The sequence below is a fragment of the Aedes aegypti genome, chromosome 3 (genome assembly GCF_002204515.2).
Source record: "Aedes aegypti strain LVP_AGWG chromosome 3, AaegL5.0 Primary Assembly, whole genome shotgun sequence".
Taxonomy (NCBI): domain Eukaryota; kingdom Metazoa; phylum Arthropoda; class Insecta; order Diptera; family Culicidae; genus Aedes; species Aedes aegypti.
Window position 1 is genome coordinate 340,945,196 of NC_035109.1, and position 144,179 is coordinate 341,089,374.

General features: G+C 37.1%; 2 protein-coding genes and 1 long non-coding RNA gene across 5 annotated transcripts; 1 reads left to right on the forward strand and 2 right to left on the reverse strand.

The window, feature by feature from the left end:
- Positions 1-2,746: 2,746 nt before the first annotated feature.
- On the reverse strand, positions 2,747-36,496 carry LOC5577476 (thiamine transporter 1). The gene is made up of 2 exons (XM_001656459.2): positions 35,702-36,496; positions 2,747-3,748 (listed from the first exon to the last, which is right to left on the reverse strand). Exons 1-2 carry the CDS (start codon positions 36,210-36,212, stop codon positions 2,886-2,888), a joined length of 1,374 nt encoding a protein of 457 aa, XP_001656509.2. The 5' UTR covers positions 36,213-36,496; the 3' UTR covers positions 2,747-2,885.
- Positions 36,497-56,808: 20,312 nt separating this feature from the next.
- On the reverse strand, positions 56,809-58,033 carry LOC5577480. Of its 2 annotated transcripts, XR_002502029.1 has the most exons (4): positions 57,949-58,033; positions 57,634-57,735; positions 57,453-57,569; positions 56,809-57,388 (listed from the first exon to the last, which is right to left on the reverse strand). It is a non-coding gene; the product is annotated as an uncharacterized LOC5577480 (long non-coding RNA). The 2 variants fall into 2 exon arrangements; XR_002502028.1 differs by lacking the exon at positions 57,949-58,033 and having other exon boundaries at positions 57,634-57,926.
- A 27,814-nt stretch (positions 58,034-85,847) lies between these two features.
- LOC5577478 (60S ribosomal protein L10a) lies at positions 85,848-87,278 on the forward strand. Of its 2 annotated transcripts, none has more exons than XM_001656454.2 (3): positions 85,848-85,925; positions 86,155-86,310; positions 86,633-87,278. In XM_001656454.2, exons 1-3 carry the CDS (start codon positions 85,921-85,923, stop codon positions 87,123-87,125), a joined length of 654 nt encoding a protein of 217 aa, XP_001656504.1. In that variant the 5' UTR covers positions 85,848-85,920; the 3' UTR covers positions 87,126-87,278. The 2 variants fall into 2 exon arrangements, with proteins under 2 accessions (XP_001656504.1, XP_001656505.2); XM_001656455.2 differs by having other exon boundaries at positions 85,889-85,925; positions 86,155-86,534.
- Positions 87,279-144,179: the final 56,901 nt, after the last annotated feature.

Below are 144,179 nucleotides of genomic sequence, written 5' to 3' on the forward strand. Positions count from 1 at the left end.
TGCAATGATTTAATGCCAGAGTTGCGCAATATCAGTCATATCAGCCGATGGCTGATGGACTAAACCTATCAATATCAGTTGCGATTTGCAACTTGCGAACTATCAATATCATTTTGATCTGACAACCAACAGCGGTGACTCTAGATTACAATCACTGCAAAATGAGTGATCACGTGGTAATTACCCACGTTATTAATGTTTTTCAGTGACCAACACACAATTTCAATCTATCTGCAGCACTGTCAAGAATAACGTACTGATAAATTGACATTTTATTTGCTTCATTTAAGGCTAAACTTGATCTATCAGTGATATCCATAGGCTATCGCCATCAATGCACTACTGATGGAGTAGACAGCATGATATGGATGGGATTTGGAATGATGCGAATTGTATCGCAGTCGGCCTGTACAAATCATCAAATTTCAAGCGTTGATAGTGACACCAAGCAACTCTGTTTAATGCTTGTGGTTACTTGGGTAATTGCCCGTTATACATTTTTAGTGCTCTCTAAAGCAAAATTAATGTATTCATATATAGCTTCATGGTTACTTGGGTATTTTTGTCAGTATGCGTACGACTGTTTCATTTTTTCATTTTTATTTTATTTTTTCATTTATTTAGTTAGCATCTAAACAGATAAACACTGAATCAACAATTTCACGCCACAATATTCGGTTCGTGGCCGCATCACTCCATCCTCGGTTCGGTCCCACGCTCGCCAAATCGATACGTACTTGATCCGCCCACCTAGCTCGCTGCGCTCCACGCCTTCATTTACCAACCTGATCCGAAGCCATTTTATGCCATCTTTGCAGCGTTGCTGACGGGCATTCGTGTAACATGCCCTACCCATCGTATCCTTCCAGCTTTGGCAGCCAACAAGGTACACCATAGAGTTGTGCGAGCTCGTGGTTCATCCTTCGCCGCCACACATCGTTTTCCTGCACACCGTCAAAGATCGTTCTTAGCACCCGACGTTCGAAGACTCCAAGTGTTTGCAAGTTCTCCTCGAGCATCGTCCATGTTTCATGCCTGCCGGCCTTATAAGCGTTTTGTACATGGTACAGTTGGGGGCGGATGTGAGTCTTTTTTGACCGCAGCCTCTTGTGGAGGCCATAGTAGGCCCAACTTGCACTGATGATGCGCCTCCGTATTTCTCGGCTAACGTTATTGTCAGCCGTCAGCAAGGATCTAAGGTAGATACACTCGTCGACCACCACGAACGTATCTCCGTCTATCGTAACACTGCTACCTAGGCGAGCCCTGTCGCGCTCTGGCCCACCAGCTAGCATGTACTTTGTTTTGGTCGCATTCACCACCAGTCCAACTCTCGCTGCCTCGCGTTTCATTCGGGTGTACGGGTCTGCCACCTTTTCAAATGTTTAGTCGACAATGTTCATATCATCAGCGAAGCCAAAAAATTTACTGGATCTTGTAAAAATCATACCTCGGATGTTAAGCCCGGCTCTCCGCATAACACCTCTTAGCGCAATATTGAACAACAGGCACGACAGTTCATAACCTTATCGTAGTCCCCAGCGGGATTGAACTGGAGTGTTCGCCTAAAACCTTCACACAATTTTGCATACCTTCCATCGTTGCTTTTATCAGTCTCGTGAGCTTTCCAAAAAAGCTGTTCTCGTCCATGATTTCCTATAGCTCTACGCGGTCGATACTATCGTATGCCGCCTAGAAATCGATGAAAATGTGATGCGTTGGGACCTGGTATTCAGAGCATTTTTGGATGATTTTCCGCACAGTAAAGATCTGGTCCGTTGTCGATCGGCCGTCAAACGAAGTCGGCTTGATAACTTCCCACAAACTCGTTTACTACAGGTGACAAGCGACGGAAGACGATCTGGGATAGTACTTTTTATGCCGCATTTATAACCCCTTCCTTCAACTCTATGTATACGACTACACTAGTTTTTAAAAATGGCCAGAGGAACTCGGGACTGTACCTGTGGCCGGAGTTATTCCGTGGTTCACTGGGTAAGGTTACTGTGGATTTGTTCTCCTGTAGGTAGATAAATTTCAAGTCACAAATTGTTTCTGGAATCGGCTATAGTGTGGCCACTATATTTAGTGAAAAATTCAACAGTGTGAACCTTTTGAGGAACGATTGATTTGGATAAACATGTTTCATGATTAATGAAAATCAAATTGATTGGCATTGCAAATAAATAAAGAGAACTTGACATGTCCGATTAATAGTCCTTTTTACTCGACCGGTAAAAATAACTCCGGATACAGGAACATTCCCGAGTTCCTCTTGGCGTTTTTAAAAACAAGATATGTGTACGAGTAAACTGAAAAAAATTTAATCCGTTAAGTGCTCGCTGTGCTTTCACTAAGGGCCATACTGGTTAATTAAGTTTTGCCAAATTAGGATGACAGTGTTTTTTTTTAACACAGAATACCTAGATATGAGAAATTAATGTAATGTTTGAAATAATACTAATAAGGGAATTAAGAGAAAACTTTTGTATGTGTTTTAGGGGGTGAACCCAATTTTTACATGGGAGTGTAGGAGAACTTTCAGCGTTGCACGCTTTCTGGAGAATTTGTTGGATGCAGGCGATCCGGATTTTATGTTTATTGTTTTTTTTGAGTATCTTAGGAAACCTTAGGAGTAGTGTTTGAGAATGTTTGATACTTATGAAGTATTATACTCAGATATTACATTACGTACCAACGGACTATGATATTATCACATATTCAAACAATGAAAGACATTAAACAATTAGAATTCTATGAAATATAAATTTAAAGAAATATTTAATATTCTATAATAATATCTAGTTAAGATGTTCAGCCTAACCTATGATGAGTCTTGTTGCTGAATAATCACACTACTGGATCACATTGTTCATGATTCATAGCTAAGCAAGTTGATGATTTTTGTTGCCATCCAATACCACCTTCTTCCGAGGACTTAATCTTGCCTTGACCATATAGAATACAATCTTCCACCATTTCCTTAGCTCCACCATAAGCAATACACTGAACAGTACTCCCATCCCACCACTAACACCCGCATAAACCACAAACTGTCCCTTGATTGTAGAACAGTTCACCATAACCACCGTCAGTAGACACTGCAGTACCGAACCGATCATGGCATTGATCCCGAACACCAGTCCAAAACTGTCCCGACAAATGTTCCCGGCAATCTCTGAACACAATAGTGTAATTGTAAAAGCGTGCAGTATACTATAACATATATGCGCCCCATATGCCACCCACAAGTTTCCCGTTAGACCGGAAATCAACAGAATACCCCCCTGCATGAACGAAATGCAGCTGAGTCCCGCCAGCGCATATGGCACGTGCAGCATCTTGGCCGGAACGAACCCAGCGCTGAAAGTGATGACTGCACTGGAAATGGTCAACACCGCTTCCACGGCTCCATTCCAGTGCACCACCTTCGTAGTCGCTGTGCCACTAATGGTCTTCCACAGGACCTGCACGTATAGGACCGTCTGATAGTATATGCAACTGGCCACGGCATACCAAATGCTGAACCGCAACACGGTGAAATTACTGTAGGCTGATTTTGCGTGAAACCATAGCAGTTCCATAGCAGATAACTTCGCTATCGCTTCATCGCCGACTGTGGGTGGGGACGATGAATCGTTTCGTGCGTGATACTTCTCCGATGGGATCGAAGTGGCAGATCGGTTGAAATAGATACTTTTCGGTGCTGACGGTAGAAACACGGCGATGCTGGTTGTGCATAGTTGAACTGCAAAATAAAAACGAAAGTTATGAGGTAAGTTAATGGAATATTTTGAGTTGTATGCGGGTGGCTGTTCATTCATTCATTTAAACATTCACCCCATTCATAAATGCAAGTGGAGTACTCTAATGCAATTCTGTTTCAATTGAAGTTTCACGACGCGTATCGTGATTATAACACTTGTAGTAAAATAGGCAATTATATTGAATACAAATAGTTTTTGCTAATAAACCAATTAGCAACCTTTTTTTTCTCACAGATAGAAAACTACATCGTATGGTTCAGTGCTTAATTAAGGGTAAGATAAATATGTGAACAGAGGGATGAATCTCCCGCTTACCCGAGTCATAATTGTTTCGGTTGAGTAACGTGGAAAGCCATTCGGAATTTGGGAGTTATTACTTCAAACATCTGTAAAACATTAATTGTATTATAATAAAGCTTCGAGCTATTTACTTTGACGCCTACAAGCAAATGAAAACTAAATTTATTACTATAGTATACAGTCACCGCCAAAATAAAGTGCTCGTAACCCAAGAAACATTTGCCTATTTTATAACCACTTATTAAGCAATTGTTCCTAAGTGAATACCCATGTAAGCACAAGCATTATACCATTGCATTAATTTGGTCAAAAGTCAACATTTTTTGCATTAATAATGTTATCATGCATTTATTCGATAACTGTCAAGCAATGATGCATTTGATTAACATTGTAAATGCTTTGTAGCATTATTTTAATATAGCATTATGCTAAGCGTTTAGAGTGAATATACAGTTATGCTGTCATACAAGATTACATAACCTCATTAAACGCACTCGAACCTGTAATTAATAAGTAAGACGATCGAGCACGTTCGCACTCGCTCATTACGTTTTGTGGGATATGGAAGAATAATGAAATGACTTTCTTTCATCTCGAACCCCCATATCATGATCTAAGGATATATGTATTCATTCAGAATTGTTGTATTTTATCTTTGAGACTCTTTTATTCATAAGGAGCAAGTGGAAATGTCGATCAATTTCTCTCCCCTGAAATCTGTTTAATGCGCTAGGGCTTTTCTTTGTGAATTAAGTTTGGTTATTTCCTCTACGAAAAAGAATGGCGATCAAATTCTTCCTATTCATGTTTCATTTGTTGAGGAAAGGAAATCAATCGCCGAAGATAATTCTTTCTATTCTTAATAACTGGACGAATAGTAATGGTTAACACACACAGTGGCTTCGTTTATAAGGAACTTTTATCCTACCTTATTACATCAGCAGCTTTAGCACAGGACACCAACGCGCCAAGCATCCAGCACACCATCATCCTAGTTGTGGGTTCGAATCCTGATTCCAACAAAAAAACATTGAGCTGGTAAAGAAAACCATTGAAAGGTAGTCAATGGATTCATTGTTTTGTTTATTTTTAATTATTTTAAGTTTAATATACATCATGAACCCTAAATATAAAAAAATAAATGCTAAAGTAGGGCTTGTGCATTAAAACTGCTTTACCAAGTATTGCATTAATATACAGGGTGTTTGGTTCCATGTTTTTAATAATTGGAGGGTAGATAGGTCTTCATGAGATATGAAAAAGTGCCCATGGAACATAGGGTCGCAAATCACTGCTAAGTGAGTTATTCACGATTTTAAGATTTTCAACTTGTTCATCTTTGGAACCACATATCTAATTAACTATGCGTCATACATTTAATCTCAGCGCATGAATCGAAAGCTTATGATGTAGAAAATGATTCAGGTATCAGAAGGCCGGCTTCAAAGGCACGTTCCCCACCAGTTGGGAGATTTGTGCCATCGCCATATTTGAGCCTATTTCATCATCTACCCGATGGGAGAGGAAAGGGAAGGGAAAGATGGGAGGAAATAGGAGTGGGGTCCCTTGAAGAGGGAAGATCGCATAAGCGAAATGAGAGCATGTAGCTCCATACCACAATGGGTTCGAACAGCGCCCTAAAAAAGGGCACTGCAAAACGCATGAGCGTAAAGAGAGCCTATAGCTCATTACCACAGCGGGTTAAGAATAACAGAATGTCCTGAAGATTCAGGCTTCTGAATTCAGTTTCACTTAATAAGTGTTTACCAAGTAATTGGAATCGCATTTGCGCAAAAACTGGACAGTTACATATCAGGTGATACGAAGTTCCATAATCGGAGTCACAACTATCACACACAAATGAGTCAGCACGCTGAATATTTGCCATGTGATAGTTGAGTCGGCAGTGGCCTGTCAACGCTCTGACCAAGAGACTGCAATTCTGCTTTGACAGATTTGTTAAATACTTCGCCACCCTTGGAGATGGCTCAGTAATGTACAATTTTGTTTGACGACATGACTCCAAACTATTCCAATATTGCTTGTGCTGAGTTGCCGCCCAAGAATTTATCTGAAGCTTCACCCAGCACTTCGAAATTGGAATAGCCGGCTCAGGGCCAATGAAGTCATGCGATGCTCCATCGCGAGCTAGCTCATCAGCCAATTCATTTCCAGCGATGGAAGAATGGCCAGGTACCCATACAAGGTTTACAGAGTTGACTGAATTCAGTTCCTCAATTTGAGTTCGACATGCGATAACAAGCTTCGACCTTGAGTTGGCCGAAGCGAGAGCTTTTATAGCAGCCTGACTATCTGAACAGAAGTATATGACTTTACCCATTACGCGCTGTTGAAGTGCTGATTGCACTCCACACATAAGAGCAAATATTTCCGCCTGAAAAACGGTGCAGTTTCTACCAAGTGAGTAAAACTGATTCAGCCTTAGCTCACGAGAATATACTCCTGCACCAGCTCTACCTTCAAGAAGGGAGCCATCAGTGTAACATACTATATTGTTTGATATACTTCTTTCCAAATAGCCAGACGTCCACTCTTCCCGTGAAGGGAATTGTGTGGTAAATGTCCTGTAAGGAAAGTTACAAGCAATTGTGAGATCACTTGGAGCAAGGACAATTTTGTCCCAATTCACCAAAAGTGGAAACAACGAAGTGTGTGTAGATCTACGATTCACTGGATTTTTCTCCAGTAGATCCAGTACCCATAAACGGTAAGAGCAAGAAAGTGCTTCTTGTTTAAGATATATGTGTAGTGGCGCAACGTCGAAAAGGGCCTCGAGCGCTGCTGTGGGAGTTGTAGAGAACGCACCAGACATCGCCATCAAGCACATCCTTTGGAGATGGCCCAATTTTGATTGGATTGTTCTCACTTCGCCCTTTTGCCACCACACAAGACATCCATATGCCAATATTGGTCGAACAACTGTTGTGTAAATCCATTTGATATATTTGGGTTTGAGGCCCCAAGTTTTACCAAAGGTTCGCCGGCATTGACCGAAGGCCATACAAGCTTTTTTGACTCTGAAATCAATGTGAGCTGTCCATAAAAGTTTGGAATCTAGAATGACTCCGACATACTTTACTTGATCAGTCACATTAATCTCAGTGCCAAAAAGACGTAAAGGTCGAATTCCATCGCGGTTTCGTCTTTCCGTAAAAAGAACAATAGATGTTTTATTCGGGTTAACCGAAAGGCCATATTGGCGACACCAACTCTCGACTACCTGAAGAGCACTTTGCATCAGGTCGAATAGGGTGCTAATGCACTATCAGAGCTAGATAGTCGTCGGCAAATCCATAAGTTGGAAAACCGCAATTATTGAGTTGCCTCAATAGCGTATCTGCTACGAGATTCCACAAAAGTGGTGACAAGACTCCCCCTTGGGGGCATCCGCAAACACTCAATTTTCGAATCGCTGCTTGACGCAATGTCGAGAAGAGATGTCGGTTTTTGAGCATTTGATGAATCCAATTGGTAATCATTGTAGGTAGCCCATGGTTTCGTGCGGCTTCCAATATGGCATCGAAAGACACGTTATCAAAGGCACCCTCAATATCCAAGAAAACACCCAAGCACGATTGCTTCTGAGCGAATGCTTTTTCGATATCGTATACAACTTTGTGTAAAAGAGTCACAGTGGACTTTCCAGATTGGTAAGCATGTTGATTCACATGAAGAGGCATGTTTGCCAAATAAACATCACGGATGTGATGATCGATAATGCGTTCCAGACATTTCAGAAGAAAAGAGGTCAGACTGATTGGTCTAAAACTCTTCGCTTCCTCATACGACGCACGTCCTCCTTTTGGGATAAACTTTACAGTAATATCACGCCAGGATTTGGGAATGTACCCGGTAGCAAAACTTTGTAAGCAGTAGCTTTTTCAAAACATGTTTGATAGACTCAAATCCCTTTTGGAGCAGAACAGGATAAATCCCATCCGCTCCTGGAGATTTGAAAGGGGCAAAACTATTAAGTGCCCATTGAATCGATTCAGTAGTTACGATACTGCGAGCCGAGGCCAGAGACTCGTAACTACATGAAAAGACATTTGGTTCATCCGTAGATGCTATGTCCACACATCCGGGGAAGTGTGTATTGAATAAACATTCTAAAACTTCTTCATCGGAAGAAGTAAAGTCACCATTAGGTAAGCGAATTTCGTTCACTTGGAAATCCTTAGATTTTGCAAGGATCTTGTTCAGCCGACTGACTTCACTCAAACTGGAAACATTTGTACAAAGGTTTTTCCAGCCGGATCGTTCAGCAGAACGAAGAGCCTTCTTGTAAGCCTTGCGAGCTGACTTGAACGACTCTGATCCAGCTGAACGGCGTCTGTTCCAACTCCTTCTACATTGTTTCCTGAGTCTAGTCAGATCGGAATTCCACCATGGGGTCCCTCTTGTAGTCTTTACAGACCGCAGAGGACATGCTTCTTCAAAAGCTTCCATAATGTAGGATGTTGTAGTATCAACGGCATCATCCAGATCACTTGGATTTTCAATGGACGGAGAATATCCATGAAATTTGGTCGCAACCAATTCAATGTAGAGTTCCCAGTTTGTTGACCGGGGATTCCTAAAACGCAAAGTCTGCGCAGTTACATTTGAATGTTCAAAGAAGATGTAGCGATGATCAGATAATGATTCCTCATCTGATACATGCCAATTCGTCAACTCGTGACTGATTCTATTCGAGCAGAGCGTTATGTCTAACACTTCTTCTCTATTAGAAACCATGAAGGTTGGGCGATTGCCTATGTTAAGTAATCCAAGGTCTGTACTACTTAAGTATTCCATCAGACTGGAGCCTCTCAAATTGATATCCGAGCTGCCCCAGATGATGTGATGAGCATTGGCATCACTGCCCACAATCAGCGGATGGCCTTTTGTTACGCAGTGTACGACAACTCGTTTGAAGTCATCCGTTGGGGATGGTTCATCATGTGGTAAATATACCGAACAATAGACGTACTTCCTGTTGAGGTCACCAACAGAAACATCGATTGTGACAGCACATACATCTCTGGTAGTTAACTCAGAAATGAGTGTAGCAACGATTGCTTTATTAACGAGCACGCATGCGCGGGGCATGGAGCGCGAGTTTGCCATTTCAAGCTTGCTAAAAGTAACAAAAACTGGGTCCACAAGGTTACCTAGATAGAAGTTCCCTCTACGAAAGTAGGGTTCTTGAACTAGCGCCACTTGGGCTGCACCATTTTGCATGAGTCTGCAAAGATTGATCGTTGCTGTTCTTTTATGCTGAAGATTGATCTGAGCTAACCTAACCGTAGCCACTACCCAAACTAGGCAGGATTAAGCTTTTTGCAATCTCAGCACGAAAAAGACCAGCAACGAAAAAACCAGATCGGTATCTATTTAAAGTCGCCAAAGGCGAAAGAGCACAGAATACACTGTGTAAAACGCATAATGCGAATCCATATAGGTGATAATTTAAATTAAATGTCAACATATTCATAATCCCACCCTTATTAAGCCTCAGGATAGAGACTGAAGAAGGGCAGCCGATTATCTCGGAGAAACACAAGGTCACCTGCACCATTGCTCCGGGTAGCACAGGAAGGACTCAATACTGTGGAGGGCGCCCTGGTACCCCACAGGCTCCGTTAGCGGTTAGGTTTTATTTAGACCCCCCTAACCATTCATTCTTAGGCACGGTACGCATCACACCATAAATTAGGGGTTTAATCTCAGCGCATGAATCGAAAGCTTATGGTCTAATCTATCTTAGTTTCTTGGACGTAATTTTTATAGAAAATGATTCAAAGGCTCAAATTACGAAAAGATTGCAAAAAGTGACGGAAAAATCAGCATTTTTCGACGTATTTTTATGAATTTTATTAAAATTATCGTAATTAATGTTAAAAAAATTCTTCTACAAAATATGCATTAACTTGTTAGCTACCAAAGTGTCTTTGAGAGCAAAAGTGTATCTCTTGTAGATTCGTCACAATATCATGTTGAAAGTTGTGCTTCGAAGAGCAAAAAAATCAAAATAAATATCGGCTGATAACTCTATTCGTTCGTCCGTTCGTGTGTTGATGCCTCCGCGTGTGGATGAAGTGCTTGGAAACGACAGATGTCGGTCGTGCCGAAGCGAAGGGGAAATGAAATCGCTTCGCAACATGCGCCATTTTTTTCTTCTCTTCGCGGCGTTTGGTTTGCAAACAGACGCATAAATAGATTTAGTGCGGTCGCCGCACGACCACCGCAGTAGCGAAAGTGTGTTCATAAAGACTGATCCCTTTAAATTCCTCGCACTAGTAGCTGAGCTACGGTGCAGAGCAGATGGGGGGTGCGCTTGCGCGTGTAGCGAGGACTCAATTTATGCATTTCTCGCCTATGACGTGGAACTTTTGATGCATTTTGAAGGGTTTTAGGTCGTCTATTAATTACATAGAGGTGGACAAGGGAGAGTAGAATTTATGACGTGCCATTCACGCCGTTGTAAAAGTACAACACTACCGAGTAAACCTCGCCCGTGATACACAGCACGAGCGAGGTGAATTCTTAGGTTCAATAAAGTAATTTAGGTATCGCACTAATGCTCAGCGTGAACTGTTGGAGCAGCAGGATGAAATATCTCACAAAATTAGTGACCGTCTATCCTACTACAGCTTGGTTTTCTGTATAAGGTTGCTTACAAATTATGTTCAATAGATCAATAATCTCTCAGTTAACTATTTTTATAAAATCAAATTATGGACCTACATGTAATATTTCATATTGTTTTCAGTGTCGTATCCAGAAAATTGCTCAGGGGAGACGAACGACGCAAAAAAAGTGGATATTTTTACAAAAATTGGGATGGCTTAAGACGGTTCAACCACATCATTTTGTTTTTCTTTTATCCAGCAAAATAATAGAATAACTGCATAAAATTAAGAATTTCTTTTGAAATTGAGACTTTGGCAGTTTAATAGGTTCTATGTGCAGTCACAACAATTAAAAGTCACAATTTGTAGATCAGTACTTTTCTTAAAAAAAGCCTGAAGCCTTGCAATGTTTGAAATATGAAATCAAATATTTTGAAAAATAAATCAAATAATTCATCAAATTCCAACATTTTTACTTCATTATTGAAACAATTTATGATAGATTGAACGAAAACGACACAATTTTATCAAGCAGGTTGATGAGGTTCTTGTACAAGAATAATAAAATATAAATAAACCTTTTGTTATGCTCTAAATCAAATAGTAATCAGATCAGTACCCAAATATTTGTAGTTCTAAATTTCATTTTTTCTCTCTCTCTCTCTCTGTTGAGTTACTGAGTCTTATTTTTTTAAATTTGAATTAAAAACCAAGAGAAGTGTTAATTTTGAACGATAACATTTGAAATATTTGCAGTTTGCTCTAATAGATGGAAAATTAGTAATCAAATTGAATATAATTTAACAATTAAATGTATTAAAATGAACTTAAAACAGTCACAGTCACAATTAGAAATTGAAACTCTTTCCAAACTTTAGTCAAGTTTTAATCATCAAGTTAACTGTAACTCTAGCGATGGCAAAATCATTTGAAATTTGACTCATGGAACATATTCAAGGCATAAATGTGTATGATTTTACACGAATTAAATTTAAAAAAAATACCTGCTGGAAACCCACCAAAACCCGGAAATATGGAATATGTCATTTTTCAAACAAAACTAGTTTCATGTTATTTAAAGCTCCCACAGCAATTTACGGATGCTAATGGTTGTCACTATGGCAAGCCTGTAAAATTTCGTGAAGGGAAATGTCCTTCATCATTTTAGTAACAGAACCTCCGAAATGTCAAGAAGGCGAAAGTGTAAACACGACACGTAGCAAAACATTTTTTGGGATGAACAATATTTCATTAATAGTATGTCTCACTATCTAGAACTTTGGTGATCACTAAGACCTCTCACTAATTTGAATTTCAAATCCAAATGTTTAATTTTAATAATAAAATTCAATTCACATTTTCAAAACTGAATAAGCCAAACATGCTTTTAAGAGCGTTTTTCGTGTTTCAAGTAGTTTCACACCAAAAACTTACTCCAAAATCCACTAAGGTGGAGGGGGAGGGAGGGTTGACCCTCAAACACACCCCCTCCCACTGATCACTTGTTTCTGTTTTGTAGACAATATGATCTTAATTTTCTTTCTGGCGTTATGTCGCAACTGAGATAGAGCCCTGCTCCTCAGCTTAGTGTACTTATGAGCACTTACATAGTTGTTAACTGAAAGGTTTTCTCAGCCAAAGTTGCTGTTTTGTATGTGTATATGGGCAGAGGCATATACGTTTTAAATATTTTATATGGGACAAAGTCCACGAGACCCCTCCCAGCTCTGAAATTCTTTGGAAATGAGCATGTAGCTTAAGGACAGCCATAAAAGCACTGCAATATTAAATAAATGAAAAAAAACTCTAGTGGAATTAAATGGTATAGTACTAGATTCGGGTTTTCTTTTATTTATAGGTATTCCACTAAACAGCTCGAAGATTTAATACACAATATTCTTAATTTTTCTCATGATCTCAATTAAATGCTTTTCACACAAAACAAAAGCATGATTACTGCATTCAGATGAAAATATTAATTTAGAAAATATTCAAGATCTATCCTGCAATTTCCAAGTTGTTCCAATAATTTCTCCACAAATTCCTTCAGGAATTCTTTCAGTTAATGTTCTCAGGAGTTTCCCAGGGATACCTTCAGACTGAGACCACTTGAGGAATCCTTTGTCGGCCAATACCAGGCTGGTTTTTGGGAGGGCCGATCCGACAACGAATCAGATATTACCAGAAACATCTTGCAAATGAACTTAGATAAATTCTTGGAGTATAACTAGCAGACTCACCATCTGTTTGGATTGGAGACGAGGTGTCAATGTCGTGTGTGAATTTAGATGGAAGTAAGGAGACGCACTTCGGAATTCATTGTTCAACATTGCACTCCAGGGTGATATTAGGAGCAGCGAGCAAAGAAATGACACTATCATGACACGGTCACATCTTCTTCTTCTTCTTGACATTACGTCCTCACTGGGACAGAGCCTGATTCTCAGCTTAGTGTTCTTATGAGCACTACCACAGTAGTTAACTGAGAGCTTTCTTTGCCAAAGTAATCATTTTCGCATTCGTATATCGGGTAGCAGGTACGATGATACTTTATGCGCAGAGAAGTCAAGGAAATTTCCATTACGAAAAGATGCTGGACCAACCGGGAATCGAACCGAGACACCTTCAGCATGGCTTTACTTTGTAGCCGCGGACTCTAACCACTCGGCTAAGGAAGGCCTACGGTCACATATGGTCCTTGGTCTTGTGGACAATATCGGCCTTATTTAATTCGATCGCAGGTCAGTGGAGGAGGTTTTCGAGGCTCTGACGAACCTGTATTTTAAGGGATTACCCCTGATACTCCTTCAAGAATTATTTTATGAATTTCTCCAGGGTTTTCTCCAGAAATTGTTTAATAAATTCTGGCATTTTTTTTTTTTCAGGGATTTCCTATGAGAAACATCAAAGGATTCCTCTAGGAACTCTAAAATTTCTTCGGGGATTTCGCGGATTTCACCTAGCACTCCTTCTCTTAGGAATTCCACTAGGGATTTGTTCAGAATTTCCTCCAAAGATTTTAACAGGAATTCTTCCAAAGATTCTATCAGGAATACCTCTTTGAATGCCTCCAGAAATATTTACAAGGATTACTCGTAAAATACTTCCAGAGCTCCCTCCAGGAATTCCTTAAATTACATTCCTTCAGCATTTTCTCCAGAAATACCACCAAGAATACCTCCAAGAGTTTCTCTGAGGATTCCTCTAAAAATACGTCCAAGGTTTCCTCCACGATCTACACAAGAAAGAACTTTAAAATTCTACTAAGAATAGCTCCAGGGATTCTTTAGGATTAACTTCATGGTTTCTTCCAGGAATAACTTCAGGTAGAGGAATATCTTTCAGGATTCGTCCATAAATTACTGCTAACTGAAATATATCTGATGAATTGTTAGGAATACCGTCAGGGTTTTCTCTAGCAATCAATAATATATCCATTGATTTTTTTCAAGAGTACCACTAGGGTTTTCTCTAGGATTCCGTCAGTTATAACCCGATGAATCCTCTAAAGCAGTGATTCCTAAAGTGGGCGAATTCGCCCCCCTAGGGGCGATTTTCAGTTCCAAGGGGGCGAAAATTTGTAAAACAGAAATTGGGAGGCGAAAATCTAGAAAAAGCTGACATTGGAGCAGTTGAAAATTGTTACTTATAACCTTTGAAGAACATACTCAAGTACAACTATACAACAAGAAACTATTACTAATGCATCTGAAGGAGAATCATTTCTAAACTAAACCATTTTCATGATTTCCTTTATCTTAGACTGCTTAGAACTCTAAGCATGTTCCGTTTAAAATTATGATAGAAAACACTGAATGATTGTCAAAAACAAAATGTTTGTAATATGCATTCATTTTTTCCATATCATGTGAATGATCGGTATTTGAGATTTTCTCTGAATCGAAAAGATAAATAACTGATATCATTGAGAACACAGATAACATGTGTTGAAAGTTCAAAACATTTATCTGAGAATTTTAAGTAATTATCCCAATGTTCAATATTGAATACAAGGAACTTTTTTGTATGGAATTTTGAAATTAAGGACTGTTCATTTTATAAAATGGACACTTTGTGCATGCTGTAACTTTTAAATTTATTAATCAAATTTCAATCGGGTTTCTGTACATCGTTCGACTAGTATTTTACAATATTGTGATAATAAAAAATCTCCAAAATAATTAAATTTTACACGAATATAGAACAACGATTAGAACGGTCGATTTTTGGAGGTTATCAAAACCAATGATTGCTCAAATTGGCTGAAAAATTCGACAATTTATATTTTTTTTATTTTCATAAAAGGCTTGTTCTGAGAAAACATCATCAATCAGAAGCCTGATGGTAAAAATCGAATTATTTTTGGAGCAACAATTTTACAGATATCATAAAATCATTTTTCCCCTATATTTTTTAGAGAAAAATATTTTAAATTTGAAAGGAACTGATATGATTAGATTTTTTTGGATAAAAGTACGCCCTGACGGAAGTGCTAATATAGTATTAATATGAAAAATAACTTACGCCTTCACAGAGTTACTTATTAAGTCCCAATGTCACATTTAAAGCACAATAGAAACACAATTGCTTCATTCTTAGAAGACCATTCAAAGTACATTGACAATCATCAAAATTGGCAACACTGCTGTAATGAAATGGATTCTATTTGTCACATATTGTTTTCATAATATGTTATTCTGAGATTACCTATCGAAATATTCGAAGAAAATCGTTAACAATTTGCTGTAGATCGATAAATATGCGTACAAAACAGAGTTGTTAACGTTAATCAACGATTAACGTCGTTTCGTTAATTCGTTGACGTTAACCTTAAACAGTTTACGAAGCATGCGTTGATTGCGTGGAAATACGAAGGGAAATAAGCAAAATAATAAACAAGCAGACGTCATCTTATGCACCTATATTATTTTGAATCACGAAAATTTGAACTAGTATCCCTTGATAATGGGCATAGCGACGTACGGAAAGAAAATCAGGAATGAAAAAACTACAAGACTAAACTATCCACATCTGCATATTTGTAACATTCGACAAAAGTAGGCATTTAGTAAATGATATGCCTAGTTTGCATTTCATTGCAGTATCGAAGGAAACTAAAATTTCAAAAAATCACTTTGAATCCATAATTGCTCATTTGAGGCTGAAATTTTGTACAACTCATGTTGCATATAGGAAGAGTAGTCAAAAAATAAAATAAAATAAAATAAAAAAATATCGACACATGGAGATGATAATTATATGCAGAATAAAAGGACCGAAGAATTCATCGACATAGGGTGAGATATCGAGATGTGGATAGTCGACTGTATAAAATACTGTTCAGTTAATCGTTTTTAATCATTGTCCGATAACCGACAATATTAAGGGATATGCAAATCGAAGACATGTTTTGGCATACATATGTGTTTCATAAATTAAAGTGGCGATTCCAAAAAATATTAGCCTAAAGGGGGCGAAAGTTAATAAAGTTTGGGAAACACTGCTCTAAGATGTTCCTCCAAGAATTCCTTTAGGGTTTCATCCAACAATTTCCTTAGGAATCTCTCCGATGATTCCGTCCGGAGCTTCTTCATTAGATTCTCCAGGAATTCTTCCAGAGTTTCTCCCTGTTTTTAAGAATGGATTGATTCCTGAAGGGGTCACTGTAGAAATCTCCATAAGAATTCTTGAAAAGATCATGAAAAATATCCTGAAATTATTCTAAGAAGGATTCTTTGAAGTTCCAAGAGAAAATCCAAATCGTTTTTCTTAAAAACAGGGAGAAACTCTGGAAGAATTCCTGAAGAAACCAATGGAGAAGCTCCGGATGGAATCCTTGCAGAGATTCCTAAGGAAATCGTTGGATGAAACCCTAAACGAATTCTTGGAGGAACTCTTTAGAGTAATGCCTGCAGGAGTCACCGAAGAAAAGTTTAAACAGAATTCCAGAAAGACTCCCTGAAGGAAATCTTCATAGTTTACTTGGAGCAATCTTTTGAGATATTCATGAAGGTAGGATATTTCTGAAGAAATCTTTGAACGTTTTCCAGTAGGGATTCATGGGTTTATAACTGACGGAATCCTTGGAGGTATTCCTAGAGAAAACCCTAGTGGTACTCCTGAAAAAAATCAATGAATATGTTATTGATTGCTAGAGAAAACTCTGACGGTTTTCCTAACAAATCATTGGAGATATTCCTGGAGGAAAAAATGAAAGTATTTCTGGAGGAATTTCTGCAGGAATCTCCGGAGGAGTTACAGGATTTACTAGACAGCTCCTATACAAATCCACGGAGAAATTTATAAAAATATCCTGAAGTTTATCAGGAGGAACCCATGGTCAAATTTCAGGAGGAATCTAAGCATTGCTAGCGGAATCTAAGCAGTAATTTATGGACGAATCCTGAAAGATATTCCTCTACCTGAAGGTATTCCTGGAAGAAACCATGAAGTTAATCCTAAAGAATCCCTGGAGCTATTCTTAGTAGAATTTTAAAGTTATTTCTTGTGTAGTTCGTGGAAGAAACCTTGGACGTATTTTTAGAGGAATCCTTAGAGAAACTCTTGGAGGTATTCTTGGTGGTATTTCTGGAGAAAATGCTGAAGGAATGTAATTTAAGGAATTCCTGGAGGGAGCTCTGGATGTATTTTACGAGAAATCCTTAATATTTTTCTGTATGAGTGAAGAAGCCATATGTGTTAAAATTCACATTAATAAAGAAAAATAAAAATGTAAATATTTCTGGAGGCATTCAAAGAGGTATTCCTGATAGAATCTTTGGAAGAATTCCTGTTAAAATCTTTGGAGGAAATTCTGAACAAATCCCTATTGGAATTCCTAAGAGAAGGAGTGCTAGGTGAAATCCGCGAAATCCCCGAAGAAATTTTAGAGGAGTTCCTAGAGGAATCCTTTGATGTATCTCATAGGAAATCCCTGAAATTTGCCAGAATTTACCAAACAATTTCTGGAGAAATTCATAAAATAATTCCTGAAGGAGTATCAGGGGTGATCCCTAAAAATATTGCTGAAGGATGTTTTGCAGATATTCCTCAACGAATTCTTGGAGATATTCAGATTCTTCAGAGCCTCGAAAACCTCCTTCACTGACCTGCGATCGAATTAAATAAGGCCGATATTGTCCACAAGACCAAGGACCATATGTGACCGTAGGCCTTCCTTAGCCGAGTGGTTAGAGTCCGCGGCTACAAAGTAAAGCCATGCTGAAGGTGTCTCGGTTCGATTCCCGGTTGGTCCAGCATCTTTTCGTAATGGAAATTTCCTTGACTTCTCTGCGCATAAAGTATCATCGTACCTGCTACCCGATATACGAATGCGAAAATGATTACTTTGGCAAAGAAAGCTCTCAGTTAACTACTGTGGTAGTGCTCATAAGAACACTAAGCTGAGAATCAGGCTCTGTCCCAGTGAGGACGTAATGTCAAGAAGAAGAAGAAGATGTGACCGTGTCATGATAGTGTCATTTCTTTGCTCGCTGCTCCTAATATCACCCTGGAGTGCAATGTTGAACAATGAATTCCGAAGTGCGTCTCCTTACTTCCATCTAAATTCACACACGACATTGACACCTCGTCTCCAATCCAAACAGATGGTGAGTCTGCTAGTTATACTCCAAGAATTTATCTAAGTTCATTTGCAAGATGTTTCTGGTAATATCTGATTCGTTGTCGGATCGGCCCTCCCAAAAACCAGCCTGGTATTGGCCGACAAAGGATTCCTCAAGTGGTCTCAGTCTGAAGGTATCCCTGAGAAACTCCTGAGAACATTAACTGAAAGAATTCCTGAAGGAATTTGTGGAGAAATTATTGGAACAACTTGGAAATTGCAGGATAGATCTTGAATATTTTCTAAATTAATATTTTCATCTGAATGCAGTAATCATGCTTTTGTTTTGTGTGAAAAGCATTTAATTGAGATCATGAGAAAAATTAAGAATATTGTGTATTAAATCTTCGAGCTGTTTAGTGGAATACCTATAAATAAAAGAAAACCCGAATCTAGTACTATACCATTTAATTCCACTAGAGTTTTTTTTTCATTTATTTAATATTGCAGTGCTTTTATGGCTGTCCTTAAGCTACATGCTCATTTCCAAAGAATTTCAGAGCTGGGAGGGGTCTCGTGGACTTTGTCCCATATAAAATATTTAAAACGTATATGCCTCTGCCCATATACACATACAAAACAGCAACTTTGGCTGAGAAAACCTTTCAATTAACAACTATGTAAGTGCTCATAAGTACACTAAGCTGAGGAGCAGGGCTCTATCTCAGTTGCGACATAACGCCAGAAAGAAAATTAAGATCATATTGTCTACAAAACAGAAACAAGTGATCAGTGGGAGGGGGTGTGTTTGAGGGTCAACCCTCCCTCCCCCTCCACCTTAGTGGATTTTGGAGTAAGTTTTTGGTGTGAAACTACTTGAAATACGAAAAACGCTCTTAAAAGCATGTTTGGCTTATTCAGTTTTGAAAATGTGAATTGAATTTTATTATTAAAATTAAACATTTGGATTTGAAATTCAAATTAGTGAGAGGTCTTAGTGATCACCAAAGTTCTTGATAGTGAGACATACTATTAATGAAATATTGTTCATCCCAAAAAATGTTTTGCTACGTGTCGTGTTTACACTTTCGCCTTCTTGACATTTCGGAGGTTCTGTTACTAAAATGATGAAGGACATTTCCCTTCACGAAATTTTACAGGCTTGCCATAGTGACAACCATTAGCATCCGTAAATTGCTGTGGGAGCTTTAAATAACATGAAACTAGTTTTGTTTGAAAAATGACATATTCCATATTTCCGGGTTTTGGTGGGTTTCCAGCAGGTATTTTTTTTTAAATTTAATTCGTGTAAAATCATACACATTTATGCCTTGAATATGTTCCATGAGTCAAATTTCAAATGATTTTGCCATCGCTAGAGTTACAGTTAACTTGATGATTAAAACTTGACTAAAGTTTGGAAAGAGTTTCAATTTCTAATTGTGACTGTGACTGTTTTAAGTTCATTTTAATACATTTAATTGTTAAATTATATTCAATTTGATTTCTAATTTTCCATCTATTAGAGCAAACTGCAAATATTTCAAGTGTTATCGTTCAAAATTAACACTTCTCTTGGTTTTTAATTCAAATTTAAAAAAATAAGACTCAGCAACTCAACAGAGAGAGAGAGAGAGAGAGAGAGAGAGAAAAAAAATGAAATTTTGAACTACAAATATTTGGGTACTGATCTGATTACTATTTGATTTAGAGCATAACAAAAGGTTTATTTATATTTTATTATTCTTGTACAAGAACCTCATCAACCTGCTTGATAAAATTGTGTCGTTTTCGTTCAATCTATCATAAATTGTTTCAATAATGAAGTAAAAATGTTGGAATTTGATAAATTAGTTGATTTTTTTTTTTTTCAAAATATTTGATTTCATATTACAAACATTGCAAGGCTTCAGGCTTTTTTTAAGAAAAGTACTGATCTACAAATTGTGACTTTTTATTGTTGTGACTGCACATAGAACCTATTAAACTGCCAAAGTCTCAATTTCAAAAGAAATTCTTAATTTTATGCAGTTATTCTATTATTTTGCTGGATAAAAGAAAAACAAAATGATGTGGTTGAACCGTCTAAAGCCATCCCAATTTTTGTAAAAATATCCACTTTTTTGCGTCGTTCGTCTCCCCTGAGCAATTTTCTGGATACGACACTGAAAATAATATGAAATATTACATGTAGGTCCATAATTTGATTTTATAAAAATAGTTAACTGAGAGATTATTGATCTATTGAACATAATTTGTAAGCAACCTTATACAGAAAACCAAGCTGTAGTAGGATAGACGGTCACTAATTTTGTGAGATATTTCATCCTGCTGCTCCAACAGTTCACGCTGAGCATTAGTGCGATACCTAAATTACTTTATTGAACCTAAGAATTCACCTCGCTCGTGCTGTGTATCACGGGCGAGGTTTACTTGGTAGTGTTGTACTTTTACAACGGCGTGAATGGCACGTCATAAATTCTACTCTCCCTTGTCCACCTCTATGTAATTAATAGACGACCTAAAACCCTTCAAAATGCATCAAAAGTTCCACGTCATAGGCGAGAAATGCATAAATTGAGTCCTCGCTACACGCGCAAGCGCACCCCCCATCTGCTCTGCACCGTAGCTCAGCTACTAGTGCGAGGAATTTAAAGGGATCAGTCTTTATGAACACACTTTCGCTACTGCGGTGGTCGTGCGGCGACCGCACTAAATCTATTTATGCGTCTGTTTGCAAACCAAACGCCGCGAAGAGAAGAAAAAAATGGCGCATGTTGCGAAGCGATTTCATTTCCCCTTCGCTTCGGCACGACCGACATCTGTCGTTTCCAAGCACTTCATCCACACGCGGAGGCATCAACACACGAACGGACGAACGAATAGAGTTATCAGCCGATATTTATTTTGATTTTTTTGCTCTTCGAAGCACAACTTTCAACATGATATTGTGACGAATCTACAAGAGATACACTTTTGCTCTCAAAGACACTTTGGTAGCTATCAAGTTAATGCATATTTTGTAGAAGAATTTTTTTAACATTAATTACGATAATTTTAATAAAATTCATAAAAATACGTCGAAAAATGCTGATTTTTCCGTCACTTTTTGCAATCTTCTCGTAATTTGAGCCTTTGAATCATTTTCTACAAAAATTACGTCCAAGAAACTAAGATAGATTAGATCATAAGCTTTCGATTCATGCGCTGAGATTAAATGTATGACGCATAGTTAATTAGATATGTGGTTCCAAAGATGAACAAGTTGAAAATCTTAAAATCGTGAATAACTTACTTAGCAGTGATTTGCGACCCTATGTTCCATGGGCACTTTTTCATATCTCATGGAGACCTATCTACCCTCCAATTATTAAAAACATGGAACCAAACACCCTGTATATATATATATATATATATATATATATATATATATATATATATATATATATATATATATATATATATATATATATATATATAGATATATATATATATATATATATATATATATATATATATATATATATATATATATATATATATATAAAAAACAAATGATGGTTCTCCGACATTACCCGGAAAACCATTATGCGGAATGCAATTTACCGGAAGGATCATTTACCGGAAAATTATATATCCATTTCTCGACTTTTGTATTTACGTCCTTATGACCGTTTTACGGTCATTCAGGTCAGTATGTTGACTTAAAAATATTTAAAATGACCACCAACGATAATGGACAGGGGAGGTGCTTCCTTCAAAATTCATAAGCATCGACGAGGAGTCTATCAGGTACCAGGTATCAGGTATCAGAAGGCCGGCTCCAAAGGCACGTTCCCCACCAGTTGGGAGATTTGTGCCATCGCCGTCATTGACATTTGTACGCACCGTTAATGATTGTTGCTAATTTATCTCACGATTTCAAATCAAAGAAAATCAGTTGGTTTTGCACTGATACAGCTGAAAAAGTTTCAGCATACTTTATGTATGTTGGCGCGTACAGTGATACTTTTTCAAGTTAATATAAACTATCAAGAATGAGTTTTATCACTTTTAAATTGCACGCAGCAAAGTCATCATTGCTGCCAAAATGAATGACGGGCTACTTCGCCTTAAGCTTCACCCAGCACTTCGAAATTGGAATAGTAGGCTCAGGGCCAATGAAGTCATGGATGCTCCATCGCGAGCTAGCTCATCAGCCAATTCATTTCCAGCGATGGAAGAATGGCCAGGTACCCATACAAGGTTTACAGAGTTGACTGAATTCAGTTCCTCAATTTGAGTTCGACATGCGATAACAAGCTTCGACCTTGAGTGGGCCGAAGCGAGAGATTTTATAGCAGCCTGACTATCTGAACAGAAGTATATGACTTTACCCATTACGCGCTGTTGAAGTGCTGATTGCACTCCACACATAAGAGCAAATATTTCCGCCTGAAAAACGGTGCAGTTTCTACCAAGTGAGTAAAACTGATTCAGCCTTAGCTCACGAGAATATACTGCTGCACCAGCTTTACCTTCAAGAAGGGAGCCATCAGTGTAACATACTACATTGTTTGATATACTTCTTGCCAGACGTCCACTCTTCCCGTGAAGGGAATTGTGTGGTAAATGTCCTGTAAGGAAAGTGACAAGCAATTGTGAGATCACTTGGAGCAAGGACAATTTTGTCCCAATTCACCAAAAGTGGAAACAACGAAGTGTGTGTAGATCTACAATTCACTGGATTTTTCTCCAGTAGATCCAGTACCCATAAATGGTAAGAGCAAGAAAGTGCATCTTGTTTAAGGTATATGTGTAGTGGCGCAACGTCGAAAATGGCCTCAATCGCTGCTGTGGGAGTTGTAGAGAACGCACCAGAAATCGCCATCAAGCACATCCTTTGGAGATGGCCCAATTTTGATTGGGCTGTTCTCACTTCGCCAACTGTTTTGTAAATCCATTTGATATATTTGGGTTTGAGGCCCCAAGTTTTACCAAAGGTTCACCGGCATTGACCAAAGGCCGCTTTTTTGACTCTGAAATCAATGTGAGGTGTCCATAAAAGTTTGGAATCTAGAATGACTCCGACATACTTTACTTGATCAGTCACATTAATCTCTGTGCCAAAAAGACGTAAAGGTCGAATTCCATCGCGGTTTCGTCTTTCCGTAAAAATAACAATACCGCCGTGCGGGGTGACATTGGGCCTCGGGGGTGACTTTGACCGCCCTTTTTGATGCATCTCATGGCTAGTACGGGAGTCAGAAAACTAATCCATGTTCATCCATCGGCTTTGTAACGTATTTTTGAAGCTTATCACATTGTTTTCATTCTTCTGATTTTAGTTTGCTGTAAAAATCTTGGCCCAAAGTCAGCCTTATGGCCCAATGTCACCCCGCACGACGGTAGATGTTTTATTCGGGTTAACCGAAAGGCCATATTGGCGACACCAACTCTCGACTACCTGAAGAGCACTTTGCATCAGGTCGAATAGGGTGCTTATGCACATACCAACTATCAAAGCTAGATAGTCGTCGGCAAATCCATAAGTTGGAAAACCGCTATTATTGAGTTGCCTCAATAGCGTATCTGCTACGAGATTCCACAAAAGTGGTGACAAGACTCTCCCTTCGGGGCATCCGCAAACACTCAATTTTCGAATCGCTGCTTGACGCAATGTCGAGAAGAGATGTCGGTTTTTGAGCATTTGTTGAATCCAATTGGTAATCATTGTAGGTAACCCATGGTTTCGTGCGGCTTCCAATATGGCATCGAAAGACACGTTATCAAAGGCACCCTTAATATCCAAGAAAGCACCCTAGCAGGATTGCTTCTGAGCGAATGCTTTCTCGATATCGTATACAACTTTGTGTAAAAGAGTCACTGTGGACTTTCCAGATTGGTAAGCATGTTGATTCACATGAAGAGGCATGTTTGCCAAATAAACATCACGGATGTGATGATCGATAATGCGTTCCAGACATTTCAGAAGAAAAGAGGTCAGACTGATTGGTCTAAAACTCTTCGCTTCCTCATACGACGCACGTCCTCCTTTTGGGATAAACTTTACAGTAATATCACGCCAGGATTTGGGAATGTACCCGGTAGCAAAACTGCTTACAAGTAGCTTTTTCAAAATATGTTTGATAAACTTGAATCCATTTTGGAGCAGAACAGGATAAATCCCATCCGCTCCTGGAGATTTGAAAGGAGCAAAACTATTAAGTGCCCATTGAATCGATTCAGCAGTTACGATACTGCGAGCCGAGGCCAGAGACACGTAACTACATGAAAAGACATTTGGTTCATCCATGTATGCTATGTCCACACATCCGGGGAAGTGTGTATTGAATAAACATTCTAAAACTTCTTCATCGGAAGAAGTAAAGTCACCATTAGGTAAGCGAATTTCGTTCACTTGGAAATCCTTAGATTTTGCAAGGATCTTGTTCAGCCGACTGACTTCACTCAAACTGGAAATATTTGTACAAAGGTTTTTCCAGCCGGATCGTTCAGCAGAACGAAGAGCCTTCTTTTAAGCCTTGCGAGCCGACTTGAACGACTCTTATTTAGCTGAACGGCGTCTGTTCCAACTCCTTCTACATTGTTTCCTGAGTCTAGTCAGGTCGAAATTCCACCAAGGGGTCCCTCTTGTAGTCTTTACAGACCGCAGAGGACATGCTTCTTCAAAAGCTTCCATAATGTAGGATGTTGTAGTATCAACAGCATCATCAAGATCACTTGGATTTTCAATGGACGGAGAATATCCATGAAATTTGGTCGCAACCAATTCAATATAGAGTTCCCAGTTTGTTGACCGGGGATTCCTAAAACGCAAAGTCTGCGCAGTTACATTTGAATGTTCAAAGAAGATGTAGCGATGATCAGATAATGATTCCTCGTCTGATACATGACAATTCGTCAACTCGTGACTGATTCTATTCGAGCAGAGCGTTATGTCTAACACTTCATCTGTATTAGAAACCATGAAGGTTGGGCGATTGCCTATGAGTAATTCCAAGCAACAGCACCAAAATTTGGTAAATTTTTTAATTCATTTTTTTCTATTGAGCTGAAACTTTGCACAGTTTTCCAGTTCCATCTAAATCGTCATTTTCCGATATCAAATCTTCAAGTTGAGTCACGACTAGCTTTTCAAAAGGGTGTATGTGAAAATGGTTCAAAAATATTCAAAAACTGCACAGCAAAAACGGTTCGTTCGATTGTTAGACAACTGAAAAAACAAAGTTAGACAACTAAATAAAGATTCCAAAAAAAATACACACAGTAAATTTTTTTTTTTTTTTGCATTAAAAAACATAATTTTTGACACAAAAACTCAAATATCTCAAAACCCTATTGGAATACCAACGTAATTTTTTGAGGGAAACGGTCCATTATATTAGCTATCTACCATAAAAATTTGGTGATGGTAAACCAATAAACAAAAAAGTTATGACATTTCAAACATGTCACAATTTTCACATTAAGTAGAAAAAAAATTTTTTTTTTCGGTGTAAATTATTACGGGAACCGTAGTTTGTTGCTGATTTTATTGTTAAGGGCCTTGCGTGAATTAAACAAGTCGTTTTCATGTATTCATTAGTTATATGTATATTATATGTATAAATATTATGTATATGTATAAATATTATGTATATGTATAAATATTATATGTATATGTATATATGTATAAATTAAAATGAATTAACAGATTACACGAAAATATTTTTTTTTTACCAGGATATTTTTTTTTAGAGTATGATCGATGAGTTTCTAAATGTTATATATAAACTTTAAAAGTTTTGGATTTGGGTATGCGTTATGAGATCATGAAAGCATTTTATTCATACTTATTTATTTATTTATTGTTATTCAATTTTTTTACAATATCGAACACTTTTGCATCATTATCAGTACAGTTCGAGTATAGTTTTGCTTTAATTTTATTTTCTGACAATGGAATGAAACAGTGAAATTTTTGGGTTCCTTGGATCGTTTTCGCGTTATTATATTGCTCGCTGAGCTCTGATGCCGTTAATTCGTACTCTTCAGTAGTAGTAAAACAAAATGATAATTTTGTTAAATCTTCTTCTTTTCTGCGATTCGCCCAATCAAATAGTTCTTTTGCAGTTTTAATTGGATGCTCACGTTCTTTGGCTAAACTTGCTCTTGTGGCCATGCGCTTTATGGTTCCTCCAATAGCATCACAAGGACCTTTGCCATGTGACGTAGCAAAGAAATGCCATTCTGCATCAATTCCGTACTTTGATTCAAATTGACATAGGCTCGAAAAATTCTTACGGTTTTTGTACTGCGATGCTGCTCCATCAGACATGAAATATATCTTTCTGATTTCTTTATCCTTATCAACGCGTAAAAAGTTAATCATTTTGGCAATGAACAAATTTACAGATACTGAGTCGTGTCTTAAATCTTCGGAAATTACAATAAAACTAAAATGTTCAATTTGCGTACTTCCATTGAAATAAATAACGAATGGATGAATTGTAGCTTGTTGTACGTTTCAGTGATGGGACTGCACTTCATCTTGCAATACAAAGCTATAGTTTTCAGAAAAATCACAAATGACTAAAAACTCACCATCTTGTAATGTATTTTTCGTATTTTTTAAAAAGCGGGATTGCTCTGTTTTAATAAAGTCGTGAGGAATTAAACTTTCTAATTTCAAGCAAAAAAATGACACAAACTCATCTACAGGTTTTACAATAGTTTCTAGGTCACACCTATCCGTGGTCACCCATTGCTCAAATGATAACTGATCAATATAATTTTCTTCAAACTCAGCGAATAAAGTATTTTCCAATGATGAAGAATCTGGACAATCCGAACAAGATCGTAGATAGCAATTTGATGTTGTATTTTCACACAAAAGACTACCAGTTAACATTTTAATATCCTTTGATAAATTGATTCATTTCAAACTATGTAAGATTAGGTTAATATTTTCGTGTGTTGTGCACACACAAACATTATGTGTTCCTGAATTGGATAGAAGCTTGCATTGCCTTGGACGAAGGCTTGCAAATGAGGAAAAACCTACCTTAATATTTTCGTTAATTTCCTTGAAGCGTGTATACGCTTCTTTCAAAGTAGTCATCATTAATCGTTTTTGGATTGCTTGGCGCTTTCCATCTTTTTTTACAGATACATAATCTTTTTGGCCAGGCATAGCTCTACTTACTTCATCGTCTTCAAAATATTGAATTATTTTTTCTTTTGTCTCATCTGTTAATGAAGTACTCGACCTAGCATTTTTGGTTGCAAGACAGTTATTTTTGAATTGTTTTGCCTCTTTTGCTGTATTTCTATTGGTTTTGAACTCATCAATGGCGTCTTGAATAGACCAAGAGCTTGGCAGCATCGACAAAATCAATAATTTTTCTTTCCTTGTCGTGGCTAGATTCGAGAACCTTTCCTTCATATTCATAATTACCTCATCGTAGTCTGTAATTTCCACATCCTCAGGTCCTAATTTGAAGAGGTTTCTTCGTACAGGTATTTTTTCTCGGGATAATTGACGTAACCCATCTTCGTCCATTTAATCGGAGTCACTTTAATTCCAGCTATCCCTTCGTTGAAGCGTTCGATGTTGACCTTCTGGATGCACTCATCTTCTGATTGATTTGTTGAAACAGATGTCGCTGATGGTACCGTGGCAAGACTATCTGCACTTGGTACTTCTGGTAACTCCTCAGTTGTTGTCGGTGCATCTAGTAATTCCTCAGTTGTTGTTGTTTTCGAACTTCCTGCAACCTGATCCACCGATGATGTACAGATTGCCCGTTTGTCAACGTTTAAACGGCAGGACGTACAAATGCGTAAATTTGTATTCAATGTAGACATTGGAGCATAACCAGCCGCTTTCAGTTTATCTATGGTGCTTTCGGTGAGATTTCGTAGCTCTTTCGAACACTTTTTTTCTGCAAACGGCCTGCAACAGTTGAGAAAGCGACTACTCATGTTGCTCGTTAGATTTTAATAAACAAAATCACTTTTAAGTTTTTACTGACTAGTTTGGTGTCGTTTGCTTGACTGAAGAAAAATTTTACAATTAAATCTTTTATAACCATAGTGGTAGTATATTTTTAGCTTTTTCGTGAGTATGTTCATGGTATGTACCTATCATGTTTTTGATGTTGTTGAAGTTACTCGCTTTCTCCCAAATATGATTAACAAAGTCTATTCTCTACCAAGGCGGGTCTATACCCAGGTGTAATCAGATTTTAACTTTGTGGAGAAAACCAGCGCCGAGAAAACCGACCTGCTTTACGTATACTAGATCACCTGGGTATAGACCCGCCTTGTTCTCTACGAGGTAAACTTTTTGCAGGTAAACTCACTGCCTGTGATACGTATACCTGAATAAGGAAACCTTCTTTTTGTAGCTTTTGTCTTCAATATTAGATTTCTTATAGGTTTCTTTTATCAAAAGGTTTCAACGCTATTGAGAGAATTTTTCTTCAGTTACGTACAATAAAAAATATGACACTATCAAGACTTTAGATCACAACACTGGATCGCGTCTAACTTTCTAATAGATGCTATAATAGTTATGAATAATTAAATAAAATTTCATGAAAACAACTTGTTAACCTCATGTGGTACCCTTAACAAAAAATTCAGCAACAAACTGCGGTCCTAAAAAAAATTAACAATGAAAAAAAAATGTTCACTAAGTGTCAAATTTGTGAAATATTTGAAATGTCATAACTTTTTTGTTTATTGGCTTACCATCACCAAATTTTTATGGTAGATAGCTAATATAATGGACCGTTTTCCCTCAAAAAAATACGTTGGTATTCCGATAGGGTTTTGAGATATTTGAGTTTTTGTGACAAAAATGATGTTTTTTAATGCAAAAAAAAATATTTTTTTTAGTGTGTGTATTTTTTTTTGGAATCTTTATTTAGTTGTCTAACTTTGTTTTTTCAGTTGTCTAACAATCGAACGAACCGTTTTTGCTGTGCAGCTTTTTGAATATTTTTGAACCATTTTCACATACACCCTTTTGAAAAGTTAGTCGTGACTCAACTTGAAGATTTGATATCGGAAAATGACGATTTAGATGGAACTGAAAAACTGTGCAAAGTATCAGATATTTTTGAAATGGTCGATCAGAATCGACTTGCATGCCTCCGTGGAATCCCTCCTATGTTAAGTAATCCAAGGTCTGTACTACTTAAGTATTCTACTAGACTGGAGCCTCTCAAAGTGATATCCGAGTTGCCCCAGATGATGTGATGAGCATTGGCATCACTGCCCACAATCAGTGGAAGGCCTTTTGTTACGCAGTGTACGACAACTCGTTTGAAGTCATCCGTTGGGGATGGTTCATCATGTGGTAAATATACCGAACAATAGACGTATTTCCTGTTGAGGTCACCAACAGAAACATCGATTGTGACAGCACATACATCTCTGGTAGTTAACTCAGAAATGAGTGTAGCAACGATAGCTTTATTAACGAGCACGCATGCGCGGGGCATGGAGCGCGAGTTTGCCATTTCAAGTTTGCTGAAAGTAGCAAAAACTGGGTCCACAAGGTTACCTAGATAGAAGTTCCCTCTACGAAAGTAGGGTTCTTGAACTAGCACCACTTGGGCTGCACCATTTTGCATGAGTCTGCAAAGATTGATCGTTGCTGTTCTTTTATACTAAAGATTGATCTGAGCTAACCTAACCGTAGCCACTACCCAAACTAGACAGGATTAAGCTTTTGGCAATCTCAGCACGAAAAAGACCAGCAATGAAAAAACCAGATCGGTATCTATTTAAAGTCGCCAAAGGCGAAAGAGCACAGAATACACTGTGTAAAACGCATAAGGCGGCGTCCATTTATTACGTAACGCTGAAATTGGAAATTGTTGACCCCCTCCTCCCCCTCCGTAACGCTTTTTGTATGAAAATTTTCAATTTTTTGTATGAGTCGTAACGTTTGAGCCTACTCCCCCCCTCCCCCTAGAGCGTTACGTAATTTGTGGATGCCGCCTAATGCGATATATAGGTGATAATTTAAATTAAATGTCAACATATTCATAATCCCACCCTTATTAAGCCTCAGGATAGAGACTGAAGAAGGGCAGTCGATTATCTCGGAGAAACACAAGGTCACCTGCACCATTGCTCCGGGTAGCACAGGAAGGACTCAATACTGTGGAGGGCGCACTGGTACCCCACAGGCTCCGTTAGCGGTTAGGTTTTATTTAGACCCCCCTAACCATTCATTCCTAGGCACGGTACGCATCACACCATAAATTAGGGGTCACCTGTGAGGTGGACTTTTACCACCGGAACAGGCAGTCCGTAGTGTTAATTAGAAGATTAGAATTTTAATAGATTGGTTGTGCTACTTTTCGCTGAGTGTCAATTCACCGAATGTCGTTTCCACAAACGTCAATCAACCGGATGCATATCCCCCGTATGTCCTTTTTTTCTAGAATGACTTATTTCGGGCCATCTGATATTCACCCTTCTTTATTTGGTTGACAGTTCTTTCGAGTTCCACCGATCTTGGCAATTTTGGCAAAATGTGTTTTGTCGAAAATGACCAAAATCTTATACTTTTGATTGATTATTGTTCTTTCTAGTGTATTACCCTGTAATTGAATTCGGGTACAGACAAATAGCACAATCAAGCAAATTCAAAGAAAAGTAGATCTATTGAGGTTCAATATTTCGGAATCCAAAGACAGACGTCACAATGGCGAATAGTGTCCCTACTTTTAATCACCGAGACGCTCTTAGTTTTCGTCTTGATTTTTGTAGCTTTCTTCAAACCATCAAGCTGAAAAGTGAATTGCACTGTTGTATGTCGCTTCCTCGCAAGATAAGTTTTTTTTGTATTTTGATACAATATCAAAATTGGATTCTAAACTGTTTTAACTTAAGGGAATAAGATAACCATCATAATTCCAAACATTTTCAAATGCTGAGATGTTACATTTTCTGAAATGCACCCTACCTTATTTGTAAGGCTTTTTTTATTCATACTAAACTCGTTAGTATTTGGCATTAAACATGCATAAGGCTGACACAAATATTAATTTTCTTTTATATCTACCAAAATATTGGAGGGGAGAAAACAGAGATCCATCATTTTTTTTTAAATCAGTTAGATATTATTTTTTTTTCAAGGCACAAAAATTAGGGAAAATGCCGATTCAGAGGACGAATAAAAAAAGTTCAACAATTATTGAAAATTTCAAAACTTGAAAAATAACTTTTTTTTTCATTTAAGATTTTTTGTTCGTTCCTTATATATTTTTATCCCCCCCACCCCCTCTCGTACCATCAAAGTAGTCTTGGACACAACAAAAATTATTAATATTTGCATCAGCCTCGCAAAAATAATTCCTTTCATTCTTATTATCCTTGTCTGTAATGTTTAGTTTTATAGCTTTAATTTCAATACATAGTTTTCCGATCTATATCTATATCTATTATCTATTGATTATTTTCTAATTAACTCGCCAAAAAATTACATGTTCAATCAAATTTTGGTATCGTGATAGGGGAAAAGCACCTATTTTCGACCTAGCACTAATTTTCGACCCATTCATACGATTTTGGCCTACTTTGTATGAAAGTCCGAAAATTGGCACAGATTTCTTGTAGGTCGAAAATTAGTGCTTTTCCTTTTCTCGTTCATAGCTTAAGGCCTACGTTGCGGCTAAATGAAGCTATTCAGAAAGATCAAGCTGAGGTTGGCAGAATTTAATCCCGCCGGTTCAAAATTATTTCTGGTTGGCAAATTTGACGATGTTTCGGAGCTAAAGTACTTACATACTTGTCAAACTATGAACGAATGCATAAATAGCTCTAAGCTATTAACTGTAGAAATGCTCCTAGAACAGCTGAGAAGCAGGTTTTGTCCCAGTTGAGTCGTAACGCCGGCAAGAAGAACAACATATTCGGTCCATAGCTGTTTGAAGATGTTTTTCGAAGAAGTGGTTATGGAAACCGAGGGAGTCGAGAATGTCCATGGTCAGCGTGACATAATTTGTGCTGAGCATCAATGGAAGAAAATAAAAATTGTATACAAATGTACTGATAACGGTCGTCGAAAATGGAACATTTGACTTTCCGGGTAATGGTGCATTCCGGTAGATGGTGCATTCCGGTAAATGGTTTTTCCGGTAAATGGTTTTTCCGGTAAATGTTTTTTCCCGGTAATGGTACATTCCGGTAAATGGTCTTCCGGTAAATTGCATTCCGGGTAATGGTATTCCGGGTAATGGTATAGAATCCAAATGATATCTAATCATTCACGGGACGGGGTGTTGCACTCATTGTAAAATATTTGAACATGTTTTATGTACTGCTTTTTTTGTCTTCGAAAACAATTTCCGATGCCCCACACACGTGACATAATACCTCAACTTAGGCGTGCTGAGATTCATAACAAATTAAGCACTCACGCGCGCTTCCTACTGCGCTTCCAGACAGTACCTTATCGTAAATAACAGACAATGCTTACTCATGCGCATGTAAGGTGTGGTGCGCTGACTCCTTATCAGCGAAGAAGGATCGTTCCGCGTGAGAGATTGCCATTCTCCTGCATGATCAATGGTGGTGAATACCATCGAATCTAGGTCACCACAAAGTACGCCACGAGCCTGCAGTCAGAACAAAAAAAAAAGACAGATTCTAAAGCAGTAGGGTCGGTGTTCCCTTAGTAGACAGTACCATATAGTCGCAATTACCATTCCTGCGCCTTGGGTAATCGTTGGTGATTTTAATTGTCATAGTACTGCATGGGTTTCTGACCACGATGAGAAAAGAGCGATGCCAATCCATGACATGTTAGCAGGGTGTCCATCCATTCGGAAAATCCGGGAAAAGCGGGAAAAACCCGTGAATCCCAAATGACCGGGGAAAATACGAGAAATATCCGGGAAATTGTAGAACGCACCGGGAAAAATATGTATTCCCAATATAAGAATATCAATAGGGTAACGACTGTTTATTTCGTTCTTAAATGCTAACAGCTGGCGCCAGCGGCAAAAAGTACAGGCAACAACCTTTCGAACACTCAGTTTCTTTCACTGGCCGCCGAGCGACGACACTGCTGTTTGTATTCCACCCACTGATCGCGCTACGCTGGATTCTCAAATTTCTCAAACTTTCAACACAAGCGCATGGAAGAATGGTAGTCGGAGAACTGTCAAAACGTATGAAAAATAATGAAAAACTTAAATTATTTGCAATTAGGAAACTGGGTCAAAAAAGTAGTGATTGGAATTCAAGTGTAAAGTGAATACATAATTTTTTGTGTTTAGTTCATCTTCCGTGGTGCTTTCTTTACTTTAGGATTTCGTTTTTACTACCACTGAAAAAGAGCCATCTATTGCCTTTTCAGTTTTGAATATCGCCCTATTGATTTCCAAAACATACACGACTGGCTGAAACTCAAACTTCGCATTAGATATAACTATTTTTTTGGAGAGATGCTAGAGAGATAGTTAACGATTTCTTTTTTTTATTAAACGAAATTCGTCGGTTTCTCAGAGAGATATTTGCAATTCATACTGGCACAAATATCCCAACTGGTGGGAAACGTGCCTTTGGAGCCGGCCTTCTGATAGAGTCGATTCAAAGGAGATCATATGAAACGTCATTGAGATCCTTGAAAAAGTTCTATAAAGGCACTTCCCTACAAGGTTCTTGGTAAAATCCTTGATAGAGTTTCATTGAGATTTATTGATAGTTCTTTGTGAGATCAGTGCGGTAATCCTAACGGGAATTTAGGCGATAATTGGCCAGGTAATGGAAGGTTCTTTGGAAAATTACTAAAAAGTTTATTAGTGGTTTGCTTAGAAAATTTTATGTAGATTTTATAACAGATCCTTGGCTGATTTTCAATTCTTAGCAGATTCCAAGTGGTCGCCGGAAAGCTAATATAAAACAATTGTTGGTACAATTTCTTAAGGGAACTTGGTGTTTTCCTACTGAAAGCCTGGTTTAAAATAAGTTAAGGTTTTTTAAGAGTTCTTGTTTGGCGGATTCTTGGAGATACTTATTCTTGGTTAGGACTTGTGTGGATTACTAGCCTGTTTAATACTTGATCTATGGCAAAGGCCTTATAAGATCCTGAAGAGTTGTACAGATAATTATATATTTGCAGCGAATTCTGACAGCCATTTTCTCTTAGGAGATCCCTAATGAATTCATGGTGAGATACATTAGGTACTCTTGGGCAATGAGTTCTAAGGCATATAAACTTTGCTCTTATGTAGGACTTTGGTTAATATTTAGATGTTTACCCGACATAAAATAAATACCTAGTGGAAGATTAAGTAATTGATTATATATAGTCGCATTAGTGGCTTTTTACAGCCGTTTTGCAATAAATCGGCGCAAAATATTTTTTGTCATGAAGGTCAGGATCTATTTATCTAAGTACCATTGATAGACAGCTCGATTTTGTTCAAAAAATGACCGAAATAAATAGTTTTGCTTAAAATTTAAGCTCCTTGCACCTATAGTAAACCAATTGTTCCTACTAAGAGAAACTATTTTTTATTAAACAAAATAATTGATGAATTAAGAACTGTTTTACGTCAATCGAAAGCTTTTGACCCACACTTTAAAGGAAAAATATAGAAGTTTCGTAAAAATACGATTTTGGTTTGTATTTTGCCTATGCCGTGTAGCTAGTGCTACTATAGAAACAGAAATTAGAAATAGTGCTACTATAGGCACATGTGTTCCTATAGTGGCACAAGCAATAATAATTACAAAATATGAGTTTTCGTAGTTTTCATATTTTTTCACAAAACCAATAAAAAAAAGGTTTTTAGATGATGTAAAAATAATGCCCTTGACTTTTCTGTTCTTAGCTATGCGGCTATTGGTACCTCGACCCTATCGCAATATCGAGATCAGCTTTTTAAAAGCATTTTCTTGACCTACAAGTAAAACTTTGGAATGGCTGAGGATGAAACAAAAACGATAGCAGTAGTATTTAAATGGCTTCCCTTATTTCCATTACCAGTTCACTTTGATTTCGTCACTGTAGTAGTTTTCCTTTTGATTGGCACGAATGGTGCCCAGTTCGATTTACATATGCATATTTAGCAATCAAGTCAACACTAAATTATACATGCCCCGATGGCGCAAGCAATTCTCCCACGCTTATTAGCGAGTATAGCTTAGTTCGACATCAAGTGTTCCAAAAATCAACGTTTTCAGAAAACTTCTAAGATGATATTAGACAAGAAACAGTTGCGCTTTTTCTTCGTCAAATTCAAAGCATTTTCAAAGCGTGATTTCCTATCACCATTTAATTTAAAAGTTCATCGATAATCGAACAATCAATCGTTAATGGTCGGTTATAGCCTTCATTTGATAGATACGGGCAATTGGATTTGCATATGCACCAATCAATAAAGTAAACACTTGATTATCGAGCACGACTTTCCCACGCCTACCTGCTAGTGAGACGTAGTTCAGATCCAGGTAATCCACCAATCCATAGAACAACAGGATCTGTGCTCCAACAGCGCCAGCAAACTTCCCCAACTGGGACGCCGACTTTGTGTAGGATGTAATCTTTTGATAGCAGCTTTTATCCACTCGCGCATATATGTAGGACCAAAACGCAACATCCGCTGATTTGTAAGTCCCATAGAACACTTCGGCTACCTGTAGCCACACTAAGGATTTCGTTCCAACGAACAATGCCCAGTAGCCGATCCCGGCCACCCCAGACAGGATAATCAAAGGCTTGTACCGAAAGTAGTCCGTAATCAAAAACGTTATCACCAACTGAATCCCGTACGAATAAGTCCCCACCGGAAACACCTGCTGGTTAATCTGCTCGGCGGAGATATTGTGCCACGAACCGTTCAAAAATTGCACCACAAATGGATCACTTGGCCGAAAGTCCTTAAGAAAGCCAAACAAGGTTAACACAATTGCGATCTTTCCCCACTGTTCCATAGTTTTCAATCTGACTGCAAGACCGGAGGATGAGCCACGATTCGCGCGAAATTAGTTCCGTTGCCAAGCGTTAGTACAGCTGATACGGATGCCGTTGAAACACTAGCGCACCCGAACGGTATCGAAGCGGCAGCATCTTTCCGGACATCAATGCACCCCACCTCGGTTTAAATAGGCGTTTAACAATCGATTAGATGCAGTGGATGTCGACGATTCCTATACCGGATTAGTTGTTCTAGAGTTGCGCGCGATCAAAAGTTCCAGCTAGATCGACGACGACGGGAGGCACGCGCTAGAATGAGCGAATTAATGATCAGGAACGCGCGGAAATACTTGCAGGTTGCGACTAGAATATAACGCTTTGTCTCAAATTCCGAACAGACTCATATCCCGAACTCTCGAGTTTATATGGAGATTTTGTTAAAATATTTTATTGAAATATGTCATAAAATTTTCAGGAAATGGTGGTATATTGCAACTCAATTTTATAGTATTCAATTCCATTTTGAACACTGAAAATGAAAAAAGGCTTTATGAAATCAATCTATTTTGAAACACTGAACAGTTGCATAATGAATATTACGCAAACCTTTTTCATTACGCAACTGAGTTGCATAATGAATCATAACATAACAATTTTCATAAATTGCAAAATAATGGTGAATGCATTCTGATATGGTTTCTGATACCCTCAAGTAGTCTTCTAGAAAATTGCAAAAAAATGTTTTTTGCAATTTCTCATCGTAATAGGCTGTTTTTCCTCACGCCAATCTGTCATGAAACGGCCTACTTTCCTGCACTGAAGTATGCAGTGCGGGAATAGTCATTACGCAACTGAAACCAGTGCTGTAATGATTCATTACGCAACCCTTTCTCATTACGCAACTATTTTGAGTTGCGTAATGAATCATAACAAAACAATTTTTCAGAAATTGTAAAATAATGGTGAATGGATTCCGATATAATTTCTGATACCCTCAAGTGGTCTTCTACGAAATTGCAAAAAATGTTGTACGTAACTCGTTGCAGAACTCGATTTTTACAGCACTCGTCGTAATTATCCTACTCGGCAAGCCTCGTAGGACAAATTTACGACTCGTGCTGTAAAAATCATCATTCTGCAACTTGTTCCGTAAACTACTAGTACGCAACTCGTTGCAGAGTTCGATATTTACAGCACTCGTTGTAGTTATCCAACGAGGCTCGCCGAGTACAACTCGTGCGCTAAAAAGCCGTACAAATATCGAATGTGTATCATTCAAATCTTTTGCTCGCAGTTGATAATTAATACAGTGTCTATTTGTAAAAATATGTATAAGAACAAGAAGGGTGGATCAGAGTAGAATGAATTTAAGTAGAGTATAATTGAATAGAGTAGAACAAATTAAAACAGAAAAGAATTAAATAGAATGGAATAGAATACAGACGTATAATATAGGTACAGATAAGTGATGTTCGAGTGTTTCGGTCAACTTTGATACAGTCATTGTTCAGCTATATTGAAATGTGTATATTTTCATTATATTTTGGTCCTTTTTCAATGCCAGTATAGACAATATGTGTACGTGTAAATTTGGAATCGTTCAAATATTACGTAACGAGGGGGTTCGGTAGTGTTACGGTTCATACATTTTCCATACAAAAGCTGTAACGTGGGGGGAGGAAAGGGGGTCTCAAATTGGAAAATTCTGCGTTACATTATATTTTTTCTATGCAACTTGCTAAATTGAATGAAATAAGAACAAACGCAAAAGTGTAATGATTATGTATGCACCTAGCTAACCGTTGATTACAGATGGAGCAGAATCCACCATATCCCATATTTCATATTCTTTCCATACATTTCAAAAGGGCGTATCTGCATATCCTGTCCAAGAATTTTTCATACAAATTTGAATGCTTTGGACAATTTCCTAAAATCACTAACAGGCGTTAATTTGGTAGATATCATTTTTCGTGTATTGGCTTATTAGTAATAATCAAACAAAGCATTGGCCCTTTTCAAATGTCGGTCGAGAAAAATTTTAGAAAAAAATATTTTTCAATATCTAAAACAATATAAAAAACTAAAACTACAAAATTTTATTAAAATCTCTTTGTTTAAACAAGTTAAAGTGGCATATTTCGTGTGATTTCTATCATATAAACTTCAAAAAGGCGTAACTCAAAATTCTGCCTAAGGATTTTTTTAAAAATCGGCCCAGAGGTGCAGAACAACGTCAGGAATCAACTGTTGACTGCCGTTTGAATGGTATATTTTATTTGATAATAACGGTAATTGGAGCACCGTGATTCTGATATGGTTTCTGATACCCTCAAGTAGTCTTCTAGAAAATTGCAAAAAAATGTTGTACGCAACTCGTTGCAGAGTTCGATATTTACAGCACTCGTTGTAGTTATCCAACGAGGCTCGCCGAGTACAACTCGTGCTTTAAAAATCATCATTCTGCAACTTGTTGCGTAATAGTTATTTATGCAACTAGTTGCAAAATTATGACTTTTTCAGCACGAATTGTACATGAAAATGCAGTTTGCCTAAAATGGATTTCTCCCGGTATCCATGCAAGATATTTTGTTTCGGAAGTAGGGCGTATTAGAGCGCATCCGGATACGAATCGAATGCACCACTTTCGAAGTTATGGAGCTCGCATAGATTCTGAGAATAATCTATCTTTGGCGAGAATCTTATTCTAACTTTTTATCGCGCCAACAATATCACCAGTCTTGTATCTGGATCGCACATATAAAATCAGATGCTGTTAACTAGTTTAACTAGCTAAAATAGATTCGATTGCGAAATCATCATTGTTATTATAAATAATACCCTAAAACGGGGTAATATTAATTAGCGGGATAACATTGATCGGAATGTCCCTCCTAGTAGGAAGTACGAATTAACATTTATTCTTGGGATATGTTCAATGCATGAATAGTGCTTGTCTTTTCTATATTTATTGACTAACAAAAAATAAGATTTTTGTGAAAATTAAGTTTTGTTCGTGGGCAAATTGTTCAACTGTTCGAAACAATGATTTCTTTGAGTATGAATGACACCCATAACTTGTCCATCTTTACCACGCGTAATGAGTTAATTAATGAATGACACTACCAAAGATTCATGTCTCACATAAGTTCTGCAAATTATGTAAGCAAGGGAAATATGTTGTTTAATAAATATGGCATCGCCGAAAACGATTCCGTTGTCAAAACTTTCATAAGTATCAAACTTTTCAAATCGTCAAAATTGACTACTTATTATAAGAAAGGAATCAGGAGGAGAAAATTTCCCGAGCCATAGAAGCTGCTCAAGAATTCATAGGATTCATTTTCCGTGTATGCTGTCGTGTCTGTGGTATACGTTTCGTCATTTTGGACATTGTTACAAGCGTTTGGAGAGTGCTCGTTCTTCAGAGCGATCCGTTCCGGAGAAGAAGTTTTCCGATCAGTTGGATGCAAATAATTCAAGAGATCGTTGCGAAGCGTTTCATTCAGACAGACTGGTTGATTATTAAGCCTGAAGAATTTCCAGGGAGAAAACTTTTGGAGTTTCCTCTGCATTTTTGGTTTTATTAGAATTCAGCTGAGTACATTTTTTTGTTTCCTTTTTCTTTTTTATCTATAATTATTAGTAGGTGTTTTATTCTTTATTGTGTATTAGTTTGCCCCGTTGTTTTCCAATTATGGAAACCGACAGGAATTCGCCAAATTCTAAAGAGGATGATAATTTTGTACCTCCTGGTACAACGTCCAAGCCTTTTAGAGTTCAAATTTTTCCGGCTACTTTTTTTGGCTCATACCCGGTTTATTTTAGAAAAAAAGATAAACCAATTAATGTTTCATTGATTTCTGTAGAGGTGTATAAACGATACAAATCTGTAAAAGAAATCAAGATATATATACAAACTAAGGACAAATTAAGAGTAGTTTTTGGATCTCGCGGATTGACCTGCAAACATTGAGGAGTAGACGCGTAGAAATGCAGTGTCTCTTTATTTTCGACGTCTTGCAAGGGAACATTGACAGCCCTGCACTATTGGAACAGGTCCCGCTGAATATTCCACCACGGCAACTACGGAACTACCCGTTCCTGGCCATACCGTATCACAGAACAAATTATGGTCAGAATAATCCGTTCGATGCCTGTCTTCGTGTGTTTAACGTCAAAAGCAATGTATTTGATTTTAACTTGTCTAAAAATGTATTTCGTGGTAGAATTAGAGTTAATATTTAGAATATGCAGTACAGTAATTCAGTCTGTGTGACTTCATGTCAAAGACGGTGGAAATAAAATAAAAAAAATGCGCTTCTCGAATCAAATTTATTTTCAAATTCGTATCGTGTATACGCTCCGTGCGAATCATGCGAAATTAGTGGTGTTATGTATGACGAATTTTTAAGTTGTGAGGATGTTATCAATTATGGATTAGGTATTTTCAAAAACAAATCTATTTCTTCTGTAAAAATTCTTGATTACAATAGATTATCTAAATTATCTTTTAATGGAAATGATAATAATTATGTACATTCCAACTGTATTAAAATTACTTTTGCTGGATCTGTTCTCCCTGATTTTGTCTCAATTGATAATGTTACTTATTCAGTTAGGCTTTATTACCCTAATTTAATGCACTGCACTCGTTGTCTTTTGTTTGGACATACTTTAAATTATTGTTCTAACAAACCTAAATGTTCTAAATGTGGAGATGCCCATCTTTCATCAGAATGTGAAGCACATTCTGATGTGTGTTTATATTGTAGACAAAACCACAGTTCTTTTGAGGATTGTTCTGTTTACAAAGCTAATCAGCAGAAATTTAATCAACAAATTAAAATTAAAAATCGCTTTTCTTATTCAGAAATTTCAGAAGCATCCGGTGATTTAACTTATGCTAATATTTACGATTCATTATCAGATTATGATGATGATAATTTAAATAAAAATTCTAATCAATTTATTTACAAACCTCCAACCAAGAGAAAAAGAGCCAATTTAGTATCTAAATATAATAATAATTGTGATTCTCAACCATCGACATCTTTTGACAACAATTTCCCTCCTCTCGATACTTCTTCTAATTCAAAAACAATTCCTGGATTTCAAAGAACAGATAATGACCAAACATTTTCAAATAAAAAATCCAAAGATAATGCTATTAATCCTTCAAACATTGATGACAGTAATGATAATTCAGTTTTGAATATTTTAGAACAAATAATAAATTTATTAGATATAAACGATTTTTGGAAAAATTTGATTAAAAAATGTTTACCATTTTTTGCTTGTTTTCTTGAAAACTTGAATTCATTTGGATCCCTCTTTTCTGCATTATTTTCGTTTTAATGGCTTCAATCAATTCCAAAAACTTCAATATTTTACAATGGAATTGTCGTAGTATTATTCCTAAAATTGACAGATTGAAGTTATTATTATCAAATCTTAGTATTGCCTTCCTTAGCCGAGTGGTTAGAGTCCGCGGCTATAGAGCAAAGCCATGCTGAAGGTGTCTGGATTCGATTCCCGGTTGGTCCAGGATCTTTTCGTAATGGAAATTTCCTTGACTTCCCTGGGCATAGAGTATAATCGTACCTGCCACACGATATATTAATGCGAAAATGGCAACTTTGGCAAAGAAAGCTCTCAGTTAACAACTGTGGAAGTGCTCATGAGAACACTAAGCTGAGAAGCAGGCTCTGTCCCAGTGAGGACGTCAATGACAAGAAGAAGAAGAAGAAGAAGTATTGACATATTTTGTTTACACGAAACTTGGTTAGTTGAATGTAAAACATTACATATTTCTTCATTTAATATTATTCGTGAAGATAGGATCCTATATTCGAATATTCCATCTGGAGGGGTTCTTATTGGCATTCGTAATGGTATTCAGTTGAAATATTTAGATTTTCCTCTTGATTCATCAATAGAATATATTGCTGTTACTATAATTATAATATAATAAGGAATTTTCGATTGTTTGCTTTTATATTCCTCCCAATACTATTTTTTCTTTACCTCAAATAAGAAATATTTTGGATAGAATTCCTTCTCCATTTTACATATTAGGTTCAATGCACACAATATAGCTTGGGGCAGCGATACTACAGACGGGAGAGGAAATTTGATTATGGAATTAGTAGATGAACTTAATTTGAATATACTTAATGATGGCTCATTCACTAGAATTGCTATTCCACCTGCCCATCATTCTTGTATTGATTTTTCATTTTGTTCTAATTATTTGTCATTTGTTTCTTCTTGGAAAATTATCAATGATCCTAATGATAGTGATCATTTACCTATTTTGATCGAAATTGCTCGTTCTAATTGTGGTCATATACCTAACGAGTCATTTGTTCCTGATTTATATAAACATGTGGACTGGATAAAGTTTTATGATCTTATTTCGTTTTCATTAATTAATTTTGATAACTCTTTACAGCCACTTGAAAATTATAAGCAATTTTCTGCATTATTAAATCGTTGTTTGATTTAATCTCAAAAATATAAAAAGCATTTCAAATTTGCACATTACAAATAGACGTCCTTCATCTTGGTGGGATAATGATTGTTCATTAGCATCTAAAAATAAATCAGAAGCTTTCAAAAGATTTCGTCGTTCTGGAACAAGGGAAAATTATTTTTCATATTGTAAGGTTGAAGCTCAATTTACTCGAGTTACAAAGTATAAAAAAATAAATTATTGGAAACATTTCGTTGAAAGTCTTGATAGAAATTCATCATTAACTACTCTATGGTTTATAGCTAGAAATTTGAGAAATTATGATCTTAGACGAGACTCGCGAAGACGGTCTTCTTTTTCTGTGATTGCTGAGTTTTTTTCTTATTCCACTTTGTGTTTAAACCAATTATGCGCTTGCTGTTCAAATCCTCACATGAACCTCTTAGCAAAAAATGATTGAGTTTGCATCACATCGAATCATAAATAGCCGTTTGAGTGAAATTTCATGCCAGCAAACGTAGCAGACATTAGAAATAATTAATCTTCTGCTTAGATTTATCAGCAACTTTGGAAAAAACTGCTCCGCCGACAGAGGTTTTTAATAACAGTTTACTTTGAACACAATACTTTTCACTTTTTCAGCCATAAAAACGGTGGGCTGACGTTTCGTGAGAGGGGAATCTGGGCTGCATATGACGTTGATATTTTTCCTCTTCGCGAGTCTCTCTCAGATTATGATTATTCTCCTTCTAATCTTTTAGAATATTCTGAGGATTGGATCGAACAATTTTCATCTAAAATTTGTCCACATTTTGTCTTAGAGCTATAAATTTTAAAAATAATCAAAAATATAACTACTTCCCTGAACTGTCTGCATCTTTTTCTTTGGAAGAAAGAGATTTAGCATTATCTATAACTAATAATACTTCTCCAGGAATTGATGATCAATTTACCAATTGATGGGAAAACTCATTTGTTGGGATTGTATAATTACTTTCTTCATCATAATATTTTTCCTTTAGAATGGCGTTCAATCAAGGTTGTTAGTTTAGTAACACCAGGCAAGGATCCTTCTTTGATAGATAGTCGTAGACCTATAAGTTTATTGTCTTGGCTAAAAAAAAAATCAAATTTTATCGGCTTCTCAATTTGGGTTTAGAAAAGGCCACGGGACTGCACTGCCCTTTTAGTTTCACAAATTCATCTCTCATTTAATAGAAAGCAGGATGTTGTTTCTACTTTTCTGGATGTTTATGTGGCTAATGATTCTATTTTGTTTGATTACTGTTTAATAAACTTAATAGTGACGTTAACGAGTGATATTTCTTCTGTCATTCCAAATGGTTTTCAATTTTATCAATTTGCTGATGATAATGTTATTTCTATTAGTGGAAATAATAGAGAAATCATTCGTCACTTTATGCAAAATACATTGGATAATATTGATATTTGGGCTCATAACAATGGTTTTACTTTGTCAGTTTCTAAAACAAAATTCATCTTATTTTCACGTAAGCGTTCTGCCGTCAGCATTAATTTATTTCTCGATGGTCATGCAATTGAACAAGTTGATGAGTATAAATATTTAGGAATATGGTTTGATTCGAAATTATTGTGGAATAAACATATTCAATGTATTCAAAAAGTTTGTGCGAAGAGAATAAACTTTCTTAGAACCATAACAGATACTTGGTGGGGTACCCATCCTTCTGATTTGATTATACTTTATAAAACTACTATTCGTTCTGTTCTGGAATATGGATGTTTTACTTTTGCTAGTGCTGTACAAACTCATTGTTGTAAACTTAAAAAAAAAACAATATCGATGTCCAAGAATTTGTTTGAAATTGATGAATTCAACTCACACAAAATCTTTTGAAGTTTTATCTGGCATTTATCCATTAAAAACTCGTTTACATGAATTGAATTGTAAATTTATGATATAATGTTTTAGTACAAATCATCAAATTATTAATATTCTTAAATGCTTACATGAAATAAATCCCTCTTGTAGGATTTTAGATTCTTTTAATTATTGCTCTTCTGTAAATATTGTATTAGCTTTAGCTCTTGATTTCCATAATTATGCCATTGATATTCATTCATTACAACCTAACATTGATTTGTCATTGTATGAAGAATTAAAACAAATTTGCAGTAATGAATATTTTCGTTTTGCTCCTTTATTTTGCAAACGTAAATTCGTTGGTCTTGACACAAATCAAATTTATTTTTCCGATGGTTCATTGATTGAAAATATTGTTGGTTTTGATGTATATAATCACTATCCGGCATATTTTTTTAAATTACAATCACCTTGTTCAATTTTTGTTGCTGAATTAATTGCATTGTATTTCACATCTACATTGATCGAAAAATTTTCAAAAAATATTTTTATACAGATAGCTTGAGCTGTTTGAATGCAATTAAATCAATTAATTTGAATTCGAAAACTCATCACATTATTTTGAAATTGAAAGAAGAGTTATTTCATTTACATACTCAGGGATACATTATAACATTTGTTTGGGTTCCTACCCATTCAAATATTTATGGTAATGAGCAGGCTGATTCGTTAGCTAAATTAGGTGTTAGCTGTGGTATTTTATATGATCGTCAAATTGCTTCATCAGAATATTATTCCGAACTAAAAAAATATTCTGCAAACAACTGGCAGTTTTCTTGGAATTCTAGTGATAAAGGCCGTTGGTGTCATTCTATTTTGCCTATTGTTAATAAATCAACATGGTCTAACAATTTGTCTGTGGGTAGAAATGTTATTTGTACATTATCCAGACTTATTTCGAATCATTATATTTGTAATAGTAATTTATACCGTATTAGTATTAGTGACTCTAACTTATGTGAATGTGGTGAATCCTATGAGGATATTGATAAAATTGTTTTTCAATATACTCAATATACAATTCCTAGAATTAAATTTATTAATGATTTGAATAGAAATCATAATTATCTCCCTTCATCTGTACGAGATATTTTAGGATGTAAACACCTTCGATCTATGAAAACACTTTACAGGTTTTTAAATGATGCTTCTTATTTTGTATGATTCTGTTTCTGTTTTTTTTTTCTCTCTCATTTCAGAGTTGAAGGAATAATTTTCTTGACCGACTTAGTTTTGATGATCTGATTCTGAAGTAAACCATCCGTCCTGGTCCTCATTGAAGATTTTGGCTCTGCCATGGATTTATTCCGTTTGAGCTTTTAGCATAGTTTTATTTTATAACGTTATTTGAAAAGATAAAGAGGTTTTATGCCTTTTTGTAGAACGATTTGTAAAGATAATCACTCAAAGGGGCTTTTCCCTCTTTCTAAATTCAAAGTTAAAATAAATAAATAAATATAAGAAAGGAATGAAGAATTTGTTTAAGAAAATTCCTACCTATAGGCATATTCCGCGGTTCAAGGTGTTTTCAGTTTTAAAATAACTCAAAATGTAAATGACTGGTAAGAGTTTGCCCTTCGTATTCGGCTTCAGGGACCTTAATTTTAGTAAGTAATAACATTTTCAATACTACCGATCATTGTTTGCATAGATGATCAATGTTACCCCATATCAGCTAAATAAAAAAGAAACATACAACATTTTTTTAAACATGCTTTAAACTTCCAGTAAACTTAATACAGTATATAGTCACAAGCGATGAGTGCCAGTATTTGTTTTGAAAGTGTAAAACTTGCAATATTTGCATTTTCAACTGAAAATTTCAATAAATATTTAAAAAAACTTATCAATGTTACCCACGACTACGGTACTAGTTATTATTGCTGTTTGGAATTTTAATCAAAGCTGAAAGCTGAGACAGATTGAGCACAGATTTCGGCATTTGAAGCGAAATGTTGTTCCATATTTTCGCAAAACATACTACCGTTTTGATTTGTCATATGGACATTTAAGGATAAGTAGCCTGTCATGTATATCTGCAGAAAGTATGTAGATACCTTTTCAGATATGTCAGTGCAAAACCAACTGATTTTCATTAATATGCAATCGTTAGATAAATTAGCAATAATCATCAATATAAAATAAATCATTCTGTGTGAAAATTCTGCTGAAAAAAAACTCGCTTTTCGTTCACAACAGCAGCGCTGTGATTCTGACGTTGGCAAACCGCGCGACGACTGGAAGGTAGGGTGCGGCTTATTTTTCAAAATCTGAGCCAAAAATATTATCATTTAGAGGTGGCGCAGGTGTCTTGAAGGTGAATTTTCAAGTTATAAAAAATGACCTTCAGTGAAGTAAACATAACTTTGTTATTTTCCAACCAATTTCAAAACTTTTAGCATCGTTATCTTCAGAATTGAATTTATGAAAACTTTGTAAAACATCAAATTTGTCTAAAATCAAAACTAGTCTTAGTTTAAAATACTTTTATACAATTTTTTTCTAATTTTACTAAAAATTTCAACTTAGTTGGATCATAACTTCTTGAATAGTCAATCGATTCCGAATCTTTTTACATTTTTTGAAGCAAATTTAGTTGTTTTCAAACTATTAATACAACACATTTTTCTTAAAAATGTTTTTGATTAAGTTTTTCACCAAAAACTATCCAAAAACATGACTTTTTAATGCAAAAATCAAATTTCTTTTGATTATTCAAGTTTTTTCGCCGGAAATTGCATTTTTTCTATAAAACTTAAATTTATAAGGCATCTTGCTTGTATTACGAGTTGAATAGTGCGTATTTTTTTCAACATATGCAGACATATTTTTGTTTCAAAATTGTTTAAAAATAGTTGCAAAGTCCTTTTCAAAAATTTAACAAATGAGAAAAAAACAGTTTCAGCTTTAGAGACAATATTTAGCTGGCAAAAATTTAAAAAAAACTGGCATTTTTCGTTAAAAAACATGTTTTTGTGCAGTTTTTGCTGAATAACTTGGTCAAGACATTTGTTCAGTAAAATGTGTTGTATGGAAGGTTTGAAAACAATTAAAATAGCTTCAAAAGCATGTAAAAAGATTTGGAATCGGTTGAGTAATCATAAAGTTATGGTCAAACAAAGTTGAAATTTTTAGTAAAATGAGGAAAAATTTGGACTAAATTACTTTTAACTTAAACTTGTTTTGATTTTACACAAATTTGATGTTCTACAAAGTTTTTGTAAATTTAATTTTGAAGGTATTGATGCTAAAAATTTTGAAATCGCTTGAAAACTAACAAAGTTATGTTTACTTCACTGAAGGTCATTTTTTATAACTTGAAAATTCACCGTCAAGACGCTTGCGCCACCCCTAAATGTTAATATTTTTGGCTCAGATTTTGAGGTTTCTCTTTATATGTGATTTGAATTCAGTAGAGCACACGAATTTTTGGTTTGGAGAACTTTTGAAAAATAAGCCGCACCCTACTGGAAGGTTAACATTCGAATGGCGAGTGTATACTCACTGACGCGGGAAGTGGATAGGACAGGTAGGACATGTACTACGCATAAGAACACCTGGGTAGAACAGTCAAAGAATTGTTCTATCAATGCTTTAACAAAATAAAACAAGATCAGCAAAAAGTTCGACAAATAAATTGAACTATTTATCATCTGTTCAATATACGTCGTACTTATTCTAATTCGTACTTATATTAATAGGGTTTTTTTTTGTAGTATTCTCATGCCTAGTAAAGGGTGACATGGTTTGTGCATGACCCCAAAATTTCTGGCTCGTGACAAGAACGATTGAGAATATCTATAGTGAAAGTCCTGGGATAATTCCTACAAGAACTTTCTTTTGCCGTCATAAACATAAATTGAGAAATATTTTATGGTATAAGTCAACGGATGGTTTCTTCAAAGTATGTACGACCAACCCTGTATATATTATGGAACATTTCAATGCGATCACCCTCGCCATAATATATCGAAGTATTGCTGAATCTCTTGACGTTTTTTATACCAATTCCCATATAACTCCCACAGCACACTCTCTAGAAGTTCTTCGCTGTTTTCTTAGGTTTTTTTTTCTGCAAAATGATTTGATCAACATTCTAGTTATTTTATGGCATCATTCAAAAAAGAGCAGTAGACGGGTTTGATGGTCTAATGGCTACCGCTTCTGCTTTATAAGCATATGGTCATGGATTGAATCCTAGGCCCGCCTCTTTCCTCGTATTTTGTAGTTGTATCTTTCATTCGCTTCTATCTTCCACTCTTATTCTATCACAGTTCATTGCATTTGTTAGAACCAGAGACAGAAGACATAGGCAGTCTGCTAACCAAACAGCAATGCGCTCCTGCCATAAAATTACCACCTGTACTCCTTCCCGCATGAACTGGCGTAGATGCAGGGGTATCATCAATTCCTCCCCTTTCCACTCATTGGTCTGCGTTCTGACGTGGCAGGCGCCATTGTTGCCTAAAAATAGAAGATCACCAGCACTCATAATTATACACTGAGGGTGTCTGTTAGTCCCAAGCAGTCATCTAGTTGCTTCCTTGTATAAGTGCAGCTGATCTGGCGATACTGGAGTAGCAACCACGGGCGGCCAATCAAGCTCAATCTCATTCATAAAATTTATTACAGCAGATGACGTTTGTTCAAAAGTTTTTTTGGAAGAATTGTTGAAGAAATTCCAGCGAGGATCCCTCCAGACATTTATCTATTAATATTCCCAGCAATTTTTCAAGGGATGTTTAGAAGATTTTCTCCAGAATTCGCTCTAGGAAATCAGTAAGAACTCCAAAGCTACTACATTCAGTAATTTCCTCAGGTATTAGCTTTTTTCAAAACTGTACTAGAATTTCCTACAGATACTTTTTCACTAATCCTTCAAATGAATTCTCCAATTGTCGCTCTAGAAGATCTTTCAAAACAAAATTTATTTTTTCCTCTTTCTTCCGAGGAAATCCTCATCCGGCAAACGAATACCTTATCTTGATTTCAATTTAAAATACCTGTATACCATAGTATGTTCTTCATAAGTTTGTAATGAGAAGCATAACATAATACCATATTTCCATATCAATAACACCTGCACAATAACAAACCGAAGTATTTCAATAATGAATAAATAACAAAATATCAAAACACATACTCAATAGTTCAATGTGTTATTAACTAAGTATCGAATCATATATCAATAACAAAACATGTTATGGAAATTGAAAACACATTCTATAACAAAAAGACAAAGAGAAAACCTTATTAATAGCTTATTTTGGTTTGAAAGCATATGCAACTCAAGGATTTTTTTTTATTTTCTTTCCAAAACTATTCAAAAATTTCCTCCAGATTGTTTTTTACTAATCGTTCAAAAGAATTCTCCAGTTATTACTCTAGGCCTAGAAATCCAAAATTCCTTGAGAGATTCTTCGAACAATTATATTTTTTTAGGAATTTTGTTGGCGAATAGATTTTCGTGCAAATTTTTAACTTGGGAAAATAAACATTCACACGTCTGTTTATATGGCAGTTCAGCAGAAGCACGCACCTTGCATGCAATGCACAATCCAACAGTGTGCGTTACTAATGCTTTTTTCAACTATTCCGCGTATCATCAAGCCAATACGTCGATTGGCAGTGTCGGTTTTGTGGCTAATGTAATGAAATCAGTGGAAATGGCACTACTGCAACTATAGGAACACCCACAACTAATGGATTACTTACCCTAAGTGAAAATGTGAAATTTTGTTGATTTTTTTTCGCATTACCAGGCCAGTTTCGCTAAATTTAAAGACAATATGTGGATTTGGGATAATTTGAGATTTTTCCGTGGGTTTATATATGGATCGAACTTTTACCCCGCTGATTGCCCCACTATAGGGCGAACCAACAAATAGTCATAACTTTTCCAAACCACAATCGATTGTTATGATATTTGTAGTGAAAGTCTCTTGCTTGAATGGCATTCGAACCACCATGACATTTATAAGTTTTGTTTTGAATTGAGCTAGAAATCTAAAAAAGATACTCTTGCTCCACTCGAACTTTTGTCCCACTTTACTCTATGGGAGTTAAAAAAAAAACAAGCCATTGTATGGGAGCCAAAAAAACAAGAAGACTACAGTTAAATCTATCGGAGAAACATTTTTTTTTCACAAACATTCGTTGATGCATGCCTCTGAACTGCATTATAAATAACTGAAAGCTTTGAGTGTTCGGAATATTAGTCCAAACGGTAGGTGATAGGAGGCTCTGACGTCAAAAGGGACAGGTTCACAACGATCACGCACGGTGGCTTAAAACGTACACTTAAGCTACAGGGCGTGACCGCTTGCGCATAAGCACAAAATAACGGTTCACCCATATAAACTCAAATCATTCATTTAACGCCATATTGTTGATAAGGACTGTGACCTACTTGGAAAATTTTAAGTCCTGTATAGTTTTAAGGTGAAGATGAATCGAAGCCAAACCTCACATATTCAAAAGCACAAATCTGGCGAACCAAACATCCGTTCAAGCTGAAAACTTAATCGATTAGTCACTAGCTGGTGGTGACCAATCGATAAGGTTTTCCGCTCAAACAGGTATTCGGTTCTCCGGATTTGTGCTCATGAAAATTTGAAATTTGGCTTCGATTAATTTTCACCTTAATTAGCTTAAATTTGCATCATTCAAATTGAAGTTCGAGAATATGCTTCAGAGTTGTTGTATCATGTGTAAAAGTTATTTGCACTCAAGTACTATTCTATTTTTGGTTAAACATCGTTCAAACTTCTGCCATTAAATTGACAACACGAATTTCTGACATCACTTTAAGGCGAAATAGGCCGTCATTGAAATTTGTACGCGTCGTTGATGATTGTTGCTAATTTATCTCACGATTTTGAATCAAAGAAAATCAGTGGGTTTTGGACTGACACAGCTGAAAAAGTATCAGCATACCGTTTTGACTGATATTCCGAACACTTAAGGCCAACAGTGACTTCAAATGCATCTGATTGGTATAAATGGGCAGATATTTGTGTAAATTTTAATTTCCTCGCAAAACCCAACTGTTAGCTGTTGGGTGCACCGATAATAATGTTGATTTAATAAGTTCTAGTATTGTTTTTACGTTAAAGTATGGAACAACATTTTGATTCAAATGTCGAACACTGTGTTCATTCTGCCTCATATTCTGAACACCTTGATTCAAATTCCGAACAGCACGAATAAATCGTTTTCAAATGAATAATTTCGGAAATATATTTACTTGAGCTTGTTCTTCTGGTCTGAAACTAGAGAATCATCACTACTCCTGAGGTATAAATGATATTGGAGACGTTAAAATTGAATTGCAATTGACTGCCATTTCCTTGTTATTTGGTGACATATTTCAGCGAAACATTTCAATCAAATCGCCATACAAAAACCGAGTGTTCGGAATATGAGTCTGTTCGGAATTTGAGACGAAACGGTACTTTATGCATGTTGGCGCGTACAGTGATACTTTTTCAAGTCAATATAAACTATCAATACTGAGTTTTATCACTTCGAAATACAAGCTGAAAAGTCATCATTCTTGCCAAATCGAATGACGGGCTACTTAGTCTTAATGGTAAAATTCAAATTTCAACAAAAAAATGAAAAAAAATCATTCAAACTTTCATCCAAGGACGAACCAAATCATGCTTACTGTCACTCAATCCACTGACAACTTTGCCACCATCAAAGTAACCGCTCCTCCACGATAGTAGGGGATAGTAGGGGAGATGTCTGCAGGTTGGGCATAAGAGTGATTTTGAATTTTAGAAATTTTGGCTCCCCTATGTCTAAACGATTTTAATTATGGTAAATAGCATCCTCCCACGGTTTTAAATGTCTCAGGAGAAATTTAACTATGTGGCGTGTTTCAAACTATTGTGTTCAGCCCTCTATTTCTTCGTTATGATATGTTATTGAAAAGTGAACAAACTCTTCCTTTCAGCTACAACTTTGCCGAAGACCAAATTGTGATTGAACGTCAGGATAAATTGTTAATCGCTATTCGTGATCAAACGTCAACATCGTACCGCAAAATCGCTTGTGTTTGGATGTGATTTTAACCTCCAAAATGTGAAATTATCACCTCCAACTTAGTTCTTATACCCACTGTTATATGAATTATGGTGGCGCGTCGATTGTCGCAAGTTTCTCGTTAAACAGTCAATCATAAGGTGGGTTTGCATGCGGCAAGCAACAGTGCTGCTCCTAGCGGGAAGAATAGATCAAAGTAATCCGGCTACAACGAAAAAGCAATGTTGCTCTGAAAGAATGAGATCATCTCAGCAGTATTTAGCCAATAATCACAAATTATCCTGACATCCCTTCAAAGTGTGGTCTTCGGCAAAGTTGTAGCTGGAAAGATTTCACATGAGAAGAGTTTGTTCCCGTTTCCATAGATTTTCATATGAACTTCAAATGGCGTGTGGACAACCAAACTTCATCCAAATAATTTCAAATTTTTGGGGAATGATTTTCATCATAATTGACACTGTTCATGCATAGAAGAGCAAAAACTTCAAAATTTGCATCGGTCCATTGGGCATATTTTTAATATTTGTTCATTGAAACCGAATGAGTACTAGTATAAGTGAAATTCATGTGTTCCCCCGCCATCCTCCCCCAAATGATGGAAGTCGCTTTTCTCCGAATGTTGTTTCCCCAAACGCTACTTCCTTGAAAGCCAATTTTCCCGAGTATCCCGTTTCCCACCATGGCCAATTTCCCTGAAAAATCTTGGCACTCATAATTGTCATTACTTCATACATTTCAGGGTTGTGGACAAACAGGTAACACTACGGAACAAGTTTTTGTCCCAAGCACAAAAATATCGCTATTTAATTTGAGGTCATTAAATCTATTGACCTTTTTATAAGTGTCCTAGCACGTCTGGTTTTTGTTATAATGATTGTTAAAATGCTTTATTTAGTCACTTTTTCCCTTATTCTGCTTTCAGAAAAACCTGGAGCAAAACTCTAGAGGCATCAGAGAAACTTTCAGAGGCTATTATGCTACTATTCCACAGAATCCTCATATTCTCGAACTCTTCAGAAGCTTCAGGAATTCTTTCAGTTATTTCCCCAGAGATTTTTCCTGGAACACTTTCAGTGACTCCTACAGGGATCCCTTCATTTATTTCTCTAGAGTCCATCAATTTTTCAAGGGATGCTAAAGGAAATTCTCCAGTAATTTCATGTACAAGCATTTGAAATTTCACAAACAGTAAATCGACAGTAGTTTAAACAAACAACGCTGGTTTAGCATAAGTTATATTGATATTGGAATTAAGTAAGAATCGAAATCTGGTGACGCATTGGTCAATTTCACCTAACTGATTCATTTCATCCGATTTGGCCGTACACTGATACCCCCATTTACGTAAATTCCGTTTTGGTTATTCAAGTTACCATTTACCGAGAAAAAAACAGAATAAAATCTCGGTAGATCGAGAATCTTTTGGGTCGGAAATTTGTTCGACTTCCCTTTGTATAGAGTATACTTAGGTATTTGCCACACGATACAAATGGAAAAAAATCTGATGAAAGGTCTCACTCAAAAAATGAGATTTTTTTAAGAACAACTTTGTTGGTATAGTTTGTATCACGCTGTGCTTACATAATGCAGCATCCAATTATTATGTAAGCTTAAATTGAAAATGCAGTTTGAAATAAATTTCACATGAGCTGAAATTTGCATCAAACCAATACCAAATGCAAGATCAATACCAAACGCAAGATATAAGTTGAACCACAGGCAAACAGAAGTAACACTGACAAAATTTCCATCAACCATGCATTTCACGATCATTTCAAAATCGCTTTGTTCCAAACTTAACAACCAGAGGCGCACGCTTAGCTTAACTTCGTGTTGGATGTTTCACATGATAGCCATTGTAGCTGTTTGGTTATAAATTGTAGATTTTTGTTTTGTTTATAGCGTTGTTTGTTGGACCCTTCATGTTTCTTGTGCAAGAACAGAAGGAATACCACTAGATGAAAGCTTAACAAATTTACACTGAATTGGAACACGCACACATCACTGAAATTTTGACCAGAAGTTCATTTCCTCATTAAAACTCAAAATATTGGTTGACTGGGTTATTTTCCTGAATGAATGGGTCTATATATAGTCTGCTCTGCGTGATATAAAATTTCTTACTTTTTACTAGTAGAAGCATTAGACTTAGAACGTTAATGTCGCGATTGTTCGTGTGACCAACATTTAGTTTGCCACGCTCTGACAGCTTGAGTACCGGGTCTATAAGTGTAAAATCATTTTGTTTTAACCAAAATAAAACATTCTCTACAACATGGCACTGAACAAACAAGCAAAAAATTTCAATAGTAAGTATTAATAAAATAATTATGTTTTGTGATAACAGCACAACTTGCATTCAACTACTTGTATTTCTATTCTTTTGCTGCGAGCCTTGTTTTCAAATCTCCCATGAGCGAGAGCGGGATAGGTAATGCCAACACGGGGCTCGTAGTAAAAGTCAAGATAACAAAATGATTATAGCGGAGTTCACAGCCTAATACCTGTTGTTATCTTCGAAATGTCATTTTGGAGAACTGGAGTACTCGCGTTTCGAATTTCGACCAACTTCGCCACATCGCCGCTCGATTTTCGATGATGCGCATCGTGCGCATCATGCACATTGAGCTCTCGCCGAGCGGTGTCACGAACATGTGCGCAAATTTGCTGGTTGCAAATACTGCCGTTTGATTTTGCTGGTAACAGCTGATCTTTGTTTATATTTTCAACCAGCATTCTTGAAATAGTGTTGGTGACATGTAACGTGTATGTACACGAGTGCAGAAACCACTATAGCCGAGTGCTTAGATGAGCACTATGGACCAATGCACGAGTTCACTAATCTGACGTTTGAGCGGTGCCGAATTCACTCGTTGTCATGGCCACATAAATAACACGGCACCGCAGAAAAGTCAAATAATGAACTCGTGCATCGGTCCATAGCAAAGTTGTGGCGCGGAGAAATTGATCAAAAATCGAACATCGTACGATGGTTAGCGTTTAAAGAATAGTGATTGTATGATCTTATCTATGGGTGAACTGAATTCATTTGCAATTATTTAGAATAGAACTATAGATACGTCCTCTTCAAATAAATGCTCAAAATCAAAATAGAATGTCTATAATATAGCTCATCAAGAGTCCATCAACATGTACTAGAAAAAATATCACTATTGTAGTTAGGTTTACATAAACATTTGAAATTTCACTTCCTATACCTTGCCGGGTAAAATTGTCGACGCTTCACGCATCGAGAAAACTTTTTCCAGATTACTGCACCGTACCTTCGTAGGGTCGAATAGAAATCGTAAGAAACATGTTTCGAACCATTATGGCATCGAATAGATGCTAATGAAGGATGTTGATGCTAATACCCAGACAACCAAAATGTACGTATAACGACATTACCTGGAGGCTTTGTATGTGCAAAATGTCGCTTATAAGATGTCGCGAAAAGGCTTTCTACGTACAATAGTGGAGGCGATATGCGTGCATTTATTATGTGATGAATAATAACATACATTGCGAGTGTATACATATTCTACCGAACTAACCTGTGATCTTATGCGACTTAACTAATGATAACAAATGTTGATTTGACAGTTGCTACGAATAGATTCGACTTACTTTGTACGAGTGTACGGGACGAAGCAAAATGTACAAATGAACTCAGAAAAAAGTGTTTTATGCGAGGAAACTCATCAATCTGACGAGTTTATCCACAGTGTTTTGCGGGTTTGATGTAATTAGTACGAATAAACGAGTTATAACGTGATCTTTCATGCGATTTCTGGTTGTCTGGGTAGATCCATTGCGCGTCATGCTAGCTAAGCCTTCGACGATAAAAGATTATGCAAATAAATTTGCATCTCGATGGTGAGGAAACTGGATCTAGGTGCTTTTAACATTCCAGTCAGATGAAAAAATATTGATGGTTATTTGTTGACAGATTTAAGGCTGAAGAACCCATCATCCAGTCATCAAAAATTTAAAACCAATTTTTTACATTCAATGAAATGTTCATGAAAATCTTTCTTCGTAATACAAATGGCAGTACAATGATAAGCTTTCACGAAAATTGCTTCAAAGTTGTGCAAACAATTTGGTTTTAAAATTGTATGATTATTTTTCTCTCGAGAGGATTGTATATTGTGATATTCAAAATAAAAGATAACGCATTATCTTTTTGAATGTTTAATTGGAAAATGGGAATTAAGTAGTATTTATTATTTCCTCCAATTCAATCATCTCAGCACTGTCTCTTGTTCTGCTCATTTTTTGTTTAGAGTAGTTTGTAAAATAAATGAATTTCAGTAAAATATAAAGAGCCCAAGCAGTTTTGATTATTGATCCACACTGAGATATAACATTCTGTTTGTCTTCGTTCATATACAATGCCGTCACTTCCAAAGCTTCAGTAAAGATGACCATTATTTCAGTCCAATCAGCTCGTTCCGTCTGCATTTCGCAATACCATTTATAAGCATCGCGAGCTTTCCCACCTATGGTGATGACATTTGCCACTAGGACCATGAACACGCCATTTGATCACGTCGCGAACTAGATTAATTACGAAGGACCCATAAATTATAATCTCGATCAATACCAGTCCCCATTTGCCACGACCGGTGTAGGACACAGTACGTTCGTAGTATTCTGGAGTTTCGCCAGCAACTTCAAGCACCATGAACCCAGTACTTGAAATCCAGCGGGCACAGCGTGACCAAAAAGGTCAGCAATATGGAGGCAGCCTTCCAGAGCATCTGAAAAACAATACAAAACAGTCATTCTGTAATTGTCCGATGATGAACCACTTAAAATATTTACAACATATGTAGGCTCTTCGATTGTCCTCAAGCGACGGCTGTCCATATTCAGTGATGCTGGATTATCCAGATTAGGTAGGTCTTGTTCTCTCGTCATAATGGTCTGATTATTATCTATCTGAATAGTTTAGCAAAAAAAGTTCTCAAATTTGACGGAGCTTAACATAAAACTCACAACTTACCGGAAAATTTGGTTCAAAACCAATTGAAATGCTTTCCATGCCATCAACTACCATAATTTGCGCAAGGTCACGCCTCAAATGCTGTATGGCACCTTATAACACCTGCAAAGAAAGAAAAAGTGTATTTACTTTATCATAAGTTGATCATTCTGCTCAATTATATGTATTTCATTTATCAATTTATTATTTATGTAGATAATGAGGATGTAGTTTGTATGATTGAAGTAATGAGGTAAAAGATTTTTGAAGAATATGGGACGTGTTTAATATCAAGTGTATGTCACAACTTTTTGCGATCGCATTTGTTGCACGTACGTTTCTTGGGATTAACTTTCAGGCTATAGGGCATACTACTCCACAAATACATGTTCACTATGACCGCACAACAGCAGAATTAAAAAAAAAGAAAAAAAGTAAGAGGTTGTTTCCGAGATACGACCGCCAAGTTGACGTTGGATAACGTTAGCTTCTTCTATTTCCTGATTTAGGACCGTCACGAACTTATGAAAGATTTCTAGGTACTGACAAAAAACCTAATCAATTTTCAAACTATTTGTTGCATGTCAATTCTGATCTATTAAGGACATTGAGTGTTATTGTTTGGTTGGTTCGGTTAACACTTCAACACCGATAGAACCGGTCGATGGAAGATGAAGCATGAGCGGTAACTTTTGCTCTCCTAACAAATATACCGGTTGAACGTTAGGTCCATTCATGATCCTCTAAGATTGGTTGCTTTAGTGGATTCCGAAGCCAGTTTGAGGTTGAGGCTCTTGTCCATGAAGTCCTCTAACTCTGTGTACTCCTCTTTGCTCAAATCGATGTTGAAGTTACCTGTCACGATGATTGGCATGGTCTCCTTTTGATACTCGAAGAAGTTCCGCGCCATAAAGAACTTCTTCTGCTTCATTGTGGTATCCGGAGAAATGTAGAGGCAAACCAGTAGTGGCCGACAATTCATTATAGTGATCTCGGCAGCGCAAATATTACCATAATCATCTGACAAGCCAAGCTCCACATCATAACAGGTGCAGAGTTTTCGAATCTTGTGCGCCACAGCAATCGTTGTTGCTGGCGGTGAAATCGATCAGGACTTCTAGATTAAGGTCACGGGACGGTGTTTTAATCACCCTCTCCATTTGAAAAAATTATCTCAAGTGACACTCAATATATCGATGCGAAAAATGTATCACTAGCATTATATATATGTAGTGCACAACCCATTAAATTTTCAGTTTAATCGGTTCACCTAAACTAGAGATTTGCTTCTGCAAAGTTATGATGATAATTGTTAGAGTGAGACAAAAGATAGGGAAAATAACACGGTCTCCCGTGTCACCTTAAGACCGATCTGCGATTCCAGAGCGCGACCGTCATGGCCCTGTAGGAAGCGAGCGTGGCCTAACTGGTCGGTTTGTTTGAGGATACCAACCTGTACGCGATCCACGCCAAGCGTGTCACCATCATGCCGAAGTACATCCAGCTGGCTCGTCGTATCCGTGGCGAAGGCGCTTAAATTGCATTGAAGCACAATTTCAAACAACAACCCTTTACAGGGCCACAATTGAATAAATAATATTTAGTTATCAATTGTAATTTCGAATGATAAGCTTTCAACGGAGATAAATGGCAAACAAAGTTGTATCTAGGTTCTCGTCACTAGGGTCGGGCGGCGGTAGCATTTTTGCAGTCTTCTCTGTGTGTGTATTTCGATTCGACAATTTCTTACCAAATCAAAACGTCAACAAAGCTGTTGCTGATAAGTTTTGGCTCTTTGTTCGCCAAGTTGATACTGATCACTCTAGCATGCGACGACGACAACGGCATCATTCAATCATCACTAATTGCGAGGCAAACCGTGATGGATTCTTAATTCAAGTGCCGTTTGCGATTTACCTGACCGCGCGCGCACAATGGGAATTTTATTTCTTGACACTGTGATTCTCGAGAAGCATTATTTAGCCGTGATAAATGATTGCATGCAAATTACTGACCAAAATCTGAATCAATCACATCCAATCACCAGTAATGTCGCTCTTCACGGTGGAAAATTCTCACAACTCTTTCAAAATGAAATGGTCGTCCTGAAAAGGACGGTTGGTCACCGTCGATCAAACTGGGTTGTCAATCCATTGTTAGACAGAAATACACCAAAAGATTACCGAAGACGATTAAATCGAAATGCAGTCGGTAATTTTGTACTTCGTTGTTTTCGTTGGTTTGCTCACTCCTCCGACGGCAATTTTCAAGGTTTCTAGACGAGTTCTCCACGAATTTGTTGGTGCAGCTGGATGCCCATGGCCATGATGAGCGATTTCACGGAACCTGCAGCATTTAGCTTGGGTTGGGAATAAAAAAGAGCAGAAGCAGCGGCAGCGACGAATGTGTAAAATTTATTCCGATAGGAGTTCTTCTCCAATTGCTGGTCAATGATTGACTGATGTGTGCGGGGATCATTGAATTTTGGTTGGCTTCAACTGAACACGATAGAATAAAGAGGAGTAAGAAGAAAACCGAAAGGGGCGTTTCCCTTTGCATGACGAAAGTGGCTAAGATATCGAGCAATGATGTCTGTGCTAGGAATACACAAGAAAAATGTGCTTTTCTATGGAAAATAAGACATGCCTTGATATTTATCGATTTTTCAATAGTTTTTTCATGAAAAACAATAGTTTTAATTATTGGAGTCGATTCGTAGAAAGATTTCCAATATGCAATGGTTAGCTATTGATAATGAATAGTTTTCTTTTGTATGAATGAAAATTTCTGATCCATGGGTGCCAAAATGATGATAATTGTTCAATAAAAATTTCTTTTCAGAAGCATTCTAAATATGTCGCAATTTTGTTACATATGTTCTCATAAAATATGACAAGTCTAAGAAGCTGTTGAAAATGCCACTCTATTTTACAATCGTTGTGAAATGTTATGACGGCACTGCAGCAGCGTCCGCGAATACAGTATCAAATTGTCGTGCCATCAATTATTCATGACAAATTAAATTTTGTATGAAACTGTGAGATTGATTGAGAAATGAAGAAAGATGTAATAAGGTCGAAAATATTATTCTTTCATCTCTTTTCAACACCTTTGATGGCCCTAAAAAGCGTCGATTTGCTTATACGACGAACCATCTAAATGATGTGACGTGGATGGCGCACAAGAGCAACGGGTTGTTGTTTACCGGGCATAAGTCGAAATCTGCAAACGATGCTCACTCTTAAAATCTTGAGCGATTTCACAAGTCCGACGCTCGATTAGAAGCAGCTCCTCTGATCAGCAACTCAGAGGGCCTGTGGTATTTCGTTCCTAGCGGGCTTGCTTCTTGAACACCGATGCTGAATTCAAAGTCGAAATCTGCAAGCGCGGATAAATTTGCGGCGGCGATGACGACGGCTTGGACGTTATTCGCTCAAGCCATCGTCATCTCCGCCGCAAAACAACCTTGCGTCTTCTTCTTCCGAAGACACAAATTGAACTGTGACGGCGGGAGCAAACGCAAAGCGAAAATGACTCGCCCGACCGTGTTCATAGTCCGACCGCAAAAAGAAGACTGAGGGAAGAAGCAGGACCGGTGCGCTTTTATAGTGGGAAGCGGAACCCAAAAATGTGCTTGAACGTGATTGGTTAGATAAGAAAGGGGTCAACATTTTACGATTTTTCAATAGTTTGTTGCCAATAATAAATAGTGTCATCCATTTGAATCGACGCGTAGATAAATTTCCGATCGATTGATGTATAAATATTGAAAATCTATCGACAAATGGCTGAGTAATTAGCGGTCAAAACCTGACCATTTTTCGTTACATGCTCAATTTTTTGTTTTTTGAAATTGTACCCCCATATGTTGCCGAAGGACGTTATCCAACGTCAAAAAGAAGATAACTTTTGCGTCTGCTAAGAAGAAATTGCATCTGGCGGTACTGAGGAAAATTTTATCTTGGCTTTGGCAATGACGGCGCATCACAACGGAGATTGGAAAACATGCGAACGCAGTGACGACATCAGGCCTTATCGTTCAAATATATCGTTCCGTCACAGGGGGAGGGAGAGGGTCTTCCATAGTGTTACAGCCCTTATACACAATTTAAATCTTCCATACAAAAGTTGTTACGTGGGGAAGGAGGGGGTCTAGAACTGGCACATTTTGGGTTATGTAATATTTGAATCATTCCTTAACAATAGAAAATATATTTATTGCATTCCGCCAGCACGACTCGGAAACATTCTCGATTTGTCGTTTTGTCAATTATTCATAACTAATCAGATATTGTATGATGCTACGAGATGAATAAATGTAAGAATATGGTAAACACATTAGCAAATATTACACAAATAACTCTTTAGGACACATTTGTTGGCACTGAAAAGGGCCGATTGAACTGTGAGAATCGAGTAACGCGGACACATTTTGCCAGCGAACAGGTTGAAATCCTCCTCGCCCGATAAGATTTGCGGTGGCGATGATGATGGGTGCTTGAACAAGCGGCTTGAGCTGATTTTCTTCAGCCATCTCGTAGCCAGCGATTTCACAAACCGGACACTGGATTTGCAGCAGCTTAAGGTGAAGATGAATCGAAGCCAAACCTCAAATTTTCAATACATACGTTTAAGCTGAAAACTTAATCGATTGGTCACTCGCTGGTGGTGACCAATCGATTAAGTTTTCAGCTCAAACGTGTTTTCGGTTCTCCAGATCCGTGCTCTTGAAAATTTGAGGTTTGGCTTCGATTCTTCTTCACCTTAATGATTGTAAATTATTGATGCTGGTTTTCTTGTCCACACACTAAGGGTGAGTTACGAATTTTGATAATAACTCAGCAGCGGAACATTCGGTAAACAAAATTTGTAGATATTGTTGGAATTTTACTGATTTTGGTAAAATGTTTACCGCAAATCACTAAAAATTTCACCAAAACTATTATTTTTGATTCACCGACAGTCCTGTTGCTGTGACTATTGCCAATAATGTTGCGTGAAATATTTTCGAAACTCTTTCAAAATTAAATTGTCGTCCTGAAAAGGACGGTTGGGTGAGGATATCGTCGATCGCCATTTCATGCTCAGATTTTGTGAATTCAGTGGTAGTTTTGCTGTCGGTGATGGGGACGATTTAGCTTCCAAATCTGTACAGCGTATGGCCCTGCCACTTCAGAGCGTAGCCGACAGAATTCTGGATGACTTCAGCACACCGCGGGTTTCCTCGTAGATGAGACCGGAGGTACGATTGACGTCGCCACGGCGAGCCAGACGGCGGATGATGATGCACTGGATGTTGTCACGCTTGGCGCTTCCTTTTCCGAGGCCGGTCTAACTTCGGCAACGATTGTAACAAAACTGATGCTCGGCCGCCGGCTCGGCTGCTTTTATGCGGTACGCGATGGATGAATTCTTCTTGCTCGCTCGCTGTTCACTGTTCGTCTCGCTCGCTCGCAAGAGAAGGTCATAAAAGGGACCGGCAGCCGCGCAAATTCAATCATTCGTTTGTTTCAATCCGTCCAGAGAACACTACTACGACGATGGCTGGAAAGCAGCCCCTCGCAAGCAGCCGGTCACGAAAGTCGCTCGCAAGAGCGCCCCAGCCACCGGAAGAGTCAAGAAGCCGTATCGCTATCGGCCAGGAACGGTCGCTCTGCGTGAGATCCGTCGCTACCAGAATTCTACGGAGCTGCTGATCGACAAGTTGTATTTCCAGCGCCTGGTCCGTGAAATCGCTCAGGACTTCAAGAGCGATTTGCGATTACACAGCTTGGCGTCATGGCCCAGCAGGAAGCGAGCGAGGCCTATCTTTGAGGGTACTAACATGTGCGCGATCCACGCCAAGCGTGTCACCATCATGCCGAAGGCCTTCTAGCTGGCTCGTCGTATCCGTGGCGAACGAGTTTAAATTGAATTAGGACGCAATTTCAAGCAAAACGGCCCTTTTCAGAGCCACAACAATGTATTCCACGTAAAAGAGTTACGGCTTAAGATATTTCACCTATTATTAATTAATTAATTTATTTAATTACCAATTTAAATTTCGGATGATTAGTTTTTCAACGGCAAACAAAGTTTTAGCTAGGTTCCCGTCGGGCGGCGGTAGCATTTTTGCAGTTTTCTCTATGCGCTTATTTGGTTTCGATCGACAATTTCTTACCAAATCAAATCATCAACAAAGCTGTTGCTGATAAGTTTTAGCTTTCAATTCGACAAGTTCATACTGATTGCTTTGGCATGCATGTGGCAAATGACTGACCGAAATATGAATCCATCACATCCATTCACCAGTAATGTCGCTCTTCACGGTGTAAAATTCTCATAACTCTCTTTCAAAATTAAATTGTCGTCCTGATAAGGACGGTTGGTGGTAGTCACAATCCATCGAACTGGGTTTTCATTCCATTCTTAGACAGAAACACACCAAAAGATTACCGAAGGCTATTGAATTAAAATGCGGTCGTGCGCGTGCGCGTGAAGTGGAATTTGATTGGCTTTTCAATAGTTTAGCCATGAGAATCAATAGTTTTCATTGTTGGAGTAGATTCGTAGAAAGATTTCCAATCGATTGGTGCAAGAATCTAGAAAATCTATCCGGGCATTAGTAAGTTATTAACAGTCAAAATCTAACCACTTTTCGTGACGCGAGCGATTTTTCGTTTTTCGAAATTGTACCCCAGTATGTTGCCGTAAGACGTTATCCAACGTCAAAAATAGGCATCAAAGCGTTGAATGCCAGTTTGATAATTATCATTAATATAATATACTGCCCATAACTGCATATTTGTCACGTTCGACATTTTTGACGATTTCGAGTTAATACTGTGGAACTTCATCAAATCATCAAACCTTTCGACTAACTTAATAAAATCTGTGAGATTGTTCTAGAATGTTCAGAAAAAATAACAAGTTGTTTTGTCACATTGCTTGATATAACCGCATAACAGTCATGACGTTCATTGAGATTATACATAGGCCTCACATTGAGATTATACATGGGCCTCGTAATTTTGTGGCAAAGAAATTTCTATCAGAATTATTTTATGACAATTCACCCAATACGTAAGATGAGCTGTACAATATTTCTGCTTCATATAAGCATTTTTGAGCTCTCGGCATTTTCTTTTTAATTTTGGGACCTTCCCATACCTATTGACGAGAAATTCACACTTGGTACTCCATTTACTCAGTGCCTACTTTTGTCGAATGTTACAAATATGCAGTTATGGGCAGTATAGGGATATTCAAATATATAATATAGGTATATAATATAGCGACGATTCAAATATCACGTCCATCGTTTTTTGGGATTTCTAGACCCCCTCCCCTCTCTGTCGCGCTTTTTCCAATACCTTACACCCCCTTCCCCCAAATGATGAACGTCGTTTTTGGATGACCCTATACCGTAAAATGAGGTGTTAAGGGATGAAAAAAGGTCAACAAAGTGTTTAACAAAACACAGTCTTACCTGAGAGAGACTCGCGAAGAGGAAAAATATCAACGTCATATGGAGCCCAGATTCCCCTCTCACGAAACGTCAAATGCAGCCCACCGTTTTTATGGCTGAAAGAGTGAAAAGTATTGTGTTCAAAGTAAATTGTTATTGAAAACCGCAGTCAGCGGAGCAGTTTTTTCCAAAGTTGCTGATAAATCTAAGCAGGAGATTAATTATTTCTAATATCTGCTACGTTTGCTGGTATGAAATTTCACTCAAACGGCTATTTATGATTCGATGTGATGCAAACTCAATCATTTTTTGCTGAGACGTTCATGTGAGGATTTGAACGGCTTGCGCATAATTGGTATAAACACAAAGTGGCATAAGAAAAAACTCAGCAATCACAGAAAAAGAAGACCGTCTTCGCGAGTCTCGTCTCAGAGTCCTACCATTCTCCCGGCGTCAATTTCAAGAGTCGATAACAATGTTATAGATTCCAAGACAGTTTTCTGGGATAATCATGAAAAAGTGGGAATTAAAAACTGTCACTAAACGTGGCAAGAATGGAAGATAGGACGTTTCTCCGGAAGGAGCCTCTAGCCCAGGCTCTTTGATTCAAATGAGGAAGCAAAGAGTGCCTATCGTGATCTGTTGTTCCGAATTTGGGGGATTTAATGAATGAGTTATAAACCCATTCAACATTTCGATGGTTTTGGAAGGAGAGAAAACATTGAAGGCATCCTGCAAGCCTCAGAGCAAGCAATCAGTTATTTTATTGCGACACTTGCTCGATTACGGATCATAAATATTAAACAAAACTTCGCATCCTGATTGCACTCTCGATTCAATTTACCCGAAAATGGGTAAACACATGGAGATGTTGACTACGCTAGAAGTCGTCCCGTGCCATGGACCTGCTCTTAGCCCTTTTGGAAATAATCTAAAATTTTGAATAAAAAAACCTCAGAAGCCAATACCGGCATTGAAAGAGGAAAACAAATTACAGTCGACTCTCCATAACTAGCTATTCAAGGGACCATCGAGTTATAGAACATACCGACACAAAAAATCCAAAAAAATAAAAGTATCAAATTTCTGTAGCTCCAATACTTTTCTGATCACTTTTGAAAGAAAGCAATATTATTTTGTTGATAGCGTTTTGAAAATTTATATATGATTTTTTTTTCGAAATGGTAAAAAAACCACGTGTTTTTCAACTGAAACTGAAGGACGTTTCTCCGGAAGGAGCCTCTAGCCCAGGCTCTTTGATTCAAATGAGGAAGCAAAGAGTGCCTATCGTGATCAGTTGTTCCGAATTTGGGGGATTTAACCCCTCTACCGGCAGCTTCATTTTTTACCTCAAAAATTTTATTCCAATCGCGATAACTTTTTTGCTTCTCGATATTTTTGCTTCTTGATATTTTTGCTCCATTTTCTCACAAGTTCTCAAAAAACTCCTCTAGTTTCAGAATCTGTATCGATATTGATCATTGGTCATCTGAATCTGAAGATATTCCAAAACACTTTAGAGAACCGAAGTAACCATAACCCCCGTTGATTCTTCAGGCTACAGAATTTTTATCGTATTCAAATATTCAGTTTTCGGAACAATACATTAATGAGAGCATGTTGTGAAAAAATGAAGCAGTTTGGTGAAGTCGTCTTTGAGTAATAAGCATTTAGGTTTCTGGTACCACGCTGGTCAAACAAAGATCTTGAAAACTTCAAAAAACATCATACCGTAATTTTCAGATATCTCCAAGAATTCTTAATCAATTTGTATGATTTTTTTGAAGCAGCTCCTATTTATTTTCTGATAAATTGGCCAAAAACAAATGCCCAATGCCAAAGACATTTTATATGAAAAATGTCGGTCCCCCTAGGAACATCGGAATATCTTCAAAACCAGATCACCAATGACCTATATCGACACAGATTATTAAACTTGAAGAGTTTTTTGTGAACTTGTGCAAAAATGGTGCAGAAATATTGAAAAACAAAAAAGTTATAACGATTTGAATATTTATTTTGCGGTAAAAAATGAAGCTGCCGGTAGAGGGGTTAAGCAGGAGATCTTGAACTCCATTAGGGGAATCAAGGTCCCCTTCCACATCGCAAATAAAGGAGACTGTCGCGTTTTGCCGGAAACTCTTAAAGATCGCGAACTTCTTCTCAAACATCTTGAAGAGAAGAAGCACATTTTTTTACTTATGACGACAAAACTGAACGTTTGTTCAAAGTCGTCTTGAAAGGACTCTCAAGTGACTATAAGTCACCTGAAGTGATCAAAAATGGATTAAACGATTAATTTGGATTTTACCCAGTCCAAGTAATCATTATGAAAAAGAGAACCCAATCTGGCATTGTTCTGAAAGGGCTCTCTAAAGAATATTATTTAGTTCACTTTAACAAAAAAGAACTAAATAATATTAAAGCTTTAGAAAGAGCAAGACTTATGTTCGATGTCCGTGTGACATGGGAACATTTCCAGAAACCTGGAGGAAATTACCAGAACCCCACTCAGTGCCGTCGGTGCCAAATGTGGGGTAATGGTACAAAAAATTGCCGCATGGATGCTAAATGCATGATTTGCGGAGGTTCTTCTCACGCCAAGGACGTCTGTTCAATGAAGGAAGATACCATCAAGTTTATATGCTCGAATTGCGGGGGTAATTATAAGTCCAATTTTTGTGATTGCCCTTCGCGAAAGAGAGTCGTCGAGGCTCGTGCCAGGCAGATGAAAGATAATATCCGTTACGATAACGGTCGTTTCCGGAATTTGCCTGGTAGAGTATCGAACAATGCTAATTTTTCAGTTAACGTTCGCTTGATTAGGAATCATACCCATCAGGAAGATCATAATCATGCTCATTCACAAACTAATTTTAATCCGTCGGGTAGCCGTTCGAATCTTCTAATTTCGAATGTATCTACCCACGAAAAATCCTTTGCCGATATCGTAGCAGGTAATTTGAACTCCTCCCCTATTCATACTATGTGTACCCATTCCAGTTACAACGTAACTCAAAATCATCAAATGTACCCTCTTCAATTGATATGTCTGCCTTTTATTTCAATTTTCTAACTGAACAATTGAATCTAATGATTGATGCAATGTTCAAAGCCACCACTATGACTGGAGCAGTCCAAGTTGGTGTAAAATTTACTGATCAAATTGTTATTGGATTACGTTTTTCTAATGGATCCAAATAATAAATTAAATATTTTAAATTGGAACGCTCGTTCCTTGAATGGTAAAGAGGACGAGCTGTTTAATTTTCTTACAGCTAATAACGTGCGTATAGTAGTTATTACTGAAACATATTCAAAGCCTGTATCCAAACTTAAAAAAGATCCTAACTTTGTGGTTTATCGTAATGACCGACTTGATGGGGCTTGTGGGGGAGTTGCAATCATCATTCATAGGCGTATAAAACATCAACTGTTTTCGTCATTTGAAATTAAAGTTTTTGAAACTTTAGGTGTTTCTGTTGAAACACAGCTTAGTAAATATACTTCCATAGCTGCCTATTTGCCTTTTCAATGCTCTGGACAGCAAGTTAATTTGCTCCAAACTGACTTGCGAAAATTGACTCGCAATAAGTCAAAATGTTTTGTCATTGGTGACTTTAATGTAAAACATCGGTCATGGAATATTTCTCAAAGTAATTCCAACGGCAAAATTTTATTTGATGAGTGCTCTTCAGGATATTTCTCAATTCAATACCCTGATAGCCCTACGTGTTTTTCCTCTTCTAGAAATCCATCTACGATTGATTTGGTCTTAACCGACTCCAGTCATCTTTGCAGCCAATCAGCTACTCATGCTGGTTTTGATTCTGATCATGTCCCTGGTACATTTCATATATCCCATGAAGCGATTTTCAATCCTGTCAGCTCCACTTTCAATTATTTTCGAGACGACTGGAATATATATGAAACATATATTGACTCTAATCTTGATGTTAACATTTCTTTACAAACAAAACATGATATTGATAATGTCTTGAAACTTTAACAAATTCCATTGTTGAAGCCAGGAGCATTGCAATTCCAAAATGTGAAGTAAAATTTGAATCCGTGATTATAGACGATGATCTTAAACTCTTGATCCGTCTTAAAAACGTGAGGAGAAGGCAATTTCAACGTACTCGCGATCCTGCTATTAAAATTATATGGCAGGATTTGCAGAAAGAAATCAAGAAACGTTTTGCACATTTTGGAAACAAAAATTTTGAAAATAAAATGTCTGAATTGGACTATTGCTCTTAGCCAGGCCCCTGACAACCATATATCGATACACAGTGTTCTTCGTAGCCAGGATGTCCCGGGCGATAAGTGAATAGGCCAGGGGAAGTGGTTCACCTAGAGTGAATTTATAGCAGAGAAAAAGTAGATTTTGTATGAGAATTGACAGAAAAATGAATGACAAATTCATCCACTTCTTCTGGCCTATATCGCCCACTGTCAGTTGTAAAAACTGTGAAAAAAAGACCATTGTTTTGTTTAATTGTTTGTTATGGTTTAATTATCAATATTTGATATTGTTAAATCAGCTAATAATGTGCCAAAAAGTTGAAACCCATTCAACATTTCGATGGTTTTGGAAGGAGAGAAAACATTGAAGGCATCCTGCAAGCCTCAGAGCAAGCAATCAGTTATTTTATTGCGACACTTGCTCGATTACGGATCATAAATATTAAACAAAACTTCGCATCCTGATTGCACTCTCGATTCAATTTACCCGAAAATGGGTAAACACATGGAGATGTTGGCTACGCTAGAAGTCGTCCCGTGCCATGGACCTGCTCTTAGCCCTTTTGGAAATAATCTAAAATTTTGAATAAAAAAACCTCAGAAGCCAATACCGGCATTGAAAGAGGAAAACAAATTACAGTCGACTCTCCATAACTAGATATTCAAGGGACCACCCAGTAAACACGAACTCGTATATGATAGCGCATAAGGGTACAATTGTGGAGGCAATATACGTACATGCGTCATTAGACTGCATGTAAAATGTACGTATATTGCCTCCACATTTGTACTCTTATATCCTATCATTTACGATCGTGTGTTTACTGGGCATCGAGTTATAGAACATACCGACACAAAAAATCCAAAAAATAAAAGTATCAAATTTCTGTAGCTCCAATACTTTTCTGATCACTTTTGAAAGAAAGCAATATTATTTTGTTGATAGCGTTTTGAAAATTAATATATGATTTTTTTCGAAATGGTCGAAAAACCACGTGTTTTTTAACTGAAAATATTTTTTTTTTATTTTTATGTTTTTTAACTCTTACTTAACTGGTTAAAGTATTTATTTACTTCCAAACCAGAAGTGATCATTGCTTCCCAATATAAAAAGGATTTTTAAGTAGATATCGAGTTATGGAGGGAAATTTACCTCGCACGTGACATCGACTAGTGGAAGCATCGTGTTATAGAAATATCGACTTATGGAGAGCATGATGTATGGGAATTTGAAGGGACCGAAAAATCCATCGAGTTATAGAACATCGAGTTGTGGAGAGTCGACTGTATTACTAACTAATTACGAAAAAGCTGAAAAACTTGCTATGCAGTTTGAAAGTGCGCACAATTTTAATCTAGGACTTACTAGTCCAATTAAAATCAAGTTACTCAGGACTTCGAAAATATTCTCTATCAAGAGAACGTTTTCGATAATTTCTGGGAGACTGACTTGGCAGAAGTGAGAACTATTATTAAAAAATTCAAAAACATGAAAGCTCCTTTCGATGATGGAAGTTTCTTCATCCTCATCAAGAATCTTCCAGAAAGTAGCTTATCATGTTTAACAACTACCGAAAAGCTAAACATTACATATATTTTGCAATTGGAATTAATGGACAAATTGATGTGAAGTTTTGCGAAAAAGTTACACGTCTTCTCAGTGGTGTGTTATTTCAATACCTAAAAAATAATGCGCTCTCGGGCTAGGCATTGGATATAAATATAAAGCGTTGTGTTTGGATGGGCATCTAATGCTTCCGAAAGAGGTGCACTTTGCGATAAAGGACCACGTGATTATTGAGCTGAAATCGAATTCAGGTTAACTTCTGCGTCCATGAGTTCTCTCGTGGCGTAGGGGTAACGCGCCCTAACTAGAGATCAGGGTGTCGTGAGTTCGATTCTCACTGAGAAGACGTGTAACTTTTTCGCAAAACTTCACATCAATTTGTCCATTTAATCCAATATCAAAGTATATGTAATGTTTAGCTTTTCGGTAGTTGTTAAACTTCCACTCAGCTTGTTATCCGTAAACCCCGATTCATAATTAAAAACAAGTATTTATCATTATTAGTTGATATATTTAACAAATGTTTTCAATTAGCATATGTTCCTGACAAATGTAAAAATGCTAAGGTTGTTCCAATTTTAAAACCAGACAAAAATCCTACAGAAACTTCTAGCTATCGTCCAATCAGTTTGTTTTCCTCTATCAGTAAACTTTTTGAAAAGGTTGTCTTGAACAGAATGATGGCCCACATCCACGAAAACTTAAATTTTGCCAATGAACAGTTCGGATTCCACCATAGACATTCGACCACTCATCAACTTTTACGTGTAACAAATTTGATTCGTTCCAACAAATCTGAAGGCTATTCTACTGGTCTTACTCCAATATAGCAATTTATTATGATAGGATATGGTACAAATTTATTAAACTTTGAATCTCTTTAGTGAAGGTGCTCATCCTTCCACCTCTTCCCTTAATGTTTTGAATGTCATTATTATACAGGACAGGTCCTATGATGCTTTGGTTGGTTTGTATTCAGACAATTGTTGTTTTTATTAATAAATAGCATTAAGTTCTAGTGCGATGTCTGTATTGTTTAATTCATCAATATACCAAATGCTTCTGTCTTTCACATCAATGAAAATCAACAGTATAATTATAGTTTCTCAGTCCTTGTGATAATTGTTTGGATTCTATCCAACATAATTCAACATCAGTTCAAATCATTAATCTACCGCTGATTACAATATGTAAATGCTTAATTCTTACATACTGCTTCCTAAGATAAGGAATTATCTTCCATTGTTCGCAAGAAAAACTGAAACTAAATAAATGCTGGATTTATTGAGTTGTGGGTTATTTAATTAAAAATCACATTTTTTTAATGCTTTGTTATTCACAGAATGTTTGTTCATCATTCATACGTCGAAATCTTAGTCCACTATTTATCAACATTTTTGTCTTGTTTTTGACATCTGTTTCTCTCTTATAAGGACCATGCACCTAAAAAGAAAAGTAATCCAGCTCGATGCGTGAGAAATTTCTTTCCAGATATAAAGAGCCCCACACTTCCAAGATCCTGCTCCACTTGGTCAAACCACCTAGCTCGTTGCGCTCCCCTTCGTCTTGTACCGGCCGGATTTGAGGTGAACACCATTTTTGCGGGATTGTTGTCCGGCATTCTCACAACGTGTCCAGCCCATCCTACCCTTCCAGCTTTGGCGATTTTCTGGATACTGGGTTCACCGTAGAGTTGCGCAAGCTCGTGGTTCATTTTTCTCCTCCATACGCCGTTCTCACACACTCCGCCGAAGATCGTCATAAGCACACGTCGTTCAAAAACTCCTAGCGCTTGCAGGTCCTCTTCGAGCATTGTCCACGTCTCATGCCCGTAGAGGACTATCGGTCTTATTAGCGTCTTACATGGTACACTTAGTACGGAAGTGAAGCTTACCAGACCGCAAGGTCTTGTGGAGTCCGTAGTAAGCACGACTTCCGGCAATGATATGTCTTCGAATTTCTCTGCTGCAGTTGTTATCCGACGTTATCAATGATCCGAGGTAGACAAATTCGTCCACCACCTCGAACTCATCCCCGTCGATCATCACGCGTCTGCCAATGCGAGCTCTATAGCGCTCGGTTCCTCCAGCCAGCAGATATTTCGTCTTCGACGTATTTACCTTCAATCCAACCAGGTATGCTTCACGTTTCACCCTGGTATACTGTTCAGAAACCACCTGGATAGTTCTTCCGACAATGTTCACGTCGTCAGCAAAGCAGATGAACTGGCTGGATTTATTGAACATCGTGCCCCGCAGTTGAAGCCCGCCCGTTTCATAACACCTTCTAGCGCAATATTGAACAGGAGGCAGGAAAGACCATCGCCTTGTCAAAGTCCTTTGTGTGTTTCAAACGGGTCCGATAATGCACCCGATATCTTCACACAGCACTGTACACTATCCATCGTTGCTTTGATCTAGTCAGTTTCCCGGGAAAACCATGCTCGTCCATAGCTCTTCGCAATCGATGGTATCATAGGCCACTTTGAAATCGATGAATAGGTGGTGCGTAGGAACTTGATATTCGCGACACTTTTGGAGGATCAGCCGCAACATAAAGATTTGGTCTGTCGTCGATCGCCCGTCCACAAAACCGGCTTGATAACTTCCCACAAATCTGCTTGCCAGTGGCGATAGACGGCGGAAGATGATCTGGGAAAGCACTTTATAGGCTGCGTTAAGAATGGTGATCGCTCGATAGTTCTCACATTCTAACTTGTCACCCTTTTTGTATATTGGGTATATTATTCCCTCCCTCCACTACTCCGGTAGCTGTTCTGTATCCCAGATCCTGGCTATCAATCGGTGCAGACAAGTGGCCAACCTGTCCGGGCCCATTTTAATAAGTTCCGCTCCAATACCATCCTTTCCAGCTGCTTTGTTGTTCTTGAGCTGTTTGATAGCATCCTTAACTTCGCCTATTGTGGGAGTTGGCACGTCTCCCTTATCCGCCGTACTGATGAAGCCATTCCTCCTGCTGTCCTGATCTTCCTCCTCTGCGCCGTTTAGGTGTTCATCGTAGTGCTGCTTCCACCTTTCGATCACCTCACGTTCGTCCGTCAAGATACCTCCATCCTTATCCCAGCACATTTCGGTTCACGGCACAAAGCCGCTGAACGATACAGCTGCTCCTTCTCTTCGCACTCCAACTCTTCCAGGCGGCGCTTTTTATCCCGGAATAGATGGGTTTGCTGTCTTCGCTTCTGTTTGTAGCGTTCCACGTTTTGACGGGTGCCTTGCTGCAGCATCATTGCCCGCGCATTCTTCTCGTCTGAAACCGTCTGACACTCCTTGTCGAACCAACCGTTCCGTCGATTTCCTTCCACGAACCCAATGGCACCTTCCGTTGCGTTGTTAATGGCTGCTTTGAGACTACTCCAGCAGTACTCAAGAGGGGCTTCGATGAGCTCTCCCTCTTCCGGCAACGCTGCCTCAAGGCGTTGCGCGTATTCAGTTGCGACTTCGGGATGCTTGAGTCGTTCCAGATTGTACCGTTGTGGGCGTCGGTACCGAATGTTGTTCACAACGGAGAGTCGTTGGCGCACTTTAACCGTCACAAGATAGTGGTCCAAATCGATGTTTGCGCCGCGATATCAATCAAAACGTGGTCGCCGTAAGATCATCGTGCACAGCACTGTTTAGATTCCCACGCTGGCACTAGGACGATGATCAGCTGCTCCTAACATGGAGAACAGACGCTGTTTTGAGTCGCTCCTAACATGGAGAACAGACGCTCTGATAAGCTACCCCCTCAGAAGAGAGGAGCCCCCCTTCCCTGTCAGCATACGACCAAGGTTACCCGATCTTCCCTATAGGGACCACAAATGGGGTCTATTTTATACCTGCAGGTACGCGAAGTACCAATGGTACGCATTGTCTAGTCATTTACCACCCGAAAAAAGGATTCACAAGGAAATAATCAAAATGTTGTTAAACATGATGCTGAATTAAACTGCGATAATGTTGTTTGTTATAGTATCGAATTAACATTATTACGATGTATGATTTCAATCACTAAATGATAAATAGCCTAATAATTTCGCCAGATTTGCTTGAACAATGGGCGGAATGAATGAGTTGCCTATGAAATCAAACTTATAGAATACTAACATGTAACTTTGATTATCGATTCAAAAAAAGTTCCAACGAGTTCCGCCCTAAATCATGCATAGACATGTTTCTTAGAGTGTCCTCTAAGGCGTCTGAAAGATACAGCTGCAACTCCCTGCAACTCTTCGAGATTGTCGACTATTTTTAGGTATAGTCTTTAACCAGCACACGTATGAAATGAGTTGTTTGTGATAATAGATCCAAAAATCTTGCAACACTATATGGTCTTGGCTAAACCAGACATTACATCAGAGCATGTATGTAAATGGTTAAAATAATATATATTACATGTGGTTTCCAAGATTTTATTCAAATTTATCTAAAAAACTGAAAAATAGATTTTTGTTTGTGTTAAGGCGTATAAGTCACTTTTGCAGCTACGAATGAGAAGAAACATATTTGCAAATAACTTGTTACATCATTATGAGCAATAAGAGTACAAATTGCAAGGTTTTTCTTGGAATATAATGGAATTGGCGCTTGAGACAGTTTTGCGATTATGCGTATATTATATGTCGTTTATGCAAATTGTAGCTCCTTTAACCAGAAACAACTTTCTATTCCATACCAAGGTGCTCTAATAGCTTGATCTTTCAGTGTTGATTATTGTCCCGCATCTCCATACATTCAACGCACTGTGCGGCTTACGCAAGTTCCAACCTGGTTCAAAAACGTTTGCTTGAGTAATTTCAAGTTAGTTTCGTTTTGGCGCTCCTGTTTGGGGCGCCCTGACCGGGATCACGGTCAGTTTGAGCGCGCACCTGATTTGACGTTTCCGAATGTAAACAAGCATCCCAATGCAGGGGTGGAATCGAAAAACTGTTGCAAAATCACCACCTGATACCCATAGGGTTGAACAAACTGTGCCACATATAGAATTATTTTTCAAAATGTGGTGGGTGAGTATCCAAGTTTTCAAAAATTTGTAAGAAAATCAAGAGTGCATATAAACAAAATCTGAAAGCGTTAATATTCATTAAAAATGATTGTCTTTCGAAGAAAAATACAAAAACTGGGGGTTAGATCTGACGGAAATGGTCTATTGTGTGAACAGACGAACTAACGTTTTGGTTGCTTCGCACTTCAGCTGTTTCCATGCTTAACATGAACATGATTAAAAGCTGAATTCAAATTCTCTGAGATTTTCGTGAGATTCCTGCAAACTCTGGTCTTTGGAATTTTTGTAAATTTTGGATCCCTTTGATTTCCAGTTCCGTTGGGATTCCAGAGGAAATCTTCAATTATAGTATAAATTTGAAAGTGTGAATGTAAAAATGTAAAAGAAAATCCTGAATTCAATCACTATTGGGTGATTTTATTTTTATTTCTAAGAATTCCAGGGATACTACCAGGAAACCTACCGAAATAACGAGAATACCACAGAAATACTAAGAATCCCATACCATCATCGGAGTTCAACATGCTGTTTTTTTTTAATTCACAGGGGATGCTCAAAATTCTACCGCTATTTCATCAAATTCTCAGTACTGGAATCTTGAAAATGTTAGGAACTTGATAATTTCACTATTGCTGTAATCTCAAGATTCATTCATAGGATACATATTGCTAGCTTAAGTCTGGTATCCACATCCTAAGTAGAGCAGTCAAGTACAATTTGTTGCTAATTACCAAAGTAATTTTGACAGTCAATCCAATATGAGCGAACTGTCACTATTTTCCTTGCGGAATAATAGGGTCCTAAAGCCCTGTCCCAAATTTAGTGCCAAACGCTTAAATTTAGGCCAAGAACACATGTTTAATCAATTTTATAATGTTTTCCGGTAGTTTAAGTCCAAAAAACTTTTTTTATGTTTATGTTAGATTTTGTCACACCCCTTGGCTTAAACTCAAATTTTGGGTGTGTTTTGTTTTCCGTGTCCCTTCCGAAATGTCAAATAGGAAAAACCCCAGTGTTAAAACTAAAACCCCTAAAAATTTTGGACCCTACTTCTGTACGGAAAAATGACAGCTCCATTTGATTTTGACGGCAGCAGGCTTGGGAACTGTGACCACTATTTACCACAGTTCATCGATTCTGCCAGTCAACCAAAACACAAAGCAGCAGCAGCATCAATACCATCAGGCGTTGCGCTGCCAATGGTTCACACACTGTTTGACTGTTTATGTCTCTCATCTATGATCGTTTTCGGGCAGCCATCTCGAGATGGATGATTGAAAAAAATGCTCGAGTCATTTCGCATTCGGGTTTGAAAAAACGTTAGGAAGAAGAGGATTACAGTTTTGAAGAGCCATGACATTTTTTTGTTTTGAACGGTCATGGTTTGCTTTGGATTTTGATGATCGTGTAGAAAAATCTGAATTTCGAGGTGGTAAATGATTGCTACAGTACATTTCCCATCCCTGGATGGCGGCGTTATGAAACGTTACGAACATTCGCTCTACTTGTCAACTGGATACAGCTCAAGTAATTTGGACAGCTGAAGTTTTTCTGAACAAGCGACGAATTTGGCATATATGCATGATTTTATTGATTTTAAGTGTCACTCTGAATGGAATTTCTTAACGTGCAGCATCAGTCACTGCTCATGTTCGAAAATAGTAGGTACTACATGTTCGAAAGGTTTTTTATTCATACCAAAAGTGTAGTAAACTTTGTGGATTTTGTTTTTGAGTAGATGCTACATGTAGTAAAGTTCAAAGCTTTTTATTCATATTTCATACCGCCCAATGTGTGCGTAGCAGCTGCAAAATAATATATTTAATAAAGCATCTATTCAGTGTGTAGTTGGGAAGAATTGCTTAATAAATCAAATGATTATAAAATACACACTTAGAAAATATCACCGACTCCGGTAATTTTATTACCGAAATATAAACCGCTGAGCGATCGGTACCCGAATAAAAAATACAATACAAAAACAATATAACGTATTGTAACAGTACCATTCAATATATTGGAAATACAATACAGTATATGTAAAATGACAATACAATTACAGTACAATATATTGTTTTGAACAGTTCACTGTATGGTATATGAAATTTTTGCAATATAATGTATGGGTGGTTAAGTATCGTAACAATACAAATATAGATATTTTCTCATACAAACATTTTGAAAATACAATACGATATAATGTTCATGTATTGTCTTGATTAGCAATTCGTGTATTGTTGTACAATACAAAAACAATTCAACGAACTGTATCATGGTTGCATTTGTCGTTACAGCTAATGTCAAGTGACTTCTAAAAAACAACTTATTTTTACTTTTTGAATATTTTTCACCCAACATTTCTTGATTTCTGAACTTGTTTTGTTTATTTCTTTCAGCAAAGCTACATAGAAAAAAGCAACAGTTGTTTTACGCGAAAATAGGAATTTGACCAAAATTGTAAGGTATAAAACCAATTAAAAACAATACAATGTTCTGTTACAATATATTATATTGTTTTTGAATTGTATATCCAAACAAGAATAATATTGCTTCAACATTCAATTACAATACGCTGTATTGTATCCAATACGTTATATTGTACATTAATGGTTTATTCCATTCACTGAATGATACGTTTTTATCCGGGTAATGCTTTCGGTAATGCTAAGAATTACCGAACAATCAGTAATTTAAATCCAAACGCAGCTGTCAAAATAATTATACAAAATGTTCGCGAATTATTACCGAACGAATTGTGAAAATTATTACCGAACGCTTTGTTCATATCAGCAGGCAGTCGGTATTGAATAGGACGATTGAGAATCAGAAATTATACTGATATCAAATTAAATAATCCGCATTTTGTATTCTCCTAGACGAGTTTATTTTTTTTTCATGAATTCAATTCCACTGAAGTAAAATAATGGCAATGTATACATATTTAACACACTGTTATTCTCATTATTAATGTATTTTTAAAATCCCCGTTAATGAACAGGAAAGTTCGCGGCAATGGGACATTGAATACTCTCAGCGACTCCGGCAACAACGTAAGGTAAGGTGCAAAAATCCACTAATTCCACAGTCCTGGCTGTTTCGGTATACAGAAATAAAACACGCGTGCTCTGTTACGCTAGAAATCTTCAACTAACTTTATTCAAGGGGTCCAATAATAACGCTTTGCTTACATGTAGTTAAGGGGCTTACCGAAGTAAAATTACATCGATTACAAGATTACAACATCTTCCCTTTTTCAAACAAAGAAAAGTAATTAACTCATAACGTAATCTTTGAACTTAGTAGGCATTTTAACTTCTCTCTTTGGTTTGTTCATCCTCTCGGGTTGTGGTGTCATTTTCGTGACAGGTGTCCCTAAATGTTTTCGGTTCGGTGAATGAACGGCAATTGCTGGTGCTTGCTTGGAACTTTGGTCGACTGATTGTGTCTCTAGCAAGGCTGTGTTCCTCCAAGCATCGCCAGGTGTTTCTGCGGAGGGTAATGAAGATGATAATTGCAGAGAAACATTTGGTGTTGGTTCTTCATGCGGATTCGATTCAGCGATAGGAAAACTAGAACCCCCAACATTCCTCGGTTTTACGTGTACCACATCCCTCCTATACGTCGTCCCGTTTCTTTCTACCAAATACGAGCGTTCACTGAGCTTATTCTTAATTTCAGCTGGCACCCAAGTTTTAGAGACATCCGGATTTAGTTGAACGAATACAGGATCACCAACCTCAAGAGAAGGGAGTCGGCGAGTTGACTTGTCGTACTGGTACTTCACCTTCCTTTTATTATCCTGGATAGCTTCTGGTACATTCGGAACGATTCTTGGCATAAGGTTCGTGGCAGACATGGGAACCTCACACCTCGTGCTCCGAGAGAATAACCTGCATACCGGGCTGGATCCAAGCTTGTTCGGTGTGTTTCTCCAGTTCAGCAGCATCAGCCATAAGTCCTGCTTCGAATCTTCAGCCTTCTTAATAAGCTTTTTTGCTATCTTTACAGAAGATTCGGCCTTCCCGTTCGCTTGTTGGTGGTACGGCGAGGATGTCACATGCTCAATGTCCCATTCTTTGGTAAATCGTGCCATCTCACTGTTGACGAAATTGCTCCCATTATCGGTCAAAATCCGTTGTGGTTTTCCATGCCGCGAAAAATTCTTCTTGCAAACATCCACCATTGTGTGCATCGTAAGATCTGGTAGCAAATCCAGTTCAAAAAAATCGGAAAAGTGATCTACCGTTACAAGAAAATATCTTGCCTTGCCCTTGTATGGAACCGTCAATACATCCATTGATATAAACTGGAATGGATGCACAGGGACAGGGTGCGTTTGCATAGGTGGCTTGCATTGGGATGCAGAAAATTTGGCACAAGTGGCACAAAGCGAGATGGTGTGCTTGATGTGATTCGACATTCCAGGCCAAAATATGTTTGCTCGTGCCAACTTGAGCGTTCCTTCTACACCAGAATGAGCGATGTGAACTCGGCCAATCATGGAACGCCACAATATTGGAGGAATAACTATCTTTTCATTTCGGAATACCAACCCGTCTTGGGTCGCCAACTCATCTCTATACTTGAAATACATTTTAGCATGACAAGACACCCCATCAATGGATTTCGGCCATCCTCTGCGAATATACTCGGTCACACACTGAAGTCCTTCATCGTTAGCAGTATGGCGGATAATTTCAGAAATTCGTTCGCTGGAGATGTTAAGGCAATTTTGCAGTTGTACTTCTTCAACCCCAGCAAGAATTTTGTACACATGCTGCTTTGCCATGATACCATTGCTGTCAGAGTCGCTAGGTGCTCTTGATATGGCATCGGCCACTACATTGTCCTTGCCTTTGACAAATTGCAGAACCAAATTATACCGCTGCAAGGCCAGCAGCATGTGTTGCAAGCGCTTTGGTGCGGTGAGCAGAGGTTTTTCAAAAATGTTCAATAGTGGTTTGTGATCAGTTTTGATAATGACCTTGGGGTTACCAACGATCAACTGATCAAAGCGTGTACAGGCAAATACTATCGCCAGCAATTCTTTCTCTATTTGAGCGTAACCCTTTTCAGTTTTGGTGAGCGTTCGAGAAGCATATCCGACGACGCCCTTTTGCTGGTATACGGCTACACCCAACCCTTGGCAGCTGGCATCGCATTCTATTAACAACGGTTCGGTACGGTTATAATATTGCAATGCAGTGTGCTCGGAAATAGACTGTCTTACGTTATCGAACTCGGTCTTCTCCTCAGAAGTCCAGCGCCAAGTTGCATTTTCAGGAATGAGCTTCCTCAGAGAAACAAGTTTACTGCTCAAATTAGGAATATACCTCGCAAGGTAATTAGCCATGCCCACAAATCTGTGAACTTCTGTAGGTGACGTTGGCGCAGGGTAGTTTTGTATGGCTTCAATTTTCCGCATATCAGGTTTCAGTCCTTCGGAGGTAAGGACATGACCAAAGAAGTTGACGGACGTTTGGCACAAATTAAGTTTTGTAATGTTGAGTTTCACACCATTACTTCGAAGACGTATCAACAGATTTTCCAATCTTTGGTTGTGACATGCCAAGGCTTCTTCAAAGTTATCCCCTGTTCCGATTATTAAAATATCGTCCGCCAAACATTCAATACCTTCAAGTCCCTGTAGCGCTTCTTGCAATTTTGTCTGGAATATTTCCGGCGCTGAGGAAATACCAAAAGGCATTCTGAGCCACCGGTAGCGCCCGAATGGGGTCCAAAAAGTAGTAAGCTTACTACTGGCTTCATCTAATACTACCTGCCAGAAGCCCTTTCTGGTGTCAACCGTTGAAAATATCATTGCTTTTCCGAGTTCTGGTAATATTTCATCCAATGTTGTAAACTGAAGGTTTGGACGCTTCAGGGCTTTATTTAGAGGAATGGGATCCAGACACACGCGAAGAGAATCCGACCCAGGGGTATTTTTCTTCACTATAACTAAGTTACTCACCCAGTCGGTGTGTTGGGACTCCTTCTGAATGATTCCGTCCTGAACCAGCTGATCTAACTTTCGTCGGAGATCCTCTCTGAAGGCAATTGGAATGCGACGGGGTGTCTGAATCACTGGCTTCACGGTTTTGTCAATTTCCAACCTGACGGTGCCTTCCATTTTCCCATATCCTTCAAATACATCCTGATAGTTTCGCACGATGTTTCTGGCTTCTTCTTGGTACTTGTCTAGCACTTGATACGCAGCTGAATCACGACGAACGGTGTTGCAAAATTTGACCAGGCCAAGGGTGGTACAAACTGCCACTGATAGCAGCGGTGGATGATTTATGTTCACCACCTGGAATACCATCGTGTATCGCCGGCCCTTATGCTGACACTGCACTTCAATTTTTCCCAGGACTTCGATCGAGGTGCCGTTGAAGGCTCGCAAACGGCACTTGGAAGCTTTCAACTCTGGATCAACTTCTCCCGACAATTTTTTCAGCCAGTCAATTCCGATTATACTAGCGCGGGCACCAGTATCCAGCTCACAGCAAACATTTTTCCACACGTTTCCAAACTTCAGTGAGAGTTCAGCCAAAACCGCACCTCCTGTGGCAGAATTATCCATAATTTTCCCAATCACAGTTTCTTCTTCTTCTTGGATCCAGATCTCTCGTTCTTCATCGTCATCAGCAGCCCGGATAGACCTCGCTTCCGATGTTGTTACCGCTTTCACTCTTCTACCTTGCTTCGGCCTTCCAAATGATCCACTCGATTTACAGACCTTTTGGAAATGATTCCTGCCACCACACTTATCACAACGTTTTCCAAAGGCCGGGCACGATCCTCGTTGGAAAGGATGTCTGCCACCACAAAACTTGCAAACTTGATCGGTAACCTTGTTGACTTCCACCGGCGGTTCCAAAGACAGCTGCTTTGAATGTCGTGCTGTAATTTCTTCCATCCTGCAAAGGTCGATGGCTTTCGTCAGGTTCACATCTGGCATGGTCAACATTTTCGCTTTCAAACTAGACCACTTGTTCGACGTCACTATTTTAAACACCATCATATCCTGCTCCAATGGACCAAATCGACACGGTTTTCCCAGCACCTTCAAACGACTCACGTATTCGTCGATTGTTTCTGTCGGAATCTGGATCGCAGAGAAAAACTCCAGCCGGTCAACAATAATATTTCGAACTGGCACTACCTTGTTCCTGATTACTTCTAATACAGCTTCCGGAGACGATTTCTGCTGCTCACTTAACTCGAAATTGAAGTAACGCTTCAGTGCATCCGTTCCAACGACTGACAACAAAAAACTGACTTTCTTCTTATTTTCGGTTTCAGGCCAGTCGTTCATGCCGACAGCGACTGCATAATTTTTCCAATTGGATTCGAAGAAAGTAAAGTTCAACTCCATATCTCCTTCCAAGCAAAGTGGTGGTGGTAACGGCACTGATTGGGAAGTCATATGTGCTGGTGACGCTGGATTCGGGATGGTTATCTGGAAATTTCCCATTCGTTCCGCCCAATAGGCGAAAATCTGATTTTGCTGCTTTAGCAGCTGCGCAATTTCTTCCGCCATTTTGATGAGGCTTGCAATGCTTTCGACCGCGATATTGTCGCGCGCCCACCAAATCGGAACGCGCGTGTGGGACACGCGACGTGTGACTCGTTCCCGACATAACTGTCATAATGACATGTGCGGCGCTGCATTCTTACGATGTTTATGAACACAGCGCACTATTCAAATATTAGTCGCGACGCTTGAAGATTAAGAAAATAATATATTTAAAAAAAATGTTTGTCCTTATTTCTGTCGGATCCATAATATTTATATACGTATTTCGCGCCGCAACTACGAAAAACTCGAACAACCGACGATTTATCGATTATATTGATCGCAAATCTGCTCAATTAACTTTTATTAGGCAGATTTCTCCACTTCTGACACCATGTTTCGGTATACAGAAATAAAACACGCGTGCTCTGTTACGCTAGAAATCTTCAACTAACTTTATTCAAGGGGTCCAATAATAACGCTTTGCTTACATGTAGTTAAGGGGCTTACCGAAGTAAAATTACATCGATTACAAGATTACAACACTGGCCCGTTTGCAGCAATTCTCCTATAGCATACAAAGCTGATGCAAAGGATGTCTCATCTTCCATCTAGTAAATAACAATGTAGATTAGTTTTTGTCAATACCGTTGGACTTTATTCGGTAATTTACCTTTATCCATTCAACGACGATTTGGATTTTCGTTTCTCCGAGTAAAGTTTTGCTTTCACAAACAAATATGGCGGACTCAAACATTTCAAATTACCGTTTGTTCGGTAAGGCATTGCAACACTATGTACTGAAATACGGTAAAAAATTACAGTCTACGGTGAATCTTAGCAAATTACAAGTTTTTCGGTAAAATAATCGACGATTTCGGTGAAAACAGAGAAATGACGTTTAGATTTTGCTAATTATTACTGATTTTCGGTAGAGCTCGTTTGCAATACCGAAGCTTCTGTTAAATATTTCTTTACAGTTCGTTTTCGGTAAGAAAATTTACCGAACAACGAAAGAAAATCTAAGTGTGTAGGCATATGTTTCTTGGGATTGCACATATACCGTGTTGATTCGAAGTGTTCGAATGTTTCGAATCCAGGACACCGTCCTTAAATCACACAAAAATATGTTTTCGACATGGAGAATGTAGAAGACATTTTAATTATGAATTTTAGGCGAACAAATTGGAATTTGGTCCAAAAACACAGTGAAAAAGGCTAGTGTCCGGCTTTCAAAACGTTCGGCAATTTGATACAGTACGATATTTAAGGGAGCTATTATTAATATAATATCTCAAGTGCAGGTTCAAAAAGAAAAACGGCATAAGGGTTCATTCACAAATTTCATAACGCCAAAAATGACCATTTTCGACACCCACCCACCCTCTTGTAACACTTTTTGTATAAATATGTTTACGAATTTCGTATGAGCTGTAACAATTCGATGACACCCACCCACCCCCTTTAGCGTTATGAAATTTGTAAAGTATTAAACACGGTTGTTTGCGAATACCCTTTAATGGGTGAAAAAATACTCTTTGTCGAATAGCGACCGGATCTGTCAGAAAACGGGTAAATTCATATATGAAAAACGGGTAAATAAATACCCATTTTCAAGAAGCAATGGCTGTTAAAAAACGGGTGATTTTAAACCCATTTATGGGTGAAAAAGTAGTTGGCTGACATCACCTGCAGCTGTGCGCAGTTTCGGAGTTTTTAAATAATTCAACTCGTATTGATGTTACTTTTTGCATGCAACGTATTTCCCGATGGAAACATTTAAATAAGTGGTAAGTTGTGACCTCAAATACTAAGCGTTATTTAGAAAAACTGATTATAATCAACACTAATAATTTTCAGATGGTTCCGTTGCTCCTGCCGCACGCATCTGTCCTCCAAGGGAATACATAACTGATTAGTGTAATAACACTATGTGTGTATGTATTTATTAATAAAGTTTATATAACAATGATTTTTACAAATAAAACTGCATTTTCCGATAATTTCTTTCAAGAGTCGTAATAATTGATGAAATTATAAATGTCCTTATCTACCATTCACAAAAAGGGTAAATTTTTACCCTTTTTACGTCGCGAGCACGATTTACAAAGCGGGTAAAAAAATACCCATCCTTTGACATAAACTGCCTTTACCCGTTAATGAGTAAACAGGGTTTACCCATTAAATGGGTAGAGGCACTTTTAACGGAAATGGGTATTTTTTCACCCATTAAAGGGTAATCGCAAACAACCGTGAATGGAAAATCAAATTTTGACCAAACGATTTGATGAATTGGTTCACAGCCTTTACCTCACACGAATCGAACTGTTCACATCTCATTTTGTTGCGATATTGAAAACCCACTGGGAGCATGCAATGCTGTCAGCGTCCCGCGCGGTGCTGTCACTCGAGCTGCTATAATTTTATGCTCGCAGAAAATCTCTTCTGTTTCCGGTCTCCACTCAGTCGATCTCTTTTCACTTGTAGTCGTCGTCGAGTGCGGTCGCACAACGCAGCATCATGGCGTAAGTATTTCTAATATTTTTTTTTCTCTTACAATGTGCTTCTATTATAACTGATCTTAAAGTGGATGGCTTTTAGCGAAAATTATCGTTTTGTATTACGTTATTCACAAATTAAGCAATATAAAACTGATCAATTTAAAATAATATGCTCAAAATTCAATGCAATTTTCGCTGGTCGATTTTCAAGGTTATGTTCTAATGAGTGCCGCTTTTTCTCTTCTACTTCCAGAACCAAAGTGTCGAAGGATATCCTGTACGAATGTGTGAACGAGGTGCTGAAGGGCTCGAAGAAAAAGCACCGCCGCTTCCTGGAGACTGTTGAACTCCAGATCGGACTGAAGAACTACGATCCCCAGAAGGACAAGCGTTTCTCGGGCACTGTCAAGTACGTTTCAACCTGATCTTCCGGTGGGTGACCCCACATTGGTTGAGAAATCAGGAAGTCTCCCTCCACGGGGAGACGGACCTGCACTCAGGGTCTTAAAACAAATGAGGAGGCTTGGTTTCGATGGCATTCTACCCTGTGTGGGTGTCGCTCGGACCTCGCCGAACCCCCTTTTGCTTCTCCTTGATTAACACTTGTTCAAGAGCTCTCATCCGTCAGCGGTGGTGAGTTGGAATAATCCCATTGACCCGTCTCCTGATAGATTTGTGTTTCCAAGTGAGTATGAGATTATTAATCCTGGATTTGTTTTTCCTCCATACAGGCTAAAGTACATCCCGCGCCCGAAGATGCAGGTGTGCGTCCTCGGAGACCAGCAGCACTGCGATGAGGCCAAGGCCAACGACATTCCCTACATGGATGCCGAAGCGCTGAAGAAGCTGAACAAGAACAAGAAGTTGGTCAAGAAGCTAGCCAAGAAGTACGACGCTTTCCTGGCTTCGGAATCGCTTATCAAGCAGATCCCACGTCTGTTGGGTCCCGGTTTGAACAAGGCCGGTAAGTTCCCGGGTCTGCTCGCCCACAGCGAATCGATGGTGCAGAAGATCGACGAAGTCAAGGCCACCATCAAGTTCCAGATGAAGAAGGTCTTGTGCCTGTCGGTTGCCGTCGGACACGTCAAGATGACCCCGGATGAGCTCGCCCAGAACGTGCATTTGTCGATCAACTTCCTGGTTTCGCTGCTCAAGAAGCACTGGCAAAACGTCCGCTCGCTTCACATCAAGTCCTCGATGGGAGCCGCCCAGCGTCTGTACTAAGATTGGATGGAAACGGAGCGGTCCGGATCGCGGTACCATTTTACGGTACTCGCCGGGATCGCCTATGATGTACGTATGTTACAAACTTCGGATAGACCTATGCGTAAGTAAAATTTTTGCAATTTAAATACAACCGGATCGTTGCAAAAGAAATATGCCGGCTTGTCTCATGAAAGAAAGCCATAAAGTTTCTTCGTTCGCTTAGTTCAGGGGTGCTCATCCTGTGAGTAGGATGAGCAGACGATTCAAAGAATCTTCTGTCAAATTCGTTTTTGAACTTACGGTGCGGCCATAGTAACGCGTCCGTGAACGCGATGCGATCAAAGGATTTCCTGTTGTTGATATTCTGCTTTGCGGGCTCGCACACGCGCACGCATCGCTCGACGCGTTTACTATGGCAGCGCCCTTAGGCTGGCACTGTACGCAACCCGTTGATTTGTTTGTGTTTATCACAAACCTAAAAACGAACACATTAAATTCAAGGCTGGTAGCGGCTATAGCGGCTGGTCACCTATACGACGTATAGATTATGAAAAACGATAATTTAAATTAGTTTCCCGAATTGCAACAGCAAGCCAGTTATTTCATTACTCGGAAGACAAATATAGGGAGCCAGATTCTATGTAATCTGGTCGCACCGGCTTAGGGGTAGTCAGATTTATGGGGGAGGGGGTGGTGTTTCTTACGCGCCATACAATTTATTTTTAATTGTCATACAAAAAATCTCACCAATGGGGGGGGGGGTATTTGAAAACCCCGAAAATTGTATTACGTAATTATGGATCGCTCCTTGTGTGCTCTTTTCCTTTCTTTCTTGTTGGACAATTTCGTCCACACTGATGGCAACACAGTTAGTTTCAACATCAATCGAGCCAGGCAGTAATGACTTCTGATGGGTTGGAGGAAAATTGTTCTCAACCCGGTGCTAGGCAGCCATGTTTTCGTGGTCAGCATCAAACTCAAGAGCAACAACGTACATTGGCCTAATCATATTAGGGAATTTTTCCTCCAATACTAAAATGTGTTTTAGCTAATCACATCAACCCGAATTGACTTGCTGTACTGCAATCCAATAGTTTGCAACCGTTTTTTTGTTCGAATAACTGTTGTTATGCGAGAAAAGAAATTTTCCGGAGAAAAATATTTCGCCTTCATCGATTGTTATTCCGCAAACGGTTCTTTGTTTACAAACATTGAGCTGTCAGTGGGAACCACTTCCCAGTGGGAACCAGAGATGTTTGCTCGTTATTTTTCAATGGGGTTGTATGGGCGGTGTCAGGAGGCTGGTTCTCAAGAATTACTTTGAAACGGTCGTACCTGTGCGTAGTGTACTTTCTCTTTTTACAATTTTGTCCGCACTATTGGCAGCACGGTTAGTCTCAAGCTACAGTGCTCATATTTGGCCACAATATGCATCATACTAGAGCGCTTCTTATAGTTCAGGCAATTCGGTCGAGAAAACCACCATGTGAATTATGGAAGTGCCAAAGTAGCACTGCACCGTACTAAACAATCACGCCTCGCACAGTTCTATGTTACTAATAACTGGCGCTGATCAAGAAGATTTATCTACTGCGTATTTAGTTTTTGAGCGAATATGAGAAAAGTTGGATAATACAGCCAAACGGTTTCAATAAAAAATAGTGCACATACTACTAGCTACATAATTGCCCCACCAATAACGTTTCTTCGTGATACGAAATTAAATAATGACAAAAACTAGACGTCAAGTTTTTGTCATGATATAATTTCGAATCACGAAGAAACGTTGTTGGTGGAGCAATTATGTTGCTAATAGTATGTGCACTTTTTTATTGGAACCGGCATAGAAGGTTTGGCTGTATTATCCAAAATTTCTCATATTCGCTCTAAAACTAAATACGCAGTTGATACATCTTCTTGATCAGCGCTATAGATCTATTCGCCATATCAGTCGCACTAGCGGGTTATTCGTATGCAGGTAGTCTTCGGGAATCCAACGCGTTTGTAGTTCTAGACCAGGCCTGCCCAACCCTTTCAAACCACGAGTCAAATCGCAGAAATAATTTTTTCGTCGCGGGCCACATTTTAAAAGCATAAATATTCCCATGAAGTCTGACAGAAGCCAGTAAATGAAGTTCATGTAATCTGACAAAAAGCAGTGAATGGAGTAAATTTAATTTGAAGAAATCGAAAAATAGATCATTGCTGTTAAGCATTCTGCTGGATATTGTGAGAGTCCCTTCCAAAATTAATAATTATCTAGTCCCGAATATTTTGAAGAATCCACACTAGAAATTTTGGATCCTGTGAGACCAATGCCCAAATTTATTTTGAAAATCGTGCTCTGAATTCTGTCACAATCCGACCTAATATTACAGTTAAACCTCCATGAGTCGATGTTCGATGACTCGATATCGACTCATGGAACCATACTGAAAACACAATTTCATGGTTACTACGATGGCCCCTTGAAACAGCTTTCCAAGGCATTTGTTTCCACAACTCGATGGTCCCTTCAGATATCGACTCTTGGAGGTTTGACTGTATTAGCATAAGCCGGAATGTGGTAAAATCCTAATCAAGTGTTTACGAAAATCTTGTTCAGAATGTTCAAGATTTTACAAGAATCGTGCCAAGGACTAGGATTTCTTAAGAACCTAACTCAATGATAATTTTGAAAAGCCACCTAGAAATCTTTGAAAATAAAAAGTATTTCAAAAGAAACCTGCTTAAACAGGGTGTATACTACCTGGAAAACCCTGGAATTTTCAGGGAATATCGTCTACACTCAGGGAAATTATTTTGAAACAGTAATAGATGGTAGAATATGAGGTTTTTGTGATCAAAAATCTTCTCAACCATAAATTTTATCGGCTGCGCCGCTAACAAAACGCTAGTCAGTCCTTTTAACATTTTTTAATTAATCAGTATAAAACATATTTAGACAAGGATTCAGAACTTAAGGTTGCCAAATTGGAAATGTTCATGAGCAGTTGATAAGTTGAAAACTTAAAAATAATACAAAATTGTTTTTTTTTTTCGTGCATCAGCAGTTGATAAGTTGAAAACTTAAAAAAAAATACAAAATTGTTTTTTCGCCTCTTATACAAAATAAACACCTGGAGCAAAATTCTAGAGGCTCCAGAGAAACCAACAAAACCTATTAAGCGACTATTCCACAAGTTCTTAATGATATTTTTCTCAGATCTTCAGAATGCTTCAGGATTTGTAGTAATTTCTTTTTGAGTACTTTCATAAATTTCATCAGGGATGCTACCTGTGATTTTTCAATGGATGCTTAGAGGAATTTCTTCAGGATTTGGTCCAAAAATTTTAGAACGCCCTAGGGCAAACGCTCCCTTAGTGGAGGTAGCTCCAATAGTGGAGGTAGTGTTTTGACATGTTTCGCACTTTTTTATGGCTATGTGATATTTTTCTATGATGTACGATGTGAAAATGATACAAGTTATCGAAAAATATTCATGAAATTTAACCATAAACCTATTTTAAACAATTATTTTGCTTAAATTTTTTGCTCCTTTGCACCTATAGTGGTGCACCAGTACCCATAGTGGAGGGTCCCATAAGAAATCAATGGTTTGCGCCACTAAAGGAACCATTCTTAAAACATACCTCCACTAAAGGAACAGTGTTCCTATTGTTGGTGCAAGGCTTTTTGCAGGGAAATTTCAAATGAATCGTGATTTTTATACATTTGAATGATAGAAGGATTTGTGATCTAGTGATTGATACGCTAAAATCATATAATTTTTGATTTTATCATCATGTTTTAGCAGTTTTCGCTTAGGTGCACCACTAATGGTACATTTGCCCTAACGCTTCCACAAAAGTTTATTCGTTTCGACACTTTTCCACAAAAACCTACATTAATTCCTAATCCGATTTTTTTCATTTATTCCAGGCATTTTCGTAACGAATTTTTGAAATATTCATCCTCGATTACTTTCAGCAATTGCTCAAAAAAATCTTCTGGCATTATTCGATGATGTCTATTATAAACTAGGATTCCTCAATAAGTTCTTCCAGAAGTTTCTCTTGGTATGTCTCCAGCATATCATCAAAATATTGTTGCTGCGGTTCAAACATTTCTTGGATATTCTCTGTAAAATTAGCCAATCTTTTAGATTTTTTAAAACTTCATTCAAAGTTCAGAGATTTGGTCCAAATACTTCAATTATTTTCTTCAAAACGTCTTGTAGAACATTATTTGGAGATAATATTTGTTTATATATTAGGAAGAACTTCATTAAACATTTAGGAGGTCTTTCAGAGATCATCGAAGGAATTCAAGGAAGTTGTACTTAAAACTCACACAAAATTACTCCATGATATATTTTTTCGAAATTCAACGCAGGTTTTTTATTTTATTTTTTCCAAAACAATCTAAAAATTTTGCTTGAAATTTGGATAAATGACTAGAAAATATATAAAGATTCCAACGAAATTTCTTCAAAAAGAAAAATGGAGGAATTACTGTTTGAATTTTTGAAGATACTCTATACAGAAATGTTGAGGAAGTCCTTAGAAAAATTCCAGATTGAATTAATGAAGGTACCAAATATTTTTTTTTTTTTTTTGTATGAATTATTTAGAAAGTTCATGAAAAATTTCAAAACACTCCTGAAGAGATCTGCGGAGTAATACGTGAAAGAAATCTATAGTAAATCAAGCTGTTACAAGTATTACAAGTATAATTTTATGAGAAATTCCAAAAAGGGACTTATAATTATACATAGAAAAATGTTTGTTCAACATAACAATCAAACTCTCATCTCGTGCTTCCTGTTAGGAATTTCTTATTATTTATAATAGGGGCAATGGGGGCAATATGAGCCACCCCGGTTTTGATCTCAAAAACAGTGTTTTAATGTCTAGTGTCATTATGATCTGCTAAAGCATGCCTCAAATAGCCACCACAATAAAAACCGTAAGAATATTCGTTTGAACACTCAAGAAATTTACAAAAATGTACAAATTTGTTCTTCTTCATGAAAAGCTTATAATTTTGGCAGTTTTCAATTAAGCCTATAAGACAATTATATTTATAATTCTGGTAAATTTTACCAATCCATTGAAACTTCTGATCATAATGAACAGTTCGTGAGCGAAATTAGATTTGTTCGTGAACAAAATTTATGAAAAACAATATATTATTTTCAAGATGAAGCCACCTAGATTTAAGCAAAACAAACAATGTTTTGAACATAAAAATGTATTGCCTAAATATACCAGATTATTTTTTTACTGCATAGTCATCTTTATGTACCATTACAAGTGGAACACTTTGCTAGAAAATACGTTGAACCAAGTATCGCAATTTAGTGCTAGTATAACATGGTCTGTTTACTATGTACTATGTATCTTTAAAAAATAGGCCACTAGAATCAATAATTTCAAGCAAAGCTAATACAATTTCCTTTCCAATAATGTACTCTTCATCACTAACTCTTCTCTATACTGTTTTAAATAAAAATCATTCGATTGAATGAGGTGGCTCACACTGCCCCGTAGGGTGGCTCATAATGCGTGGTCATAAAAACATGGTTTCCAAAAAGTCCCTGAAATAATTTCTAGCATGACTTATGATCTCGCCCTAAAAGCCATTGGTAACCATGTGTGTAGCTCAGTGTTTCTGAGTATTTGGATGGATTTACACGTTATTTAACAACGTTATGGTGAAGAAAGGATCATTATCTACCTGCCGGTGGTGTTGGTTTGATTGCCTATTTGTTGATTTGCTCAGAAACAACAAGCTACACACGTGGTTACCAATGGCTTTTAGAGCGTTATCCCAGATTACGCGAGATTTGTAAGTTGATGTTAACATTAATTATCGACGTAACATTGAAGATAACATTTTCTAGTACAAGTCACTTGCATTTAAACCATAATTTTTGCTGTTTTTCTATGAATTCTGTGTCGTTTTCCTTAGACGGCCCATATTGCCCCGATCACCCCTATATGTATGGCCTCGTTTTTTTTATAGAAGTGTCTAAAGTAATTATTTCTAATACGATCATACTACCAGCCTTAATTTCCCCAAAGAAAAAATGCAAAACGCTCCCCAGAAAAATATTGTGGGTACGTCATACACCTGAATCCCATTTTAAGAGAAAGGATATGATTTTCTTTTCTTTCTGATCATTGGATAAACATTTTTGATATTCGTGATAAATAACAAAAAATCACCAAAGTTTTTAATTTTTTATCTAGATAAATTCATTTTCGAAGATACCTTTCATTTGAAAAAAAAAATTTATTCATCTTAACTTAACTATTCGTATGTTTTGCGGAATTTCTTTAACCTAGATTTTTTTTAACCTGGAAAACTCAGGGAATTTCATTTTTGTTAATGAGTAGACACCCTGGATCTATAATTTATACTAGAAAAATGTGTAGGTAGATTCTGCCTGCAATCGTATACAATAATTGTGTACCTAATAAAATGAATGAATTGTTCTGCTTGTTTGGCAGGTGTTCAATTGATGTGTTTGTGTATTGTGTGTGGAAGGTTAGATATAAGTTTGAACAGCCAAGAGTACCCATTTCCTTGATCTTTGTTTAGTAATTTATTGTTATTTTTTTGAAAATGTGTTTGCTTCCCGCTATGTCAAACTTCCAAGAATGTGAAATATGTCGTTTAATATCTGTTGTGTTCAGGAAATACTGTTCATTGTCAATGTGTCTTAGTTTGCTTTAGTAACTCATTCTACGTGTTCTTTAAAACGTGTATTGAGAGTTCGTTTTGTTTGTCCTATGTATATTTTGTTACAGTGGTTGCAAGTAATTTTGTTTACGACTATACGTTTGAGTTGTCGTTGGTCTTGTGTCAGAGTAGTTACGTGAACGTATGTTCTCGTGTTCTTTTGTCAATGATATGTTGTATTTTTTTTCTTGTGTAACCGTTTAATTTTCCTTTTTCAAAAATGTTGCATGTCTTCTACCAGTTTCACTGAGGGGGATTGTCAGCATTCGATGTATCATGTGCTTGAAAAATGACATTTTGTATTGGTGTTAGTGATTTGATGTGTTTGGAATAATACGTTGAGTGTTAGTTGGTGTTCTATACATATTACGTTATTAATCAAATATCAAGGAAATGGATACTCTTGGCTGTTTAAACGTATACCTAATCTTCACACACACAATACACTAACACATCAATTGAACACCTACCAACAAGAAGGAATTCGTAATTTTGACAATTCTTTCATTTTATTAAGTACACAACAACAGGGGGTCGTATACGATTACAGACCGAATCTAGTTCTAACAAACCTACACATTTTTTCTAGTATAATTAATAGATCCATGCGATGTCTTCAAGTCGAACACTCGAAGCTGAGAAAGTCTGTAAGTCGCATACGAAATAGGCCTATCTCAGGGTGTCTACTACCTGGAAAAACCTGGAAAACCTGGAATTCTCAGGGAATTTTATTCAACCTGGAAAAAACCTGGAATTCTCAGGGAATTTCGGCTATAATCAGGGAAATTATTTTGGATCTTTAAAACAAGGTAGGATATGTCCTTTTCGTGACAGAAAATCTTCTCAATCATAAAAATTTTCGGCTGCGCCGCTATCAAGACGCTACTAAAAATATTAAGTCCTTATTTTTTAATAAAGATTTTATTTATCCTACATAAAACATAAACTTATGATTGCAAAGTTGGTAAAGGCAAGTACAGTTCCCATTCACAGTTGGGTGTCGTTTATAAGCATATGAAACTTGGTGGGAAACATTCGCAATTTATTTACAAAAATGTTTTGACTATTCCACAAGTTCTGGAAGAAATTTCAAGGAATGCTTCAGATAGTGATTCTTTCTGAAATACCATTATGAGCGTCTCCAGGGATGCTGCCAGCAATTTTTCAAGTGATGTTTAAATGAATGAATGAAAGAGAACTGCAACATTATTACCTCAAGTAATTTTCACATAGATTACTCTGAAAGAAAAAAGACAGCGATTATCAATCCTGGATTTCCTCCAAGTCTTTTTCCACTGATTCATTCACCGATTTTTCCAGTTGTTAGTTATATGAGATTCATTCTTTGCACAAAAGTTCATTCCATAGTTTCGATATTTTTGCAAGAAATCCTACAATAATTCTTGCGTCGTTTATTTTTCATTTTTCACATGGATTCTATAAAACAATCATCCACGGTTACTTTCAGAAATTGCTCCAAAAATTTCCTCAGGCCTTAAGGTGAAACATCTGGGAAACGAAAGATGGCCGGCAGAATGGCCGACTTCTCCCCCTACTCACGTTTTCAAAGGCACAAACCTGGAGAAATAGTTGGCAGACGTTCCTGATCTTCTTATTTTAAGCTTTTTACCAGTGCACCAAGCCAAAATAAAAAGTGCGCTGTTGTGAGATGCTTTCTTCGCGAGATTTGTGCCTTTGAAGTTTTAGTGCAATCTTAGAATTTGAGTCCAAACTGTTTCACCTTAATCCTATGAAATCTTTTATGAACTTTTCCAAGAATTCCTTAAAAAATTCAACCTGGAATTCCTCATTAGGTTTCTCCAGAAATTTCTCTCAGAATATCTCCAGTATTTCATCAAAATGTTATTGCTATGGTTCAAACTTTAGTCTAATAACTCCGTGGATTCTTCAAAACTTCATTGAAGGTTCCACATAAGTTAGCTATTCTAACTTTTGTATTTTTCTAATTGTTCATACTTAAATTTCTTCAGGGAGTCTCTTCGAATTTGTTTAAAAAATCTTGTAGGGCAATATTCAGTGATTCGAGGTTTTTTTTTTCAGTTATATTAGCATTTTGTTAAGAAAATTTTGAGAATAATTTCGTCAAGAATGCATAAGTTCTTTCAGAGATCCTCGTAGGAATTCATCAAGGCATATTAGGACTCACACAGAAATTTTCTTCCACGCGGATTATTCTCAACATATCCTTCTGAATCCTTGACATTTCCATGGAGACATCTTTAGAAGAACGACTAGATTTTTTGAGATTTCTTTGGAAAATTAAAATAATACAGGAATTTCTGAATGAATTTTGAATTTTGAAGATGCTCTAAACGGGAATGTCGGAGAAAGTCCTAGGGAAATCAATGGATATATTTCTTGAGAACATGAGACTTCCTTTGAAAATGTCTCCAAAGGTATGAAGGGATTCCTAATGGAATCATCGAAGTAGTTTCTATGGTTATCCTCAGAAAAACTCCCGATTGAATTCTTGAAGGTATCAAAAACTAAATCCTTGGTAGAATTTCTTATGAAGTTCATGAAAAATCACAAAACAAACTCCTGAAGAGATTGTTGAAGTTATATGTGAAAGAACTCCACGGTAAAACGAGCAGTAATACTTGTCGTAATGTCAAGGGACTCCTTAGAATTATTCTTAGAGAAATTTCTGTTCAAATGAGAAACCAAAATTTCATGACGTGGTTCATGTTGTTTTTTATTATATTTTTAGTCGTCTCGTCCCTTTTTGTTTTTTTTTCAGACGAGAGGTATCTAAAATTCTCTGAATTCTAAATCAAACGCTATGAGACCCGATTTCCCCAAGATATCACCTTGGAAAAAAAAATACAAAAGGCTCAGAATTCCATTTTAAGGGAAAGGTTTTTCCCTTAGGTTCAAATAAACTATTTTCTACATCTGATTTTGATGATTGAAGGCACTTTGAGATCATTCGAAAAGAATAATTATTTTTTGTGGAAATCACATAAAAATTCCCAAATTTTTAATTATTTTTTCTTATGTTGTTTACACGTTTCAAAAAACTGAAAATAAAATTTGTGTTTATTAAAATGAAAAATACTTATATGTTTTATGTTAATTTGAGTATTTTTTTGTTTAAGTGCTTTGAAACACCTTTTTTAAATAAGCTTTTAGTCATGTGAAATGAACTATTCATCAATCATTTATGTTTCTTGGAGAATTTCCAGAATATGGAATCGTTTTATTAAACCTGAAAAAACCTGGAAATCTCAGGGAATTTCGTTTCTGTAAATGAGTGACACCCTGATCTGTCAAGATAAGCTACATCTTAGAGTTTAAAGGTAGGGGCGATCGAGGCACTATGGGCCACCTAAAGAAAACGTCATGGAAAGCATAGAAAACAGCAAAAAATATAATTTAAATTCAAGTAACTTGTAGTATAAAATATTATCTTCCAAGTTACGTCGATAATTAATGTTAACATCAACTTAGAAATTGTTTTAGGAACGTTTTGGAAAACCATGTTTTATGGCTTATTTTTGATAGATACATAACACATAGTAAACAGACCCTGTTATTCTAGTACTGAATTGCAATACTTGTTTCAACGTATTTCCAGCAAAGTGTTCCACTTGTAATATAAAGATTACTATGCTGCAAAAACATAATCTGGTAGGGGGAAGTCCTCTGTGCTCGGACAGTTTTCCAAAAACTAATAATGATACAAAGATTTAAGTATTCCAGGATTATACTAAAACACATTTTTGCAGTGTACACAAACTATAACGTTTTCATGTCCAAACGTAAACAATCAGTAGCTGTAATATGTTCCACCCTGATTCGATCTATTGAAACAAATGTGAAACGAAAAAATGTGTAGACATACTACCGTAAGGACGCCATTCACCGCTCATTTAACAGCATTTCAACACATTAAATTCTGTCAAAAATCGGTTTTTCGATATTTTTCGCAACTTTTTGCGCTAGACACAAGGTAAAACATTTGTTTTTGTAGGAAAGAAGTTGAAATGTGAACAACGTATAATGGTACTATATAAAATGTATGCCAATGATACATGTGTAGGGCGCCATTCACCGCTCATCCCAAGTATGAGGCTCTATAAACACAACTAGTTGGAACTAATTTACTTTCATTAGCTGGTTGTTATCTTTGAACTATAGTACAACAGCATATTAGAGCGTGGCAGTTTAGAAGCATTTTTCGATCTGCCATAATAAAATCATTGCTCAACTCATGTTTACCGCCTTAAACAACCTAAAATTATTTTTTATAAATAGTATATAATATTAAATCATATGAATTTCATTCTGATATATTCCATTCTGGTATACTAATACATGCTGATGACTTTTATTGCAAAAATGTGTTTTTTCAAAATAATTCAATGAGCGGTGAATGGAGCATGAGCGGTGAATGGCGTCCTTACGGTAAATGTTTCTTATAATTTAAGCTAAATCTTCCCCGTACGTTGACTTCAGTAAGTTTTTGTATATGTAATGTATGTTTTTATTTGAATTTCAAATAAACGCAATAATTTGATCAAACCATTGCAAGTCCTCTATGGCCGGACACTTCTTGTCCTCTATGACCGGACAGTAGAAATATTTCGCTTTTTTCGTAAATTTAGAATATGAAAAAAAACAGCAACAAAAATGGAGCATAAACAACGGAACTTTCGCTGCTTGGAAGCCTTAAAATATACTATAAACATGATGCTTTTAAGGCAAAATATTAGCATACGAGAAGCAGCTACAAGATCTGATGTACAGCCATCTCTCCGTAACTCGATAATGAAGGGACCATCAAGTTAGGAAGATATCGAGTTACAGAACACTAAACCAGTGGTAGCCATGGACACCAGATTTTACTATGTTTCTCTAACTCGATATTGAGATACGGAATAACGAGTAAAGGAGAGTTGACTGTACCTATGACCACACTTCCAGACCGCATAAAAGCCACACTTCCGCATGACCCCACTTCCAGACCGCAAAAAACGCGGTCGATTCCCGAAGACATTCTTATTTGAATACGAGCCACTGCTAGATAACCTCGACTTCTATGGCGCTGACCAACAAAAGAAGTTTATGGAACTGAGCAATAATCTCGCTAATATGCTCCATACGCTGTACATCATGTAAAACTTGAACCTACAAGGTATGTGCTGACATACAAAGCACCTTTGGCCTTTCTGTGAATTTGGGGCAGATCATAGTGTCCGGCCATAGAGGACACATGGTACATTATGTGAGGGCCTGTTCACAAATTTCATAACGCTGAAGGGGGTGGATGGGTATCAAAAATGGCCATTTTTGGCGTTACGCAATTTGTGAACAAACCCTAACCCACCATAAAAATGAATTGGTACAGGTTTATTTATTTTTTCATGTTATTTTTCACTTAAAATATTGTTATTTTTTAGATTACATAAACAAATGGTAAAACTAATGTAGATTTTGAAATATCATAAAACAAAAAGTGTCCGGGCATAGAAGACTTCTCCCTACTATTGTAATTATTGATTTTATTTAAATGTATCACAAACCTGGTCACTACGAAGCATACATGTGTTCAAATCTTGAAACGCGTGTATGCGGTTGCATATACTGGAACATAGGACAATTATGCGTTTAACGGCAGTTGTAAATTATATGTATAGGGTAAATCGCCAAATGTTGAACGGTTAAGATAGACGTTTTTCATGGAAATTCTGATAAAAAGGTTGCTAAAAAAGTATTTAACACCGTAGACGATTGTTTAACATTATTTCTGTTACATTTTTGGTGCTGTAATGTCCATTTTTAGTTAGAAAAATATATATTTAAAAAGATAATTCTATACCCAATTGTTGAACTCATACATAATCCATCTTATCCTAATGTTGAAGGATTGTCGCTAAATGTTGACCGTTTTACTCCCGCATTCATTAAACTTGCAAGTTAGCGCTCCTCGTCGGTTGTGAGGGCCGGGTTAGGTCCGCGAAGCACTTTCCCTGACCACTCTGGGCTGAAACGGAAGTGAATCGTCCCCTTCGGCTCTCCATAGACTTTAGCGGCTCCTCCTAATGTACATTATTTACGACATTACAGCATCAATCACGAAATTGAGGTTATACTCCGGATAAATCGGCAGTCGATGCGTAATTTCAATCATGATGTAAACAAACAAACGGTGATGGCATTGATACCATAGTGAAGATAATGAAATTCGACAAAAGAATCAGAAAATAGCCAGGGATGCAATTAATTATACTTTACTGAATCGTGTTTTTCACCATTGCAACAGACACTATTAAAGGATTTTTTATAATAATTATTAAACAGATATTTAAAGCAATAAACAATACTATATTGTGTAATAGTAATGCAATATTCCATTTCAATATGTGTTTGGTACGAAAATAAAAAATCTGGCAATACTGTTGATGAAACCAAGACATTCATGTTATGCTAGTGTTCAACAAATGGAAAATGTACGTGAAAGGAAAGTGCAATTGTAATTGTTTTTATGTAATTGATATGTACAAGTAAATTGTACGGATGTTAAGAAAATAACTAAAGTAGACTTTTACTGATATCGTGAATAGGTGCTTAACCCAATATACGTAGTATGTTTTACCACACAGCTTTTTTTTTTCATAGCAGCCTCAGCTTAAGTTATTTTTTAAGAGAATTAAAATTTTCAATAGGGGGACACGGGGCAGTATGGACACCTTAAGGAATTTGCCTATTTTGACTGTAAAAACATGAATATTATACTGTTTTTTATGTGCAGTCTGCTTTTTAAAGTTCTTGAGCATTTGTTAAACATGGTTACATAATCAGGAAAAAAATATTTTGTTTTCAAAAAAAGGTTTAAAAAAGCTTGGTGGGGATTGCTTATCAAACCTTCCGGTCCGCCTCATAGTTACGTACTATTTGGTGCTGGGTGTAGTTCTTGTTTTTCCAGCTGTATTGAAAAGCATGAGCCATAGTCTTTGGCATACAATCGGGTCTTTCTTTAGCAGAAAAGAACCGAAATGTCTATCGACGACCGGTGATTGCTAGCAGATATAGTGGAGAGCTTGTCTTGATACGTTCATCGCTTCAAGCTAGTTGAAAAACTGAATACACTGATTGCCTGTCGATCAGAGCCGAACTAGGCATAGATCGTCTACATACATCTGAATCTACATGTCTCCGATGTATTACATCGTTCCAGGTGGGAGTTATCTGATATGTGAATATGGTACCATAACAGAATTTTCCATCTGAACGAAGTGATAAATCATAATATTCCGCAAACTGTATCACACATCTACAGAATGTATTGCGTGAAGTTAAGACACAGCAGAGTATTGGGTACATAGGACCAAGTCCCTGCCGGGTGGCGCGAAACTGATGAGCGATAGACAATAGAATCAACAACACTGCCATAAGGGATAGTAAGCATGTGACTATTGTCGAAACTATGATTAGGAGGCAAATCAACATCCCAAGATCAAATTTTTGTTACAACCCAATGTAGGTATTATTAAATTAGGCTGTAGAAAATGATAAATATCTGATCACTTAGGAACCTTGCAACAGGTAATAAATGCCCGTAGTCTGTTTTATTCGAATACACATGTATAAATTGTTAAAATTGCCGAATCATACGCGGAATTTATTAAACGGATCATGAAATTAGGACTGAAATCATAATGATGATAGATTATCAACTTTCCTTTCGTCTTGCTATTTGTTACCGTTAGAATCACCAAACTGATTGGTTTCCCACTACTTACACCAATACAACAGCACGAAAACTGAAGTATTATAATCGCGCGTTGGAACTTTCAATATCCATATATTACATCAATAGTGAATTCTTGTATGTAGCCAGTATAAATAACAGAATCATCAACTTCTTGAACATTCTTCAACTGAAAACAGGATGCTTGTTTTATCAAACATGCTCAATCTGCACCTAAAATCTCGGATCCAAATAGTTTTCTAAATAAAAAGTGTGTCTAAATAAAACGTGTAGGCCAACAAAACATAATTGAGTAGGAGTTTACAAGTTACTTAGCACATGAAAAGCAGTTTAAATTAATCTATTACTAGATCAACACTAATGCTCACATTTTTATATTCTCATTTCATCATGGTCCTCATTGCTCGAGCGGAGACGAACACCCTGGAGATGGAAAAATCGACAGCGCTACGATAAGGAAACGTAACAGATGAGAAACTATCGATACATTTATCAATTATAAAACCCCGTTTTAATGTTAACACTTTGTTTCTGTTTTTTCTGTTTTTTTTTTTCGTTTCAGCAATCAAATAACCGAACCAACTCTACTATCTTTTCGTTTCTTCTTCGTTATACTTATAGTCCTTCTGGCACTGAACCGAGTGGTGCGCCTTCCGCTTTCTTACTGGTGCTGTTTTTCCTGTACATTTGGCATAGTGTCGGAGGTGGTGTACTGTATTTGCTATACAACGCACTACTTTCGATATTGTGCTTGGCGTGTGGGGAAGCAGTACTAGTGGTGAAGCGGAGGGCGCCATTCGGTTTAGTGCCAGAGGGACTAAATCTATTTAATGTATCTGAAGCTTGTGGGACCGCTTTAATTCCGGCGCCTGCTTGTGGAAGATCCCGGTGTGCTAAACGGTATAGGACATGTTAACGGGGGAGGCTTGGTAGGTCCTCACCCAGCCCGTGTCTAGATGGGCGGATAATTGTCTGCCAGGGTGTGGATTGAGCAATTACAATTACAATTAAATTGTGATGGTAGAGAACATAATTGACATTGATGTATGTTTAAGATGTATTTTTTTTATTCCATTTATTCCATAGGCGCAATCAGGATGGGTTTCTTCTTGGTATACTATTCTAATAAAACCCAATTTGTTTTGGTGTCCATATTCCATGCTAGTTACGCCTATGACATAAAAATACATTATAAATATACATTAATGTCCATTCTGTTTATTACTATCACAATATCACAATAAATACTGAGAAATTTTCTTTTTGGCAAGTTTTCAATTGACTCAATAATATTATATTCGTACAAAATTGACCCTTTGAGAGCCCCTCCTGGCTACACCACTGGCTCATCACCCGAAAGGCTTTGGGGTTTTTCATTTTTCGACATGTAGAATCTAACAAAAATAGTCCGGTTGAAAACCCCGTGTAACACCATCGTGACCTTCCCTTGTAAGTAAAAAACGATCCATACTAAGCATGTGCGAGTATATTGAGAAAGGGGTAAGTAATATTTTAATTTTTAGCTAATGTGTATTGTGTATCAATTATTGATTATTGCAATTTTAGGGAAAACTTTCCGTTTTACTGTGCAACGAAAAGCTACCGCAGCTGTCACATCACTGATTTTCACTGGTGAATCATCAGTAGGCTTCAATGATACCTTGGATACCGTCTTGATGATCGTTGTTTGTTGCTATTTTTCATAGCGTTTTCTCTTTCAAGCATACTATGATTGAATTGTTTGCCTCAATGATGGAATGATTTCGAAGCCTGCGGTAGAACTTTGACAGCTGCGGTAGAACTCTGCGGCTACCGCAAACCGGAAAATTTTCTTAACAACCGTAATATATGTCTTCTTCTTCTTGGCATTAAAGTCCTCACTGGACAGAGCCTGCTTCTCAGCTTAGTGTTCATTTGAGCACTTCCCAGGGCTGGTAGCAAGTCACTTTTTAGTGACTTGGTCACTTTTTTCGACCTGGTCACTAAAAAGTCACTATTTTCAACAAAAAGTCACTAAAGCCACTTTTTTCAGAAAATTGGTCACTAAAGTCACTATTTTCGTGATCTAACGGTATTGAAATTTAAGGCTGGGTTATCTCTTCAACACAAACAGCAAGAAATATTTATTTTTTATTATAAAGACAAATAAATGTGATTTGGAAATTTAAGATGCATTAAAAATAGGAATTCCTGAATATTTCGTAGCCATTGCAACGGAAAATATAAAAAAAAAATAAAGGAAAGGTTTTGGAGAATTTGCTGGTAAAACTGAAAACTGGGCTGAATTTTGTAGTCAGAATTTTTTAATAGTTTTTACGAATACCAGAGCCAATATCTGGCTAATATGTGACTATAGAAAGAATCTTCAACCTATTATTTGAAAGATCCTCATTAAAATTCCTCCCGGAGATAAGCCAGAGACGGGTTTTAATAACAAACAAAAAATCAAAGAGTTTGATAGAAACTCGTCCAGGACTTCAAAAGCGAGTACTAATATTGGTAGGAATCACTTCATCTTAGGTCAACTGTTTCTATACAAAATGGGTCGTAAAACAGCTAAACGTGAGATTACGAGTCGTCACTAAGTGATACGATTGTTGTCAATAATTCCAGGGCGGCCACTGGACCGCGGAAAAAGACGGGAAACCGGAAATTTGAGATGGTCACCGGAACAATAATTTTGAACGAACATCTCCAAGCATCAAACCTACAAACCACCAAAATAAGTTGTAGAAAGTTGTTATGGTTGATGATATTGCCATTTACGAAAACCTGAGCCAAATGAATATTTGACAATTTTCTTGGAAGATCCACTGAAATCTTGGACAGAATAATTCAGAAGTACGATTGGACGATTTCTAAGATGATACTGATTTCTGATGAAGCCTTGTCTGGATTACCTATTAGTTATTCATTGAACTATGACAAAGTTCTTATGAGGCCCCTGGCGAGATTGTGTATAGATTTCTGCAGATATACAGTGTATTTTCCAATCATTCTCAACAAATTTCATGTAAAATTGTTCATGAATTCATGGAAAAATCTTTTTAAGTAAATAAAAGGCGAGGTCCATTAGGTAATCTCAGTCAGATTTTTGTTGAGTTTTTGACGTAATTCTTAGCCAAGTTTATAATAGATTGTTTGTAAGATGCAATTTTAAATGTATGTCAAAAATTTAGCCAGCTTAAAAAGATCCAACGTAAGTTTCACCAGATCAAGAATTTTTTTATGCAATTTAAAGACACCTACACGTTAATGCTTCCAGTGGACGATTTGCCCTTTGAAGGAAGCACCACACTAGACAACGGACTAGCATGCAACGCCCAGTGGCACAGTCGGAAAACATTCCTCACGAAAAATTTTCCGGCCTGAAGCGGGAATCGAACCCACACTCCTTGACTCGATGCGTATAAATGCTTGGTAACACTAACCGCACGGCCACGAAGCCCACAATTTGTCCAGGAATCAGTCATGGTCCATGGCTAACGCATAATTTCGAAGGCAATCTTAGAAGTAGATGAAAAAACCGAATTTAGTATTATACCATTTAATTCCACTAGAGTTGTGGAATTAAATGGTATAGTACTAAATTCGGTTTTTTCATCTACTTATAGGTATTCTACTAAACAGCTCGAAGATTTATTATCAGTCTTAGAAGGTTTTTTTTATTAAACTTTGCATTTTTTGGGAAAATCAGTATAAATTACACAGAGCGAAAATTTGTTCATATACCGTGGACGTACCATATTTGACGCGGTTAAGAAAATTCTAAATTCAAACTCTTGTCAAATCGTCTAAATCTTTCCGATTTTGTTGAAATTTGAACATATGCTAGCTCAACTATTATAGAATTAAGGAAAAATCAGTAGAAAAATATGAAATGTTTTTTTCTTTATGTTTGATTGACTTTTTGTGGAACACATTAGGTTCCTTAATTGACGCATCAATTCTTCAATGTGCCTAATTTGACGCACTATGTTCCTTATTTGACGCACTTACAAATAATTGCTAAAGTTTAAAATATACAAGAGTTTCAGTATTCAATAGTTCAATTAATTGAAAAAAGCGCTTTAGAGTGGACATAAAAGTTAGAACCTTTGGAAAACGTTTTGAATGACGTCATCCGGTAGTACTTTTGCTATGCGTTTAGTTAGTGTAGAAAATAAAACCGGCGATTGAGTTCAACCCATAGTTAAGCATTATTGTTTAGTTTAATGAATTTTCGTCGCGATATCAGACAAGGGCAAGGTTTGAAAACTACGTTGCGCTGGAACGGGGAAGGTAGTTGCAAACAAATTGGACAAATTGGTCAAAAAATAGAACGAAAACAACCGGTTCCAAATATGTCCGTATGAGATCTTCGTTACTTATAACACGTGAACTACGCCTACTTGTCCCATAGTCTATGTCACCCATATGGACCGCGGGACAAATATGCGTAGAACTAACGGCAGTATAGGCCTCGAAATAGATCGAGAACCATATATGGGGTCTTCCATAAAGTACGTCATGTTATTAGGGGGTAGGAGATGTTCTACCTTCACTTTCAATTCAATTTTTCGAATTTTTCTTCTATTCAAGATGTGACGAATCATATAAGTTTTTTTAAGGCTCCATATAAAAAGCGTGACGTAGGGCGGATGGGCGGGGTTTTTCTAGAAAATGGTATTTTTTGTGACACGTAACTCATGGACACCCCCTATTGTAGAAATTATACGAAACAAACCATTGAACCTACACCTCACCTCCTGGAGCATTTATTGAAGCTTCCTTAAAACATTAGGGGACGTCCATAAACCGCGATAAATTGTTCAATTTTCAACCCCTCTCAACCTTGGCCACATTTATTTTATGAAAAGTGCACATATTTTGTATGAATCGTTGCGTTTCCCTGAACCTTCTCCTCTTCCTAAAAACGTGACGTGATCTATGGATGACCCTTTACATGTGATTACATAAAACATTGGGTTGTTCAGCGGACGGTTTTTTTAATGCCATTACCATAAATATTTCTTTTCCTATTTTCGATTCAACAAAACATGCTGAACAAAATAGCAAATAATTAGGAACATTGTGTGCCTAATTTGACGCACAAGATTTTCATACAAAAATATGTCTTAAACCTTAAAAATAGAAAAATTTTGACATCAATTTATGAATAAAAGAATATTACTGACTGTTGTTGATGATATTGCTGTAAAACAGCACAATATTTTCATGAAAAATGTTTAACAATATTTAGCACATTCCCTAAGGAATGAAAAAAATGACGCACTTGTCGGATGCATTTTCAAATAATGTTTATTGTTTTCCTATTTTTACTCAAAAATAAACTTTTTTTTATTGAAATCTTACAATAACATGTAAATGAAGATTTAGGAATAAATTTTTGAATGCTATTCTGAACTAGAATAAATTTATAATCAAAATAATTAGAAAATGCGTCAAGTTTGGACCCGCGTCAAATATGGTACGTTCACGGTAATTACAAAATCTCTCTGAAATTCCAATGACCACAATGGGGTGGACGGGCTTTTACACACAGAGAAAACAATTTTAATATCAAATATATTCTGTATCATTACAACAATATATCTGTATTATTTGCCGGCTTATAATTGCCTTTCATTGTTTCAATAACAACTCTTAATTTATTCCAAAAATAAAAATTGTTGAATTAAACAGGGTGCAACAAAATTATTTTTTGTTTTAACTATTTTTTCTTTTGAAACAACAAATTTTTGCATTTTTAAATCAAATTACACTGTTTTTTGATGTGACAATGATCTTGTTTGAAATAAAAACATTTTTTTGTTGATCCCAGTCCCTTTATTTTTGCTTTGTTTTTTATTTAGAAAATAAACAACAAACAACGATAATCGCTTCGAAACGTTTACTTTACTATTATTTTGTTAAAGTAGAAGTATTGGTACATGCACCAAAATCCCTTGAACTGAAGAATGTTCTTTATCCGCTTCGCAACAAAGTGACAGGATAAAATAACCAGCTCGTGTAAGAGTTGACTGCAATACTGGAGAATGCATTAGTGGAATTAAAATTTTAGAAAAGATGGTTAATACTTACCAAAAATAATTCTGAATGTGGTTTTGATTACTCCAAAACTGGCAATCTATGATTACTCCAATACAAAAATCTATGACCTGAACTTCTCGCACGAACATTTTAACCACGCCATGTACTTCAGCATAATTTCATGTATCGGAGATATCCGCTTTTTCACCGTTTCTACTAAGCAACAAAATGGCGGAACAGTTTTTATGTTACATGGATAATTATTAGAATCAATTAAAATGTAAATTGAAACAAATAAACTTTCATTTGACGTAAAGTTTTTGTTTTGTTGTTTCAAAAATAAATCTAGTTAAAAATTTACCCAGGAAATCCAACAATATTGTTGCTTTATTTTTTTACGCATTTTTTTTATTACAACAAATTGAACAAGTTTATTGAGAACAACAAAGTTATTTATTGTTTTGAATAGCTGGTATTTCTCTGTGTGTAGACATTTCAACAAATAAGTTCATATAATTTTGTCCAAAACTCTTTTGAAATTCAAATCATATTCAGTTCACAGTATTAATCAAAAATAATTTGATTTATAATCTCAAGTCTTCCGATTTTGACTATTTTGTACAAAAAAAAAACCTTAAATATCAAGTTTTTTTTAATTTTCTGGGCATCCGGGAATTTAAAAACTATCTAACTATTGCATTGCCCATATTCGCATGACATTTTATGCGACCAAACAGTAAGCTTCAATCATGATCATAACAGACTGGCTTATACGCTGAACTATCTGAACAAACACTAGACAAACCGTGTGAATGCTCGCATAAGGTGGTGTATGTGCTAACAAGTAAGTGCTGTTCGCATGTCCATCGAGTGGGTTATTAGGCAAAGAATGCATAGCAACGAAAATATGAATTTTGATCATATTGGCGCTTACGTCGAATATGCGAACATGGGCAGTGCAGTTCTCTACACTCTAAATTCACCCAAAATGTAGATTGGTTAATATCCACATAGAAAGTATTTTCATTTATAGTCATTTACATGACTATTACATGTAGTTTTGAAGTCACTTTTAGGTCACTTTTTAGTCACTTTTTGGTCACTATTTTTATCAATTTGGTCACTAAAGTCACTATTATTTTACTGTCCGACTGCTACCAGCCCTGTTAATATCCACATAGAAAGTATTTTCATTTATAGTCATTTACATGACTATTACATGTAGTTTTGAAGTCACTTTTAGGTCACTTTTTAGTCACTTTTTGGTCACTATTTTTATCAATTTGGTCACTAAAGTCACTATTATTTTACTGTCCGACTGCTACCAGCCCTGACTTCCACAGTTATTAACTGAGAGCTTTCTTTGCCAAATTTGCCATTCATGCATTCGTATATCGGGTGCCAGGTACTGTATGCCCAGGGAAGTCGAGAAAATTTCCATTAAGAAAAGATCCTGGACCGAAGGGGAATCGAACCCAGACACCTTCAGCATGGCTTTGCTTTGTAGCCGCGGAATCAGCTAAAGAAGACCAAATAATGTATCAAAATATGTAATACCAGGAAATTCCGAAAACCGCGATAACCAAAAATGGAAGAAAGTTGTAATCGGCTTGGCGTTTCACTTGGGCCAAATCCAGAGAATCGAGAGGTCGTCCATAAATCACGTGGTATTATGTGGGGGACGGGGAAATCTGGCCAAAGACCACGTTCTGAAAATCCGAATAAAAATGACCACGTGGTTTACGGACAGCCCTAACTGGATCGGAAAGAAAATAATTCCATAAATAATCATAAACTGCTAGAATGATTAAATGACACATTGCCCAACGTGGGCCGTGTCTATCCAATTGTGAATTGCTTGATTTTGCCACAGTGTTGACACACTTTCCACATTTGTAATTCATACATCTCACCAGAATAATTATGGATGGATTGCAAGAAACAGAACTATCAACGTTGATAACCATTCACCCCTATGTTTGTTTATGTTGAACTACTCTTCTGATCCAAAACTGTCCTCCCCTTTGGTTATGCGACCTTGTCGCGATGGAAGGGCATAATCCATTAGCCCATATGATGGAAACCAAAGGCGTAACCTGAAGTGGTGATATAACATTTTGGCATTTTTTGCTTAAGGTGAACCATCTCGGAATCCAAAGATGGCCGACTTCTCCCCCTACTCACGTTTTCGAAGGCACAAAACTGGAGAAATAGTTGGCAAACGCTCCTGATCTTCTTATTTTAAGCTTTCTGCTAGTGCACAAAGCCAAAATAAAAAGTGCACTGTCGTGGGATGTTCGCGAGATTTGTGCCTTTGAAGTTTTAGTGCAATCTTAGAAGTCCAAACTGTTTCACGTTAAATCCGCGTAATAATTTATATGGCATAGACATAGACGCAATAATATCTCTGATATGATCCAACGGACATTCTGCGTCATTGATAGAATTGATGCCCAATTCAAATAATTAATCTATTCGAAGTGGACATCAATACCGTCAAGCTACCATTCACCGTGCATTTAAGAAAAATTTGCACTTCAATAAATTATATAACTTCTCCAAATAATTTGAAGCGTACTAGAATACCACTACGAAGCGGGCAATTATATAATAATTCGGGGAAAAATCTAAAACATGTGATGCATAACAAAAAATTACTCAAAAATTATGTTTGAAAATGTCATGTTAAGGGGTCGCCTCGTACCGTTCTATGTCACCATTTACCGTGCACACTAGTGCACCATTCACCGTGCGTATAGTTTTCGTCATGATTTGATTTTGTATCTTGAAGAAACGTTGTTAATGGAGCAACTATGTTGCTGGTAGTGTGCGCATTCATTTTTTAGGAGTATTCAAACCTTCATTTACAATAAAAAAAACTAAAAAGTTTAAAAATTGGCTAAATTATTATTTTTCAATTAAAACCGTTATAGGAGGTTTGACTGTATTGTCCAAACCATTCCATATTCACTTAAATTCTAAATATGAAGTAGTTTAATGACGAAATAACAATAAATCTAATATTATCGCATAATTTCATGCCTTTTACACTATACACGGTTATAGGAACCATATATATTGAAAAGGATCCATTCACCGTGCATTTGAACACAATAAAAAATCTAATTTGCATTAAATCTCATTGCTCATACGATGAAAAATACATCTTACTAATAATATCCACAGTGAAAACTTGTTGAAATTTTGAAAAATTTCATACTCCATCGTTAAAATAAAAAATGTGATTTTTTGGCGTTTCTACTAAGATTGTTGCAATATCTCGTTATCAAACAGAATTCACATGATTTTGTCTACATAAACTAGGTTTTTCAAAATGATTTGTGACAAAAACTACTACGTTTCATCAGTTTTATCTTATTTTGCTGACCAAAGAATGATTTGTGAAAATTGTATGAATATTCTGTAGGAATTTGTATATGTGCACGGTGAATGGAGGCCGCACGGTGACTGGTGACTTAACGGTACTATTGGTGACTATCAGTTTGCCTTTTGCTAACCAGAGTGGTCCGTAGCCACTCTCACTGTTAGCTAGCTAGACACATCGTTATCATGTACGACGTAGGGATTATTACTCTGAGGACAATGACTAGTAGATTCACTGTAAATCTTGGGTACACGTGTTCACCGCGCGAAGGGTACGATTACGAACACGGGTTTCCTTGATTTGACAACGACCTACTGATTTCCTTCAATCGAGAGTCAGCCGTATTATCTACGCCCTCAGACGAATCAGTCTAGTGTTATCTAGGGTCTGACGGTGGAGGGCAAGATAGTCCGGAAGGCCTTCTTTTGAATTGGAACTTATCCTGTCGAAATGATACGCCGTCTAAACGGGTAATCCACAATCGAAGAGGATGAGCTACAATCCGTAATTGAAGATTAGTTTCGCCGTAACCGAGAGTCAATCGTATTGTCTATACCTTCAGACGAATCAGTCTAGTGCTACCTAGGATCTGACGGTGGAAGGCAAGATAGTCCGAAAGACTTCCCCTTTGATTGGAACTTATCCTGTCGAAATGATACGCCGCCTCAACGGGTAATCCACAATCGAAGAGGATAAGCTGCAATCCGTGGTTTCCTTAAGTAGAGACCGAGAAGCGGATCAATCTGTCCAATACTTCAGAATGTCAGGCTAGTGTGCCTAGTTACTGACCGCGGAAGATTGAACAAGTTAATCGTTTTCTGTCGACAAAGGTCCGTTCTTTCGAATGGATCTTGATCGGTTGGCCTACCGTGGTGTTTCTTTCTAGAAGTGAACTTGACACTGCTAAGGTCGAAACATGAGTAAGTGATGTGTATTCTCAGTATATGGCTTATATAGCTAAAATTCTGGTTACAATTATAGACTCTTTCTAGGGGGTAAAAGAGATTGGCGAATAATGATTCGTCTTATCAAATATTGTTGCCACGTTACAATAAATTTCCTATTTTACGATTTTTTCTAATGCACTAGCTCTTAACCTAATGCAGTCTCGGTGCATCCTATTGGAATTGCCTCCCGCTTGTCTTTCGGCTTCAATTGATCTAGACTCGTCCCTAACCTAAACACTCGTCTTTGAAGTGCACCGTGGTGACACTCATTGGAGAACATTTCCATGTTCGAAAAAGGTACCTATTCCCTAACCCGGGCATTCGTCCCGTGGTGCGTTGTGTAGGGTGTCTGTTTTTGGAACAATTTTACGACCGACGCCTAGCCCGGTGCGCATCTAGTGCCGTGGAACAATTTTACGACCGACGCCTAGCTCGGTGCGCATCTAGTGCCGTGGTAGCGTTCTATCCTGTGCATTGACGACCGAGGTCCTAGATCTAATGCGTACGGCGCACGATAAGCGTGGTTGGGAAATTTTCCAATTCTTTCTTTGATCCGTGTGGTGCATCGTAAATTAGATTGAGTTTTATGATCAAGACCTTTCTATTTCTGACTATCGTCTAAGTGTCTTTCTCCTTGCGTGGGATCGATGTGTGACCGTGCGGTTTGCCTCTTGCCTACGAGATGTTTGGTTATTCTGTTTTTCTCATCCTTCGTGGTCCCTACTGCGGGTCGTCTGTGAGTTTAATGCCCTTTCGTTTTCACTTTCTATGGTTCGTGGCAATTCTTAAGTTTGCTACTGTTTTTGCGGTGAATGCCCTTCGATGATTCTTACTTGCTAATTGATAATTGCTAAATACATCGTCGCGTTCTTTACATTCACTGAGTAGAAATAAGTGGCGACAATATCGTTTTAATGTGGTTTTTACATTGCCATAATAAGAAATACCTCTTTTAATAACAACGGTATAAATAATCTAATTCGAGCTTCATTTTCGCAAAATTTAAAAGTAGAAAGTAGGCGTTGTGAAGCATTGTATTTGCCACCGAAAAGTGAATCTTGTAGAAGACTGTAATAGAAGCCTAAGGTAAGTTTACTCTTAAATATTCACTATAAAAATGACTATGGAAAGTAAAACGCTGAGATCGATCATTAGGGTTCACTTGCTAGGTTCGAGAAATTGTTGAACAGACAAGGAAAGTGACTTTTTTCTTTAAAGATGTATGAACGTAATGACAAATAAATACTTATAACAATAAAAAAATGAAAATAACAAGAACTACTACTTAAGGGGGCAGGATCCGTCATTGATTTCGAAATTTGTCAAAGCAGTTTTTTCGTTCAGAATTAAGAAAATTTACAGGAAAATGTGTTCACTGTGTTCTGTTCTCCAACCGAAACATGTTCACTGTGTTCATTTTCATTGAATAATGTTTAGTTTTGAACATAGTAACTGCTTTTGAAGTTTCGATGATGACGATGATTACGATGACGGGAGCGTCGATCGTCAACAGCCTAATTTTGTTAAGACTTCACGACAATTGACATTTAAGCCTCTAATCGTACGTAAAAGACAGGAGTAATCAGAATAGCACTTAAATTACAAATTATTCAAAACCATTTTGACTAGACAGTATTAGCAATGACACTACTACACTACTATTTCAAACAAATTCTGATGGAGCTGCTGATTTTCACAATGCTTCCTTTTCTCAGAAGCAAGGGGATATGGGTATTTTTCAAAAACTATCACGTCACAATACTAATAAAAAAACAGTGTTCATGTGGACACCATAGCCTAGTCCATCTGAGTATTGGTCCTGGTAGAGGGGAAACTTGGCAAAAGCCAAACCGAGGGTTCAGCCTTGACAAGTTGAGCTGTCAGGCAGCTCCAACTGAATACCATACAAAAAAAAAACTACTCTTCCGATCCAAAACTGTGTTGCATTCCCGTTTACGTCAGCAAAATCAAGTTGGCCGTGGATTCGATCGAAAGTTGGATCCGCCGTAAACGGGAATGAATGTGAATCCTGAATGAAAAGTACTGAACTTGCTATTTTTGCAACGAATGAATTCTCGCGGAACATTACTAAAGGACCTATGTACAAATGAGAGATTCTCTCCTCTCTCGTTCTCTTTTGATTATAACAGCGGAATACTAAAGATTTTGGGAAGTTTTTCACTGTAGATCGAAAGTCAATTTCCTTGACTAGCGTTTCATACAAAAAAAGCAACAGAAGAGATTAATGTGACTCAGTTATTAATGAAAGAGAAAGTAAACAAAGAGAGCCTCTCAATGTTAGATAGGTCCTTTAGTAATGTTACGCGAGAATTCGTTAGAAATTAGGTAATTGTCAATGGAGCAGTTTAGTAAAGAAGGGTGTTCGATGGTCCAACTAGTATTTATTCTTGGTAAGTAGTAGGAGATCATGAATTCAATCATAGTCCCGTCCGTAGGTAGGTAATCAGTTTAGTTTCATTCACGTAAATTAGCATATATACTAACAATCGTTTGAAACAGAAACGAACATTGTCCAAGTTGTGCGTGACAATTTATGGACGACCCCAATTTAAATTCGTTGAACTGATATCGCTTTTGTGATCTTGTCTTACAAACCATGGGCAACTGATTGTGTAGTTCGTAATTTTTATGCAAAAGAATGAAAATATAAAAACTAAACGGGATTGATGGGCTAATGGCTACCGCTTCTGCTTCATAAGCAGAAGGTCATGGCTTCAATCCCAGGCCCGTCCCTTTAATCGTATGTTGTAGTTGTATATCTCTCACTTGCATCTATCTTTCATTCTAAATATAATACACTTGTGCTTTCTGCATTAAGCTGCTATATAAAAAATCTCAAACTTGCCTTCTGAAAAACTTCTCCGAAAGGTATGCCAGAGACGCAAAGAATATAAACCAAAACATTCAAAAAGTGTGTCAAAAATTGTCCAACCGTGTGCTAATTCTGCTATTGAAATCACTTCAGAAATTTCAACAAATAAGTTATACATTTCTCCACTGATTAACCCTTTATACTATTTTTACACGACTTTGGTGATCTATTCCTATACACAGGGCTGGTAGTGGGTCACTTTTTAGTGACTTGGTCACTTTTTTCGACCTGGTCACTAAAAAGTCACTATTTCCAACAAAAAGTCACTAAAGTCACTTTTTTCAGAAAAATGGTCACTAAAGTCACTATTTTCGCGATCTGATGATAATAAAATTGCAGGCTGTGTTAGCTTTTTAAATACAAACAGCAAGGAATGGATATTTCTTATTATAAAGACAACTATATTGTGATTTGGAAATCAAAGTGTCAAAGTGGCTAATTTTCTGGAAGAATTCAGATGAATTATCCGTAGACATTTCTAAAGGAAAGTGTAAAAATTTTCTGGGAAAAGTTTTGGATAAGATTCTGACAAAACTTTGAAAGCAACTTTGGGATGAACTTTTTGGCCTAAATATTTTAATACATTTTGGCGAAAACCTGGACCAATATCTGCTGAATAAATTATCAGTGAACTTTCTGCAGGAATCTACAGCTATAGAAGGTATCTTAAACCTATCTTATTAAAGAACATTATCAAAATTCCTCCGGAAGATTAACATTGAGAAGAACAACCAAAAAAATCAAAAAGTTTGTCAGAAACTCGTCCAGGACGACCAGGGGCAAGTACCGTTTTGATTCATATTACGGACACTTAAGGCTTCAGTAAACACATATAAATTTGATTGTTCTGTACAACATTTTAGCGTAATCAGGCCTTGCAAACACTTGAGTTTTGAATGGTGGGTGAAGATTTGGATTCCACATCTTTGATTCACTGTAATCAATAAAATAGTTCGGCCTTTTCATGATTTTTATTCAGGACACAACCACATTTTTGCTTCATATTCCGGACAGCTCTTGAAAAACATAATTTTTTGACAGATTATAATACATCAATGATTATATCAGTGGCTGTTTCCTGACGACAAATTCACTTGTTCATGAATTTCAGCAATAAATATGCGATCGTTTGTCATTTTCAGGATCGTATATCAGACAAAACGTAAGGTTACGAGTCGCTAATGAGTGTTATAATTGTTTTCAATAATATATTTATCGCGTGAGCAAATGAACAGATCTACAAGTTATTCAACAATGCTAGGACGAAGGCAAGATGCTCCTCTTTCTCCCAGTGGTGATAGTTTTAATCTTGGTCTCAAAAACAATGATTTATTGACACGTTCAGTTGAAATATAGATACTTTAAGTTTACACATAGAATATTTTTTTTAAGTCTTTAGCACACCAGTCTCATTTGTCTAGACTTCGTCAACAATAAATTGTATTCTAGAATTGTTTATTTGGAAGGAAAGTTTAATTTTACAGAAATTTCACCACACATTTAGCCTGAGTTTCTTTTTTTTTTTGTTTTTGAATTTTTAATTCTGTCAGGTTTTTTTTTTGTTTTTCAGAATGTTCTGTAATTCATTAACGATTTTCACCACAATTTTGTCTACAACCAACAATTTTCCTTCGATTTATTCCACTGTTTAGTTTAGTTTGTATCTCTATTTCAAACTCTTCAAAGAATTTTTGCCAGTTAGCTCCTCATGAACAGGAATTATGCTAAAAATTCTATCACGAGTTTGTTTTCCGGAGTTCGTGTATGTGATGTTTTTTTGTTTTATTTTTCATTTGATTGAAATCTGAAACATAAAACAGTAACTTATATCAAGTTAATATTCGTCTCGTGAAAAAATACGATAGGTTAAATCTTCAATTCACCATCTTTTCGACAACTGGCAATCAACTTTTATACTGAACAGATAAATGTTAAGAAATATTTTAAATTAATGCAGTTCTCTACATTCTAAATTCACCCAATACGTAGATTGGTTTATATACACATAGAATATATTTTCATTTCTAGTCATTTTATGGCTAATATGTGTTGTTTTGAAGTCACTTTTAGGTCACTTTTTGGTCACTATTTGGTCACTATTTTCATCATTTTGGTCACTAAAGTCACTATTATTTTGCTGCCTGACTGCTACCAGCCCTGTATACAGCAAACACGTTCCTATAATGCGTGCTTGAATAAATCATGGGCTATTCCCTATCGTCAAATACACTTTCCCATCAATTCAGCGGTTCCAATCGTTTACTCTTTGCTTTCTAATCTATAAATATCAAATATGATTTTCAGGGTCATAGATCATCTAAAACGTGAGGATACGAGTCGTCACTAAGTGAAATTATTGTTTTCAATAATTCATTTATTGGAACGTTCAATTGAAACGCATGGAATCATCCACCCGGGAATTACAAATGACTAAGAAAAATACGGGAAACACCCGGGAATTTGGAGAACACTCCGGGAAAATATGTATCAAACATTTTTTTTTACCTGGATATGCGACTGCCTGTCACTCGTTCTTCACATCATAACTAACTTTTCCTGACTTAATAGAGGGATGATTAACAGGCAAGATCTTTGAAAATTTTCTATTAGTACCTTAGGGATCCCTGACTAGTTTCTTTGCAAGATGCTTGTTAGATTTCTAAAATTTTAATGGGATCTTGACTGGAATCCTAACGGGAATCGAACCGAAAATTGCCCAGTTCTTCAAAATTTCTCTCAGAAAGAACTGAAATGATTATTAGTAGATAGGTTTTTGGAGGATTCTAGGAAAGTTCCCAGGTTGATTTTGCTTGAAATTCTAAGTAGATTCGTAGAAATTGGCGAAAATATTTGGCATTGTTTTTGGGAGACCTACTGAAATTCTGGACATATTCATTAAGAACTTCGCTTGGCGGTTTTCTGGGGTTGTTCAAGATAATGATTCTTGATGAAGCTTTGTCTGGACTGGATTTCTTGTTTGACCAGTCTTTGATCTATGACAAAGTTTTTCTGAAACGCCGGCGAGATTGTGCATGGATTTCTGCAGAATCACAGTGAATTCTTCTAATCATCCCCACCCAATTTCATGGCAAGACCTTTGATAATAAATAAGTAACGAGGTCCTTTACACATTATTGGCCAGATTTTTGTTAAGGTTCTGCTTTTGTTCGGGATGAACCACTGCGACCAGTTTTCTTTGATCTTTTGTGGTATACCCTTGTTCTTTGTTTAGTGCATGTTGTTCTGCTATTATATTTGTATCAGCCTAAGTGTTAAAACGCACTTATTTTAGATCTTAGATGGAAAAGGTAAATTGTTATAATAGTTATAATTGAATAATATCCCTCCCCTTGGTTATGCGACCTTGCCGCGATGGGAGGGCATAATCCATTAGCCCATATGATGGAAACCAAAGGCGTAACCTGTAGTGGTGGTATCACATTTTGGCACTTTTTGCTTAAAGCCGCGTCATAATTCATATGGCATAGACGCAATAATATCTCGGATGTGATCCAACGGACATTCTGCATCGTTGATAGAATTGATGCCCATTTCAAATAATTAATCTATTCGAAGTGGACATTAATACTATTGGTGACGTTCAGTTTGCCTTTTGCTAACCAGAACGATCCGTAGCCACTCTTACTATTAGCTAGCTAGATACATCGTTATCATATACGACGTAGGGAATACTTAGGAACTCTTAGGAAAATGACTAGTAGATTCACTGAGTAGAAATAAGTGGCAACAATCTTATGTCGAATTCGTTTTTGAACCTAGGTTGGAACTGGCGCAACCCGTTCTGAATCACGGTTTCAACCCCAACCCGATTCAGGTTCGACCGAACTACAATTTGTTTGACATTGGTTTGTTTATGTGTTGATCACCGACCCAGTTCCTAAAAACGAAAACGACATTATTTTAATATGGTTTTTACATTGCCATAATAAGAAATACCTCTTTTGTAACAGCGGTATAAATAATCTAATTCTAGCTTCATTTTCGCAAAATTTACAAGTAGAAAGTAGGCGTTGTGAAGCATTGCATTTGCCACCGAAAAGTGAATCTTGTAGGAGACTGTAATAGAAGCCTAAGGTAACTTTACTCTTCAATATTCACTATAAAAATGACTGGAAAGTAAGACGCTGAGATCGATCATTGGGGTACACTTGCTAGTTTCGAGAAATTGTTGAACAGACAAGAAAAGCGACTTTTTTCTTCAAGGATATATGAACGTTATGACCAATAAATACTTTTAACAACAAAAATGAAATTAACTAGAACTACTACTAAACAGCCTAATTTTGTTTAGACTTGACGACAATTGTCGTTTAAGACTCTAATCATACGTAAAAGACAGGAGTAATCAGAATAGCACTCGAATGACAAATTATTCAAAACCATTTCGACTAGACAGTATTAGTAATGACACTACTACACTACTATTTCAAACGAATTCTGATGGAGCTGCTGATTTTCACAATGCTTCCTTTTCTCAGTAGCAAGGGAATATGGGTACTTTTCAAAAACTACCACGTCACAATACTAATAAAAAAACAGTGTTCATGTGGGCGCCATTGCCTAGTCCGTCTGAGTATTGGTCCTGGTAGAGGGGAAACTTGGCAAAAGCCAGACCGAGGGTTCAGCCTTGACAAGTTAAGCTGTCAGGCAGCTCCAACTGAATACCATACAAAAAAAAAAACAAAAAAAAAGTTATAATTGAATAATATAAAGCAAATGTAATTTTACCGTTTAAACCATTCACGATTGATCGGTGTTCAGACAGACCGGACTATATGAAATTTGGGCCTTGTACAGAGTAGTCAAGAACTCAAACAATTCTGATCTTTTTGATACTATTTATATGATTCATCGAATAGATAAGTTCCAATTTAACAGCAAATACCGTGACCTGCTCTAATTCCGTGTGTTGCCTAATACCGTGTATTTGGGAATTATGTGGATTTCTAGCATATTATATTATTTATTTTTCTAAATGATTGTCACAAACGTTAGCACATTAAGTAGTATTTAGAAAGCCATGACAAACTTGAACTAAAGTTGCACACATAAACAAGCAAAAATAATGTTAGAATGTAATCGCCTGGTGCCAATACACGGTATTAGGGCACGGTTGCTTATGTGTTCCAAATACCGTGTTTCAGTTATAATTCCAAAATGGCGAAGTGAAATATATATATTATTTCCCGAATCAATCATGCAAATCTCAATACGTTCTTCGATACAAAAGATTTATTTTTGATGCGCTTCGTTCGTTCAATTGAGAGATGTTTCAAAATGTGACTCAGCAGTCGGGGTCAGATGCACGGTATTTGGAACACTGCACAATGGTCGGGCTCCATATAAAGGAGCGGCCAAAACTACCAAAAACTTTTTTGAGATTTTTATGATTTTGTTAATTTTTAAATATACCTCATGTGTTATATTATTATGATCCTTAATTGAAATTGAACTAAAATTTAGATTTCTGTGACTTTTATGACGGCAAATCGGCTGAAGTCGAAAAATTGAAAAATTTAACAATTAAATAAAGCACGAAATTTATAATTTAGGAATGCAATATTTCCCCAAAGTTACCCACTATCTGAAAGCTTATGGTTCAACACTTTTATCGAGCATGAGGATGGAAAAAAATATTTGGTTGAAGTTTTAATACTATTCAATATTACACTTCAGTAATTTTGATGATTTTGAACATGAAAAACAACTCTTGTCGCGTCATGTCGCCGCCATTTCGAATATTGCACATCAAAAAGCATCCTTAGATCTTACAAAAAACCTTTGAAATTTTTGCAGAAATTTGCTGATTTGCAAGTTAGAGCTATTTGAATAACTCAATATTTTACATATATTTTGACGATATTTTTCATACAAAGTTTATTTAAAATATATTTTACCACTATTTATACACATTTTGATCAAACTCGATCAAATATAAACAAAATTTGTGCTTTGAGCCCAATTTGATGCCAATTTATTTTTTAAAAAATCTTATTTTTAAAGTTACGTATTTTGTGAATAATTCCTTCTGAAACAACAAAAACGTCAAATAACGTATTCAGATTACATATTTCATCAATTAAGGCGATAAAAATAGTTTTGGCCAAACTTCACTTTTTTCCGACCATTGTGCACTGGTATGTTTAACAACATCAACTGTAACTATGGTTAAAATTTTCAAAATGGTTCAAATCATATTTTTTATGCAAAGTATATAAAACGGTCTACTATATAAAACATAAAAGACTTGAAAATAATCATACGTTATTTTTATCTGATCGATTGAAACTTGATTTTTTTTAACCTCACGGTAATAGAGCATGTCACGGTAATGCAAAAAATCTATTATTCACTTTGATGAACAAAACACAGGTGTAATCAATGAAAAGTGTTGCTTTGCATGAGTTTCGCCTGCTACAAATTTATGTTTTTCGAATAGTTAAGTTATCAGTTTCAGAGCAGTGAATAGCTACATCGCTATGTAAATTTGACATTTTTCTTGAATTGTGTTGCTATGACAGTGACCAGGCTTCTCAATTATACCTTCATTCAACAAACTCAATGATTGCTGATGACAAGTTTTAGCTCTTGACATCCATATGTGTTATTTGTAGATTTGACCTTTCTTGTCTCGATTTGTATGTTTTTAACTACCAACATCATTGGGGCCTCACTTTGCCTGTTGATGTAACAAATAAATAAATAAATAAATAAATAAATATTTAAATAAATGACAAAAGCACCAAATTAATAAAAAAAAAATCCCCCAGTTTACTTTTGAATTTCATGTTTTAAAGATTGTTTGACCGAAAAAAGCTAGGGTTCATGCACAAATTATGTCACGCTCCAATGGGCTTAACCAAGCGTTTGTAATGCAGAAGGTCATGGCTTCAATCTCATGCTCGTCCCTTTCCGTACTTAGTAGTTCCATCTTTCACTTGCGTTCATCCGTCCACTCTTAAGATGATTATAAAACGAAGCCAAACCTTAAATTTTCATGTGTCAAGACTGGAGGATCTGACAACAGTTCGCGTTGAAAATCAATCATATTACTTGCTTGCTGGTGGTGATCAATGGGATACATTTTCAACGCGGAGCGCTGCTGGTTCTCAAGTCTTGTGTTCTTGAAAATATGAAGTGTGGCTTCGTTCTATAATCAGTTGGTCTATCACAGTTCATAGTTTTTGCTAGAACAGACACGGACCAACACAAACGTTTCCCTACGCTTCCATTCTTCCATCATTAACCTTTACGTTACCGGCCTCCGACAAGGCATTTTCAAATGGCTGCCATTTCGTCAATTCCCATTCGATTTTTTGAAACCACCGTCAGTTTACTTTAAAAAGGTTTCAGTTATTTGTCACAAATGGAGAATGCTGAATTCGGAACCATGCCGGAGATATTCCGGATTGTACTGGGGTCACGAGGGTGCCAAATTCGGGAAATGTGATTATTTTTTCATTTATTTCAGCTACAACACTAGAGTTTTTATGTAAAACGTGAGATAATGGTCGATTGTCATCATTTCAACATAATTTGATTAAGTGGACCGTTACGGAACATTGTAGCCGGTTCCGCCAGGGCCAGTTTGGGGACATTTCCGTTTCATGTCCAAAACATACCGTGTGACGTCTCAATCTTCATGAATTCGGGAGAACATGTCAATAAAGGAAGGATAAACTAAATTTCAATAAATTTGGCCACTCCAGCAGGGCTGGTAGCAAGTCACTTTTTAGTGACTTGGTCACTTTTTTCGACCTGGTCACTAAAAAGTCACTATTTTCAACAAAAAGTCACTAAAGTCACTTTTTTCACGAAAATGGTCACTAAAGTCACTTTTTTCGTGATATTTTTTTTTTATTTTTTTTTTTTAATTTTTTTATTAGTATCATTCCAAACATTACATTCATTTCTTATATCTAGGTGTTCTGTGTTATTAGACAACAATATCATCCTAATTTGGTAAAACAAATTTAAGATTTAATTAACATTTTGTTAACAACATATTACATTTCATTTGACGTAGCAGTTCAGATTTTTTACAGGTGAGAGATTTCACCTGTTTATAAGAGAAAAAAAAAAACGCTTTGAATATACTTAACCTAACTTAACCTAAACATATAACGCATTAATCGTGGCAATAGAAGTTGACATTTGTTCCAATGTTTCAACATTGGATATTCTATGTAACTCATTGGTACTATACCAGGGAGGAAGTCTCAGAATTATTTTCAAAATTTTATTTTGAATTCTCTGCAGAGCTTTCTTCCTGGTATTACAACAGCTAGTCCATATTGGTACAGCATACAACATGGCTGGCTGGAAAATTTGTTTGAATATCAAAAGCTTGTTCTTAGGACAAAGTTTTGATTTTCTATTAATAAGGGGATAGAGACATTTTACATATTTATTACATTTGGCTTGAATGCCCTCAATGTGATTTTTAAAAGTTAAATTCTTATCTAGCATGAGCCCTAGATACTTAACTTCATCTGACCAATTTATTGGAACCCCTCTCATCGTGACAACATGTCTACTTGAAGGTTTCAAATAAAGAGCTTTTGGTTTATGTGGGAATATTATTAGTTGAGTTTTGTAAGCATTAGGAGAAATCTTCCATTTTTGCATGTATGAAGATTTTTTTTGTGATCTGATGAGTATGAAATTAAAGGCAGGTTACTTTTCCAAACATCATCAAAACTCCTCCGGAGAATAAGCCAGAGATGGTTAGAAATAACAACCAAAAAATTCAAAGGGTTTGTCAGAAACTCGTACAGAACTTCTAAAGTGAGTACTATTAATAATAAGAAATTGTATTTGAAATTCCAACAAATAAACTATACATTTATCCATGAATCAACTCTTGACATTGTTATTCATACGGCTTTTATAAACTATTTCTATACATAAACACGTCTCTATAATGAATGCTTGAACGTTGTTGAACAATAATAATTAATTACTAGTGATATCAGTGGCTATTCCAAATAATCAAATCTACATGTTCATACGATAACAAATTAGCGTTTACTGTTTGTTTTATAATCTAAATATGCAAAATTAGTCATTTTCAGGGTCGTAGATCAGATAAAACATGTAATTACGAGCCGCCACTGAGTGATATGATTGTTTTCAAAGCCTAATTCATTTATTCAAACGATCAGTTAAAATATAAATATTTTAATATGAATGGAATAATTTTCTAATTCGGTTTATCTCGAATTCGTCAATAATCAGTTGCGTTTTGGAGTTAAGGCCCAAACGCATTGATAGAGGAATGGCAACGGAAAGCGTAACCGGTTCATGCTTGTCGACTCAGTGTCAGTTCACTTTCATTCGTTGACAACTCAGTCGAGATGGTGTGATCCATGCTGGCGAACCGGTTCCGCTTTCCGTTGCCGTTCCGCTATCATTGCGTTTGGGCCTTTACTGTTGTTTATTTGGAAGAAATGGTTTAATTTTACAGACATTCTGCCACGAATTTAGCTTTTGAACTTAAAATTCTATCAGGATTTTTTTCAGACTTGTTTGAAATTCATTCACGATTGTCGCCAAAATGTTGTCTACAACTAAACATTTTCCCTCGAATTATTCCACAGATTTGATAAGAAATGCTTCAAGTAATTAGTTTTGCATCTCTACTTCAAAATCTTCAATGATTTTTTGCCATTAGCAACCTAATGAACAGGAATTTTGCTAAAAATTGTATCCGGGGTTTGTTTACTCCATATTTGTAACATTCGACCAAAGTAGGCATTGAGTAAATGGAAAACCATACATTTTATGGCAGAAACTAAAACTAGAATTTCTAAAAATTACCAGAGACTCTAAAGTGCATATTGGATGAAATTTTATACAGCACATACCCAATATTGGGTGAATAGTCAGAAAATAATATTGATAGGAGTTTTTTTTCTACTACATTACGAGGCTCATGTATATTATCAATGGTTATGCTGCTACATGTCGCAATGTGACAAAACAATTTTTAAATTTTCTAGAGCATACTCACAGATAACAGTAAGTTGACTGAAACTGTTTATCATTTGATGACTCTCCACTAGAGTGTTCATTTCCCGGCCATTTTGTTCGTCCCGGGATTCGGGACAAAAATCTTGGCTTGTCTCGGGAAGTGCCGGGATCCCGGGATTTATAAAATGTTCAATAAAATTAGTATTTTGATAGAAATGGAAGTACAATTCCAACAATACAAAGTTTGTAAATGAAATACAGTGATACCTCCATGAGTCGATGTTCCATGACTCGATATCGACTCATGGAACCATACTAAAAACAAAATTTCATGGTTACTATGATGGTCCCTAGAAGCAGCTTTCCAAAGGATTGCTGTTCCATGACTCGATATTTCCATGAGTCGATGGTCCCTTCAATATCGACTCATGGAGGTTTCACTGTAAAAAGATAATGTAGCTTTCCAATAATTATAACAAATCATATTTCATATATGGCTTTCGTATTATGTTGATGAACTGTTGATGAACTTAATAAAAATCAAAACTTAGCTTGACTAATAATGGGTTTGCTAGTGATTTTTTTCAAATTCTCTATACTGCCCATAAACACATGTCAGTATCATGTTTGCTTAGATTCCTATTCACATGGGACAATAGAAGTATGGTAAAAAATTAAGTCATAATATTAAAGCAGTTTGCTTCAGACATTTCAAAACTCATCAAAACTTCAGAACAAAAGAAACAATTAAAGCTAATTGAAGGTATTGTAGAATATCATGCTAAAAGTTAATAATTGATAATTATTGATCGAAGTTTAGATGTACTTTCAAATTAGCTTTCTCAGTATTTGCTTACAAAAATGGCTAATGATATAGAGAAAAGCATTAAAGCTAAGTAGCCCGTCATTCGTTGATTTTGCATACCATGTTGATTTTGCAGCTCACAATTTCAAAATGATAAAACTCAGTCAACATAAGTAATATTGATTCGAAAAAGTATTACTACTTGCGCTTACATGCAGAAAGTATGCTGATACTTTTTCAGTTATCTCAATGCAAAACCAAGCGGTTTACTTTGTTTCGCAATCGTGAGATGAATTAGCCACAATCATCGATGCCCAGTTCAAATTTCATTGACGGTCTACTTTGCCTTAAAACTTTGCAACTAGACAAATAAAAATATGTGTTTCTTACTTGGTACATTGGTCTTATCTTGAAAATAATTATTAAAACGGAAGGGGTATCCAGTTTCTAACATATTCTGAATCTACGTTAAAAATTGAGCAAGAATCCAAAGTTTCACAATTTCCCGGCCTGGAACGTCGACGGATTGAAATCTTTTTGAATCATTTATCATACCGTCAAACGGGGTAACTTGCAACAATTTTCAACTTCAAAGCTATATGGATGAAAAATTTGAGGATACAGATGAAACAAAAATCATTTAGTACCCTAATCGCCACGTAAAGAATACCACGCTGTATTAATTTTGTCAGTATTTGGATTTCTGGGATCAGGAAAGACGACAAATATACATTTTTAATGCTACCCCTGATGTGGGATAACATGCAACACACAGTGCTATCTAAAGTAAACTATTGAAAACTTAACCTAAATCGTATTATTACCGTGTACGCACCAAACTTTGCGCAGTTAAGAAATTATAATCGTATTTTTGCTTCAAATAAGGCTAAAATATGTATCTTTTTATTCAAACTTCTGCCAACGATAGGCTTTTAACCCTTCAGTAGAACGCGTGATTTAAAAAAAATAAAAATGATTCACAAAAAATTAAAAAAATGCAAAAGGTGATGCAACACCTTGTGCCTAACATTGCGCACAAAATCTGAATTGTTCCTAACTTTGCGCATGATGTGCCTAACTTTGCGCATGCCTTAAATTGCTCGTTTACTCTAAATAATTTTACTTTTTTACTGGTTTTGTATTAAATAAAAAGGTTACAACTAATATGAGTTTCATCAAGAGTTTTTCACGTGAATTTCAATTTAATTTATTCAATCACCTCAAACATAGAGTGCCTACGAATAGTAATATACTCAGTTCTTATTTTTTTATAATACATATATTCACAAGATTACAATCTGAGCAATATAGTTTACAGCCGCAGCTTATGGCTATTTGTTATCGTACGTTGCTTTATATAACTTATTCTCTTGTTTTTTTTTTAATTCTTAAACTGAGATCGTTGATCTCTCGCGATTAATTATTTTTTTATCTATTTGCAGCCAGTACGGATATTCCATAATTGAACGCTTTTTGCTAGACAATTGGAGCTTGAATCATTGTCCTTCAACTGGGAAGCCAACCTTTGCGCTATCATTTATCCAAGTTTACAGTAATAGTCTCCTGTGTTAATACAGTGGATTTTCCGAGATTTTTCAATGCACACCTTGCCTTCAGCTTCATACAAAAGGTACTTTCAAGAATATTACATGTAGCCGCTGCCTTATGGATTGAGTAACCATTCCTGGAAAGATCGACAGATTTTGTCATTTGCAAGGACGTACATGTATTTACGTGCCATTCCGAATTGCTGGAAGTGCGCAAGAATTAAGACCCTCGTGTAAAAAATGGGTCCTAACATTGCGCATCGCTTTTTTCAAATAAAAATTCAACGTATTATATAGAAAATAAATGGAATTACTAGAATATTACCTTTCTTGCAAATACACAGCAAATATACTTTTCAAAACACAGTTTTGTTTATAAAAATGTTCATTTTTTGCAGATCCACTCCTTAGCGCTTGTTCTAAAACGGTGTAAAAGTACACGTTTATGCGTATGACGATAAGGTTTTTTGTTTATTTACTAACATTAACGAGGGTTTCCTTGTAAACAAATGTATGTCAAATACTTATTTCACATAAATGAACATGTTGCTGAAACTGAATTGTTAAAAAAATCAATGATTAATTATCATTTTTTCGTGCTTCTTTAAAATGCGCAAAGTTTGGAGCAGCGCAAAGTTAGGTGCGTACACGGTATGATCATTTGATAATTTTCTGCAGTAAATGTATGACAATAATCACAAACAGGCTACCCTACTCTTAGAAAACTATCTATTATCAATTAAATTATGAGTAATAAATCAATTCCATTGAAAACTTCATTGGCATTGCATAAGGTGTCCACACGAGAAAATTTTAGCGTATGATAAGTCTTGAATTTATTGGAAAGCAATTGAAACATTTTAATGCAACTTTTCTACAAATACAATGGTATTTTAGGTTATACTTCACATAACTTATACATTAGAGTGGTTCAAAAAATCGTTTTTGCTCCACACCGCTCATTCGATTCTGGATCAAATTCTGAGTGTTCTCCCAAAATTTGAGCTTATTTGAATGAAAACTGAGACTGCACAAGCCCTTTATAGTTTATATGGGAATTACTATGGGAAAAGCAAGCAATTCATTCAATCAGTCATAGTGTTTGCCCATGTGCTCTTGGGGGTTAGAGCTACGTCGATACTGTGAGATACATTTATTGGCTACAACTTTGCCGAAGACCGTTTTCAAATCGGACGTCTCAGTAATTAGTTATTGATTTATATCTAGTCACAATTTCTTCAGCAGTGCTCATTTCACTTCTGAACAGGCAACATTGCTGCACCTGGCGCGAAAGATAGCACGCACAAATCATGGCTACTATGTTTTACTGCATATATCCAGTGATGCCTGCAGAACAGCCCAATAATTATAGCCAAAGTTTTACAACTCATTCAAAAATCGATAACTAATTACCGGGGCGTCCGATTTAAAAACGGTCTTCGACAAAGTTGTACCTTATTATTGTATCTCACAGTATCAACATAGTTCTAATGCTCAAGAGCACATAGGCAAACACTATTAACGATTGAATGAATTGCTTGCTTTTCCCATAGTAATTCCCATATAAACTATAAAGGGCTTGTGCAGTCTCAGTTTTCATCCAAATGAGCTCAAATTTTGGGAGGACACTCAGAATTTGATCCGGAATCGAATGAGCGGTGTGGAGCAAAAACGATTTTTTGAACCACTCTATTATACATATTTAAATCAAAGTGACGTATCACAAAGCGTCTCATAATGGTTTCTGTTGGTGTTTTGACATAACTTTCATCATTTTTTATGCAGAACGTTCCCAGTGGCGGATCTGAAAGGTAATTTTTATACAGGTTTTCAAAATTATTAATTATTTGCATGAAAAAAATAAAACTAAATCTAATAATTATGTGATTTACGTAAATTTCCTAATATTTAGTACCAAAAGTGCATTGAATTGATTGAGCTGCAAAAATTTTAATGTTACTCAACAAATGTACGTTCAATTTTGCCTTTTCATGTGTTTTCGATGACAAAAGGCAAGAAATATCAAACAATTGAGATTAAAATTGCTGTTGCAAGTTACCCCACAAGGGTAGTCAAAACCGTTTTTTAATTTTTATAGTGTTTAACCATCAAAATATCAAAACTTTTATATTGTCAATTTGTACACTACTAAGTAATGTTACTAATAGTAAATGCCTCGAATGACATATTTCTACCGTTTGTGTTGTACGAGGAACGTTTTTCAGCATTAATTTTACACAATCCAACGTGTAATATGATTTTCACCTCCAGCAAACCAACCAAAAAATAAACAATACCCAAACCCTCGCCAAAATCTTCTGTTGTATATCTAAGGTCAACAAACGGCGGAATAAAGTATAATAGTTCAATTCAAGGCTGAACGAAACGACAATTCGGTTACATGACGAAGTGTTGCAAGTTTCACCCCTGTTGCAAGATACCCCATTTGACGGTATACCTTTTAGAAGTGCAATAAAATTGTGTCATACTTAGGAGCCCAGATAGCCGTAGCGGTAAACGCGCAGCTATTCAGCAAGACCAAGCTGAGGGTCGTGGGTTCGAATCCCACTGGTCGAGGATCTTTTCGGGTTGGAAATTTTCTCGACTTCCCAGGGCATAGAGTATCTTCGTACCTGCCACACAATATACACATGCAAAAATGGTCAATTGGCATAGAAAGCTCTCAGTTAATAACTGTGGAAGTGCTCATAAGAACACTAAGCTGAGAAGCAGGCTTTGTCCCAGTTGGGACGTAACGCCAGAAAGAAGAAGAAGAAGAACTTAGAAAAATGTGCTCTTTCGATCAAGCTACAAAAAACTGTGATTTTTGTCAACCCAATTGTCAAAAATGACGAATGTGATAAATATGCAGTTATGGGCAGTAGATTGGTTTATATACACATAGAACGTATTTTATTTCTAGCCATTTTTAACACCAATACTTGTAGTTTTGAAGTCACTTTTTGGTCACTATTTGGCCACTATTTGGTCACTTTTTGGTCACTATTTTGATCATTTTGGTCACTAAAGTCACTATTATTTTGCTGTCTAACTGCTACCAGCCCTGCTCCAGAGCACCTGACACAGGTTCCGCCAGGGCCTCTTTGAGGACATTTCCGTTTTTTGTCGGAAACATACCGTGTGACGTATCAATCTTCGTGAATTCGAGAGGACATGTCAATAAAAGAAGAAAAAACCCGGTAAAACAGATGTGGCCACTCCAGATCTCCTGGCACAGGTTCCACCAGGGCCTCTTTGGGGACATTTCCGTTTTATGTCCAAAACATACTGTGTGACGTCTCAATCTTCTTGAATTTTGGAGAACATGTCAACAAAGGAAGAATAAACTAAATATCCATAGATGTGGCCACTCCACAGCACCTGACACAGGTTCCGCCAGGGTCTCTTTAAAGACATTTCCGTTTTTTGTCGGAAACATACCGTGCGACGTATCAATCTTTGTGAATTCGAGAGAACTTGTCAATAAAAGAAGAAAAAGCTCGGTACGAACAGATGTGGCCACTCCAGATCTCCAGGCACAGATTCCACGATGGTTTCTTGGGGAACATTTCCATTTTATATCCAAAAACATATCGTGCGACATCTCAATCTTAATTAATTTTAAATAACTTGTCAATAAATGAAAAATAACACAATACTAAAAGATTTGCCCACTTCAGAGCTTCTGGCACAGGTTCCATAAGGTCTTCTTTGGGGATATATCTACTTTTGTCTCAATCTTTGTGAATTGTAAATAAAGGAAGAATCAACTTATTAACATGTGATGTGCCACTCCATAGCTCCAAGCACAGGTTCCTACTTGGAGATATTTCTGTTATATCCATAACAAACCGTGTGACGTGTCAATCTTCGTGAATTCGAAAGAACATGTCAATTAGTGAAGTATGAACTCGGTATCAACTAGTAAGGTCACTCCTAAGCACCTAGTACTGGTTCCGCCAAGGGTCCTTAGGGAACATTTCAGTTTCATGTCCAACACCTATTGTGCTACGTTTCAATCTTCATGAAGTTGACAGAACATGTCAATTAATGAGGAATAGACCTTGTGTTTCCACTCCTGAGCATCACGTACAGTTTCAAGAAAGGCCTATTTTATGACATTACCGTTATTTGAATATGTCAATAAATAAAGAATGACCTCGCTGTCAACAGATCTAGCTACTCCAGAGCACAAGAAATAGGTTTCGCCGAAAACCTTTTTTGAAAATTTTCCGTTATTTGAACAAAACATAATGTGCCACGGGTAAAGCATAATGAAAATTCTGAAAAGTATTCAAATAAATCTAGGATAAAATACATACAAGGGGCCGTCCATAAATGATGTAGCATTTTTCACTGATTTTTTACAACCACCTCCCCCCTCGTAGCATTTAGTCACAAATGATAATCCCCTCCTTGGAAAATACGTAGCATATCAAGCAACCCCCCCCCCCCCCCTCTAAAATTTTTAATTTGTTTTCCTCAGCGGTTGGGCTAAAATGAAACATTAAAAACCAGAAATTTCTACACAAATATAGAGATTAATTGATATTAAACACTGAAACATCAGGATAATCTGACGAATGATAGTTTGATACACTGTAAAGCTAAAAAATCCTTTGGAAAATAGTTTATATAAGCATATTTCCTGTTTAAGTTACATAATTTAGATTCCAGGTAATTTAATTTGTAGTACTTTTGCAGTTGTTAAAATTTAGAAAAAAAAGCTAAAAATCTTGCTCGGATTGATAAAGCTAACAGCACTCAGTTAGGGTTCATACATTTTTATAATATATTGAACAGAAATTTTGTTATATAATAAGCATTTTTTAAATTGTTCGTGGTTGAGAAACAGATTTCAGTGAATATGATCAACAAAATAATTTTATTTGGAATGGATCTTCGTCATTATTCTCTAAATTCAAATCCATTCAGGAAACAGTGGCCAGATAGAGAAAAAATAACAATTGTAATATTTGGAATGCTTCGAAAAATTAGTGATATTTATGCAACCACCTTTATAACTACTAATAAAGCTAAAATTAATCATCGTTCCCCATACTGAAATATTCTTACTCAACTCATAATGAAACAATGACATAATAAAAATGCTCTTTCGTTGAATTACCGAGTGATTTTGAAATCTGAACGAAAGAACAATTTTGATAAAACTCGAATTTGATATCCTCATTATTATCCAGGCTGTTACATCAAGAGCATTTATACACTACCCGCCATAAGTATGGAATCGCATCATCTAGTATTGCAACACCTCAATTGAATATTGCAGCACCCCCCAAAAAGTTTAGCATCACCCGTAAGCTATTACACTAATGACGCAATATCTTGGAAACCTTACTTTCTAGAAAGCTGCGGTCTTCAGCAAAGTTGTTCAGAAGCCTTACGGCGTTCATCAGCTGACATTTTTAATGCGCCATTTTGCCGCTACGTGGCGCTAGTGTGCATGTAATTTGGTCATATTTCAGACGGCTCTAGCTCATGAACCTGACCACTTAGAATGTTCGTGTCTTCAGCAAAGTTGGTCAGAAGCTTAAAAGCAATCGGAGACAGCACTGATTGGTTAACAATTTTGCCGCTACGTGGCGCTAGTGTGCATGTATATTGGTCATGTTTTAGACGGCTCTAGCTCATGAACCTGACCACTTAGAATGTTCGTGTCTTCAGTAAAGTTGTTCAGAAGCTTAAAAGCAATGTGAAACAGCACTGATTAGTTAGCAATTTCGCCGCTATGTGGCGCTAGTGTGCATGTAAATTGGTCATATTTTAGACGGCTCTGGCTCATGAACCTGACCACTTAGAATGTTCATGTCTTCAGCAAAGTTGGTCAGAAGCTTTAAAGCAATCTGAGACAGCACTGATTGGTTAGCAATTTTGCCGCTACGTGGCGCTAGTGTGCATGTCATTTGATCATATTCTAGCAGGCTCTAGCTCATGAACCTGACCACTTAGAATGTTCGTGTCTTTAGCAAAGTTGTTCAGAAGCTTAAAAAAAATCTGAGGCAGCACTGATTGGTTAGCAATTTTGCCGCTACGTGGCGCTAGTGTATATGTCATTTGATCATATTCTAGCAGGATCTAGCTCATGAACCTGACCACTTAGAATGTTCGTGTCTTAAGCAAAGTTGTTCAGAAGCTTAAAAGCAATGTGAGGCAGTCACCACAATAGATCAAATTAATGGTCGCAGTGGTATCATGTCCCCACAAAGGAAAAAAAATGTGAGGCAGCACTGATTGATTAGCAATTTTGCCGCTATGTGGTGCTAGCGAACAGCTGAGAGAGGAGACAGCTCACTGACAGTTGGCATGTTTTCTTGCCTTCTTAGACTTCTTTCTTTAGTTCTTGGGTTGTGCACAACGGTCTAATGATCTTATTGTGGTCAAAATCATTCACTCATTGTTGTTCACTGTGAAAAAGGTATTAATAAAAAAAACAATAGCAGTATGCCAACACAGGACTATATTTAAGTATTCAACTTTTTAAAATGTGCAGTCATCGAAAAACACCTAGAAAGTTAAATTACCTTTACCTAAATTCTGACGGTATTTTACGCTTTGCTCTTCAAATGTGTGGTTTTCCAGTGTCAGTTTATGACAGGTTCCCTTGTCTTTTGGGAACTCGCAATTAAGGCCATCTGTCTCCTCTCTCTCAGATGTGCAGGTAGATTTGGTTATATTTTCGCGGGCTCTAGCACATGATCTTGACCACCTAGAATGTTCATATCTTCAGCAAATATTTAGAAGAAGACATTTTCTAAGAACCTGTTTACTTAGACAAAATTCAAAACATTGTGGAATATAATACAGTGAGGACCCGATTTTGTCAGCCCCTCGATGAATTTTAGGCTGACAAAATGGGGAACCTGACAAAATCGGGTCATTTTATCATGTTCCTGTTTTTCAAATTTCGACGTGTTAATGATTGCTTGTGAAACGCGTCAAGAACTTGCATGGACTTATAAGAGTTTATTAAAAATTACGTAACGCAAAATTTATCAGTTTTAGACCCCCTTTCACCTCCACGTAACAACTTTTGTATAGAAAATTTAAAATTTTTCTTTGAACCGTAACATTATGTAAGACCCCCTCCCTCCCCTGTTGCGTTACGTAATATTTGAACGGTCCCTAAGGGGTCGACGGCCATTGACGTAGCCAGGTTTTTTTTTTATCAGGGCGGGGGGTGTTCTTGAGAAGATCGATTCTTAACATTTCATTCACGATTTTCACGACAAAACGATCATTATACATTACACTCTTTTTGCATGAAACATAAAACTATACAAGATACCCATCTAATTTTTTTCATAGTAAGCTAAGTAAAGTCCTAAACGCGTCTTATTTCAATGTTGAGTGACGGGGCTATTTAAAGTCTTGCAGATTTACCTATTGGAAAAATTCCAAAGATTCGATTCGTTGTGGTCCCTTTGATCGCCAATTTTGCTTTGTCAAAACAAATGGAATCAACCTGAGTTCCTAGTTATACATGATCGATGAATTATCTAAAAATTTCTCACAGAACACAGAAATTCCTAAAGAGGTTCATATTAAAATTCCTCTTGATTTAGAAACTCCTTCGAAATAGCATAAATAATTGCCTCGAAGCTCTTCTTGGAATTCATTTTAGTATAATTCAAAGAATGTTTCATACAGAGTTTTAACATAATTTTTCCTAAATATTGTTTTAAAACTCAATGTTTGGAAATGGAATGTGTGTAAAAATGTTTCTTACTGTATGAAAACCAAGAAATTTTCTTTAGTTTTTATGAATTTTTTTTGCTGGGTTTTTAGCGCAGAAGTATTCATAAATTACATCACATGAAGTTATGAATAAATCTCATAAATTATTCCTATACCTAAGGGATGATTTAATGCTTCAAAATGATATTGGTGAAATTCCTAGTCAAGTTCCTGAAAATCTCGTGAGCAAATTTTGAAGTTTATCTCGAGGCATACTGAAGATAAAAATGGAGGACGGGGTTGGTGGTCTGATGGCTACCGCTTCTGCTTCATATGCAGAAGGTCATGGGTTCAATCCCAGGCCCGTCCCTTTCCTCGTACTTTGTAGTTGTATATCTCTCACTTGCTTCTATCTTCCATTCTAAATATATCACACTCAAACTATTCGTTCATAGCAAACGCTAGAACCAGAGACGGACAAGAAACCGTTTCCCTAACGCTTCCATTCTTCCACGCGCATGCCTTTCTATACGCCTGATACATAGGCAGTCTGCTAACCACAAAAGCAAACCTCTCTGCCATGCCTTTCCCCCAATCCATACACTCCCGCATGAACTGACGTGGATGCAGTGGAATATACGGTCTACGTGGGAGTCAGTTCAATGCATCATCAATTCCTCCCCCTTCCCCTCATTGGTCTGCATTCTGACGTGGCAGGTGCCATTATTGCCTAAAAATAGAAGATCACCAGCACTTATACACTGAGGATGCCTGTTAGTCCCAAGCAGTCATTCGGTTGGTTCCTTGTGTAAGTGCAGCTGATCTGGCGATACTGGAGTGCATCCACGGGCGGCCAATCAAGCTCAAGCTCAAGGCATACTGAAGATAAAAATGGAATGAATTCAACAAGGACTAAAAGAAGATAATTATTGAAGTAATTACTTGAAAAATAAAAAAATTCTATTAGAATTTTGAGTGAAGTTTGTGGTCGAGTTCAAGTTCAAGCAAAAATCAATTTTAATTTAGACGCAAAACCCTTTCGGTGTACCCAGTATGTTTCTGGAACAATTTATGAAATTATTGTTTGGAAATTTTTGAAAGGAAAGTTTCAACAGGAATCCATAGATTAATTTTTGTAATAGTATTGAGAGAAATTCTCGGAGGAATTCATGAATGAACCTACACACATGTTTTTTTTGTCATAAACTCGGCTGTATGAATCCCGTTTTTTAATTTTAAGAATGATTTAACTAGCGAGTTGCCAAGTTGCTAAGTAAAGAAACACAGTTTTATGATACTTGAGATCGCTGTACATAACTCGTTTAATATTTGTCATATTAAATTGAGTTTTTATGGAAGAATTTTTAGAATCACCTCTAGAAAACACCTTTAAATTTTGTTGAGGAATCTCTGGAGAAATTCGAGGTACAGCCAGGAACGATTTATCGAATAATTTCAGGAATAATTGGAGAAACACGTTGGAGAAATATCTGGAGGATAATGAATGATATCTCGAGTGGAATTCCTGTGGGAAATACGAGGAGTCCGATTACTCTAATAATAATATTCTGCTGAAGACACGAACATTCTAAGTGGTCAGGTTCATGAGCTAGAGCCGTCTAAAATATGACCAATTTACATGCACACTAGCGCCACGTAGGGCAAAATTGCTTACCAATTCAGTGCTGCCTCAGATTGCTTTTAAGCTTCTGAACAACTTTGCTGAAGACACGAACATTCTAAGTGGTCAGGTTCATGAGCTAGAGCCTGCTAGAATATGATCAAATGACATGCACACTAGCGCCACGTAGCGGCAAAATTGCTAACCAATCAGTGCTGCCTCAGATTGCTATTAAGCTTCTGAACAACTTTGCTGAAGACACGAACATTCTAAGTGGTCAGGTTCATGAGCTAGAGCCGTCTAAAATATGACCAATTTACATGCACACTAGCGCCACGTAGCGGCAAAATTGTTAACCAATCAGTGCTGTCTCCGATTGCTTTTAAGCTTCTGACCAACTTTGCTGAAGACACGAACATTCTAAGTGGTCAGGTTCATGAGCTAGAGCCGTCTAAAATATGACCAATTTACATGCATACTAGCGCCACGTAGCGGCAAAATTGCTAACCAATCAATGCTGCCTCAGATTGCTTTTAAGCTTCTGAACAACTTTGCTGAAGACACGAACATTATAAGTGGTCAGGTTCATGAGCTAGAGCCGTCTAAAATATGACCAATATACATGCACACTGGCGCCACGTAGCGGCAAAATTGCTAACCAATCAGTGCTGTCTCACATTGCTTTTAAGCTTCTGACCAACTTTGCTGAAAACACGAACATTCTAAGTTGTCAGGTTCATGAGCTAGAGCCTGCTAGAATATGATCAAATTTACATGCACACTAGCGCCACGTAGCGGCAAAATTGCTAACCAACCAGTGCTGCCTCAGATTGCTATTAAGCTTCTGAACAACTTTACTGAAGACACGAACATTCTAAGTGGTCAGGTTCATGAGCTAGAGCCGTCTAAAATATGACCAATTTACATGCATACTAGCGCCACGTAGCGGCAAAATTGTTAACCAATCAGTGCTGTCTCCGATTGCTTTTAAGCTTCTGACCAACTTTGCTGAAGACACGAACATTCTAAGTGGTGAGGTTCATGAGCTAGAGCCGTCTAAAATATGACCAATTTACATGCATACTAGCGCCACGTAGCTGCAAAATTACTAACCAATCAATGCTGCCTCAGATTGCTTTTAAGCTTCTGAACAACTTTGCTGAAGACACGAACATTCTAAGTGGTCAGGTTCATGAGCTAGAGCCGTCTAAAATATGACCAATTTACATGCACACTAGCGCCACGTAGCGGCAAAATTGCTAACCAATCAGTGCTGCCTCAGATTGCTTTTAAGCTTCTGAACAACTTTGCTGAAGACACGAACATTCTAAGTGGCCAGGTTCATGAGCCATAGCCGTCTAAAATATGACCAATTTACATGCACACTAGCGCCACGTAGCGGCAAAATTGCTAACCAATCAATGCTGCCTCAGATTGCTTTTAAGCTTCTGAACAACTTTGCTGAAGACACGAACATTCTAAGTGGTCAGGTTCATGAGCTAGAGCCGTCTAAAATATGACCAATATACATGCACACTAGCGCCACGTAGCGGCAAAATTGCTAACCAATCAGTGCTGCCTCAGATTGCTTTTAAGCTTCTGAACAACTTTGCTGAAGACACGAACATTCTAAGTGGCCAGGTTCATGAGCCATAGCCGTCTAAAATATGACCAATTTACATGCACACTAGCGCCACGTAGCGGCAAAATTGCTAGCCAATCAGTGCTGCCTCAGATTGCTTTTAAGCTTCTGAACAACTTTGCTGAAGACACGAACATTCTAAGTGGCCAGGTTCATGAGCCGTCTAAAATATGACCAATTTACATGCACACTAGCGCCTCGTAGCGGCAAAATGGCGCATTAAAAATGTCAGCTGATGAACGCCGTAAAGCTTCTGAACAACTTTGCTGAAGACCGCAGCTTTCTAGAAAGTAAGGTTTCCAAGATATTGCGTCATTAGTGTAATAGCTTACGGGTGATGCTAAACTTTTTGGGGTGCTGCAATATTCAATTGAGGTGTTGCAATACTAGATGATGCGATTCCATACTTATGGCGGGTAGTGTACATCAAAACAAATCAATGATTTGACTGAGTGGAAATCTCCTTTCCAAAAATTTTATTCAGTGCGTTAAATGTTAACGTTAAATGCACTGAATAAAATTTTCGTTTTACGTGTTTTACTATAATAACGTTAATATTTGCCTAAATGAGCATATTGTATTCTTTTGAAGAATTAAAGCTTCGGCAGAAAATATGAATAAAACCTCAAACTGTTGATTCTATGTTAATCGTAAAACAATATTTTCCAAGTCGAAAAGCATTGATTTTCACTTAACTTATTAAGTTTTTAATTTGTTTGTTCATTAATAAAATAGTTTAGACACGAATACAACATAATATTCACATAACTATTTAAAGCGTCATAAAAGCTGTTGATTGTATTCCTCAGGAAAATTTGAAAGTTCTTAGAAGTTTTAACCTGTTTTAAAGTTAAATCATCATTTCATAACCAATGTTTGATAAGTCAGACAAAGAAGATTGATAGAAAAAAACTGTCAGTTTTTTCAGTGCTACTCTTTTTACCAAAATTATTCAAAATGCTACGTTCACTAGTTGGGACACCTCCCCCCCCCCCCCCTCGTCAAACATCGTCACAAATCCGTGAAGACCCCCCTCTCCCCTAAAATGCTACGTCATTTATGGACGACCCCCAAACTGATGTGGCTTCTCTGTCAGTCTTAGGCAGGATCTTTCTGAACAGATGTTTTCCACGATTTTTGGAAAACCTGTTATGCAGATCTTCATGAATACGCCAAGGCAGGAATGCACTGTGCTACTAGTTAAAACTCAGCAGAAAGCTGAAATCCCTTTGGCTTACTAACCTTTGGCATATTTACTGTCAATAATTGTTTTGACGGTATAAAAAAAAAACAACCCATTGCCCGTTTAAAGAAGTATAAATTCGACCAAACGGCAGTTCCGTCAATCGTACTGCTTACTAATGAATGGAGGAATTCCACGTGCAACAGAATAAAAATTTTGCTTCGAATATTAAGGATTTCATCAGTAATTAAACAATAATCTAGACAGCAATTATCTAATTTGAAACCCTTTCGAGATTTCATCTATTACCCGCAAAGGGTTTTCCTACAGATTAGTGTTCGGTCCATCGATTGTGTCACTTGCCCCTACGGAGAAGAGCGATGCAATAGAAATCAGACGTGTCCGGTTCGCGCAGTGCGAAGAAAAAGTGGTGTAATCAATCCAGTCATAAATGTTTGGTCCATCGATTTTATTGCTTGCATCCGCTGGAGCGAGCGATGGGACCGGCAACACCCACTTACCCAATGTACTTTTCAAGACAATTGTGGAGATGCAGAGGTATATTCAGTCTTTGAACTCTCGATTCGTGCTGGTTGCTAATCCCAAGCCCCATGCATTAAATCTTAGTGCATCTTCGACTGTTCCGGTCAATCACGGAGTGCAACTATGAAGCGGTCATCTATGCTCATGCTTATTAATTGCAAAGGTTTTACTTACAAATTCTTCATGCATTTTTTTCTTTTTTTTTTAATATTTGATGCTCGAAACTCAATAAGCCAGTTCATTCGCCCAAATTCAAATTGTATTGCTCTGGAATGGACAAATCTTCTTTTATTGACAAATTCCCTCGAATTCATGCAGATTGAGACGTCGCACGGTATGTTTCCGACAAAAAATGGAAATGTCCTTAAAGAGACCCTGGCGGAACCTGTGTCAGGTGCTGTGGAGTGGCCACATCTATGGATATTTAGTTTATTCTTCCTTTGTTGACATGTTCTCCCAAATTCAAGAAGATTGAGACGTCGCACGGTATGTTTTGGACATGAAACGGAAATGTCCCCAAAGAGGCCCTGATGGAACCTGTGCCAGGAGATCTGGAGTGGCCACATCTGTTTTACCGGTTTTTTCTTCTTTTATTGACATGTCCTCTCGAATTCACGAAGATTGATACGTCACACGGTATGTTTCCGACAAAAAACGGAAATGTCCTCAAAGAGGCCCTGGCGGAACCTGTGTCAGGTGCTCTGGAGTGGCCAAATTTATTGAAATTTAGTTTATCCTTCCTTTATTGACATGTTCTCCCGAATTCATGAAGATTGAGACGTCGCACGGTATGTTTTGGACATGAAACGGAAATGTCCCCAAACTGGCCCTGGCGGAACCGGCTACGATGTTCCGGAACGGTCCACTTAATCAAATTATGTTGAAATGATGACAATCGACCATTATCTCACGTTTTACATAAAAACTTTAGTGTTGTAGCTGAAATAAATAAAAAAATAATCACATTTCCCGAATTTGGCACCCTTGTGACCCCAGTACAATCCGGAATATCTCCGGCATGGTTCCGAATTCAGCATTCTCCATTTATGACAAATAACTGAAACCTTTTTAAAGTAAACTGACGGTGGTTTCAAAAAAATCGAATGGGAATTGACGAAATGGCAGCCATTTGAAAATGCCTTGTCGGCAATGTTGCTGAACAACGATTGGAAACGCGAGGCACGATGAATTTTCGTAGGCATCAAAACAGAATCTGTGAATAAACACAAACAACCGTTCGGGCGCTTCATTCGTTCGTGTTTCATTTTCGGATCGCTGTTTCTCCCGACGCTATCATCGGGTGATTTTCCATCGCTTGGTAATGTGAACGGTACGATCCACGCCGCCTGCTCTTCGCGAAGAACAGAAAAATATTCATTTCGATCATCTTCATGTGGGCTTGCAACAATCACGCTAAACTTGCTGCGCTCAAAAATGAGTGCCGAGCGCACAAAATTGGCCTCTTTTCGTGCTGCACAGATTCTGTGCAAAGGGGCTGTACACAGTTTTGTGCAAACGGTGGTAAACAAAACTGAATGAGTGAATTGCGCACAGAGGAGGAACGCTTGGAATGCGGAATTCGTTTCCATTTTTGTTTTTCTTCTGAAAACATTAAAAAAAAAACATTCCAATTTTAAAGATTTTCAGAGATTTTTTCATTTGAATAGCCGAAGCGGCAGCAAATGGGGAAAAAACTTTCGCATTTGCGACCACGTTCCGGCTTTTCGCTAGAAAACATCTCAGAAAGCTCCCCATCTTACCAACGGCCAACTGTATGCTGCCACGCGGGATATCATTGACAGGTCGGCAACTCACAGAATTAGTGCGACCTACTCAAAATTTTCACTCAGTTCTGCATTGGTTGCCTCATTCTGTGTAGTTTTAACACATGCGCTGCGTGGAGCTGGCTTAGCGTGGAGTGTTTGCTTGACTTTACGAGAAGAAGCAACCTTGCAATGAATCACGAGAATGAACAGCACGTGGATAAATGAATCCTACGAGCGGAGAGGCTTCGCGAACCACTTATCGGTGTGTTCATTTTGCTTCTTCGACGTTGCATCCGTTCGCTTTTTGCGATGCTCTTCGTGACGCAAAAATGAAAAATGAATTTTGGCGAATGTTGGATCGCGAAGATGCGTCGATCATTGTTCACGAAGAAGATCCATCGCAACCCTGCTTGTCGGAGGCCGGCAACGTAAAGGTTAATAGCACGCTTTTCCTTACACCTCTGTCATAAATTGACCACCCCAACACCTTCCCGCATGAACAGGCCTAGATGCAGGGGTATATCCGGTCTACTATGGTAGCCAGTTTATTGCATCATCAATTCCTCCCCTTTCCCCTCATTGAACAGCAGTCTGACGTGGCAAGCACCATTCGCGATAACGAAGGTAATTGACGGATTTCACGCCAACTCGACACGCGATTGGCAGCACCCCTTCAGAATTCAATGAAACTTTCTGGGTGTGAAGACTATGTGAAACTAAGATACTTTACATACTTTGTTTTTTCAAAATCGATCTAGACTAACATTTGGAAAGGGTCAAAGCTTTTTTTTTACTTTTTTTATAAACCCGTTTAACTCGAAAACAGTAAGACCTACAAAAAAGTGTTGTATGGGGGGGCTGTCGTGAAATTTCCTGACGTTTTAGAGAAAAATATTGAAAAAAAAAAAAAAAAACATTTTCTACACCGAAAAAACAATGATTCAAAACTTTAAAGTCGATTAAAAAAAACGGCCATTTCAGATTTTGATCATCCTTAAGCAAAAAGTTTCGTAATTAAATTTACTAAAAGTCGTCCATACATTGCAGGACGGGGTTGGTGGTCTGATGGCTATCGCTTCTGCTTCATATGCAGAAGGTCATGGGTTCAATCCCAGGCCCGTCCCTTTCCTCGTACTTTGTAGTTGTATATCTCTCACTTGCTTCTATCTTCCATTCTAAATATATCACACTCAAACTATTCGTTCATAGCAAACGCTAGAACCAGAGACGGACAAGAAACCGTTTCCCTAACGCTTCCTACTTCCACGCGCACGCCTTTCTTACGCCTGATATATAGGCAGTCTGCTAACCACAAAAGCAAACCTCTCTGCCATGCCTTTCCCCCCCAATCCATACACTCCCGCATGAACTGACGTGGATGCAGTGGAATATACGGTCTACGTGGGAGTCAGTTCAATGCATCATCAATTCCTCCCCCTTCCCCTCATTGGTCTGCATTCTGACGTGGCAGGTGCCATTGTTGCCTAAAAATAGAAGATCACCAACACTTATACACTGAGGATGCCTGTTAGTCCCAAGCAGTCATTCGGTTGGTTCCTTGTGTAAGTGTAGCTGATCTGGCGATACTGGAGTGCATCCACGGGCGGCCAATCAAGCTCAAGCTCAAGCTCTAAAAGTCGTCCATACATTGCAAATAGGGCATATTTTAGGGAAAAAAGTTTTTCTAACAACGAATTTTTTAAGTCCAAAATTTTATTTTTTATTTTTTTATAAGTGACATGGCATTCGAGCAAATGTGGGAAAGTGAAATAGTCACATTAACGGAAAAGAAACTGTTTCTTAATTACTAAATGACCAACATTACATTACAAATCCAAAAACATGTCCAATGAATTTCCTATAAATATGTGACAATTTGAATAATGCGTCCATATTATGCTTGATTCGACTAAATACATGAGTTTAATACATTTAATGTATTAGAAATTTTTCCATGATTAGCAGATATAGCCAATTGCTTTTTCGATCTTATATCAACCAACTGATTTTTTATCCACTTATTTATTACATTTTGATGTGTCGCAAAACTTCGTTCCACCACATATATGAATTGATCACCTTTCTAAGACTCTAAATTTGCTACAAGACCTTTAGGGTCCCACAATTACCTGAGATAAGTAGTTAAGGACATGTTTGATTAATGAAACAGTCTGGTTTATAACATTCTGCAAACTTTAACCTTTGGCATGGTGTACCATGGTCAACGTTTGATTGCATCCAATCATGAGCCTAAATTTCAATGAGGTTTCCGCTACCAATAGTGGAAAACCTAAGAACAACTAAAAATAAAAAAATGCAAGGAAATGTACATGATACTGCCTTAGGCACTATTGGTACTTGTGTTTCGAACAAAATATTTGATTTGCACATAGATTTGAAATGTTTCCCTCGTATCAGCATTTCAATTGTTCCGTATGGCACATGCAAATTATCTCTAGGACTTTTCGTTATTTCAATACATTCATTTGGAACATTGCTTTCATTAGTTGAATTAGGTGGGTAGAGAAGAATTGCAAAAGAATAACAAAATTGACCA

Excerpts from the sequence above, each read along its gene's own strand:
- LOC5577478 (XM_001656454.2), top strand. Across the intron at positions 86,311-86,632 it reads CGTTTCTCGGGCACTGTCAA|GCTAAAGTACATCCCGCGCC; the intron begins GTACGTTTCAAC and ends TCCTCCATACAG.
- LOC5577476 (XM_001656459.2), bottom strand. The coding sequence starts at position 36,212 with ATGGAACAGTGGGGAAAGATCGCAATTGTGTTAACCTTGTTTGGCTTT. Across the intron at positions 3,749-35,701 it reads GAACTACGTCTCACTAGCAG|TTCAACTATGCACAACCAGC; the intron begins GTAGGCGTGGGA and ends TTTATTTTGCAG.